The sequence below is a fragment of the Lathamus discolor genome, chromosome 2 (assembly GCF_037157495.1).
Source record: "Lathamus discolor isolate bLatDis1 chromosome 2, bLatDis1.hap1, whole genome shotgun sequence".
In the NCBI taxonomy this organism is placed as follows: Eukaryota; Metazoa; Chordata; class Aves; order Psittaciformes; family Psittacidae; genus Lathamus; species Lathamus discolor.
The window spans coordinates 66,039,203-66,161,098 of NC_088885.1; the positions used below are offsets into that span (position 1 = coordinate 66,039,203).

The window sequence follows — 121,896 nt, forward strand, 5'->3', positions numbered from 1 at the left end:
CAAAGATGACAGACTGGCTTGAAGAAAGGACTTGGCTATCTAGCCAGTTAACCAACCAATCAAACAGTTGATGGGTGAACTACAGATGCTAGTGCTAGCAGACTTCTCAGAGCTCTTAAGAAGGCAGAGGAAAACAAAACAGAGCAGGAAGTGTTTTAAAGATGTTTATAACTACCTAGCTGGGGTGTGACAACCACACATCATGGTGGCAGACCCCAGGGAGCCAAAACAGTTACCCGTACAGAAGAGGGACTAACAGCTAGTAGGACCAATTGCAGCTCTGTGTCTCTCTCTGTGCAAGCTGAGGCCGAACAACGCACTGGCAAAGTGGCCTCCCTCTGATCTCTTCTGCTTCTCACCTTGCATTCTTTCCCTCCTTCCTTATTCTTCTCTTCCATGGATATTCCTATAGACATCACAGGGGAAAAGGACTATTTCTGGCCATGGCCACAAAGGCTGGGAAGGAAGGAAGACTGACCCTTAAATGGAGATGCTGGCTTGAGGAAACAGCAATATATCCCTTCAAACATTTAACACCTTCTATTCTAACTGCAAAATATTACCTCTTCCCCAGACAGGACGTCAGGTAAATGTAAATTTTTTCTCAAGTAATAAACTGAAAAATAGCAGTCCCCAGCCCATTTTTTATTTTACCTTACTTCTGTTTCCTTACTTGTACATGTCAATATTTACAAGCTCTACCACTTCTTGGATTATTTATTTTCCCTGGTCTATTTCACTCAGTGAAAATCTCTCCGGCTTGGGACTTGACAGTTTGCTGCTGATATCCATCTTTATTAACTTCACTGTTGAAGAAAAACAACAACAACATATAGTCCTAAAAAAAACCCCAAACAAACTCAGAATGATGCTTAAATCTGGTAGGGGAAAAAAACTGCCAAAAATAGCCAAAGGTTGCCAGCATCTACAGTTGTCACTGAAAGGCACTTCTCCCTTCACTTCATTAGCAGTCAGCAAATTCACTGACAATCAGCAAGAGAGCTGCTGTCACCATACCTGACGGGATGGTCAGGAGGGTTGCTCTTCTTGCCTCCCTGCCTCACACTTTTTTCTGCTTAGGGGCAGGACTGAAATGGCTCAGAGCTGCCAGGCTCCCTCCCGTCACCCCCAGTGAGCTCTGAAACACGGGAGCCTGACAGACAGTAACAGTTTTTCCAGATCACTTTTAAATTTGGCCTTTGAATGACAATGAACCGTGCACTTTTAAAGCATTCCTTGTAATGTGTAATGCAGGATGATGAAAAAGGTTTCTCCCTCTTTGTTAGATTGATGAGGGCTTAGGCACACCTCCATTTCACGACTCCCTGCCATCACCAAAGGACACTTCGAGATAAGCTGAACTTCTCCAAGGTATTTTTAGCACTTCTCAGATGGAACTCTTTGGTCGTTAAGCAGAGCTGCCAGAAGAGCAGGTTGTGCCGGTGGGTCTCATCCTCTTCAGCGCAACATCCGCTGGCTTGGCTCAAGCAGAGGATTTGCCAGAGCTTTGCTGCCTTTGCACCAAAATGAATCAGAGCCCACCCCCATATTACATCTACCATTCAAAATGTGGGGGCAGAGACATCCTTAATCAATCTGGATAGACTGAGCCCATCCTTTCACGTTTTCCCTGTCTTGTGTTTTCAGAGTCAGAGCACAAGCAAGACAGTCTGGCATGCATATACCTCTTTAGGCTGGCTCTTTTCATCTCTCTGTCCACACTCTACAGACTAATCTAAAAATAAACAAAGCCTCTAGCCCTGATAGCGGCAAAGATAACCTTCCCACCTTGAACCACCTACCAGCCATGTAGGGGGATGCAGCTCAGCAGACAGAGAAGTCAGGGGATGTGGTGGGGAGCTAGTTTCAGTCTATAGATACCTGCTGTACAGTCTCAAGACCTGGTGGGTCACACTGCATGGCCTGCCCAAGCCCAAAGTGCCACCAAACACTGTATGTCATGAAAGAGCAGCTCCAAACCATTCAGCTGTCTTGGTACAAACAGGGCGCCAAGTCTTCTTGTCTAGTAAGAGAGACTACCAGATACACAGCAAGCCAGGATGCTGTAAAATGCTCACAGAAACAGTATGGTAGCTCTCCTGAAGTTCGCTATCGCAGGACAGCCTTGGCATTGTGTGAAAGCAAGCACTCATTTCTATGTATGGGCATGCCTGAGAAAGGGTTTGATTAAACCAGCTGACATTACACTAGGTCTTAGTTTGCTCTTTCATATTTTCTCTTTTCCCTCTTGTACCTATGCTTATTTAAAAGTAGCCACATGCCTAAATAGAAAAAGCTTTTCTGTGAGGTCCTAGATTATCCCTTCTTCACGTCACTGTCTGCGCTGTGAAGGACAGAAAGCCAAAGGGCCTGGCTTGCACCCCAGCAGCATGGGCTCATGCAGGCTGACAGGTCATAGCACAGTGGATATGTTTCCAGTTCGGCAGACTCTCTCTCCAAAGGGGTTTTCAAATTTCCTCTCTAGCCCCCTGTGACAGCCTTGGATTAATTTTGTCTGGAACAGAAGATTTATTACCATTGAGTCACTGTGGCTCACTTATCTGCTCTGCATCTTGAACCCAAAGTTCAGGTGCCATTTAGCTTCACCCTCCTTTATCAGTTCACTGCGGGAATACCCTGGTGAGACTCGCTGACTGCCCATCGCTTATCTTTCTGACTTTCTCTTTCAGCTGCAGCTATCCTACCAGGGAGCCCTCTCAAAAGGATGACTGTGGTTGCATTGGCTGTAGGAGGTTAACAGTAAGGGTGGTGAGATTCACAGCACTCCTGATGCTTCCTTTGAGCATTTCAGGCACTCTAAAGGCAAAATACCGATACAAGAAATTCCAATTTTTTGAATGAGATCAGCTTAATGCCCAAGGGCCTGACTCTGCCCCAGTGGCTTTAGCTGTGGTTTACAGCCAAAGTTGAGAGAAATCTGTTTTCCAGTTCCCATTTGGATGCAGCTGAAATCCCACCAGAATGGTCCATCCTGGGAGCAGGCGGCGTCTCTGCAGCTTGGGACCTGGCTCCAGCCCAGATGGCAGGAGCGCTGTGAGAGGCTGCTCTCGCACAGTTCTCATCACTTTGGGCAGAGGTTAGTTCACGGGATTTGGCATCTTCAGACCTGAGCCCAGGCGATTCAGCTCAGACTTGTGTTGCCTAAACCTAATTTGGATCTAATTGTGAATGGCTCTGGACAGCCCTGGAGAGCGTGGGAGATTTTATACATTCTGCCTGAGAAAAGCTCCTCCAAATGCTGCGTTGTCAGGTAGCCCATATGTTTGCTTATTTGCCTGCTCACTTCCTCAGTTCCTTTCTGATTAATTTCGTGATGGATAGTTATGTTTGGCTTCAGTGACAGGTCCTTCCCACCAGCAGCTTGGGGACACCTGTAAGCTGCTCAGTGGGACTCGTGACTGCAGGAGGGGGAGGAAGACAATAACCTAAGCTCTTCCCCCTTGGAGGCCACTGAAGACGCTGTGGGGCTGCGGAGGAATTTTCCGCTGAGCTGGAAAGTGCCCCCACACTTCACACAGAGTCATCTCCGCGGCACGCACCACGCAGGGGAAGGACTGGCTTTGAGTCAGAGCTGCGCAGAGCGGAGCAGCTGCTTGCTTTACGTAGCACTGTGCGTGCAAGCGTGAGCCTGCCTGAGGTCAGCGTTACTCACAGCCGTGTGTGGTCATGTCACTTCCAAAAGCAGGGTGCTTGCAGTGGCTGAGGACGTAATGGGTAGTGGTAATCTATTATTTTAAATGAAGGGTTTATTTCGTGAGCTCAGTGCTTTATTTCCCATCCTTCATGACTCATTAAGTCAGGTGAGACACCTCTATTATTTACTTATACTTTTATATTTCAAGGGCAGATCCTAAATTGATATTTGTATCAGCTGAGCACCTTCTGAGGCCAAGCTTCTGCATTTATCTGCCTGCTTAGCTAGGGATTTATCTTACATTCATACCTGTGCCATAGGAGTGCCTCCTCGACAGCCAGTTAGAGCTGCAGGTTTTTGACTATTTCCTTCACAACCAGCATCTAGCTCCTGTGTTCTGTGCTTGTTAATAACTATTAATGCACTAAGGAAAAATAAATTAACTTCTACACATCTCAGTTAGCATTTTTGTTTGCAAACACAACTGGAAAAGAAAAAACACAAGAAATTTGTAAAGCTCAGCAGTGGAAATGTTGCCATTTGGCAAAAGAGACATTGGCCATGCATGGAAGACCTGAGAGAGCAGAGAAAACTGCTGAAAAACATTCTTTAAAATAATATAATATGATGACAAAATTATTACAAAAAAAAAGACACACTAACCCCCATTTCAACTCTTCCATAAAACCATTTGAAAGGAAAAAAGGGGGTTTCAGAGATGATATCCCCTGCACCCCCCAAAGCACTTAATCTGAGATTTACAAACCAGTAAATCAAAGAAGACTGTGAAATTCCAGCCAGAGAAGCGAACAGCGAGATTAAGTGGATTAGTCTACTGTACAGGAATCCAAGGAATGCAGCCCGCATGTGCTTTTGTTGTGGATTACTCAGCAGCAACATTATGGTTTTACATCTCCCAGAAACATATGGGCATGTGCACTTGTGCAAACCAACAAGAAATAGCAGTCCCTAACATGCTGCTTCGCTGAACCGGCTGTGCTGATTTCAGCAGATACAGTGCTTTTGCAGGGAGAGGCGGAGAGCATCTGAACATTTTGCTATACCAGTTGAAAAATGAAGCAGCAAACAAGCTACTAGTACCAGAAACAGGCAGACTTATCCATTTAGTTCACAGGCAAAGATACCTTCCTTTAACCATTCACCATCCACCTCTAATGATCCAGGTAAAATCCCTCAGTTCTGCAAAACTTTCAGGAAGTCAGGTCCTGATCGAAACTTAGCATCTCTGATCAATAACAATTTTGGGGTTGTTTTAAATGGGTGCAACAGGAATTCACAGCCTTCACAGACTGTTGAAAGGGGGTGGGCAGAAACACAGGAAGAATCAGTAAGTGATGGATAAATGAACAAACTATTACTAGCCGGAGTTAACAGTTTGTGTTAGCAGTCAGTAATAAATAATTAATATAGCCGTAGGAGATATAAAGCCACTGACATGGTATCTAGCGCTTGGCTCTAAATGGAACTCAAGATAACCTACTTTGAACAGTAATGTGTTCACAGTATGTGGGAATTAACTGCTCAATGTAATAAGTACTATTGAATTTCCCATCTCTGCACAGATAAAGGGCAACTGCCACTAAAAACCACAGTAATAACAGTAACTGAATGATAAAAAAAAGCAAACAAACCTGCTTTTCATTACATCCTTAAAATGTTATAGGTTAAAATAATCTTAAAAGGACTTAAAAAACAGCAATTAAATCTTTCCATTTCTGTTTTCCAAGACTGCAGCTGAGAAAACGAAAGAGGCCTAAGTGCCATACCGTGCTAGCCTTGCTAATAACTCTCTGTGAAAAATCTCATTAATTCAGTCTGGCTCTTCAGATCAGCCGCTAAGACCTTGTATTGTCAGTCATCCTCTGGCCTTTTCAGGATTTCCACAGCCTAACTAGCAGAGTCTCCATGGAAACCATGCAGTCATGCTTTGCACATCCCCAGAACTTTTTGTTCCTGACAAAGCTTGAAAAATCACATGCAGCATGGAGAGTTTAACACAGTGAACTAAACCCTGACCCACACTTATAAATGATAAACCCCAGCATACCAGCTTTATTATAAATGATTTCCTTACAAGATACTTAGCCAAGCCAGCAAAATGCTGAACTAGACAACACAGGAGGAACGCAGCTCTGGAGAGTGGAAACGAACAAACCAAAGTGAAACAGAGTTTTGGGCTACTTCTGCCTCCTTTGAAAGCGCTGGAAGCGCACAGGTATGGAAACAAGCAGAGAGCAGGAAAAGTGCTTTGAAGTTGCCTTTCCCCAAACATGGCATCCCGCAGCCCTCCAAAGAGGAGTCAGCTCTCTCGTGACTGTGCGTCACAACTGTGCTGATTCACTTGTCTGGCTGTGCATCCCAACCGGCAGAGGCAGTGGGAGCTGGGTCTCCACTCCTGTGGTGCCACCAAGACCCTGCCTGCACCTAGGATAGCCCGGGCTAAGCACTGCACACCTCTCTATCCCCCTGCGAGCAGGCGTTTGGTTGATGTAGCAAAACTGGTACCAGATACCATAGTGGCACACTGCTTTCAAAATGAGATTTGCCAGCTTGCAACTGGGAACCAGCAGGCTCAGAGTGTGCACACTTGTCCAACGGAGCATAAGAGGCTGGCAACCTACTCAACAGCCTGGATAACTTCACCCAAGCCTGGATATCCGAAAAGGGCTCTGCTGGGATGACCAGAGGCAGTGGTCACCAGTTACTCTGACCCTTCTCATCCCTGCTGATGCATGGAGGGAGTACTCACACTAACAGCATCACTGCCCAGTATAAAGTATTGATTATAGCCATCAGGGCAGGCATGAACAGCCAGTTATTGCCCCCAGAAATAAGCCCATGGAAATCCCCACCACATGGCCTGTGCCTGGCTGTCACTTGTTCCTTAGCACTGAAAGATCCCTACTGAATTTTAGCTCTCTCCTCTCAAGCAGTGCTGACAATCCCTGACTGGGGAAGCAGTTGCACAAAGATGCTCTACGTGAGTGGACCAGTGAAAGTCAGAAAGGTCATGTGTGGAGAAGGAGTCACTGCAGGCCAAACTCACTTCACCGCAGTAAGTTCTCAGCGTTTGTGCAGATGAGCAACCACCCACCCCGCACAGTGTCTGGGTTTGTGAGAAAAGAGGTGACTCATAGCCGAGGGTCATGCTGTAATCTGGGAGGACTGCCAGGGGAGGGAGAGAGGAACACTCAGCCTGATCCGTGGTGAGCTCACTCCTTACGTGGGACGGAAGATGCAATCCACCGCAAGAGGATCAGAGAGCCCCGAGTGGGCTGAACCAGTTATCTGGGAGCTGGCAGCCGCGTGCTTCCACCCCTGAGCTGCAAATAATGAGTTTAGGATTAGGAAGTCAGCCTCACATGGGATGGCTCAGGAGGTGCTTGGCACACGCAGTCCCTCCCTGGTGGGATTCAGGTCAGAGCAGGCTTTGTTTCCATGAGGTTTCCCCGATGCATCACCACAACGGATGGAAAACATTTCTCCACCTTCTCCTCCCCCAGTGAGGAGTGGTGCAAAACCAGCAGGAAACCTTGTACCTTTGGGGCCTTTCAGATGATAACTACAGGCACTGGAGCCAGCATGGTGCAGGATGTGCAAACCTGACAGATTTTGCCCTAGCTGGACAGGACACCCTGGGGCTGGCCCTGTGCAAGCTAGCAGAATTACCTTGACACTGCTGTTCTTTGGCAAATGGCATATGCTGATGCTCTCTCTCAAAGCCATTCACTACCAATGCCAACCACCTGCTTCACTCGCCACTCAAGCAGCTGCCACTTGGCTGCAGAGCGTATGACCAGGTTAGGTACCTGCACAGTGGAAACCACAGGTCCTCATCCTCAGGTGGACATCCAGCCACCCTTCCCTCGTGAAGGCCTTGCTGTACCCTGCAGGCTATTCACAAGGCCAGAAGAAGCAGATGGTGTTGGGCTGGAGCAGGAACCTGAGTGGAATTACAGCCACTGCTTGCAACACTTTCAGTTTATTTGTTTGCACACGAGGACTGAGAGAACCAGACCTCAAAGTACATCCTGGGAGACGATTTTGTGTAGCAGTCTTGATTCCTGCTTGCTGTGCTGTGAAATTGTACATGTGTTGGACTAGAATCAATAAAACATCTTATTTCCATCTCTTGCTCTGATCTGTCATTTGCTTCCACTTTGCCTCTCTTGCATCCAGAGCAAGAGCTTCTGGCAGCCCAGGAGACATAGCAGACTGAAGCACTGCCTCGAAGACCCCAGAAATTACAATTACCTGCTGAATACAGTGTGAAATACAGACCCCACCCCAAAAGGGCAGAATTATTGAAATACAACAAGATGACCACATGTACCCCTTCAAAACCCAGGAAGGAGAGGAGATAGGTAGAGAGTGGGATTTTTTGCCATAATTGTCAAGGTGAAACAGGTACCTCTGGAAGAGTGCTGGTCTCTTACCAGTTACACTTGGCTCCTGTTCCTCTGTCTGCTCCAGCTGGGAGCTGGCACACCAATGAAGGTGACACCTGAGCTCAGTAAATACCTCCTGACTACATGCTGTGGTGGCCCTGGGTGACCCCAACGCCAGATGGACCAAGATCACATAGCTAAAAAGCAGTGACGGTAGTAGGTTTGACACACAGGCTTCTGGGAGAGGGTGTTCCTCAGATGAACATCTTTGTTCTTTGCCATTAGCACAGGGCAGAGTGGAGAAAAGCTGCTTACTGGCAATGTCCAGCTGTGCTGGCATAGTACCCAAAGTAGCAGAGACAGATCAGCCAAGGCTGACAATCCTGCTCTGTACTGCCCGGACTCTTCCCAGGCAACTCCTCTATGTGACACTAGGACACTCATCTCTGGCAAACCAGGACTGTAAAAGTACCTCCAACACCAAAATAGGGTCCAAGCCCACCTGCCTGGGCCCCAGCACTGCACAACGTGTTCAGACAAACTGAGGTCCTGAACAAAAGATACAGATTGTGATGGGTCAGCAGTGATTCCAACTCTGTCAGTATCTAGGGATGACAATTCAGTATCCTTACCTGCAGCTCAGTAACTAAGGCACTAGCCAAGGTTCAACTAATGATTACTAAAAGGACAAGGGAAAGTCTGTGAGCCTGAAGCTACTGCACAAAATTAGGATAAACAAAGACTACTCTTCTGCTTTGCTACTGCAACTGCAGTAACTGCAGTTTTTTATTTTCCTGAAACTGCAGCCATATGGTTCTGGCTGAAATGTGGTTCTTAGCTTGGAACATGGCTGTAGAGCAGTAGTCCTTTACCTCGGTCAGAGGAAATGAGGCTGAGCATTACAAGGAGACTCTGGTCCCCCAGAAGAGCTAGTATAGGATGCTTCCTTGTCAGCAGTGCTAGATCTGCTTTATGAGAAAGTGATCCGAGCTTGACAGTATACCACAAAAGAGATAAAATCCCAAGGAAGGAGGCAGGGAAAGCCTGCATATATCCAAGAGCTTGTTGCTCACCTAGTCTCAGCTTGCCCTGACCACTGCTTTCATCCCTTCAAGGGACGCCTCCTACAAAAAGCCACTGCCGTCATTCTCAGATAACTCATCCATGCTGGAAGTGGATGTCCAGCAGAAGGGGTGCTTGACTGCAGAATCTCCTTCCAGAAGGCACCTGCCTGCAGTCCTGTGGTGCAGGGGAGCTGCCAGCAGAGTGGAGCAGTCCCAGACTCATCACCAATGCTCTCTGTTTCCTTCTGAGACCGTGCTCTGAACAGCCACCAATCCCACTGGTATCTGGGCTGACGTATTTGCACAGAAATAATGTGATAGATCACTTCAGGCACTGGCAATCTGAATCTGCTGCATAAAAAACCTTTTTCTATGAGGTCTTTCTATTTTGATGCAAGCCCAGTCTGGATTGTGATAGACAAGGTAAGGGGAAAGTGGTCACTTCTCACATGCTCTCTGACTCAGATCTTCCTCAGCTCTGAAACATCACCAGCTTGTTAAAATTCCTAGATACACAAGGCAAAATCCAAGTAGGATGCTCACAGGATTTGCAGTTTTGTGAAAAAGAGACTGTCACAGGAGCTGGAGCTTACATATAAAAAGAGTAGTTAGCATGTGTGGGGCATCCAGGAACACAGATCTTTCTTTGAATCTACAGAAGAAAAATGGAGGCAAGAATGGACAGATGAGACAGTCACAGAGCTAAGTGTGGGAGGTCCGTAGTGAAGGACAATCAGAGACAAGACAGCAGATATTACACAAAGTCCAGATGAAATGAACCTCCTTCAGGATCTTTTAAACAAATTTAAACTATGAACAAGCACAAGCTCTGGTTCAGCATTTTTTTCTCATGGGGTTCCTGTGGTTTTGATCTAGCAGAATCTTGAAGAAACACAGCCTGACACTCCCTGTAGATATGGGCACACTATTTACCATTTCTCTGACCCCACTTTCTCCATCTTGACAACGTTAGTAGCAGATACTTTATCAAGCCTTTCATAAAAACTATTTATTGGTAAAGCACTTGAAGAGCAATGTATGATGGCCATCCTCCTCCATTTTCCCCTGGAAGCAATAAGAGTTACAGATTTTTCAAGTTAAAGTTTCACCAGTGGTTGGGTTCTATGAGAGTTAAATATTATCCTAAATTGAACCAGCAGCTAAGCAAACAGATGATAAGCTTTTAGTGAACTCAGGAGTAGTATAGAGAAAAGCCACCCATGTACTTTGTGTACAGGTGTGCAGTGTTTATTCTCTTGCGTGAAGTTGTAACTGAACTTTACAGTTAGCTCCACAGTGATTCAGTTACCATTAAGACTTTGTCGGGGGTGCAACTTGTCTCCTATTCGGCTAGACAACAGACGGGTAGGTCTACTGTAAACTCACCTTGAGCTGTCTACTTTTTCATTAGTTTTGTTAGCAGTCAAAATCTGGATCACTGGACTTAATTTTACAAAGTCATTCCTGGCTCGCCTCCATTATGAACAAAGTCTGAATAACTTCCATTGTTATAAGAAAAATTATTTTTCTTCAATGCCTTAGACACTTCACAGATATTTTCATTTGAGAGGAATGAAGAGAAACTCTTCACACTAGCTCCAGGGAGCGCTTCTGAGTCTTGCATAACACCTTGAGGCTCAAGCTCTTTTCCCAATGCCTTCCAAACACACACAGAGTTGAAAGTCCATCACAAGGTGACAGTGGGAGAACAGATCTTCACCGTCCATCTCAGACACTGCCCTCCACTTGCTCTCAGCCTCACCAGTATGCATGCATGTTGCACTATGAAGACAAAATTCAGAAGCTGAGAATTGGTTTGCAGCCATCTAAAAAATGCCATTAAAAACTGGCTATCCCGAGTCTAAGAAATCTATTTGTCTCTTCTCTGAGGAAAGACAGTTGGCTAGACAAAAATACCTTTCTGTTGAGTTCCTCTGTAACCATAAAATTCACGTGCCTCTTTCTTTGAGTTGCATGTTCCCTTCTCAGCATCAATATGGGTATTCAATTAGAAGATGCTGGTATGAACTTGTATGCCAAGGAGAAGTATGAATCCAAGCTGAAGATTAATGCTGAGCACACACTGAGGAATCTGAGCAGTTTACATTCTGTACTTGGCACGTTGGACTGATGGCTGAAAATTTGGCCTCGATATTCAGTCTCTCACCCCCTAAGAAAATGTATCACTAAGAAACTTTGAAGACAGGCCTGGTCTTCAGCCAGAAAAGGTGGCCATCATAAAGACATGGGAGAAACAAGGTAAAACAAACAAAAGAAAAGGGAGGGAATCTTGATAAATCACATATTCTTTTCTGCATTTCACACAGAGCAAGTTTCTTGTGGGTTTCAACACCCAGCTGCTTCCAGGAACGGAACAGACATGCACGTGCCTGCAAAGCAAAACACAGCTGGAGAGCTAATTTTAGGCCTACCAGTCTTGGCAGTGTCCCTTTAACAAATGAAGAATGTACAATTTTCATGCATATGTACAAACACCAAATTCTTGCAGTTAATTTAGGTGGTTGTTCATGCAATTTGCTCCAGGTGCCACCAGGTGTGCCTGTCACCCTAAAGTCTGTTACTTTTAACCTGGATGGTAAGATTAGCTCCTCCTATTTACAATGCAGCTCTTGTGTCTGCAAAATCCAGTAAAAATCCCTCAGACAACAACTACCCCTCCACAGAAAGGAAAAGCTGGCTTTCATAAGTATTTTCTGGTGAAATTGCACTAACATTCATCTTTCATAAGGCTGCTGAGTGATTCAACTTTTTTCTTTAATTAAAGGAAAATTGGTCTTCCTCTTTCCTTCGAAGAAGCAAATGCTAGCATTTAACGAAAGAAATAATGAGCAATATGTTTGCACTTAGGACTGGATGTCAGAAAGAACAAGACCACCAGTTGCAGCCAAGGTTTATAAGGGAAGGCATTATCTTTGTTACAGAAAGAATCTCCTATTCAGGTTCTGTTTGTACTATAGATGGAAAGACATGTTTGGTCTTGAGTTAAAACCCAAGAGTGAATTGGATTTAAAACCTTTTAACTGAACCAGCCAATGCTGGAGATGCTCCAGAAGATTCATCTTTTGCTCATAATTGGCCAACTAATTTCCATTCAGAAGTGGTCAAATTTTCCCGTGCCTGAAATGGTTAGTACCACGATTCAGGAGAGGATGAGACAAACATGAAGACCACCTGGTTTCACCTACCTGCAATTCTTTTGTACTTTGTGACCCTGTCAATGCTTCCTTTCATTTTCCAGGAGGGGCACTCATTTTGATTTCCATGGCAACCCACTCTGAGCTGGTGGCAAGGGGCTGTGGCCTCTCTTACCAAAAGGAGGGTTCAGAGCACTCTGGCTACAAGCTACCCACACTATTCTCTATCAGAGAATGACATCAAAGCACCCTATAAGTCTTGCACATGCAAACCATCCCTCTCACATCACTAAGGTCTTCTCAAAGAGAGTTCTTCCCAGTCCCCTGCCTATGTATGCCACCAAAACAAAACCCCAGACTTTATTTTCTGTTGCAATTTGCCAGTGTGGGAGATATTCTCTGTTCACAATGGTACGAACAAAAGCAATAGATTTGTCAACTAATAGCCAAAACATGGAGCAAGTTCAATGATACACTGACAAGCTGTGATTGAGGACACTAAACATTGCACAGGAAAGATAATACAGTGCCTTTTGTCTGCTCAATACAAATTAAACTAAGAAAGTGACTGGGAAATGATGGATTTCTGCTCTAAGTGATGCATCTGCCTTTTGAGGAAATGGGTAGAACCAAAAGCTAGCTGTGCAACTCTGCAGTCTGTTCTACCAGTTCCAGTTCAGGCTTGTTCCAAAGGTATTTATCAGACAATTCTGTAAACTCTTCTCAGAGTGCTAGGTAATAACTTGCATGACACTAAAAGTAATCTCAAATATATCTTTCCTTCCCTTTTTATCTTCCTTAACACCAGAGGTATCTGTTCCATCATTTATGTGAGAAACAGATTGGATAATTTATGGAAACAAAAATAATCTACTGAATTGAAATAAAATGCTTCCATATGTGGCAATAATAATGAATTAAATAAATCTTGTCATCACATAGACACTGAATTTTAAATTTCTAAAACTAGTTGTGGTACATATTAGGAACTGGTACCTATTTTACCCAGCAGGATGCAGAGAAAGGTACTGACAAAACTCAGTAAAGAATAGATTTTTGTACTTTGTGATGATGCTGAAAAGACAGTGAAGAAGTAGCTAAGGTTGAACTTTTTTTTCTAATGTAAAAAGTTCTGTCGGCTTGACTGCAATCATTTTGCTCAAGACTAAAAATCTGTTTGCCTTGACTTCTTTAAAAAAAGTGCTGATCTGAAAATGAAAAAATAACCACTTCCATTTCTAAACATATAAGTAAGAAGTATTTAATTTTTAAAATGTTGACATGAAAATTTATAAATTATTATTAGAATTCAGAATTCTTCCTTTCCCTTCCCTGCTCTAGCACTAATGCAGTGCGTCAGTTCCTTCTAGCAGACAGACTCACAGTCAGATGGAGACCGCCAAGAGCACTGCTCTTGTTTCAAACAGGTTTGCTCTAAACAAGCATTCTGTTAGAGGCATTTCAAGGTACAGCTTGGTGCCAAATGATGCTGCCCTTACCCAAAAGGAATAACTTAACCCAAGAAGCTTTTCACAAATATGAACAAACCAGACACAGCACGGTTCTGACCAAATAGCTTCCAGGTTTTGTTAATGCTAATGTTTTGATTCCTGAGCTCCATGACTGTGACCTGTGCTTGGCAGAGCAGTAAGCACCTGAGGACAACTGCTACAGGGCTGGCATAAGATGACTAAAGGAGAAAAAAAAAAGCAAGTGGCTGGTTTACGCTCCACAAGAACAAACAAGAGTAGGCAAGAGATAAGTAGAATGGAACTATTCCAAAGCTGGACCCAAGTGCTTCTTATGGGAGAGGTATATCAGGTTATCTCGTACACCCTACCATGTTCTTAGCAGAGAATTTCTTTTAGATCCCAACCAAGCAGCCGAACCACATTTTGGCTCCTTAAGTTTCAACAGATGAAATTAAAGGACTCCATACATCCAAAGGAAGCCTCCAAAAGCGAGCTGAGCATAAGCATCCTGCACTGTAAATGGAACCACAGTGCCAGAGGTAAACATCACTCATGTGTTTGCACAGATGGGTTATTAACTTCAAGAACCTAATTATGTCAATTTAAATGTCAACATTGTTAATGATGTCACTGCCCATTATTTTAACAGAAGCATCTAGCTTCCATGACTTGGGAATTTGGGGTTACATGTCTCTCATTTTGTCTTTGGGCCTAGAAGACAGCTGAGACATCTTCAGCTGCCAAAATTTCTAACTTCCACTTCTGACTTTGGCATCACTCCATAATGCATTTTAATTTATTTCTATGTCTATTTGACAGTCCATTGGAAATCATCATTTTAAAGGCAGTATAAAATTAACGTCAAATTAGACAACAAGGAAAGCTATACCATTTGGTTTGCTCCCTTCTCCGTTCATTCAATATAAGAAGCCACATAGTTTATTATCTGCTGTAGTAGAGGATAACTGATCCCTGGACCTTGCTGCAGAAGGCACTTTGCCACCAGATAAAAGGGAAGATGGTTTTTTAGCTTATAGAAATTCCCAGTGAATTCTGGTCACGTCAGTAGGGATTTGTTTCCCAAATCAGTATTTTTTTAATGCGCTTAATTTTTCCTTTTCCTGTGTTATGGCTCTACCCTTCTGTTTTTACAACCTGCAGGAAGCATATTTCAAAAATATTTATTAGCTTATTAAATCAAATTACCCTTGCTCCTGCTGGACCAAGTTTTATAGAGTGCCCACAAAAATCAAAGAGCCTGTGCTGCAGTGACAATTTGTAGTGATGGCAGAGAAAACTATCCCTTAATCTTTTTAATTAGCAATTGCAAATACTTCAATTTACTAAATCAGAAACTACTGGCAAGAGCTGCTCAAGTTCTGTGGCTCAAGTCTGGAAAGCTACGTGGTCTCAGGGAAGACTGGCCAAAATGAAGAAGCGTATTTGTTGAAAGCTGATAGGAAAATGATCAGCAACGAAACAGTTAACAATATTGACCGCTAAATACCTGTAACTATATTTTAAATTAAAAAACCCATTCAGATAAATGAGAAATTTTCACATTTCTCTTTCTGCTGTTTGTCTGCCTGTGGATTCAATGAGTCTGGATAAGGAGAAATGCATCCCTAGAGATGCCTACTGCAACATACAATGACAGAGGTCAGCTGCCTCCAACCCCAGCCACCCTCAAAGGGTAGCTGAGCTATCACACTGCGGTTTTATTTCACTGGTGAAAGCTTTTGTTATATTAGCTCACCCAACATTTAAGCACCCTTTTTGTAGTTCCTGTAAGTCTGAAATAGAATAGGAAATATTTGCACTGCATTTGATTTTAAAATTAACATTTATATGCCAGAGAACACAGAAAAACATGCAGTAAGTCTGCAAAGAGGCCCTAAATCCTCAAGGTGCTGTTCAATTTTTTATATACACTGTTCGTGTCTATAAATTTATATACATATGAGCACATGAATATGAAATCAGAGGATTTCCAGGAGTCCAAAGCAACAGCAATAAGAAAAGCAAATTTGCTAACACTGCAGATTTCACACTCAAATTCAGAATTCCCAAACTGTCTGAGAGAATGGCTCCTGAATGCTAGGCTTTTGTTGAACTGATCACAAACAGGGTCATTAGCTGTGAAATTAGAATTTATTAAAAAATGCTTACACCGCACCCACATGGAATTCAGAAGAAATGGGATGCAGGGATATATGTGGCATGTATTTCCAGCATTAAACCAGGAATATCTGGGGAGGTTTCTTCTGCTTTTTTGCACTTTCCTACTATTTAGATTTTGTATTATCAATTTGTGTTGAGCGTTTTTCCTGCAGCCATTCCTTGCTGCTCAATAAACAAAGTCGATTAAATGAAGTGTTCTGTAAACTTTTGGAAACTGAAAATCTGGGCCTTCAAAGAAAAGCTTCCTTTCTTTTAATTTTCCTTATCCTTTCTGTAAATGCATTTCAGTATTTAGCTGTTTTAAAACCAAGTCTTCTGTTACATTCTTGATTTGAAATCCAACAGTTTAATAAAAAGCAGAAACAAAGCCTCTCTTTAGGCCTTGTATGAGAAGTAAGGAAAACAAGGCATGTCATCCCTGCCTTTACTCACTGTTGCAGTCACAGAGGAATTCAAGATAGCCCTTACTACACCCGAGATACAGTAATTTAGCATAAAACTTGTGAGTGTGTGAAGAGCAGTTTTAGCCTCGCAAGTGGCACCAAAACAAGCCCTCTGTGTGCTGAGGGCACCCTGCCTTGCTCTGCTCTCCCACCAGCTGCCTCATCCTGGCCATGCCGTGCCAGCAGCCAGTGCATCCTGCCAAGTTGGCTGCACATGCAACGCCTTCAAATCTGGTTAAAGCTGAAACCTGCTTGTCCCAGTGCAAAAAATCACAGCAGACCCACTGGTAAAAAATCTTATTCTGCATAGAACATCAGAGTAGAGAGGACTAAATCCTTAGGTGGCTGATATCCAGGCAGCTCGGTGTCTTGGGAAAAGCCTTAGGACACTGGAGCAACAGCAGGCATCCATGGACACCCCTGGGGTAAAGGCCAGAGGGAAGAAAACAACTGCAGGTATTTGGCAGTTATCCATGATGCTTTCCTGCCTTCCTGCCCTTCCCGTGCTTATGAGTGGTTTGCTTGTGTGACGAGTGCCTGGGGAACAGGGGAAAGTTTTCTTCTACTCCAAGGGCTGGAAGTTAGGTGCAGCCAGTGCAGGAAGTGAAATTAAAGCTGACACCAGGCAGTCTGGCGTTACAGCCGTCTGCATTCCTATTGATCTGAAGGCTTAGTCTGCATTCTGGCATTATCAGCCGGTGGCATCATGACTGCCATCTCTTCTCTCTCATCCTTCTAACCTGGAAAACACTTCTGAGGGTGCTGAGAGACAGTTATCAAAGATCCATTGCCGAAGAAAAGAACAACATGCCTCAGAAGAAACAGCTGCTTGGCACCTTTGAAGAAAGTTTCCTGACACTTTTTCTATTTAATTAAAAAAATAAAAAAATAAAAAAGCCAACCTCAATATATACATGATGTTTCACCTTGCAGATCATTTCAAAACTGCTTCTGACAGTGGTGGATTATAATGAACCTCTTATCAAGACATTGCCAGCTCAAGACAGACAATGTGTGTTTGTATACGCACAGATCCCAGCCTTGTTAACATCAGAGAGTGAAAGGGATGGTGTGTGGGAAGATTTATTGCAGGGAATTATCCACATACGCAAAACAAAGCAAAACAAGCCTGAACCTTTTGCATGGAGCTTTTTGCTCCTAATCGGCTTGCAAACTGGGAGCACTGACCCAAGGAAAAGGGTTGATGAAAGGGTGATCTGCTCAGATTTTGCTTCATTTAATTATTCCTTCTCTATAGCTGTCATATCTCAACAAATAAAATAAAAATCATCCCACTGCTGAAAGACCAATAGAATAAAAAACTGATGACATTGTCAAAATGAGCCAAGAAAGAGCTTTCACCTTCTCACATTGCTATTGTAATTTTAAAGAAGCACAAACACATTTTATATGGGAAGTCAGGATTTAAACAACATGTATCATGGTCAGACAAGACTATAAACTGTCCCTTACATCTTCATAGAGCATATGGAGGCAAAAGGATTCCCCACTGAGGCTATCAAATCTGCCTCATGCATTGCTAAGGTGAAACAGAAGCAGGATCTTAAAGTTGCATTCTTACCCAAGGCTTCTTACTAGGGACTTGAAGCGAAGCTGCAATTAAGCCCAAAATACTAGAGCTGCTCTGATCTTGAATATTTAACACTTAAATTCTGGACCACAGAGCTAGCCTGTGATGCTGCTGATGCTGGCATTTTGTGGCAGAAGACGCAGAGCCACAGCTGTCATGCTGTCATTATTCCTGATATTAATTCTTAATGAGAAGAATTACTTACTAAAAAAAGTAAAATCCAGATAATTTCTGTGACTCTCACAACTGGTGGGTGGGTTCAGATAACACAGAAAACCAAACAATCTATGGATCAGTGAGGTTTTACCTAGCCAAATGTAAGCTCCTTAGTTCAACTCTAATATTTATGATAGGCTTAATCCAGTAAACAGATAAATTGGTAAAAGAGCAAAAGACCACACAACTGCATGCAGGCAATAAAGACCACACACATACCTCTTTTCAGGCTTCAGGCATTAAGAAAATAAGGATCTGCCACAAAAATTTAGACTATTGGACTGAACAAATAAATAGTGGTCATTAGAATTGAATAATGGACCATGAATCCAAACAAATAGTCAAACTTAGCAGGCAAAGCCTTCCACACTTCATTCTAGCATTACTTCAGCATCACTTTCATGCTAACATTATGAGAAAAATCATAATTCCTTTACAGTCTGTGGAAGGTTTCGTCATTGATTTCTTTGGGGCAAGAATTTCACCCTATGATTTATAGCATACAATTTCTATAGCAGCTCTTCATATACTTACATTAATCTACTCCAAAGTTGAATAAATACAACCTAAGTAGTATAACATAAGAAGCACAATTGAAAAAGACAAGTCCGTATTAAATATACAAACTCCAAGAAAAAAAGGTCTAGCATTAAGCATAATTTGAATCATTGCAGGAGACCCATTGGAAAGCTTCGATTCTTCATTCTAAACCTTCATGTTGGAAATACAGGGGTAAATCTTGCTGACATGAAAGGGGCTCACTGGCTTTAATAGCAGAAGTTCACTTTGGAAATCAAGATAAAACATTCTTCTGAATTCCATGTTAGAGTAAAATGGTTTTAAACCTGTGATCCATTAACTCTGTAGGGTTAGGGACAGATAATTGAGAAAATCAAATCAATTATCAGAGAGCTTAAAATCTCCTCTTCAGAAGTCTGTGCCTATTACAGAGACCTTCTCCAAAGGTAAATAAATGGAGGAAGTGGGTGAAAGAAGTTGCAAAGCAGAAATAGCTTTAACAGGAAAAATACGGACAGTCTTATGGCTTAATTACTCAGGCAGCCACGTCAGATAATTCCAGTAGTAATTTCTGGCCTCATCATTTACGTGCAGTGCAGGCAGTAATATAGTAGGACATACAAAATCCTACTGCTATTGCACTATTCCACATCTCTAATTAAAACTTATCTGCCTAAAGTGCTCTTACGTTATTGGATATATGTAAGTGAGCAACTTGATATTTGTATAGAGCTTTGTGCATTCAAAAAGCTTTGCAAACAATAATGAAGTAAGCCTCACAAATACCATGCACAGGAAGCAAGAAGTCAAGGAGTCTCACTTTTACAGGTAAGGAAGGAGAAGCAAACACCTTGATGCTCATGGCCATGCAGATATTCATAAAAGGTGACAGAAGCTGCAGATCTGTAATACAGTGTAATTCATGTCAATTGCCCATCCCTTCTCCTATCAGGAAATTGTCACACCATAGCACAACACAATGTATTTTACTCAGGTGTGTAAAGGGGAAGAGAAGAGGCATGCTAAAACCCTGCATGAATTAGACGATCACATGCAACAGCAATAATTACTTTTCAAGGGTATCCCCTGCCCAGTTTCTATTATGTCAAATCAAGGTCTGTATTTTTTTAATTAACTAGTGATTTCTGATAGTTCATCTTTGGGTTCAGCTTAGCTAAAGATGGTGCCAAGCCACTTTATCTTCAGGACTGGTGGTCATCTCTTTCTCATATGAGCTTCGATCCCTTGAACTCTCATGGAGGGCATCCAAAACAGTTGCACAGGAACCTTGGTAGGCTTAAAAGGTAACTTCCTCAATGAAAAACACATTTGAAAACTATCCTTAAGTCACCCGCTAATAGTCAGAGAAACTTCATGAACTGAAAAGGAGAAAATTCACTTTTTTAATGAAATAATATTAACTTTCCCTATCCAAGTACCAAAAATTTGCTCTTAGGTAATACCTTCAATGACATTGCCAGCTCTCACAACATGATTATGTATTGCAAGATAACCGGGTGTTTTCTTGGGGGTTCTATAGATCATATTACCCTCTTCTTCTATTGCATTAAATTGCCATTCTCATTCTCTAAAATGGTTGCCGTCTCCTGAAAGGGCCATTGGGGCAGAAACTATGAGTTGGCCTTGCTGCACAGGCTGCTTTACACTCACAACTGTGGAAGCAACACTGTCCTTTGGAAAGAGCATTTGTTAGTCATGCTGCAATAGTGCTGGAATGGGCCTTAGCAGGTAGGCCTAGGTTGTAGCTGGCACTCTACATCCATGTAAAAAAGACATAAATATCTGCTTAGCATGTAAAGGTATGGTTAAATACAACAGAGGAGCAAAATAGGTGGTAGCAACACAATATTTTGTCTCCTATGGGTACTTTCTTGTACCAGCACATCAGCCACCAGTTATTTTGCAGGGTATCTGCTGTGCTGGGAAGGAGGGAAGAGGGCTTCAGGGTGAAAGACTGACATGAGGAAGGGCCAGCAGATTGCCAGCTGGCATTTGGAATTCCTCCTGGCACAAAACCCAAGGTGGGGTCTTCGCTAAAGGTCTTCATTAAGGAGGAAAATTAATGATAAAAGTGATAAAGCAGGCATTGTGGGTGAAGCAGCTTGCTCTCCAGCTGCAATGGGAACCAGAAAATAACCCTAGAACCATTGTCGGCCTTTGCTGTTTAAAGACAGATGAGGTCAAAGAGCAGAGAAACAGCAGCTCCTTGAGCAGTACAGAACAAGAGAGTCTTGCTGAGAAAACTGAGGTTGTTCTATTTATTCACATGTACATATGAGGGTACTTAATGTGAATTATTGGCACTCTACACAGAAAAGCAGATCCCAAAAGTAACATTCAACACTATGGGTTTCAGTCCATTGATACCTCAAAGTAACCACCTTTAGTTAAGAAACTTGGTGCCATATTAAAATCAAAGAGGTCATTTGCCCTGTCTGAATCCTATAGTACAACTATCCTTGAGCCTTTCTCCAGGATGGCTGGGAAGTCTTTGCTAAATTTCCTCTATGTCCAGTTAACATCCATGTATCCTCACACCAACACTGTCCTTAACAATTCTTCCTGTTGATGAGCCCTGTATCTTTATAGACAAAAAGCAGCCTTAAATTTTATCTTCCTAGACTGAGCAAGCCCAGCTCTTCTAACATCCTCCTGTGAGTTAAACTCCCTATTTTCCCAATTGTCCAAACAGCCTGTCTCTGCTACAGCCTGAGTTAAACTTTTGCCAGTGAAGATGACCAGAACTGGACATCCTCCTAAACGGGAGCCTAGTAGACTGATATTCTCCCTCTCTTTCTCTTGGCTGAAAACTATCTGTCAGATATGTCTTTGTGCTTTTTGCCCTTTTTTTTACCTCTGGCCACATTGCTTCAGAGGTTCGCTGACATTCTGTGATTGACTAATAGGCCAGTCTTGTCTTTCTCCTTCTCTGTCATTTACAATTGATGGATTCCCATTTTAAGATAAATTCTTATTAGCCCCTAAGTGATTGCCCATACCATTACATTCAATCATTCAGCTCCTCAACAATCTCATCTCGTGTTGCTGAAGGATATTCCATTAATCCCTTGCATTAAGGATGCATCCTAAATTTATCATGGATAAAGGAAGAGTACTCTTTCAAGTTATGAGATTATTATACACCCTGGTGGGTGGCTTTAAAAAACACAAGAGCAAAGGGGAAGTCACAAGAAAGGTGAAACAGGTCATTTGACTATCCATTTGAAGCCCTGCAAGGTAAGGCTGCCTGTACCTGCTCTCTTCTTTCAGAGTGTTTGCTTCCCTCTGAAGAAACTAAGTCCCTTTACCACACTCAGCAAAAGATTCTCACATCATTTCTGAGAGATCATCCTTCTCATCTCCCTCATATGTGGAGGAAAGAAAGGCAGAGACACGTTAAACATTTTGGCCAAGCTTTCCTGAACAGCTCTAGGCAAAGGGATGCTAATGTCCGAAGACTTTCCTTTCTCTAGAGAGACCCTTATCAGAAATCTGGCCCGCTGAGAGCTGACCCTCTCTCCCCTCTTGCTTCACCCAACCTCTATTCAGTTTTGACTCTCAATTAATCTTGAGAGATACCTGGGCTTGAAAGAGTTGATGAGAAACAAATCGCCAAGTGTCCTTCAGCGTGGGGGGGGAGGAGGACGTGGATATTGTGGCAGATTCAAAGGAACAGCTTGAAAGCAGCTGGAGAGCTTTGAAAAAAAACACCCCACACACCACACACACACAGAGCAGCTGCATAGAGGGTGCCATGCACAATATTAATTATAGGCATGTTATGGAAGACAATATTCAACATTTCCAGTGCAAAATGTTCAGGATAGGAGCAGCCAGCGACACCATTTCACACTCCCCTACGCACCTCCACTAGGACTTGATTTAACATTATAAGGTTCCAAGTCTGTCAAGCTGTGACAATTTGTCTGAGTGAGATTTTGGATGTCTTGCTGAAATACGCATTGCAAAAAAAAAACCCACCAAACTAAAAACCAACCTTCACTGAAGCCATAGAGATTTCAAAGGCTGCCTTGAAAGATGGATAATATAAGTAGGGGCTAAGTTTCCTCGTGAAATTAATTTTTAGCATCTTCTCTCCAGCGGCCTGCCTCAGCTGTCTCCCTCTGTGCACAGTTAATGATCTTGTTGAGCAGATAACCAATCTCTGGTTGATTTACAAGGGATTTTATTGTCTGAACTGTCTATAATTTTTTAAATAGCGTTTCAGTTGATGTTGCAGTAAAACAAGGTTCATTTTACATATTTAAAGAAAAAAGTGAAAACAAGCCAACGAAGACACCAAAGGACCAATTTGCCAAACTGTTCCACACAGGCTGAAGTGTCTTACATGCCGAGTATCTGCAAAGCAAATGCACAGGCTCTCTACACTGAGTCTTAGGCTTAAGAAAAAGAAAATCTTAATAACATGTTTTACACCTCTTTCATGTCATGAGTTGCTGATATGCTTTCCCCCTTACTATTCCAAACTACATTAGGAGGATTAGGTCCATCTCTATTTCTAACCAAACAGCAATATATGCATATCTTAGCAAGGCAGCGTGAAGATTTTAATTGTGCTGTGCTCCAGGAACCCTACCTGACGGGAGCACAAAGTGTCGATATTTGAGCGAGCCCTCTAACTCAACACAATATACGCCACACCAGGGAAGCAGGCATTGGGAGCTAGATATTTTAAGGTGATTGATTATGCACTGTGCAACCACAAATGAAGCTAGTGCATAGGGAGTGCACGTATTCTCGCTCGTGGCTAAGTTAGGTTTTCTGCTAGTATGAAGTAAAACACACAGGAGAAAATGCTTAGTTGTTTGTTACAAACCCCGGCGTAACACACCCAAAAAGTGCATTATTAAGAAAATAAAAGGTATGTCAGTTCCTGATTCTTCATCGCCCTCCTCTTGGATGGAAGCAGCGCCAGAGGTGAAGACAATGTGAAGCATTGCCCCAAGCCTCCATAAGCCCACACCACCAGAGCTGGCACTGACCCTCCTCTGCAGCGACGTGCACCCACAGGGGTGCCAGGGCTCAATGCCTGAGTCCCATCTGGGCTCTATGGCATACCTTTAATATGAGCAACACACTAAACACCACACACCAAGCATACCAGACCCTGGACAAGCATCTAGGACAAGTTTCTCATCCTAAGCACACAGCCAGGTGCCAGGGTGCTGAAAGCAAGCTGGTAAGGCTTTCTAGACAGGGTACAGCCAGTTTTTTCTCCCTGTCACCTCTGCATTTTTCAAGCCGCAGCACACTGTGGTTGCCTTATGGTGATTATTTTCACTGCCAGCAGAGTCTTTTGCATATTAGCAGCCATTAATCCCATTGCATCAGCCAGCTTAATTGGGGTAGGCTGTTCTGATTCCCAACCTCTGTCCTCTGCTCCTTCCCCCCTCTCCCACCCCATGATGTTTAAGGGATGTACCAAATCTATAGTGTTTCTACATCTGAATGGAGTGTATAAAAGCTACTTGGTCAGATCTGGTTAATTGGGGGGACTTGTGGTTTAGCTGTTAAGAACAGGCCTAATCAGGGATAGAGAGGGAAGGAAAGGAGGAAGGAGGGGAGGTAGGGGGGGTTCTTTTTTTATGAAAATGTGGACCTCCCTACAGTAATTCCCCTTCAGCTGCTGCCTCACAGATGGACCTTTTAATTGAATTTTCTTACAGGCCTGAGGGAGGGAGTTCATTTCAGGTCAGGTGAGGCAATTGAAGTGAATCTAATAGCTCTAGTTTCTTTTCATTGTGAGCAGAGGGAAGTGTGTTGTTTTGTTTTTTTCCTCCCCCCACCCCCCCCCCCCCCCTTCCTCTTTCAGCTCAGCTAAAAAGTTTCAATTAAAAACTGAAACACACACATGGTGATTTCCAAGGATTTGTTGTCTTCATTTTGCCGCAAGTGCCAGCAAGGTCAGCAATGGGAGAAATCTGGAGCAGTTTGCATCCTGTTCCGGTTTTGTTCCCTGCACAAGGAGGATCGCAGTGTGTGCAACGTTCACAAAAAAAGCACAAAAGCATCCTCTTATCTTTTGTTGGCAAATGTAAGAAACATCTTCCAGGTCTAGAAACCTGTTGTGGATGAGTTACCAAATAGCTCATCCATGTAGCATTTCTTTTTAATACTATGATACTTTTCAGGTACAGGAGTTCTTGCCTTAACAGGTCGGTTTCTAAACTAGTGAGAAATAAAAGGGAGCCATCCCAAGTGAAGCACTCTGGAGCACAGTTTGCTGTGTCTGCATTAGATAAGAAAGGCTAGGCTTAAAACTCCAGTGGTATGTATGTAGTTTATACCACCAAAAAAGTCCTTCCCATGCTGATTTCCCATCTTGCAAAGATATCCAGAGCCAAACAAGCCACGCCAGCAAAAGGACATTTATCCCAGCATAACATGTCTACATTTGGGTTTTTCCATAAAACAATGCCTCAGAAGTGTCTGCCATGCCTTTAGCAAATCCGACCATCAAGGGTATGGTCTTTTTTATCTCAGGGCAGGTACAACTCCAAATGGAGGCACTGGCAGAGGAGGGCCATCGTACAGGTCGACTTTGTCTTCTGGGAGCAACACCGCCAGCAGCAGTGGAGTCAGCATAGCTCCCTGGGAGCTTTGCCAGCAAAGCAGGCAGGATTTTCTCAAGAGGCCATCTGGTCATCTATGGCTGGAGAAGAGAGAGAGCAGGATGCCACTCCAGGTCATTCACATGAAGGGAGAAGGAAACCAAGATCCCCTGCAGCTGCCGGGGCAGAGCCTGGGAGGTCCTGAGTGGCTTGCAAGGAGGGGAGGATGATCATATTGTGGTCAGAGCGGTCTGGTCAAGGAGAATTGTTTTCATTTGGCTGAAAGCTTCTCTCAGCTCACCACCAACACTGACCTCATATATGTTTCACTGGCCAGTATACAAGGCTCTCAGATCTCCATTCCTTCTTAGTCACAGCTGTGTCAGATGGGGGCTGGAAGGGCTGCTGGCCTTTTGAGGTGAAAAGCAGCTTCCCACTGCTGCTCAGACAAACGCAACTTGAGCCAAGTGCAGAGCGTGGGACTGAATAGCTGTCCTGTACCAGGCACCAGCCCAGAAAGTAAGTACAGTTGCTCCTTAGAGGAGACCACACCGCCTGCAGCTGTGTGACTGTTAGGACCATTTCTCTGTCCTTCAGTTCAAATTCAGACCTCTGAGAAGTGACAAACCACCTGCAAAGCTCTGGGGCTCCACACAGAGCCTCTGAACAAACCTGTTATCACTAGCCTTAAATCCACTGTACAACAGTTTGCACCTTCAGTGAAAAACTGAGGGGCTCAACACACTCAGAAAGTTTGAGAACCACCTCTTTAAAGGTTGTTCTGATGAAAAGAATACATCCATGTCCTGTTTTATTGTTTTAAACCAAATATAAACGGGAAAGCCAGAAGTGCTGATTGTTTCTCATGTATGAGAGAGAGTGAAACCAGGCAAGCATCATGACAAACCAAATCATGCCATGCAGAAAGGGACCCATTACCTTATATACACGAGGTGTCTAGCGCATAGCTTCTGTAAAACACCTCATCTGAAATCTACAAGATAACAGCACAAATAGAAGAGAGGCAAGGAATGAGAGACCCTGCAGAGTGGATTAGCTAAAAGCTAGTGCAGATGGTTAGAAGTTACTGCAAACTTGAATCATGTTGCTGATACCAAAACAGTATGTGGAAATACTTATTGAGATGATTTAGAAGGCTGCAACCAAACAAACAGAAAGATCGACCAGATCACTTCATGGCTTCATCTCCTTTCTGTTGAATTGCTTTGGCTGCAATGTTTAAATAAAAATAAATTACATCTTGCATCAACATATTAATATGTTTCAATATTTCATATTGCAATGTTATTTCATCTCTAAACGCAACTTTGATATAAAAATTTAAAATATTAAAGATGCAGTGAAATAATTTTGAAACTTTTTTGAGGAGGAAAAGGAAAGGGAAGATCTTACTTGGCATAGCTCTACTTACAATAGCAAACACCAAATGTCTATATCTGTATAAAGCAAATCACAAATGTCGGTATCTGTGTAAATCTAACCTAAAGCATAGGCTAAAGAAGCTCCTTTTGTAGTTGGGTCCTTTGTCTTATACCATTCTGGGTGTTGTAAGACAAGTGCACCTAGCATTTGGCTTCCCTGCTGGAGTTCCCAGCATCATCTCATTCACATCCTTCTTTATTTTATGGGTTTTTTTAAAAGACCCAGAAACGTACATACGAGCAGCTTGGCCAGTGGGGCCTAGGCACAGATTAAATTTGGGGAGAGGGCCCAACAGAAGCCCTGGGACTTCCTTATTACTATTCCCTTTATACAGCCCCATTTAGAGGCCCTAAGTGGAAACAAAGGTAGCAAGCCATCGCACCCCTGCTGCCAGGAAAAAGGAGGGGTGGTTCAATCAACCATCCGTGCAGCACTGTAGCAGAAGGGGCAAAAAAAGCGCACATTTAGGACCAGATGCTTCTCCTTTAGATGAAAGGATGATTAAAGCACTTGTGTTGAAAACTGCAGCGATCCCTGTGTTATAAATACAGCAGTGCATGTCTGACCCTGCCCTTTCAAAAGCACAGAGCAGATTCTGTGGCTGCGGCGAGGGTATACAGAGTTCAGAGGGGAGAAAAAAAGCAGCGGTGAGTAACGTTCAACTAAAAAACCCACACAGGAAAATGTAAATGCTGCATTTGCTCCTCTGAGGAAATTCACTTTAGTTTCAGATACCACAGGTGCCCTAAAATGTTTCTAACCAGAAATAGAAGGCACTGACTAAATCCTTGTGTGGGACTGACTATGGGCAACATGTTTGTATTTGTCTTGAGACACCCACATTTCTGTGCGCAATCAGAAAGATTTCTTTCAAATGCAAGGAAGAATTCAGGAAAAACGCTGCCTGTTACAAACAATCAGCTGAATGTTACAGGACAGCTGCCTCTGCAGTATAAAACACATGCAGGATGCAGTGTTGGGGTGCTGTAACAGTTCTTGCTGTAAGAGCTGTTTTATTTCTGTAGCACCCCTTCAGCAGCTATGGCAGCATGCAGAAGGGTTTAACATACTGCATTAGAAATGCCCAATGGACAAACATTACATATATTCATTCTTCAATAAAACATTATTTTGAGATATTACCATTTTTAACTTTATATATCAAAAGGATTTGTACTGCCTGGGCAGCTTTAAAAGAAAAGGTGGGGGGAGCATATTGACAATTAAGATAGCATTTCAGTCTTACGAGGAAACAAAATACAAACTCAATTTTCCTTATTATTACCCCTATTGTGAAGTATCTACGCCCATGAAACTGTCTGGTACTCATAGAAAGGATGAAGTCTTTATGTGTGAGACATCTTGCTGAATTCAGAAAGCAACTATGATATATAAGTTATCTCAAGTAAAGGGCAGTTGCAATGATTTCTCAAAACCAGAAAGAGTTCATAAAAGCAAAGCAGAAGGCAAAACTGTTTCCGGGCATTGCAATCCAGACATAAATGAGAGCACATGATGTAATGCACGCCACACCGTTCAGAGACTAATATACCAGTCTGCTCAATCCAGAAACTCTAAATGCTTCTGTCAAATGAAATTCCCATATAATAATCTTCTAGAGATGTAAAGAACTAATTATAGGAAGCACCTCATAATTGAAAACACAAGCTTTAAAATCGCTAATAGATAAAGGGCAGGGAACGAGGAGACTGAATCTTTTGCATTGGGCACTTCTTTTGAAATTTCAGTGTGCAGGGATGAGAAAAATGGGTACAGTTTCCCTTTACATGACAGGAACAGTAATTGAGTAGGATTATATGTCATCCATGAAAATACTATATTTATGCCTCATTGTAATCCATTCATTGGTTTATGGATCCGAAGTCCCATGGGTAGTGTCACAAATCCGCGTAGTGTCCCTGAGTAGTGGATTTTGCATTTGGATCTGTGATGTAGCTGGCGGACACAGAAAATGACATGTAGCCAGACAGCTCCCAGGAGAGTGCACAGCCGGGTATGCTGAACACGGCGGCTGGCCCACAGCTCAGGTGGGAAACACAACCTTTGGCTCCCCAGGCTGCCAACGGCAGAGAGGTGGTCTGACCTACAGACCGTTTTCTCCCTGGTTGTCAAAGATTTTATACATCTACCGCTTACAAGCGTCAAAGGTGGCTGTGCTGTATCTTGTATGCTGTACGAAGCCATTTCTTCTTTTGCCTAAAGATGGCAGAAGCCCAAGCCTCATTTTATCTGTTGGACTATCTAGAGCTATCACTATAGCCGAATCTCATAAAGCTGAGACCCATCATTATTTCTCTCTTCATACATTAGGAGTAATCCTGAAATAGCATAGTAAGCTGTGCTTCTCCCTCCCTTCTAACGGGAAGGTTAGTAGCCCTAACCCTCCCATTAGAAGATTTCCTGTGTGGCTTTGTACAAGATCTATACTTCAACTTCCCTCTGGAAATGGAGGTTTTCTGTTTTTTCCTGGCAACATTTTCCTTACCTAGCCTTTTAGGTTGTACATTTCCTGAGACAAAGACCATTTTTTGTTTCATGCCTGTACCAGAGTAAGCTAGCCTCCAGTCTCAGGCAAAGCTTTAAGGCGATATCACAACAACGATTAAAAAACAGTAGCTGACAAGACTTTATAACCATGGCTTATATAGATTACATATGTCTGCTGGTAGAGGGAGGTGCACTTTGGCAAAAAGCTTTCCTCATAAATCATTAATTAGGTATTTACAAAGATCTCAGCTGCCAAACCCTTGATGCTTCTCAGTCTTTAATGAAGACAGGAGGAGCAGTTAAATAAGTTGTCACATTTCCTTAGACATACATCTCAAACAAAGATACTGGGAGTCAGTCCGTTATTGAAAGTTCAGTAATGTAGTAAAATTCTCCATCCAGTGTCTGGCTTGGCTGTCAATACAAACACAGTCCTATGCTGCAGTTCCAACTGACTTTGTGTAGCCTAAAATTGCAATATGAAATGCAGCAATAACTATTGTGCTACAACTGAACAGATTCAAATGCAGTATCATCCCAAAGTGTTTATGTCCAAAACATACCTTCACATCAAAAACTCACCCCTAGCAAAAATTACACAGAAATCCTCATATCATACGCAGCAGTATTTCTGCAAAACACCAGTGCTAGGGCAGAAGTACCAAGGATCTACCTACAGTTACCGCTGCAGCCAAACTAGCAAGATGCAGCTGCACAGTTCGCAAGATGAAGCACTTCAATCTTGACTTTAAGTTAAAAATCATACAGGTCATTTCATACCATAAGTCTTGAAGGTAATAAGATCTCAAAGTACATTACAACCAGAGCGACAATTATTCCTGCTACTTGGGTACCACTATCAAAAAGGCCCTAAGACTGAGACAAAGTGTGGACTCAACCAGTGTCAGTAGTAAAGCAGGTAACAATCTCCTGGCTGTTTTGGTTAACCCTTTCATATATGATCACTGCACACCACATTTGACACCTAAGGTCTTATTGGTAGGACATACGGAATAAAACAGACTCAGCCCTCCTTTGAAAGAAGAGTCCACACTGAAAATGGTTCCCAAGTTATGAGTAGAAAGACTGATGGGCAAGAAAAAAGGAACCAGAAGTTGAATGGTGTCTTAACCTTCAATTTTCCAGTTTATTTGCTTTACCTTTTCTTAAAACAAGGTATTTAAAATTTTTTTTCTATATAAGTGGATTGACAATCCTGGAACTTGTATTGCTGGTATACATATGGCTCTTATTACACCCTTTCGTTTCACTTGGGCTACCAAATAGTCAACACATGACCTGTTTCAACTACTACAAAACTGGAAGAATAGAACCCTTCAAAGAAGGGTTTTTTTACCTCAGCAACAGCTAGTGCTCATGCAGCAATATCAGTGAAGCAAGGTTCTGGTCTCAGAATAGTACTTACTATTCTGAGTAAGTAATACTCCTACTCACGAGGAATATCTCCACACCGCAAGATATCCAGCACATCTGGTGTGCCTTGTGTACAGAGCATCTCCATAAAGGATCAAGGACGATGATGTGAAGCAAGACCATCTGAGGAGGAAGACCTTTTTGGAAGACACAGAATTTCATTATTAGAATACTATTGGATGCTAAGTAGATTAATAAAGGATAGTGGTCTCTCAGGTACCAACCCACCTTGCATAATTACTAAATCTACTTAGGAAAGCAAGTGGGAGAAATATTGGGAATCTTACTCAGGCAAAATATATATGTCAGCTAGAGCTGGGGGAGTTTTCTGTATTGCTTTGACCTTGCTGGCTCTCTTTGTTAAAACAAAAAAACAAACAAAAAAACAAGCACAAAGGAAAATACAACAAAAGAAACCCAAAACATGCCAGTGCCATTTCATACAGGTTTTATGAAAATCTGTAAGCGTGAATGCCTGTGCACCATACAGACTGAAAAAAAGTGGTCTTTCTGGTGTTTCAGGGTCTTGAGAAGGTGTTTAGACATAGGTATGATAATATTTGTCTTAACTGATTTCTACACAGCTATCCTGAGCACTGGGAACAAAGGTATGAGTGGTTCAGGAGTGCATCTCATCACATCTTTGCCATCCCCACCCTGGGCACCAATTCTTGTATGTCCTTCCCACGAGGGCCTGGAGGCTTCATCCCCCGTGTGTGTGCCTGGCAAGGAGTCAGCACTGCAAGGGTTAAAAAGTGGACTTTCCACCCTGAAGGCTGAACAGACTCCTTTGAAGCCCTTAGTCTATTGTATAAATCCCTCCTAGTTTTGAGGATTACAGAATAAATACATTGTAATGGCTCCATAGGAACCTGGCCCGTGGGGTCACCCTGACTTTAGTTTGTGCATTATGTCCCAAGGGACAAAAATCGAAGCACATTAAATGCTTCATGAATGTGAAATGCCCAGAGTTTTAATCTCGGGAGCTTTGCTGTCCTACAGTTTGCCTTGAATGCACCTAAATCCACAATGCAGATTGATCAGAGAGGAGCTGGCTTCAGTTGACACACTTGTGCCAGGCAAATTATGATAGTTTCAAATTTAGAGTAATACATGCCCACTGTGTGTTGGGGTAGGGTTTATCTGGCTTTATGGCATCAACATCCAATAAAGACATGCATAATTTATGCAGGGGAAAAAAGATCTCTTCTGTTAAAAGAAAATCATGAAAAAATAGGTTGTTCTAATAAGACACAGCCACCTCACAGCTGAGTGACACCAAATAACTACAAAACCTCACTGCACTTGCCTCCAGGTGAGAAAGATATTAATGGAATTTACGAGCAAGGAGAACAAGTTAAGAACTTATCACAGTCCCTTCATGACTGTCACCTGACGAATCATGTTAGAGCAACTCTGCCCTCTTGGTTAGAACAAAAAAAAAAAACCAGACAAGACACCCCTTCACTCTCTACCCATTAATTGAAGTGATGGAGGTAGAATTTTTGCTGCTTCCATCATCATCAACTCTGCCTCACTCTGGTTTACTTTTTATTTTCCTAAGCTTTGTGTCAACTTGGAAACGCTTGACTTCAATAAGCAAATTCCGTCTGATTTTCTCCACTGCTCAGTAAGCTCTGCAGTAGTTGCACTTTCCACCAAACATTCTGGTCAAGATCTTTTTACCGATAGAATTCCCATCCCTGGCAGAGACAGAGACCCCAGCAGCACTTACTGAAGGATGGTGGAGGAAAGGAAGACAACAGGATTGAAATGCTGCTATTTAATGTTTGAAAGAGTTAGCAGCAGCTGGAAAATACTGCCACTTTCTCAGACACACAAACATACACTACAGTATCTGACTCTTTGCTCCGGGGAGTGCGTTGCATTCATTAATCTTTTTAATAGAAGTATTCCTAAAATGATTGTGATTTTCTAAAATTATTTTATTTGCATTTTGTTACTTATCTTTTAGGGAATAATATGCTGCACTTTCATACATAGAAGACTGACATTTTGGAAGAAATAAGCATATATTCTGTTAAATTACGTTTGAAGAAATACTTTACAAGGTTAAATTTCACTATTCAGTGTGAGAAACCTGTTATAGTGAAAGGTGTCTTCCCACCATAGCAGGGGGTTTGGAACTAGATGATCTTTAAGGTCCCTTCCAACTCAAACCATTCTAAGATTCTACGGTACCAGGGCTGCTCTTTCCTACTGCTGAACACACTTTTACATTAGACATTTTATCATTTTAAAGGAACTTCCTGATTTTTTTCTTTATGGATTTACCAAAGGAAAACAACTACTGCTTCCCAAGACAAAGCTTTGCAAAATTGCACGGCAGTAGGTATTTTCAGCCAATCTGATGTCTTACTACAGTAATATCATAACATAACCTTATCCCAGTGGGGATGGGAATGTGCTGAAGCCTCTCTCACCATCATCAGGACTCCCTCCTCTTGCCCTGATAATGAGCTTCAGTCCACCTAATCTCTTTCTCTCGAACATGCTATGAAATAGCAACCTTGTGCAAAAAAAAAGGAGAAAATGATGTATTTATATTCCCATTTCTCACACACCCGGTGGCACTTGTGCTGTGGGGCTGGGCTGTACGAATAGGTAGTGGCAGCAGTCTCTTGCCAGGCAGCTGCTGCCTGGTGGCTGAAGCAGAGGATGTGCAGGTTGTAACTGGGTCTCAGGGCATATATTCCCCATGAAATGATGGAGAAAAGCCCCAGCAAGTGCCCAGAACTCGAAGCAGTGAAGCCGTGTTGGTGAGTACCCCATCTCAGCACTTGGGCTTGGCTTTGCTGCTTTCCACACCTCTGCTACCACCTTCACACGGTATTGCTGTACTGGGAGGATTTTCAAACTAAGAACTGTGTGCTGTATTGCTGCGGCTGCTGTGCAACATAGCTATGCTTTGTATTACCTTGAGCAATTCACTTTGGTTATTTCTAAAATGAGGATATGGACCTTGCTTAAGGACCTTTGTGAGTTTTCCATAAGCACAGATGAGCGCTGAGGACTGCTTCCTGTGCTGAACAAGTACCACCACACAGCTGACCTATGGCTGCAAGACTGTGGAGTCAAGCAAAGAGCAAGATCACAAACCTCTCACACTGCAATGATTTCATTATAATCCAGCGCTCCGTTTCTCCTCTCCTTACTACAGACAAGTCCATGGTTATTATAGAGCTCTATTAGTTCCCATTCCCCCCCACCTTGCTGCAAAATGTTTTTTCCTCCAGGGCTATAGCAGCAGCTGGCACACTATTTCCTTCTGAGGTGTAGCCAAATAATGGCCTTTTGGAGAGGGATCTGTTTCATCTCTTTTCTCCATATGTTCCTTTCAATTGAGGGGTTTAATACACTCATTTTCACAGTAGCTATCTAAGTGTTTTTCCTTTTCTGTGTCTATTACTGAAATGGATAAATGTGCACAAGGCAATGAGACACAAGAGTTAGGTCAATATACCAGAGCTTTCTCTTGGAAGTGTTTTTCCAGGGGACCTGAGGACAGTAGGGTTAGCTTGGCCAAAAGCTGATCCTCTTGTCTGGGGCACATGGGGGTTAGTCATGCTTACATGAAACAAGAGAACAGTTTTCCTTCAACAACATACAAGTGCTTTTTCCAAATGGATGCAGCATCCCTGGTCCAGATGATAGCACTTGCTGTAGCAAAAAACTACTTCATTTGAGGCTATGACTTTTTACCAAGATGGCCATACAGCAAAGCAGAGGTAGGCAAACTTGACAAGCGCTAGATAACGCTGGAAATATCAGAGCAGGAGCAAACAAGCAGGAGTGAAGCCTGCAAAAGTGTACAGCTGTGCCATCAAAGCTCTCCTGTTGTAGCCAGGCCTAGGAGACCTATTAAAGCTGAAAGTGCTTCAGTATAACTGCATCCACACTAAGGGACTTAATTTGTTTAAAGTATACATCACTGCATGCAAATTGCTATGTACCTGTACATAAAACAGAATAACAAAGGAGCAAGCTAGCGAAGAAAGAAACTTGAAAGAAGGGGTGGAGAAGCTGGCATGTGACAGCGAAGTGTATGCTGCATCCTCCCTTCGTTTGCCACAAATGTTTTGTTTTGAGCAGCACCCCAGTAACAGTGAACAGTTCAGAGAGCTATGGAGCAAATCGGCTCAGGAAAGCCACCCTCTACTGAACAACATGATGGAAGTGCATTGCTGGGTGCTTTACATGGGAATTTGGGAACGCAAGATGCAGGTGGCAAGGGAGTGTCAGACCTCAGGAAAAGAAAAAGCAAATGACCAGGCAGCAGAACTGAGAAAGCCTGGGATTCAAGAGCTGCCACATGAGAGATCCTCTGGTGTTTAACTGATTCTCTTTTCCTTCCATACTATCAGAAACATGGACTCTCTCCTTCACTTGGCCACCTATTTATACAAAACCTGTAGAAGCAGCAGATCTTGAAGACAGATACCCACTGTTATGTCAAATTTGGCTGAAATCATTAACAGGGTTCAAAATTTAGACAGATGTATAGTGGCAACATTATTTTCTAAGAAATAAAGGCAGATCAATTCAATGAATTAGGAAAGGTCAGTGAAATGAAGAACAAGTAGCAAGGACACTGAACTTGATGGGATAAAGGACATAAACTATGAAGGCATTTGAGGAAGAGACTGGCAAGAGAAGAGCAACAGATTTCAGAAGGTGAAACTCTGCAGTGGTAGTTAGCATGGAAGTAATGTGAAAGCTGCGAAGGCCAAAAAGGTAAATGAAGGCATCGATATGAAGGACCCAGACTGTCATTCTCCACAGTGATGTGATCGAGATTAGCAGAGTTAGGTTAGACTTCAGGGTAAAAGGAAGGGTTCACTCATCTGCCCAAACCTGCTGCAGCTTGTTCTGGTGAGACATTAAGGTGCTCACTGCCAAATGCCAGGTGCCCTGTTTTTCCTCTGCAGAACCAGGAATCACAGGTCTATCTTTTTGGGCAGCATGAACAGATCATTCAAAATAGCCTAAGCAGGGGAAAAGCCTCAGTTCATACCCCAGAGAACTTATAGCCTCAAGAGGGTACACATTAACACACTCGAAAATATCTGAGGCACACCACGATGCATTTCTTACACCATTCAGAACTGACTTCACTGCTCAATTTGCACTCCCTGCAGCATGGCTTGCAAAGAGAAAACAAATGGCATACCAGACCACACAGAGAAGCAATATGGTTACCAGCAAAACATTTATTAGCTTAGGAAAAGAAACACAAAGGCTTCTTTTCAGAATTTCAGCCTCTCCTTACTATCTTCTCCTCACATACATCGTTTACCTTGCTTGGGCTCTTATTTGACAGCTATCCACACACAAAGTTGTAGTTTATTTAAAGCAGCATTTTATAGTGAAATCCCACTCCCATTATTTAAAGGCAACTATCCTAATTCTCAAAAGCAAGACATGAAATGCACCTCCAGAACAGGCTCTAACAATACTACAGATCTTAAATTTATCCTCATTGGCTGAGGTCACCTCATCACTCAGAACCATATACAAGTGAAGACAAGGGTATGGGAAATATAGCCACCCACACCAAGCAAGAATAAATTCAATTACCTCTGCAGCGCTATTACGTATTTCCCTCATACTTTTCATTTATATTCCCTTGGCTCCCACTGGCTGGGCTTTTCATATTTCTCACACAAAAGGTTCTCCAGACTCTTTTGCTTTCTACCCAAGTCTACTCATTCCCTCTGTATCTTGTGCTCTCTCATTTTGCCCTGTCTCCTCACTCTCCCGCTCTCTTCCCCCTTCTCTTCAGCTGCAGCAGCTCTTTCTGTTTCTCTAGCACAGCATCACAGGGTGGATGCTGAATAATAAACACACATAACACACTGAACCGCTACTCCATCAGCGTACATGCTGTCAGTACATACGCTGACTACCCATCTATTTCCAGAGATCCCGAAAGAGCTAAGGAGGTTTATGCTATTAATATACTGCGGAAAGAAGGAAAATTCCCATCAGAGGCCTTAAACAACTCCACAGTGCTGCAGCTGACCATCAACCCCTTCCAGCCGCCGCAGCACTTCTAGGGTTTGTGCAATTTTCCAGCTTGCCCAGGTTTTACATGCAAGCAAAAGGCTTCAATTCCCACTTTCTTTGCATGAATTGAGCAGCCTGGAAAGAGCCTTCGCAAACAGCAAGCATAATGCCAAGGAGAGAGAAGAATAACCAAGGAGACAACTCACTGCATTGGCTCCTCCGTTTCTCTGGCAGGACTCCCTGGCTTCGCTCAGAATATGACTGACTTTGTTGCTTTCAACATTTTCTTCCATTTCGAAATATTTTACTCATTAGCAATCCTCCTTATGCTCAGAACAGGAGATAGCAACCAAATTCTCCTCTTTCTAACTGCTAAACGCCTTAATGCTGGTGCTTGAGAAGCTGCCCTTTCCTCCGTATTTTTCAGGATTTTTGATGTTCTTGCTTTACCCTCCCTTTCTAGCAAATCTCATCTGCCCTCAGACCTTTGGGTACTGTTTTCTAGGCTGATGATTCATATATACAGCTTCCTGACACTAGGATAACTCTCCATCCTCAGTGCTGCCTCTATATAACACATCTTCCCACCAGTTTTCACTTACCTGCTTCATTCAGCCCTTCCCACTCCACCTTCCTCCAAACTGATTTTTAACTTATTCTTCTCCTACACAAAGTCTGCCCATACCCCAAACCCTGACGCTTCTTCAGTCTCAATATTATCCAAAAGACAGGATTCATCTTGCGTCTCTTGTTTGGCCTTCATTTATTCTACCTTGCTTCTAATTGAAGTATCTTTGAGGCTTTTTCACATGTGCTACCATATTTTAGTCCCCTTTAGAGGCAACTGCCCCTATTAGGCATTTCCTTAGCTCCCTGATGGTGTCCCCCATCTCATTGTCTTGCTTGCTAGTTGCTGCATCTAGTGATATAATGAACATCTGACCCCATAAACACATTAATACCATCAGAACTTCTTGGCAGACATCACAGTGCTGATGCACTGCCCACCAAAACGAAGCCTGAAGAATGCAGGTTTGCCTTCTCACACCTACCACAAGCCATAGAGAAAAGCAACCTCTTACCACAGTGAAAACTGAGCCTCCAAGAAAAACTACTCTATGGACCTGACTGAAGACAGCAGAATTCCTTTGGATGAGGACTAGCTGCCAGCTCAAGGGAGACAGTCACCGTGCAGCAAGAACATCACACTGTGTCAGCAGTAACACTAACAAGCCAACTTTATTTTTCCTCTTCCAAGCAGTTTGCTAGAAGACACAGAAAAGATGTGGAAGAGGTGAGTGTTGGAGCATTCGTGAGGTTGACTGGATGTAACTGCGGCAACCAAACCACATGGCAGTCCAAGGACACACAGCAAAAAGTGAGTCAGGATCTGCCAATCACTTATGGCCTTTTGAGGCAAAAAAAAGGCAAAGAAGCCCCCCACAACCCTGTCTCGTGTGAGTGCTCTTGTAAAACAAACCACACAGACAAACGGGATTTGTAGGATCAGGCTGGACTCCTTCCAAAGCACATACTCAGTGCAGAAAGCTGCAAGAAAAAGAATAGGTACTGAGAGGAACATGATAGCTTACTACCTTGAGAAATCAGCAGCAGGACTATTAGAGAGGGAGAAAAACCCTGGCTGAGCTATTTAGCATAATTTATTAATATCATTTTCAGAGGATAATAAATAGACAAGCCTATCCTACTGCAACTTAAATAAAACCAGAAACTGCAATCCACATGAAAGTATCAATGAGAAACAATGCACCACAGTATAACTCACATACTGACATCTAATTTTAAATATCAGGAAAAGTCCACATTATTGACTAATCACTTCTGAAATGCAGTACAAAAAAGAAAATAGCATTTTTTCTCTATTAGAATACAAAACAAATCTGCTTGAACTTCAGAGATAATTTTATAAATAGGCAACGGAAAAAATAAGGAGCCTTCCCATTTTATTAAAGAAAACACTTTTTTCTTTTGCTTTTAGGCTGAGAGTTTGTTTTCTGCTTTTTAACAGCCAAGTTTCAACAGAGCAATAGTTTTTATAGACAATACCAAAGCCTCTGTAAACACAATGCTATCAAAGGAAGCAATAATAGATATTGTCTTATGGTTATGCAAATACTGTCATTTTGGGGTGACACTAAAGCCCCCTGACACGCAGGCAAAGACCTGAAAGGCATTTTAACCAGTGAACTGTTGTTGGATAAGCCCTCTCTTCTCCTCTGGCACAATAATCAGCATGCCACCCTTCTCATCTCCCTTCTGAGTTTGACTCTTCATCATATGGGAGCAGATTCATGTCCAGGCCCTCAGCAACAGCAGCGCTGCCACTCCAAGACTTACCTCCCCACTGGCTCAGTGCGCAGGGTAAGTCCTCTCCCTACCCAGCTCCATGGTCTGCCTTTTTTCCAGTGCCCCACAGAGGCACCCCATTCCCCACTGCTGCTCTGATGGCTCTCATAGACACGTGGGCAAGTTGGTTATTTCAATACCCACCCTATCTCTGATGAGGAGAGGGCAATTAGATTAGTTTACTGCAGGCAAAATCAATAACAAGCATCTGGGGGGCAGATTAGCCATTGCTAATTAGAGCTTTTAGACATTATTCAAATAAAATGTATGAGGTTAATCAACCAAGGTGGAAAAAATCCATAATATTCTAAGTCTGCCCTTGGTTCATCAAACCTTCTCACTTTGGAATTAGAAATGAAACAAAATTCCTCAAGTAAAGGCAAGCTTTACTAGACTGGGATAGATATGGAGAAGGGTTGTATTATTTATTTTCAGGGAGACAGGCATTTCTTTCTCAGATCAGAGGTATAACACCAGTTTCTAGACAGCTAACCCAATTTGTGAAGTATCTGGGAGTTTATTTGAATAAACCTAACAAAACCTAAAGCTGGATATTTTGAGTCTATTTTTAATGAGTTTAGTTACAGCTATTTATTTTTTAAAGACATGTTTAAAAAATTGTAGAATTAAGTCACGAACAAGCTATAATTCCACAGCAACATTTTATCAAATTAGCCATTTATTTATATTCATTTAAACAGTACCTTTAAGAATCTGCTTCTGTATTTTGATCACAATATTCAAAAATGCTTGAATATATACTTCACACATGAAGTTCAGGCCATATAATGTATTACTTTAATATCTTCAGATTAGATTGCAATTAGATCGTATGTTCAAATATGAATAAGACATTTTCAGGGTACCTTCACTGAGTGCTCATCTATAGAACGTTTTATTTAATAGGAATTTCCTCTGTAGACTATTGGAATTCTTATTTCTGGAAAGGATTATTTCTCCATGTGATGAAATATTTTTTATCCAAAATTGTATTCTTATGGAGCAATTTAAAGTACAGCAGGAAGATAAACCTGTCTTCTTTAATATGAACATGAGATGAGCATGTCGTCTATTGTACACTTGAAAAACGTCTTCCTGATTCTCAACAATAATCATAAGCTTATAAAGACAGAAAAGCTGTCCATTTTAGATGTTTAAAAATAAATTTGATCTTCTAATAGAGTTATAGAAAGCACAAGTATGGACACACAGTTTAAAGAGGTTTTCTGCTTCAGAGATAGAACAAGGATTTGTGCGTTTAGTTGTGGTCAGGGGAAATACAAACCAACAAAACGAAACCCGTAGTAGGACCCAACTATCCAATTCTGAGATTGCACAATCGGCCCAAATTAGCAAAACAACTCAGAGTAATTTTTCCTAAATTACCTGGATTCAAGCACATCCTTACAATATTTGAACTAAAGCATAGCTCATTTTTAAGTGCAACTCTAACTGCTTAAGTGAACCTGGGCTTTGTTAGGGAATAAGCAGAGGGAAAAGAGAGAGGCTGGAATCCCACTCAGGCTGGTGTGTCTACTGGATATAGATCCAAGCCTAGGGGCTTACTTTCTGCCCTGTTCAGATTAGCAATACATATGTGAACGAACATACCTTAAATCTTGATATAAAACTGCAAACCCCAAACGCAGTTACCCTTGTGAATACTGGAAAAGGAAAGTGCTCCAGTAATATGAAGGAACCTTAAATGACCCCCAGCTAACACTGCTATGTATTGCCTAAGCGTGAAAAAGCGATCAGGCAGGCAACAAATTCCCTAATTCCCTACAATTCTTTGCAGTTTTGGGCAGGCAGAAGCTGATGCCTGCCAGTGTGTGGGATGCCTGTCACTGTTAGCCTGAAAAATATATGGAAAACAGGTTTTGGTTAAACTGAAGGTGTTTTTTCAGATCAGCCTCCGAGATCACACCAAGGTGTGGAGCAGCCCCCTCTCTCACAGCTCTCTTCTGCATGGAATCAACATTGTGCTGGCCGGGAGGATGTCACACCTATGCACAAACCACAAAAACCATGGAGGTGGCTGGAGGTTAGGGTAAGAAACAGTTTCCCTGTCACTGGTCCTCTAGGCCATCCTCTGCATGTAGGTACATGTAATTTTTTCAATAGGATTTAATTTTTACACTATTTTTCCCAATCCCTTTACCTTTCATGCCATCTTTTTTGGGTTTTTTATTAGCTTACAGCACATTTTTCAGCTATTTGCAACTGCACTTTTTTTAATGCCTTTTCTTCTTTACAAAGCAGCAAATACTTTTGAACCCACAAATGCAAATACCAATTTCAGATGGTTGAGCTCCTCTTTGGCATCTCACATGCATCTCATCTCATAGGGATTTGGCACAGACTGGAGGAAATCTCGTGCCAGAGCAGAGTAAGGCCATTAGCATTACACTAATATAAATGGCATCAGCAATGTAATTTTATTAAAAAAATACATTTCCATGAAACAGCTATATCTCCAGTAACACACCTTCTGCATAATCCATTTTCATTTCATATCAGCCCCCTGCAATAGTATAGTATAGTAGCGTAGTATGATTATTAATGATTATTACTGTATTTATGTCCTTTTCTTTGGCTGCATTATACCTAACAGCACAGCTCCTAGAGAATTTTATTTCTAAAGGCTGAAGTACTCAATTGTGTGACAATTCCCCAACCTCTCAAAGCTAAGTAGACCAACATCTTTTTTGAACCTGCTTGCCCAAGATTAATAAAACCATTGCCTTCTTTAAAAGCTGAACATGGATTCCGTACCATTGGGATGCCACCTTGGGTAGAGCTCATGGTCTGGGGACATGCGAAACCAATGCTCCTGACACAGTATTTTTAACATCTGTTTGCAGAAATTTTTCACATTGTCAAAACGTTTCCTGATCCAAATTAGGATAACATTAAAAATCATGACAGGAAATTCTGGACTGTGTTTGATTCAGACAAAAGTGTACATATGCCTAATTATGAAGGGTTGCACTGGTACTTGCTGTACATTCAATTGCAAAACCACACTTGTCACATCAGTTTAACAATTGCAACTACACTTTTTCTTCTTCCTTAAAAAAAACACAAAACAACAATCACCTCTCTATTACCTCTTTCATCCAAAAAGTTCCAGTTGACCAACAGGCACTTTCTGATGAAAATCATTATGCTAAATTGTATCAGTCATATTCTCTATAGGTTTAATATCCATCTTTCCTGAGGGTTTACAATTATGCCGAGATAGTGCAGCAAAAATGAGACTGCTGAAAAATCCAACCCACATAATGTATCATCCTCTCTTGTCTTTCCCTCTCACCTCTTGTGACCTTAGCTCCTTTAGACAGAAGCATTCCATGAAAACCTCACGTAAACTGGGCTGGGGAGATGGTCTGAAGGGGATTCTCTTAAGATTGCCCATATTTTGCTGTAGTGGGCGAAAGCTCTCAGGAAATACTGTGCAATAGATGAAGTACAACACTTTCAAACAAGGACCCTTCAATGGGGCTTATGTCTACCAAATGTTTAAAAGTTCAGACTCAGTAGAAATACTGACTTTTATGAGATCATAATTTTTGTCATCCCACTAAACTGTGTCACAGGCTTTAAATCACTTCTTCCCTCTTCCCATTTGAAACAGCCACCTTACCACTACTCTTAACTGCCGTCCCTTCTGCTCCACAGGTGCCAACCATATTTTCTCTCAGGAAGTTTATCTGATTAACATTTCCAGTTAATCTCAGAGCAATTTTTCTCAACCTAGATTTCACTTTGATGTGTGCTCCTTCTCTGCTTTAGACCTGATGAGTCTCACGTGTGCCAGAGAACTGCTGCTTCCTCCCAAGAGGACCAAGCTGTCCTGAGGAAAGGTCCCACCTCTTCAACAAACCCTGCCTTTCTCCCATGCTGAACATCCACCACCAACTCAAGAGCTGGCTCAGGTGCAAAGGGTTAATATGTCCCCTAAGACCCACCATGTGAAATGGCCTTTTGCAAGGTGTAAGGTAGAACAAAGGCTTTCCCAGAGCTTAACTGCTCATCGGCTGATTACAATTGCACGATGGCTGGCCACCACACCATTGCTAAATGGAGCTGAAAGAGCATGCTTCTTGGCTTGACTTGGATCATGTAGTTCAGTCAGTTCCCATCATCCCTTTGTCCCTCATATGTCCGACATGTGGATGAAACCTTCCCTATTGTGCCTCCTCTTTTCTGGGAGAACAAAGAGGAGCTGACAATGAAGTGGCTGGCAGCCCATTGCCACAGTCCATATATCCACACAGCTGTCATTACGCAGTCAAAGCAGCCGTGCTAGCAGGAGAGAATAAGCAGCCTACGTGAGAGACAACTGGGCTTGGCTAAAAAAGCTATATTATCAACTATGATACACATTAATATGCTATTAAAGGAAGGGAAAAAAAATCTCCACATGCAGCCCCATGACCTTGGGGAACTTTGGTAGCAAAGTACACATAAACAGCAGGCTTGGAAAGAGTCCAGTGCATGTCCTCTGCCTTCAACTATTGTGAGCAGGCACCTAGCCCCTGCCTTAAAAATAAGCAAAGGCAATTGTGTCATTACATGTCCCAACACCCAGGTTTTCCATTGAGGAATGCAGCGTTTTGCTAAGGTAGTCAGGACTCCTCCTGTTGAGCGCTGACATGTCACATCAGTGGACTTCTTGTTTACAGAAGTGGCAGATTGTTAATGTGAAGGCAATTTCCTGCATTACAACAAAATCCCATGATATATTTCAGTTGTTGAAAACCTGGAATGAAACAACAACTCTGTGATATGGAAATGCCACTGAGAGCTAAGTGGTAACTGGAACTAAAGTTTATGAAGTAAGTAAGCAAAAAAGAGATGGAAAAAGAAAAAAAAAAAAGAAAGAAGGCAGCTCCCACTATGAATTAAGGTTCCCTTCTGAATTACTCCTCACTCCCACTGCAGATGGTGAAGGGTATACAGGCCATGGGTTAAAGTAAAGAAGAATGGAAATCCAAGGGACAGCTGTTCATGGTTTACCAGGATAGGGTAAAATCTCAGAGAAGGCTCTTCTTAAATTGTTCATATGGCCTTTCAACACACACAGGTTGTATACCATAATGAGAAGAGGGGGGGAGGAGAAATGGACATGATAAATGGGACTGAGATCACCTAGGAAAAAAGAAAATTAAAAAATCCCCAAACCAAAAGCAGTGCTCAGGCTGATCCTGAAGATTTCTGTGTCTGGACGAGCTTTGGCACTGGCACAGCAAGAGGTGGGGCAGGATAATGGGACCTTTCCAGAGCTCTTACTCCCTGGTGTGGACCACTGAGTCTGATCTTGCATCATGCTTCCAGCAGAGAGTATAAGGCCAAAAAAGGTTAAAAATACACACAAACTAGACAACCAGCTTGTGTAGTCCATTGCTCTGTTCACACCCCTTCCTGTCCCCTACCAAGCAAGCTGTGTTCGCTGTGCCTTCAAGTGACTTCACAGAGAGGTCCCAAAGTCTCTTCCCAGTGGTGTCCTATGGGGGTCCTAGCTCCTTGCTCCCTGCACAGTCCTCTCCATGGCAAAGTTAAGGTCCTGGCTTTATCACAGTACATGATCATTCAGCTGTAACTGCTTTTTGACATCATTTGCTTCCCTGTACACTTTCTTGCTCAAGGAAGTCCTTTCAGGACAGTGACCACACTGCCAGGCAACTCCATTGCCCCCCTGTTGATCTCAGGAGTTTTCAGCTGCCATGACCTTCCCTGACATTTCAAAGTAAATGTCCCATGATCTCTTTAGAGATGTTTGCTTCTGCTCTGCAAGTGTGACACCCTTCTTGCTGGTCACCTGAGGGGGGAGAGGGGGTGTCAAGCAGTGAGTGCGGACAGGACTCAGGGAAGGCACGGGCTCTTAGGGGGCATCACAATCTCCTTCTGACTCCAGTGGGAAGCAAGAAAAACGGAAGCTAGAATTTGGCAGAGGGAAGGTGGCCCTTGTGCCCCGCATCTGATGGGAGGAAGCTTTCATGACTCCTAGGGTAACTCTCGGGGTTACTGCTTGTCCTCTGTAGCATCAAGCACAGCCCCTTGTCAGGGTTCCCCTTTGGGCTCGATTCTTGCCTGCTGCTCTTGCACCTCCAGGGCACCGCTCGTATCCTGACGCTCTCTGGCTCCATTGCCCAGTGCATGCTTGGAGACGGGGAGAGCTCTGCTCTTCCCTTAGCTCCACTTCCCCTGGAGTTCTGGCTTGTGCTTGGAAGGTGTTGATGCTTGTGAGCATCAGCTCTGCAACAGTGTAAAAAAAAGCAACCAACCCAAAGCAAAACCCCATAACATAAAAAAACATACAAAATAAGATAAAATGTAAGAAACCAAACCGAAACCAAACCAAAACCAAATGGAATCATAAAATAAACTCATATTTCCACTTGTAAGCTATGTGATTTGTGTCCTGGAATGTGGTTTCGGAGTTGAAAAGTGCTGGCATTGCAGGGGAATAACAGTGCCATTGTCATTCAGCCCAGGGTGAGCTCAGGAAACGGAATGGAATGGAAGGGAGAGTCATAGAATGGAGCAGAATGGAATGGGAGGTACTACACTATACTAGAGTAGAAATGGAATGGATTATGCCGTGTGATGCCCGCAAGTCTGCATGACAAGTGGTGCCCTAGGTCTAAGGGGTACACCCAGGAGAGCAGCTCTCTGCAGTGCAGGTCTCAGACCCACCCAGGACACAGGGACAGGCTCAGCTACCACATGGCTCAGGCAGAGACTGAACACCCCAGGTTGAGCTCATACGTGTCCCCCGGGCCCTTGGCAGGAGGCGGTAGGGTGGGGGTCTCATGGGAGGCACAGCTAGTGAGGCATTTGAGCACCTTGAGTACCCTGGCAAAAGTAGATCTGCTCTGCTCATAGGCTCTCCTTTAGACACTGATGCTTGGCCTCTTTGGAGACCAAGTATTAGGCATATGGACCTTCTCTCTGACGCAGTACTGTTCATCTTAGGCTCCTGTGTCTCTGTATATTTTCCCAAGGGAAACAGCTCAGGCATTTCTAAAAAGGGGTACAAGGAAATAAAACCAAATCCACAGGGAACTGAACAGGTATTGCTCACCTCAAAAAGATTTGCAGCCATTTGGTTGAGGAGCATGTCCTGCTTCAGACTGAGTTTTCCAACCTTGCTAGTGCTAGCGATGTGGAAATCCAGCTCAACTGGATGAACACAGAAGACTTCCATGATACCACAGACATCTTCTACTCTGGGGCCTCTGGGAAGATTTAGATTAGATATAAGGAAGAAGTTCTTCCCTGTGAGGGTGCTGAGGCACAGGTTGCCCAGAGAAGCTGTGGCTGCTCCATCCCTGGCAGTGTTCAAGGCCAGGTTCGATGGGACTTTGAGCAACCTGATCTAGTTGAAGGTGTCCTTGACCAGAGCACGGGGTTGGAACTGGATGATCTCTAAGGTCCTTTCCAACCCAAACCAGTCTGTGATTCTACCCTCACTGCCTGTATCTTGAAGTACAAGTCTACCTGCTGCCCTCCCCTAACCAGGGTGAGAATTTCCTCCTTACATCTCCTACATTTCAAGCAGCTTTTCTACAACACAGCTGTCTTACTCTCTGCTTCTGGTACAGCAAAAAGTGTGTTCTCCTCCTTGCTTCTAGCATCTCTTGCGATGATTTCGTTCTATTTGGGGTTTTTTTCCTAATTATTCTCTACTGACAGTACTTATAATACATCCAAAAATTGTAAGCAGAAGTACATCATGGGAAATAAAATCTTCTTGTGATAATCAAGCTACTTCCTCTACAACGGAAAGCCCCCTTCCCTGTTTTCAGAAAGGGTTTTTCCAGGTTCTCAAAGCTGTTGTAAAGTCACCCTCACACCCTCAAGAGGAGGATTCAGATTTGTCCTGAGGGGATTAGCATCTCAGCTCATGTTTCAAGCCTGCTTACCAGGTTAAGTCCATCTTTGGCTGTGAGCTTCATTTTCCACACTAAACCCTTTTCTTCCCCTTTCTCCCCAAGGACCCTGCCGCCCCATTATTTGTCCAGGGTGGTCCCCAGTTATATGACAGCTTTGTAGTTCCAGAAAATGCTTTATTATTTTTCTTATTCCAAGCTACTTAAGGTACACTGAAATAGAAAACGCTTTGTGCAAGAATGTCATGCTGCCCTCCTCCAACCTCAGCAAAACACATGAGCACTGAGGTGATTTTCTCACCAGCTCTCATTTCTTCCTACAGAGATTTGCTTGCAAAGCAAAGGCTGCTTCAGCAGGTTGGAACAGGGACTTCATAGGTTTTGTTTGAAGTGTGGAAAACTGAAGTGTGAATTTTATTTTTTTTTTCTTTCTAACAGTTGTTCAATGTGGATTGGGGGTACAAGTACCTATGTGAGCGTGGAGGAAAGGCAGAACGAGTCATTTAGCAGCTTGGATTTCCACTGGGGTCAATGTGATCAAGACGAAGGCTTGGAACACAGGCCAGTTTTCAAGAGCATTTCATAGTCTACCAGACAAATGACACATTAGTTGGAGCTATGCCAATTTATACCAGCATCAACAATGCTTCTGAGAAGTCTCTTTAGAAGACGGACAGAACTGTTATAGTTTGCTAGCAATCGCACCACTTGTGCAATAACGTCGTAATGTAACGCCCTCCTGTTCCCACATGCAGCTGAGCCAGGGTAGTGGCTCACCACCACTGAAAGACCGACCTCACTCCACTTCCCCCTTTCCTCACGTCAGCTGCAGCATTCATCGGGGACCTCTGCCAGCAGGTTCAGCTCACCAACCTCGCTGAGGACCATCTCATCCTGGAGGACCATGAACTGAACCAGTTCACAGTGGTGCCTCAGGAGCTGGTGCAAGGTCAGAGATAGGGGCATGCCACCAGAAGATGGAAGTGTAGTGATGCTGGGAATTACCTATCCACATTATCCTGCCTCCTTACACCAAGCACAGCATCTGAGGGCTTTACTCTCTGTGTTAACCTGGAGGAGGGGCAAATTTTCAGCCACATACTGCGGCAGATATGATTCAACCTTACTTGTAGTTTTCCCCAGAAGTGAAGGGAGGAGAGGAGGAGGGATGCATTAATGAAGAAGAAAGCTTTTGATAGCCTCTTACCATCTCTGACAACAGGCTTTGCTGCTACCTAGGTTTATTGGTTTTGAATTTGGGGTTGTTGCTGCCGTCATGTTTGGGTTTTATTTGTTAGAGCAACACATTAAAAGCACAGAGTTGTACAGATTCAGCAGAGGTCAAACAAACTGTTTGCATTTTTGCTATAAAAGGGTGAGAGAGAGGGAGACAGATGGTAAATTGGCTGCTAGGAAGCAGAGCTTGAACTTTTTCAATCATGTTTCCCTCTTAACTCACAGCTGGCGGAACTCGGTTCTGTAGCAGGTCTTTCTCTGGGCAGATCAAATCCAGCAGCACAGAAAACAAAACTCACCAGGAGACACACAGGGTGAGAAATTATTTCCTAATAGAACTACAAAGCCCAGAACAATAACTGGGGAACACTGACATGTATTGTTGGCCTTTATCACAATCTCTTTATAAGCCTGGTTAAAGAACAGAGATGCAGTTGTCCTTTGATGTCTTCGTTCAAAGGACTTTACACCCGCTTCCACCAGTGATAAGCCAGGGAAGGGGTAGACGAGAGGCTGAAACACAGCAAAAAAGGCTTGGCAAATAAAAACCTTGTTATACTTCTGTATTTCTGGAGACACTACTGTAAAAGATACAGCCACAGAAATCACAAGTCAGATGCCACTCAAGTAAAGCAGCTTATGCTTGCAGCAGTCACTTCAGAGCTGAGAGCTTCTTGGAAACTGGCTGGCAGTTTACCAGTGGGAGATGTAGAGGCGAACAGCCTTGCTTGTGGGCACCAGGATTAGCCTTGCTTAGAGGCTCCCTGGCACTGAGGAGTGCTTGTGCTACACCAGCACACAGCTGGGGCTTCCCAGATCCTCTGTGATGGTTCCTCAGCTGCCACTGCTCAGCTGTTTTGCAGTGAGCTGTGGGAGAGGTCGCCTGTCCAGGAACACAGCACCATCACAACACTAAATGCTCTTCAGACATGGAGCAGGAGCAGCTTAAGGTCAACACCTGAGTTAACCTCTGTTTTTTGTTCCACAGTGACAGCAAACTTCTGAACAGAAAGAACACAGTACTGTCCCCACCAGGTTCACAGCGGGACACTGCTCCTTGCTGTGCTTTCATTTTGCTCTGTGCCCCTCCTATTAGGCAACAATTTTTGGCAGAGCGGCTGGAGGATATAATGCCTGAAACAGCTAAACCTACCAGAGATCCTCTAGCAGAGCCTTAAATCCCATATTCAGAAGCAGTGTTAACACTTAGCAGCCAAGGACCAGATGATCTTGAAAATCCTGCTCTACATCATGCACTAACAAACACGGCAATCACAATACGACACCCTGAAAATAATCCCCAATTTGGAGTTGGCTGCTGCTGCAGAATCAAGAGAAATTCCAGCTTGGCTCCTGCTCTTGTTCACACAACACTAGATCTACACAACAGGGCACTGAGCTAGGTTGAGATCATGGGGACTTTTTTAGGTAACGATCAAACTTGCTGCCACAATATGAAAAGTCCAATAATCAGACTGATCCCAGGTATTACCATTTTATTCCAGACACAAAGAGAACACACAACTTAGCAAAGGTCAGATGCGAAGTGTGTGCCAGACCTAAAAATTGAACCCACGTGTCCCAAGTCCTAACCTTTCAGAGTTAGCCTGCTCTTCCTCAGGGAGGATGTTGGCTATGAAGACATGGTCACAGCTTGTGAAGATGCTTCACATTTATTATCACATCATGGTTGAAATCACATCTGATTTTGAAAACTGTTCACAAATAAGGTCAGGTTTCCCAACAACATAGTCCAACCAAACAGATGTCACAGTTGCTTAAGTGTTTTCAGCATGTCTAGACACCACATGGTGATTAACACCAGCGGACCATGCGTTTGTACGTGCTAGGAAAAGCAGAGCCCAAGATGTGGTAGATGTAGAGTGGAAGGATTTTGGAGAATGCACATGAAGTCACAGAAAGAATCAACTGCTTTCTCACGTCCTGCAGTAACTGTCTGAGACTCAGCAGCACCCATTAAGAAAACACTTAAGACTCAGATACGCAATAACCACAACTCCTTTGTCAGGATCGTTGTAAGGTGCTGCCAAAATATTATACTCCCTTGATTTCAAATGTAACCCGGCAAATGGCAGAAAGACAATGCCCAAGAGTAGCTGCAGTGAGCACTCCAGCTTCTGCAGGCTTTGGAGCATAATAGTTTGGTAATTGTGTTAAAGCCAAGAACAAGGGTTGTGAGATAAAGCAGTAAAAGCATTATAGCTCCAAAACCACACGCAGGAAGCGGAAGCAGTGGATCCTGGAGGAGCCGACAGAAGCAAACAACAAGCTATCTAGTACTTCTGCCTCAGCGAGCCCTGCTGGGACCCTGCCAGGAACAGTATGGTTCCCCCTCACCCCTCAAAAGTCAGGTGCTTCGTGCCAGCACTGACAGATATGACACCGGTTCTGCTTATCCCACGCTTTCCTGCTCAAAGCAGCATCCTGCTCTTGAAAGTCAGTCTCCCTCTTCAGTCAGCTGCGAGTCTCACATGGTCAGACATGCACTGCAGATAGTGTTAGCTTTATGATTAGAGCTGTCTGCTGTGAGACACATTTTAAAATTCATGACCTTTCCCATCAGGGTTCAAAACCGGACTGGCCTGAAGATGAAAGACGGGCTTAGACTCCTGCCATAAGCTGCTTCCCTTCCTTCCTCCCCCCAGTATTTCTCCTTCAGCATTTACTTCCAATTATTTTACAGGCTCTCTTCCCATTAACTGTGGTTTTAAAAATTGCTAATGAGTTGAGGTAAATTAAAGTTCATCGGTATCTGAACCAAGCATGTGTTTCAGCTTTACAGTCATGCCTGACTATCAAAGGTATCTTCTTTTGTCAGGTAGAAGATGCTCTAGGAAGGCTGCAGCTGGCCAAAAGAGATAGAGATGAGTTTTGAAGGGAGAAAAACAAGAGGGAGAGCGCTTACGTTGGCTGTGAAGGAGCTGTTTGCAGAGGGATTGGACATAATACCAGCAAGAAGAAGAAGGGAATGGAGGAGGGGAAGAGGAGAGAAAGAAATGCAAAACCAGCCGCTGCACATGCATTGGCACTTGCACAGTCCTGGAGACCTTGCCAATGGAAATAGAAGAGGAATGTGTTTGCTCCTTACCACAATTAGAAGCAATCAAACTAAAAAAAAAAAGATAAAAAATAAAAAATCTTCCTCTCAGTGGGATTGTTGTCATGAATTGTATTTTACCACTCTAACACACTCCCACTGCTGGCTTTTTCTCAAGGAAAATCCATGAGAATACAAATGCATTTTCCTAATTTACACTCTGCAGACCAGGATGTTTCTGCCAGTTCCCAGCAACTGCATGAGCTGCGTTTCCTAGTCAGGCTGGCCAGAGGACAACAATTCATTTTGCGAGGCACTTTGGGACTGGAAACAAGACCTTCCGAATGCAAAAAAGGGGATTCTCGCTAAATCTAAACCACGTGGGACCACTCATCGCCAACCACCCAGCAGGGAGGCGGCTGCACGCGACCGCCAGCCTTTGCAGAGCTAGCCAGGGTGCATGGATCGGCAGCAAGGGTGCCCTGAGTCATGGGGTAGCCGAGCATCACCCCAGATGCACTGCTGCTTGCATGCTGGTCCTCTCCTCTGCTGTCACCCTAGCTCTAGGAAAAGCCCCCAGCCACTGCTGGGATGCCATTTGCCAGCTATCAGCACATGCCTTCACAGTGTTGCCTTCCCCACACACCATTTGCAGGCGGTGCCACACAATAGCCTGGACCCACCCCAGGCACCGTGTCTCCGGCTGATCCCTTCTCGGCTGAAGCGTGTGTCTGTGCCTGTCACCACTTTCCGAGGCCACAGCCACTGCAGCAGGATGGGAGAGAACTCCAGGGTGGGCAGGGGCATACAGTGGTGCCCTCATGGCCCTTAAAATAGCCACCATTGAGATGATGCAGTGCAGAGCCATGCTCAGCCCATACTACCTGCCAGTGAAGGATGAAGCAGTTGTAAACATCACTTTCATGGGACTACCCATTGTGCGAAATGCATTACACATGCACTATAACCAGCTTTGTCCTGGATTTTGCCAATGACATAGCACATCTTTAGAGGCAGCTTCTGTTACCTTTCTTGAATCTAGCAGTGGTAAAACACCTATGGGGATCTCTAGAAGGCCTAGCAAGATGCATGGCCATCCAAGCTCTCCATCAGTGTTGCATAGGGAAGAGCAGAGAAATGCCTCACACTGGCACTGGACCCAGCAAAGCCATAGTGCTCCTAAATAACCTGGAGAGAAACCTCAGACAGTCACCCTCATGAGAACCCAGGCAGCCAAAAAGTGCCTAGTGCCTGACCCTTGCATGCTGCTTAATTGCTCTGAATGCAACAAAGCTTCACATATGTGTGTCTTGGCCTTGGTCACTGGTATTTGCAGATCCTGACAGACTTGGCAGGGTAACCAGCATTTTCTCAGCTCTGGGACTAATAGTCCTTCTGCCCTCTCATCCTTCAAAACCCAGGCTTCACGATTTTCAGCCCTCCAGAGTTGCAAATAAGATATGCCTAGAGGATTAGAAGTGTATGGCTCTCATGAGCAGAGCAAGCCTTTAAGCAATGCTCAGCTATTTAAAGTGAGCAGCCATAAAAGCCTACCTATGATATCAGAAATTTAGGGGAATGACGGAACGTAGGCCTCCAGGAGCACTTAGTCTTTCATGACTGGCTTTCCTCCCCTGTCTCAAGCCACAGGCCACAGCAGTTCCTGAGAGGGAACACTCGGTAGGGTTGAAAGTGGAGTGGCTCATCCCAGAGAGTGCCTGAGGAGTGTGAGGAGAGAAGAAGGCATCCAAAGGGAAACTGTGCAGCTAAGCTCTTCATCTCTAGGAGCTTCTGCCTTTTCCTCCTCTGCTCTGAAACAGCATACCTGCTCATATGATCACATAGATCATGTGAGGACTCCAGTCCTGCTCTGCATCAGCAGGTGCTCACCTGGCACCATCTTTGCTCCTCTTTTCAGCTCAACTTCCTCCAGCTAGTGCTGGGATCCCTTCCTGCTGCAGTACATACTCATGGCCATGGCTATTATGCTTTTGCCCAGAGAAAGCACCTTCGTTTTCAGGCAGAAAATGAAAGTGATGAATTATCCCTCTACTTTAGAGGAGATTGAGCTCCTTCCTCCTTGCTGGGTATTACATAGAGGGTATTATCAGTCCTTCTCCCCAGTAAAGTCAAGTTCTGCCAGTTTTTGCCAGGGTGGTACTAACGACTCATAACCTCAGATAAGATACAGCTCAAAAAGGCAGAGACAGTTTGCGAAGACCTGTCTCTACCCATTTTGGCATGACAAGCAAGGGCTGGCAGCATTGTATATCATTGTGCTGATGCTACACAATGACGGGTTGTTTCATGTCAAACCAGGCCAACTGAAAGCACTTCTTCACCTCAGCTGAGCAAGAGTCCCCTTGCCATTACTCTGTATAATGCAGACTGAACCTGTGGACAGGGCAGCGTGTGATGCCACAAGACCCAGGAAACCTGCTCTCCTGGGATGCATAGCAGGTAAGGGTTGTGGATTCACTTTGCTGAGCGAAGCATAAATGTATCATCCTTGATGTTTTGTCAGAGGTTCACTGACTGATGAACACCCCCTGGGGTGGGTTAAGGATGAGGGTTTCCCTTTGCATGCATGCTTTTTTCTGTTTCATAAACCATGATTGGAGATAATGACAGTGCTTGGTTTTGCTGTCTTGAGCTTTCTGCAGCGTAGTTAGAGGTGGTTTGGCAAGGAAGATCCAAGCTTCCCAAGATGCTCCACAGCCCTTGGGAGCAGTGTGCAAAGCTGTGTGTCAAGAGAAGGAAAGTGGGAGCTGCAATATAAGCCACTGCCAGCCTATTCCATCCTCAGATTCATGCATATGCAAAAGCCAGGCCAAGTTGAGGACATGGCAAATGACAGGGAGTAAGGGGCACACCATGCCCAGTTGCTGGAGCTCCTGAGAACTGGCAATAAAGACTTACAATCCCCAAATAAGATGCAACTGAAATAGGCAGGGACAGCTTGCACTGACGTGTGAACCTGATCCTTCAATGTGTGAAGGGTAGCAAAGAAACAACCATGAACAAGGCTCTTTCTGTTCCCAAGGCTTCTTTTCAAGTGCCTGTTACTTAAAAAAAGCCTGGCTTCTGGGAACAGTGGGAATTCTCCTCTGTTCCTCAGAGCTTCTTGCAATCCTTGAAGGTAAAGGGAAAAAAAAAATGAAATTCAGTCCTTAGATGAAGGGAATATCCAATTTCTGTCCTGTAAAACACCTATTCTATAACAGCACAATGTTCTCATTTTGGGACACATCCAGTTTCTGGCACTGCTGTGGCTCAGAACTGTCCTCTATTATTTTTGGCATTCTTATATGTCCACCACAGGGTATGTATTTTGACTAGAGACACCTACTTGGTCCATACTGCACTGTCTTGGGGAGGACAACCTGCTTGATTTTCCAGATACTGCTGCTTTCAAAATGTTCTCCATCAAAGACCTGAATAAACCCAGGACCAATTGAAATGATGCTGTTGCAAAGCATACACAGAAAACCTCTTTTCTTGTAATTTTCAGACAATGGCTTTGGATTGAAGCTTTACATTGATACTGTGACTCAACAGGGACAGGATTTTTCTTAGGGGTCCAGCTAGAGAGGACGTAACCATAGGGAGAAACTAGCCCAAACTCCTGGTAGCAAGCCTACAAAAATCCAAGGCCAGCAGGCATCCAAGAAGAAAGCAAATGCCATCATTCCACATCTACTCATGGAAAAGTATGTAAGCATCTGACATCCATGAACTCGCAGCACAAATCCCAGGAAAAGAACAAGAAAGGATCAAAGATACAAGTGCTAGGCTATGCGAGGTCCAGCTAGGAATGCCAAATGCCTGATACAGAATATGATATCAAATCTGTATCAGGACTAATTCTGATATTCAGCTACACTTGGAACACTCTCTAAGCAAATTTTACCCAACAGCATTGAGATACTTGTCTCATATTGCTGAGGTATTTTCAATCTGATCCTAAATATCGTAGGGGTTAAACCAGGGGTTTTATCTTAGCTGTAAATGTACATGTTATTCTACTGGTTAGGGCTGTGGCTTTTGATATTAGAAACTCAGGTTTCCAATCCTGATGCCATACTCGGATTCAGCAGTGATTTGAAAGTGAGACACTGAAAAATATGCTAGTCAAAGGGAAAAAAAAAAAAGGCAGCTTGAATGTCAAAAACAGTTCAAACACTAACTTGGGCAGGCAAAATGACTGACTTGTATTAGTAGACACATACAGGTTCCACCAACCTCACTGTTTGCATCCACTTCTACCTGAGCTGAGCATGGTTCTAAGAATCTGAGGAGTTTTGCAGTGCAAGTAAAAAAAGAGAAGCTACCTGATATCATACCTCCTTAATCCACCTTTCTTTCATGCTGCTATACTAGCAGTAATTATCTTTTAAAGGACAAAAAAAAAAAAAAAGCCACAGCAACACTAAACGGAGAACAAAGATAACACTATAGAGAATCTCTCTGCAAGAGAACTCTATGTGGTTTGAAAGGTCAACAAAGTTTGCATCATTCTCTCTCTTACAGTTTTTAAAGCTATTTTCATCCCCACTATTTCTTCCTTATTACATTTAATAAATATTTTTCAGATGGGATACCACCATTTCATTGCTCTTTGATAAAATGGCAAGGTGACTGCAATTACACCTGTTTTCGCCGTTATTGTTTCGAATCAAATATAGATATTCGATTTACTAGCTCTCGCAGTACAACACACCATCACTGAGGAAACTGTTGAATTTGGTCTGGAGGACACTAAGAGAGACACGAGACATTGAAGTTCTGAGAACAAAGTGTTTACACCTCAGTGTGTGCCAAAGCATGCTGACCTGACTGCCACAAGGTAAATTTCTTCCTTTCCTGTGCAGATGGGATGCACCAGATGCCTTGTGTATGCCTTGTTCCCTATCACACAAAACTACTGCAGGAGCAGATGCAGCCAAAGCTTCCTGATGCCATTTGGCTGGCAGCCTTTGATCTACACCCAAAAAGACCACTCCTACAGTCCAAAGACCGCCCCAATATCCTTGGCTCCTCAGCAGGTAGCTTCTGTGCTCTGAAGCCAACTGGAGTGCCAGTCAACACTAACTGGGGGGTTGGTGCTAACACATCCACTGTGAAGCAAATGAAGGTGAGCATTTACATCTAAGAGAAAAAGACACTGATTCACCCACTACTTGTACAGAGCAAGGGTTTGAAAATTACTATAGAAGGTAGGAAGGAATGCAGGGCTTTTTTTGCATCAGATGCATGTTACACACCTCGGCACACAGGTGTTAGGCATTTTTCAGGTCTATGTTTCTTCTTTTAATGGAAATCTTTAAATTTTGTTTATAGACACACTTCATCTGTGTCCACACCAAAGACTGAATCTGGGGAAATCTCGAACACCGTTAGCAATCTCTTTCCAGAGAAAATATAATTGCTGGGTTTTCATGTGCTTGGAAGAGATTTCTCCCAGCTTGTGCATTGATCACTCGCGCAGGATCATTTCAGTTCCTCCATAACGAACAGCAAAGTGTACCCTGTGCTGAGCAAGAAAAAATGACTGGCAGAGAAGAGACTGTCTACAGTGTAATCTGCTTCATTTACCATCACCCGAGCTTGCCAGGGTTTTTTCCACTCTGCCCTTGTCTCCTCTTCCACCTTTGAGTCTATTAACACTCCTAAGAGGAAGAAAAATGTCCAACTGTTCTCTCTTAAACTGGAACACACTTGGTAAAATGCATTGCACGTGCAATATTAGACCATTTCCGTGACCCTCTCAGAAACAAAATGTGTCAAATTCTCCTTGCTTTAAAAATTCTGTTCTCTCCTAATTTTATTAGCTACATGTTAGCTTCCAAAGGACTTAATGAAGACCAGGGTTCCAGACTGTGGCAAACAGCAACAGGGCACTTGGTCTTAAAAAGTGTACAAGCTCCAGCCTTGTGTTAAAGGGTGCTTCGGCTGCAGCCAGTTTCCTGCCTGGGGTAAACTACTGCAGCTAGATGAGAGCCTTACCAGTACAACTGTTTCCATTTTCAAGCCTTTCACATCTATCATGAGGCAAGGATGCTACTCGCTGCTCTGCGTTGCTCCCCAGTAAGTGGCTGGGAGCATATGATGAATGTGGAGCAAGTCCAAGGCAGGCAGAAGGAACTGGGACAGGCAGGAACATGGGGGTGCCCAGTGCCAAGGAGCTAGTCTGCAAAAGCCAGAGAGAGCAGAGCCCAGATCTCCTGAGCATCAGTTCAGAGGCATAGTTGGGAAACTCTTGCTCTCAGGACCAGATGGAGGGCCTGTGCTGCGGCAATGGGATTGCAAAGAGAAATTACTGGAAAAACAAGAAGGAAAAAAAATCTCATCCCTCAATGCACATGGCCAGAGCCTGCATGGTGCCCAGCCTGCACGGTGCCTTGCCTGCACAAGGGCACAGTTGCTGCGTGGCTCTGGGCAATTCACGGCTGGTGTATGTGTATGAGGTGTTTTGCACCCAGCTGTGCTCGTGAGGAAGCCTGGGCAGTGTGGCAGCTTAGCACAAGCGCTGCCCAAACCGCACTGTGCAAGTCACCTCTATACACAACTGTTCTGCCCAAGCTGCATATTTCTGCTTCATTTCCTAAGTTTTAGCTTATGTCTGGCAGATAAAACAACATCCATCAATCAAGCTCAGCAAGGCTGTTATCTGCAAGAGCAGTAAGTCTCTCTCCATACTCTCTCCTCCAGCTGCCTTCTCAGCCAAACCAACTAAGCCAAACCATCCTGGAGTTCTTAGGACAGGACCATATGCCCAGCACCTGGAGAAGCCACACAGAGCACAGCCTGTGCCTTGCCAGGGCCATGGTAACTGTTGGAGGTTTTCTTCTCCAGCACAGCCCGATCAGGACCCTCATGCAACCCATCAAAATGGGCAGACGGCAGACACCTCTGGGCCCCTGCAGGAGCTCCCAGAAGCCCTAGGACAACGTGATAAATGCTGCTTGGAGGAAGATCTCTTCTCACTCTTTCTCATAGAAAGAATCCCCAAGTGATGCATATTCTGAGATGACAGATAACATTGATTGTTGGAACCTCTCCTGAATGTTACACTACTGGGATCTTAATAATATCCATAGTGTCTTGTATAATATACTTAACTGCATCCAAGAAAAAAAAGGAATACTTAGTGGATCTGGCTACTAAAACATGTCAGAAAAATCATTAAGAGCAGTAAATTATGATGATGAGAGCTAATTTTATAAATGAAGGCCTAAAAATGTCTGCAATTTCATGTTATGTTTGAAAAAGTAGCAGAAAATGGAAAATAAAAAGCTCATAAACTTAAGACACAGAAATGAAAGGGTACATGGAGATCAGATAAAAATAGTAAATAGGAGAAAAGCTATATATGCACAACAGTTTTAGGAGTCACACCTCCTATGAACAGGGCTAGCAAGAAGCTCAGGCAACTGCCTATGGCAATTTTCAAGCCTGAAAAACGACTAGTAGCTTCACCCATCCTTTACCTGTGCTAGCACCCCAGAGCCAGAGAGGCTGACTATGAGCTGGGGATGGAGAGATAGCAGTGAGATAAGGGAGCCCCTCAGCAGGTTCCATCCCTGTCCCAGCTATGCCCACCTTCCCCTGCCTTCCCCGGGAGCTCCCCATCCAGGCTCTGTGCCAGCTCCCATCCCTCACCCTTTACATGGAAACATTCAGCGTTGCCTGCGCAGCTGAGGAGTTTGAGCAATTAACCATCACGATTTCAGAAATAACATTTGTGGTGTCAGGAAGCCAAAATAAACCATACCTTCCAAACTGATTTACTGTCTTCCGTTTTTTCTAGAGGAAAAAGGCAGAGCTGTGCCAATACTACATTACTCAGCACTAAAACTGCTAGTCTGGTCACCATGAGACTTGTGCTTTTCCCATGGATTTGCTGCCTTCTAACTTTGACTTGGGGCAGAGCATTTAACCTTTATGTTTTAACAAACTGCTTTAATGAACTCACCTTTAAAACAGAAATTGGACTATTCATGCAGAGGGCTTTGCATTGTAGAGATGAAGGCAAGCACGGATTAAGTCAGTAACTATATAAAACTAGTTTTTCACTTCAAAATGGAAGAGACGTCAACCTAGAAAGCCTTTCACAAATGACTATGAATAAATACACGCTCTAAAAACTCACTGTAAGAGGCAGTTCAGACTTGAGCTGGTGAGAAAATGACAGTAAGATGATCACCATAAAATGGATGAGGAGAAGTTTGAAGGAGAGGTTTGAAAAAGAAGTGTGATTGGCATGCAGAAGGTGGGCAGATTTTCCAGACACAGAAAGCAGCATGAGAAAGACTTCCAGTGCCAAAAGAAACAAAATAAACGACCTACCAAGCAAAGACAAGTAAAACTGGGAGCTGTGTTTCCAGCAAGATAGATGTCGTTGTTGCTCCCACAAAATATGTGCAAGCATTTTGCAACATCTGTTCTCAAAATGTCACATTTTAGCAAGAATGGGCATTGCCTGCATGTGGAAGGACCTAACGTGCACCCACTTGTATTTTGCATGGGCTCATTGTGTTGGTACAACTAAAAGCTGATGTTTGAAAATTTGGCCCCAAATATCTTCACTGGAAGCAGAATGCAGACAGATTTTTATGAATTCCAATGTGTTTTATTTTTGTGGCACTATCTTTGCTGCATCCAGTAGAAATACCATTACTATGATAAACTCTGTTGTGCCATGTGCAAAACAAACCCACACAAAAAGAAGGGAACCTTAACTTTACATTGCAATTAATCTATGTATTAGCAGACTATATGCCTCATAGTACCTATAGCATTTAATCAATACTACAACCAAAGATGTAGCAGCACTACCAGTTTGTGAAGTCCCAGTCAAGTCGGAGTGCTGGCTGGTCAGAAGGCTGGGACAAAAAGCAGATCAGGAAAAGACAAGGAGCAGGTAAACAATGTGTCTGCACAAATTGCTCATGGATTGTAGCTATAGAGAAACTTGAACAGTATCAGAAAAAAATGACTGAACTTGGACTTTGTTTGTTGGACAGACCAGGAGATCCCTAATTTCACAAACATCTACCTGAAATCCTCTCTGCAGGACTTCTGCCTCAGCTACTTTGGAGGCACCAAGCATGAGCCAAGATGGAGCAGAAAAGGCGACTGCTCCTGTTTTGCCTGTTGCAAAAGCGAGGACTGAGATTGGAGACTGGAGTAGGAGAAAGGAGAACTTGTCAGAACCATTTACTAAGCAATGGCACCCAAGGTGGAAGTCAGGGTGTGTATAAAATGCAGACATAAGAATAAGGTGATAAACAGAACATAGTCTGGGGAGAAAAAAAAAAGGGGGGGAGGTGTGTATAAACCTGCATTCACTTTGACCTTGATCCTGCACTCTTTGCTGCTGCTCCCACCTACAGTGTGAAAGCAATGCTATTCCATCTCATGGTTCTACTATGAAAATAAACCCATTAATATTTTTAAAGTATTCAGGATACTGTCATGCTGAATGACAGCAAAAACCCTCTGAGGAAATTAATAACTCTGTCTTCAGTGCAGGATCTGAATAGGATGTTGGAATTAAGGGATCAGCTCCTCCCTCCCCCATTACAAAATGATGAAGAAAAAATACTGAATAGGTGCTCAGTGAATGAGGACCGTCAATCCCATGGACTGGATGAGGCACCGTCCTGTGAAGCTCATTTGTGGTTGTGTCCTTGAAGCCTGTACTATAACGTACCTCTGCAAGGCAGCCAAGTTACACTGCAGCTCAGCTCTGGCTATGGTTTCAGAGGGGACTGGCAGGGGGGGCTGTGAAGGTTCACATGCACTGGTTGACCAGCTATGAAGAAATGCTCCCACCTCCAACATAACAGGATTTCGTTCTCTAGGCTGACCTCTACTGAAAAGTGAATCATCCTTCATACTTATGGCTTACACAAGGCAAAACACCTACCACACAAAACACAAGGAGCTCTGGAAAGGCCAAGATAAGGAGGTGGAAGGGGCTGAGTAACAATGCACAACTCACCTGGTCAGAGGGGAATCCCCTGGAAGCAAAGCCAAAGCGAATAACCTTGAGGCACAGGCAGGGAAGAGGAGCTGAAGCAAAGACAAGGGCTGTGCGGACCAGTGCTAGGGGAAGGAGATGGCAGAAAGGGCAGCCAACAACAGCCTTTTCCTAAGAGAAACTGCACCCTGTGGGAAACAAGGTATGCCATTAAATCAGGCCTGAAAAGAACTTCTCTTAAAACCCTGAAACTATGACAGAGCGAGACCCTTCCTGTACAGCTTCTTAAAATTGCTTTCAGTAATGTCTCAGCCGTGAAACTCTACCAGCTGATGTTAAAACCCTGTGCAGGAAGGCTGCAAGCAGAGCTCATCCAGGCGGACACTGAAATTCAGATGAGACATAGCTAGCAATCTGGCAGAGGCCATCACAAAGTCAAATCCTTCCCTGGCATTTCTGGGATCGTTGACCTCTTCTCCAAAGCAATATGGCTTTCCAGCCTTGTCCTGCAGGCAGTAGTGCAGAGAGCCCTACATTGCACTTGGGGTGGGATGCCCAGCCAGTACTCTCCACAAAAGAATTCAAACATCAGAAATTAGCACCCGTCATAAATAAACCACCACGAGCTGAACCAAAAGAAGCTGCAACCCCAAGCCCAAATGTAGAAAGCCATTGTTGTTCCAAGGGCTGGGTTTGTTCACTATTGTGAGCATGGTAAATTTTTATATACAAATCTCCCTTTCAAAAATGCCAGCCTTTTCCTAGGCCTGCACTTTGAGGTGATTGTTGCTATTTGTGAATGACTTGGGAATTAATTAATGTAAAGCCAACTGGCTTATAAATGGTTGGCATTGTGAACAGCCCCAGAATCATGGGGAGAGCAGTTTATGTGGTCAGAGCCACATTCAGTGCTGTATGTCAAGGGAGAAGATTTATTATCACAGTAGGTCCATTTTCCAGAAGTTTGCAAGGGCTGCTTCATAATGAAGGGGCACTGTTCACAGCACAGTCAGCACCTATTTTTTTTCTGGGGTGTATTATAAATCCCAACAAGAAAAAGAAGGTGGGGGAGGGTTCTTTTAGCACTTAGGGAATGAAATCCCAGAGTGGGAACAGCATAAATAATATCTTTACCACGGAAAGAAAGAAGAGAGGAAAGAAAAACGGAAACAAGGCGCTTTTTAAAAATAAAAAAAAAAAAACCAACACCAAAAAAACCCGAAGTTGTACACTTATTTCTATCATTATGACAAGAGTTGAACTCCCACATTACAGCTAATTAAATTAAATAAGCTTACCAAGCTGGATTATATCCTATAAATATTTTTGGTTGCTTGCCTCCCTCAGAAACCATCTTTGATTTAAAAATATCACAGAATAATAACAAATAGCTCATAATATGGTTTAAGCACTTAATAATTAGAAGAGGGAGGAAGGAAAGGCATGTGTAGCTTCATATAAAAATAGCCATCTGGGTATTTTTAACTAAAAACCAACCATGAATAGACAGAGGTAAAATGGAGAACAGCACTGGCCACCAAAAGCCTCCCCACTGATCTCCAAGCAAAAGAGTGAGGTCATGCCTCAGCCCATGTCCTTGTTGGCAAGCAAGGGGCTGGAAGGGCTGTGGCCTGGCACAGGGCTGAACAGAGTCTGCTCTGGTGGCAGGGAACATCAGTAGGGCGAGCTGCACTCTGTGAGAAGTTGCTAGGTCCCATCTGTACATGTCACAGTGCTAATTAAAGGCCCAGTGGGCACAGATGAAACAGGCATGGCAGTAGGGGATAGCTTTCTATGCCTGTCTCTGCCACCGATGGCTACACAGCCTTGGGCAAATACCCCAGCCTTTGTGGCCAGGGCAATATCCTTCCTCCATCCTTTCCTGACCTGTCTCTGTTTTCTCCAGCTCACTCTCTGATTTCTTTTGCAGTCTGCTGCCTGCAGTAATTTGGCTATGCGTCCTTGAGGTCAGGGACAGCACAAGGAACCTCTGTAGCTGTGATCACGGTTATCCTCCCTGTTCTCCCCCAATAAGGCTGGTGGGGAAGGGGATGGAATTGCTGGGTTTGCCTGAAGCTGACTGACAAAGAGCTCTCCTGCATGCAAAATACTCACTGAAGCAAACACAGATGATACCCACATTACCCCATTTCCCAGCCACAATCTCCTCTCCCACCAGTTTTGCACCCTCCTTGTAACTGGGATGCTGTAAGGCTCCCAGGCATTTGTAATGGGGTTTTACCCTGAGATTACAGCCTTGCAATGGATCAAACAGCTCTTGACAACTGTGTACACACAAAGATATTTTTAAGAAGTACTCTCTTATTTGCCTGACAAATAATACACCATGAAAAATACCTATATTTAATTGTCCCAGCTAAACTGCACGTGTGTTATGATCTTCCCCAGAAAGCTTTGCTCCTGTTGTGCTTTCTTGAAAAGAGAAAAAGAAACTATGATGCTAGCAATAAAAATTATGATGCTGCATGTTCTCTTGCCTCTTACAGCAAAATTCCTAAAGCCGTTGAATAGTCATCCTGTATTTCTACATAGCAGGGAAGAAAATGAAAGGTAAAGTGAAAGAAGCCAAAGAAGTCCCATGAGGAAAACTAGAAAATTCATGCTTTTACCAAACCACAAGTGAGGAACTAGGTAGTGTAATGTATATAAATGAGAGCAGCAGCTCTATTTCATGCTAGTTAGACCATCAGACGTAGAGACCATCATTGCCAAGAACTCCCATGTAGTTAGTTTTAAAAAGAAATCTCATATATGATGAAGTGATTTTCTGAAAAGATGTTTTTAGAATCATTTGTCTAGTGGGTTTCCATAGAAGCCATCCTGTTCTCAGAGCAGTCTGAGAGTTAAGATCCTGACACTGTTCACTAGAGCTAGGAAATTCAGAAATTAAAGACACTGCTTGTGTTCCCTGGGTCACTCCATGCGCTCAGACTTGGTTACATTCAAATAGCATCTTTCCTTAAAAGAGAACTCTGACAAAACCTCTCTACCCCTCTCTGATAATGATAAGAAAATAGAGGGGAAAGAAAAGGCATAAACACTGTAAAACTGAACAGCATGAAGGGCTTATCTCCTTCTTCAGACACTCTGAATTTTGTGGGATTTCCCTCATATTTATAACGGAATTTAATGCAGCACTTAAAAAACAGAACAAGAAAGTCCTTGCCATGCTGTATTTGTTTTCTTTGAGCTTCGTGACCAAGAAGAAAACCACACGCTGTTGTCAGGAACCAAAATCCTTGTCACAGCAGTGCCTGACCTCTTCCCTGTCTCTCCTGGAGACCTGTGTCAGCATTTTACAACACAGGTGCATGGATACAGCTTGCAAATGGTCATACAGGAGCTGTGGTATCAAAGGGAATTTAAACCAGGCATCTGAATCCCAAGTGATCTCTGGGTGACCTGTCCCCACCAATGCAGAAGAGGAGGAAAAGGGGAGTAGAGAGGCAGCCTTCAAAGAACATTTGCTCCTCTGCTGCAAAGTCACCTCATGCTGCAGAACAGAGTAGACAATGTAGCTTCAATCTCCTGCCAAGGAGAAAGTCCAACCAGTCGTTCTTATTTAAAGCAAATAAATAATTAAAGAGAAAAAAGGAAAAAGAAAAAAGAAAAGCGAGAAAGAGAGGTTTAACTGGAGTATTATCAGAGATTTTGAAGTATTAAGAGCCTGTTCAGCTATGCCCTTGCTAACAGGTGTCCCCAGCAGTGAAATGCAACTAATGTGGAGAGGATTTCTGGGAACATGGAGACAGATAGGTCAGCAAAACAATCCACGTCAGAACTAGTGGGTTGTTCATAGCCTGTAACCCAACACAATTCTGACCAAAAATACAAACACAGTCAGGTGGCCCTGGGAGAGCTGAAAGGTTTTGTAACAAAATTACTAAGCTTTTCACACCACAGTGGCTCTGACATGTCTTTAAAATCCCGGCGAAGTGCCAGCAAAAGCAAAAATTCCCTGCACAGCTACATTACATGCTAAGAACCACTCTTCTCCTGCCTTATCCCTGCTCTCCATCGCCTTCCTGAGCATCCTGGTCTTTACCCTCTCTCATTTTCTTTGATCTCGTTCTCAAGAGAAGAACATCTGATCCCAGTAATGTCAAAAGAGCAACAACAGTGGGAGGCCCATTAAATCTCATTTTCAGCTTGTTCTGAGAAATTGAGAGGAGGGAGAGGACGAATGAGAGAATCCTAAGCATGGCAGTTGCTGTAAATAAGAGAAAACAGAGGGCACATCAAAAAACAAAGAGGTTGTTGAAGGATCAGTGGTCCCAAGCTAGAGATCATTATAGGGGAAAGAGAGAGACATCCCAGCTGGCTTTCCACAAGAAGAAAATGTTTGCGGTGAAAGAAGCATGAAATAAAACACTGGAAAAAGCCTGTACTAATACAACATCAAGGTTGCAAGCGTGAATGCAAAGAGGCCTCTGAGGGCTGTCATTACACATCCTGTGTAATCACTGTAAAACACTGAAGTTGGACTAAAATTGGAAATCTGAACCTTTTCAATCATATTCAGCTCTGGAAGCTCAGAGACACACCTCCGCATCCTGGGCTTGGATGCCCTTGGTTCTGGATGACCCTCAGAAGCAGCACAGAAAACACATTTCCACTCTGTATTCAAACGTGGGCAGATACAAGGGAGTCCTTTAGGTAGACTAGATTTATCTGACAAAGTTTTTTTGGAAAATAACTTCTTTGGGCTGACTACTAGCATGGGAGAAAAATATAAGAATTCAGGGGGTGAAGAACAAGCTGAAGTAAACTAATCCCTATATAATGCAGTATTCACTATGCCTATTTACTACATGTCAGGAAACCAAGACACTGCTATGAATTCAGTAAACTCTGCTCTTAAAGCAGTGATTCAGAGAAAGGGTTTTACAGATTGTAAGAGACCACACAGGTTTCTTCTGATCTTCAAAGTAAGTTTGGAGCTCAAGATGACCTACGCATTTGTGGATGGATGATCCTGGGAGAAACCCAACTCTGTGCACAGCCTTGGAACAAGTCTGAAAAGCCACACGGCTGGACCCCATCAGCACTTCCTCTCCTCTCAGGGTTGCACAGGCAACTGATGAGGCTCAGCAGCTTCTAGTAATTAAAGAAACAGGTGGGACAACATCACACTATCACCCTGGAACTTAGCATGCTGCTTTTTCTGCTGCCCTCACACTCAGATGCTTTCCTTTTCCTCTTCTCCTCCCCCCTGCATCCATCATGAAAAATTAATTTCCCTTTACTGGAGTTCACAGGCAGGAGGGGAAGTTAAAAATAAGCAGCTTACATGTATTCATTTGCACCAGGGAAAAAGTCCAATAATTTCAGGCCTTAGTGTATCTACAATTATGTAATCCTGTCCACTAGCAGGGTGGAAATATTTAGCTGGCAAGCAGGGGTGCAGGGCAGACATACCACTGGAAGCTTGAAATAGCAAGTGGCAGACACTCAAATAAAATAACCATAGTGAAATGTAGAAGATTAGAAGGGAAAAGGACACAAACCAGCTATGACTTGACCTTGGTTTCAGTTTACTCCAGTTGAAACAACTGAGATACTTACAGCCCTAAGCCTCATCATTTAGTGAAGAATTGCCGGTGATGAAAGCAGTTGGAGGGGAAACATTTTAACACACATTTGTCTGCTCTAATTTTCCTCCAGCTGCTGCCTTTCCAAATTTGATCTCCAGACAAACAGCATTGAGACAGGTGATTTAATAGACCAAGCTAAATTAAAGTCACTCTGGCAGCAAGTGCACAAAAATTATATCCAGATACCTCAGGTGAGGAGACTGCTTCACGCTGGAGAACAGGGAAGGGAGTTGAGTTTTGGCTCAGAAGCCACCTTGGCCACTCCATCTCTGTCAGGGATACCATGAGGACAAGCCATAGCCAGGGCTGCCCTGCCCTGCCTGCTGCTTGCCATCCACTCTGTGCCAATCCACCTTCCACAGCTGGAGCCTCTGAAAAGGGCTGTATTGCTTAAAAGCAGCTTGGGATGCAGTGTCACAATCTGCGTATGTCCATCTCGGGTGAAGCTGCTGGAGAACAAGGGGTGGTACTGCGCCCCTCCTCCTTGTCCTGTCTGTCTGATTCTCTTCTCTCCCCATTCACCTCCTCCTCACCACGGCACCTCAGCACCAGGGCTCATTTGACTTTACAGAGGTTGTGTCAAGGAGCCCAAAGCACAGAAAACTGACCCTACAAGGAAAGGAAAAGCGTCTTGGCCAGCACAGCCCCCTGAACAAAGGACGCATCAGGAAAGCTGCACAGCAACGGGTATAAATAGTGACTAAAACTGAGTGAGAAAACAGGCAAATCCCTAACCTGCTAGCAAAACCTACTCCCACTGAAAGTTGCCAGCCTCCTGGTTCCCACTCAAGTGAGCCGACACTGCTACATACACACACTATGCGACGAAAATCCACTGGGGCACTGGGCAGGAGGCAAGGGTCATCTTCCATCACTTCCATAAGCCCACAGCTCATGTTTCTCTCCTCATTCCTCCCATCCTTCCAAAGCATCCCCTAGTCTCCAGCAAATCCATCTCCCCGCCTCAAAGGCATTTGGGTATAGCCAAAGCCATGCTTGCTGGCAAGCAAACAATTCCCTGGGAGAGTTCCTCAGTCCCAGCAACAGTACATTTCTGTTTTGCTGGAAGGTACAAGCCGTGCTGTTTATCCCGTGCTTGTGTGGGAGCGTGTTTGCATTTTTAAGAGCAGTGGTGCAAGTCACTTTCCCTGGGTATTATCATAAAAAGCTAGGTTTCCCCCAATTGCTTTTCTGTGCTTCACAAGATTGCCACTTTGGGTTTTGTGCTGGGGCAGCAGGGGTGAGATTAGCTTCCTAAAGAGAATTAAATCCATAAAAGAGGTAGAGGAGGGCCTGCTGGTGCTATTCAGGGGCAGTGGGAAGATACAGTCTTCTGCAGACAGAGCTTCCGAGCACAGCCCCCCTAACCTGTAGTATTATTCTTTCACTGCCAGGGAATTTAATTGATCAAAGCAACCCAATTCTTGGCACAAGTGCTTGAAACTGCAAATCTGTTTACAGCCAGAAACCCCCTAAAGTTGCTAGCAGGTTTTGCACTCAGCTTCCACAGGGAGCATGTCCCAGCACTGCAGTAAAGAGGCAATGATAGAAAATGCTGAGAAAGAGGGAGGGGAAGGGGCCGATCAGACAAACTCATATGGGTTTGATCTCAAGTGGGCCTGCTTGGCTCAGAAAGTTTGGACAATTGGGATTATCTCAGCCAGTAAGGGGGGAAGACAGAGATGGCAACGGAGTGCTGCTTCTTACTCAAGGCTATCGGACCTCAGCAGTACCCCTGGCCTGGCAGCATCATGTTGTCAGATTTGGCCTAGCACGTGACGGGGCAAGTCCCTGTCGGGGGTCCAAGGTCAGCCAGAGAGGACGGCTACTTCAGCTTCTCGCCTGTTTTGAAGATGCTGCTCACACGCTGTATGCAACCACCTCAAAACCGGGGGAAGAGGCACAAAACAAACGAATTGAGAAAAGACCCCACTGTGGGGAGGGCACCGAGGAAACAGGTCTGTACAGCAGCACTGCCAGGCAGACAGGCAGCACCTGGGCAGCACATTCACTGTGAGGGTTTGATGGGCAGCACTGGCCACCAAGCAGAGCTTGTTGCCGGTGTGGGCAGATGGCAGCAGCAGCCACGGGTGGCTGGGGTGCTGGCACCAGCCCTCGCCTCTTCCTGTTGGTCCCAAGCACCCACAGCTCTGCCGAGACATCCTGACTGGGCCGCTTTGATTGCTGCTTGGCTGTTGCTGGTATCTATAAAAAACATTCAAATTACAACTCCCTTTAAAACCCCAAGATAGTTACTAGAACAGCCCAAGACCACGAGCACGGACCTGGCTCAGTCCTAGAAGCAATTGGCAGAGGCAGGCTTTTAAAATTATCTACCTAAATATGGATTTCTAAGAGAGAAACCAGAAGTTAGAAGAGTATAAACTGTTGTCATAAATATTTGAGTGAGATACAGACTGAAACAAGAGTCTTTTGGTCTGTTGGCTGTAAAGATGCCTTTTACACTTCCAAAATACCCTCTGTCACTCTTTCCCCACCCATTCTCTGCTCCTGTGGCTTTTTCCAGCCTGACTTTATATAGAGTCAATGACATCTGAAAGGAAAGCTGCCTGTGTTTTATGCTCATCCTAATCTGCAAGAAAACAAATGTAAATCACACCTCACATTTGCAGTACTGCGAAAGAAAACGTTAGATTTAAAACTCTGATACACACAACAGCTGAATCAAGAAGTGTAGTCAGAGTGTAGTCATACCAGACAAATGATTCTTTTTTTGTTTTAAAGGTCTGCTTGGGGAAAAAGAAAGGCTCAAATATGAAATACCATTTCACCTTGACTCAGTATTGTTTTGCATTAAAAAGGAAAAAGCCGAATTGTACAAAGCATGCAGCAAGCTGAGCGAGTAGAGTGCGTATGTTAGAGCAACATACTGAGCATCACTGTTTATTTATTAGCATTTTGATATGAGGTGAAACTCAATTTAGTTGATGTCAGCAAGCTGCCTAATGAGGCCTCTTTCTATTTTTTTAATTTTTTATTATGAAAGGGCAGCTTTGTGCCTCCTCTAATCAGCTTGACAAAGGACATACAAAAATGCAAAGAGACAAATATTACTGTAATTACCAATGAGAAACACTACAGACAAACGCAGGAAGTAGCTGCAGATGTAATGGCTAAATATTGCTGGCTACTCATTCTGCTCTGGAAAGGAAGGGCATTTTGTAAATCATAAACCACTTTGATCAAAATCTAAAACCAACCCCAGATCCGCAGCATTTTCCCCAGGCTTGGACACATTCGGAAAGTACCTCTGACTAAGCATGATCTATTTTCCTGTTCTCTGGTTCTGCAAACACTGATGTGTCCCAGTTTAGGAGCTTTGTGCTAGGCCTGCACAGGGGCTTTCTCCTGATCTAGTGGAAGGGTAAAACCACCCTTCAGACTCAAGCACAGAGCACAGATTGCCACAGATTGTCTACAAAAAGCCTTAGAGGTGGCAGCAGCAACATCAAAAGTAGGTGCAAAGGAGGTATCACTCCTAGCCCAGGAGTTGCTATGCAAATTAAATGATGCAATGTAAGGGTATGTTAATGCCTGCGTTAAGCCTCTGAACATGCCCAGTGTGAACCATTTCCAGAAGCCTAAGCAGATTCATTCTCAGCTGGAGGCTTGTATAATTAATAAAGGCACTGTGCCTTCTCTCCTGACCTAAGTGGCTAGGTACCAAACCATTTATAGTTTTACAGGTTAACACCAACGTCCAAAAACATATTGGCAGCCTGTGCAGATCCCAGCGCATTAGTGTGATGTGTTCCTAGCACAAAACAATACTTAGTAAGTCGCTCACTGCATTCTGCATTAGCTTTGGTTTCTGAGTGGGCTCCATGTATAGCCCCACGTAGAGTATATTATGGCAATGGCATCTCAAAGGCACAAAGGCATGGATAACTAAGCAAAGTCCATTTGAAAAAAGAAAAGAAAAAAAACCTGTAACTCTGTTCTCTCAGATGATAAAGGCATTTTGAAAAGGGCACTGCCACTGTTCAGGCATCCTGAAGCATCCTTCAATGTAACACACTGAAGCAGTTCACATGTGTTACTGGTTGCTCCTTCCTGTAACAGAGACCATATGGATTCGGCCCACTCCTGTGGCCCCACCAACAACAGTCCTCAATTCACCCACAAGAACAAGCAGCCCAGCTCATTCTCAGCTCCAGCCCTAAACTCAGCTAGCTCATGGATCACTGCTTCTTCACTGTAAGAGAGGGTTTGTAAAAGTAATCCCTTAAGAACATACTGGCCCTTCTTCCAAGCAGAAGTTGCTGCTTGACAAGCAAGACTTTTTTCTCCATAGTTGAGTGCAGAGTCAGCCCAGTTTTTGGTGAAGATATTCCAGTTGATTTTGCACTGTGATGCATCAGAAAACTGAAATAACTAATCAGCCAATTCTGTACAAAAACCACTGCGGGATGTGCACAATGCCAAATGCTCGCATTCATGCAGTAGCACACTGGAAAATGGAAATGGTACCTACCTACCAGCACAGACCAGTGGACTCAAGTTCCCCGGGCTAGACAGTCATAAAGTAAAGGAATGATCTATCACATATGTAGTGCATTAGAGCTCTTCATTAACAGAAGGACTAATCAATTTATGGAACTCATGAATCAGGAAAGGTATTACTTACAATGATTATTGGCAAATTATCATATCACAGTGTACTGACCCCAATTCATCTCCAGCATACACCTACCATTACACAGCCAGTAAAGGGCCCGGCCCTGTTTGCTGCATTTCCACTTTGCTTAACTAGACTGGGTACACCTTAACAACAGGGATGACAAAGCACTGCCCAGTCAGCCTCCAAAGTTTCCCCTTTGTTAATCATACATATGTACAGCCTGTACCGAAGACAGTAAAGCAAAAAAAAAAAAAAGTTAAATGCATGGAAGATCATAAACCTTGGCCTCCAGGCGTAAGTTTTAAATCCACTAAGGGTTACATACAAGCAGACCCAACGGCTGCGTTCAACCCATGAGAAAGAAAGAGGTACCTTGACAAATTCTAATGCTGATCCAGTCGGCCACTTAATGCTTGCTCCCATTTTGCAGGTAACGTAATCCAGCAGGTGAATTTGGACCCAGCTTTAGCCCAACAAGGATCCTAGTGAGGAAGATGATCTGTTCACCAGGGCCAGGCTATTTGCACCCCAATAGGCTAAATCAACCAGAATGGGACACACACGAACACCTCCATGCAAGATTTAAAAAAAAAAAAAAAAAAGATTAAGGAAAAAAAGAAAAAAAAGGAATTATTCAAACAACACTCAGCCACAGAGCACAGTATGCCGCATGTATAAAATGATTCTTTATTAGCAATCCTGTGGCTTTAAACCAGAGGAGACATGGGCTTTGAAATCCTACGGACAGACGATCTTTCCCTATTTAATTCTACTAGGCTTTTGCGCAGAGGCTTTTTACGGTCTAAACTGACATTCTTCTCTCTATTCATTACTGCATTCCTGGCCTAAAAACTGTATGACAAGGGAAAGGAAGTGGAAAATTAGGTTACAGTGCAAACAAACATACTGAAAACATCGCACATTTGAAAATAAATTAAGTTTAACTATACTTCGTAAAGGTTAACTTCATAGGTTTTATTATTAGAAAATATCAAAACACTGTTCATTTACTGCAGGGCTCTCCTGCCTGCTGCTTTGTTTCTGGGTCATGCAAGTGTCACAAAGGGTCAGCTCCATATTACTTACAAGCCACGCTTGCTTAACAAAGTAATCCACAATCTTTCCAACATTCATCCACTATTAAGCACTTTCACATAGAGTATCATCAACATCAATGAGGCATTTGTAGGTTCACTGATACAAGGAAGCTCCTACCAGCTGAATCCTTGGCCCTCTGAACACGTGTATAAAGGGCAGGAGACTCCGACCTGCCTTAAATCCACCTTTCCCCACTGAAATCAGAGGCATGCTGCTCTAGACCAGGGGAAAGCCCATCCTTGACATTGGTCATATTGCTGTTCAGTGAAATGAGGTTTAATCAGAGGTTATCACAGGCTTTGTTCATAGCTTTTGTCCTCAAAACAACAGCCCCACCAACATAGAGGGTGGCCAAAATTTCAGAATATTAGCGTAGAGCTCTATAAACTTCTCTGATCTATAAAGATGAGTGTTTTGGATGTTGGCTATACCCAAATCCACCCTCCAGCTCCACATTGACAACACAGCACCTCACAGTCCTAGCCCTTCTCTCCTTTCCTCTGCTCCAGTTTTTTGAGGAGGGAGTATGGCATGTTCCAGCCAGGTGCCCATTCAGGAAGCTCAGGAGATGACAAATACCACAACCCACTATGGCATGCCCCCATAGGTCAGTTCAAAAATCTTTGTGTCTCCATTTCCTACATGTTAAAATTGGACATACATATTAGAGGTTGTGCGTGCCAAAGAACAAGACCCTGTTGTGATGCGGGAGGAAAGCCCTCATGAAATCAACAGTCTGGTTTGAAGCGATGCATTATACAACACGACATAACCAGAAAAAAGTCTCAGTGTTCAGAGCTACACAGGGTCTTAATGGGTTTCATCTTTGTATGCAAGTTGTCAGTCCCCTGTCGCGATGCTATCACTACACAGCTCCCTCTTGCTAAAAGCTGCCCACTCTTAACTAGAGCTACAAACACACACATCTTGATCATCACCATCTTAAATGTACTCTACAGGGTAAACCACAGAAGCCCAGCTGTAATATTTACTTTTCTACAATGAAAGTCCCGCAGGGAAAAAAAATGAAGTGGGGGCCGAGATGGGGAAGGGACTGTTTCTGGCTTCTGAGCACTCAATGTAATTACATTCCTAATGCTGAATTTATGATACCTTATCTCGTGCACAATGAATATTCTGTGTGGGTCACCAGATTTGATATGACACCAAAAAGAAAGAGTGGCTCATAGTTAAGCAAGGCTGAAAAACTGGACGGCGAAGTTTTTGTTCTGTCAAGCACCAACATTTCAGCACCTTGAGGGCATTATTAAACTTGCCAACCCTTTTGCTCCTCTTATTGGTAAGACATTTCCTGAAGAACAGGAAAGGAGGAGGGGAAGAGGCACTAAAACATACTCTCTAAAGACTTGAAGACATTTGTCCATTTTATGACTCTTATTTGTTCTTGCTTTCTCTGTTCTTCCCAATTGTGCTTCTCCCCCATTTGGACTGTGTTGACATCACTCCTTTGTTATCTTCCTAAATTAGCTGTAATGAAGTCCTTTGAGCTACATGTGCATGCCTTATTTTTTCAGTTTTCACTTCTCTGAACCATCCCTATTCACTTCCCCTCACACTAGAGCCTCCCTTCCCCCAGCCCACAGCACAGTTTCTAATCTGCTTTTCATTTGCTCCTTTTCACCTTTGGTTATCAGTGGCCAATAGCCAGTGCACTTTACAAAATAAATTATGTTATAACTGACTCTCATTGAGAAGTGATAGGCACCCACGTGGATAAAGCTAGGCATCTAGAGCAGGAACCATCTGAAATTTCAGTGGCCCAGAACACAAGGACAAAGAGGGGAATCAAAAGGAGATAGCATGAAAAAACCCTGAAAGGGCACTTGTAATTTCCGGCACGTGCAAACAAGTCTAAGGGACGTTTGTAGCCATAAAACCACTGGACTGCGGATCACGTAGCTGTACTACAGCAGCCTGTCTGGCCACCTGACCGTCACTTGACTATACTGGAAGGTGGTTTTATGTAGCTCTTTTGTAATCGCAGTATTTCACAGCACTTTACAGAATAATGAGTTAGCATGCTACAGCTATTATGCACTTAGGAATAGCGCACAGACAATCTTGAATGTCTAGAATCAATTTTATTGAGAAGTTGATGGGCAGGGCAGATGGGTTATTCTTTGCCTTTTTGTTTTGAGAAGTGTCATGGATCTTTAGTTTGCCTCTTGCAAGGCACCATAAAAGCTGAGCTGTGCCTCCAAAGAAAAAGAAGGTGTGTTTTTATTGAGTGATAGCTTGCTTAATGTGGGTGACAAGAACTCTATATCCCAAGAACTGCCTCATATTCCCTATTGGGATGATGTGAATATTTTGGTGATTAGCTATGTCAAATAATGTGATTTTCATCATCATGGATCTAACTGAGAAATTGCCTCAAAATATACACAAAGTGGAATGATTAAAGTACAAGATGGAGAGGGCACTGTGCTTGAATGGCAGGTCACAGGCACAGCAGCACTTCCCTACATCAGCTATGATTTGTTGCATTCTGTAAGCCACCCTAATGGTTATTTACCTATTATTCTCTTATGCATGCATGCATGCATTAAGGTCTGTGTGTACTTAAAGGTCACATTACACTGTGTGGCATACCCTATGAGCTTGCAGCAGTGGACCCATCCATTCTTCTCCACTGTGTGTGCTTACTGTAAGAGCAAAGCACACCACTCTTTAGGATCCCTTTGAGAAAGCTGGTTGGTGGGAAGCCCCTCTTTGACTGCTTCATTTTCTCAGCAAAGCATCTGACATGCTGTCTTTGGGGACTGGCCCAAATTGTTCTGGAACTGGTCTCAGCTTCACACGTCTCCACTGACAGAGAAATGAGATGGGCCCACCAGTGACTACACATTCTGGGCCACTTCCTGTCCCAGTAAAGCTGACACCGAAGGCCTGAATGGCCAAAACCTTTGTTTTGGTTGAAAGTTAACTCACAACAGTTAACTCAAAGCAGAGCCCACAGCTTCCAGCATAGGGGCATAGTAGGACACACAACTTTATTTTTTACCAAAGTTTTTCAATCTGTGTTTTCTTGCTTAAATGAAAGGCAAAATCAGCACCAGCAGTGTGCTACTTTTGAGTTTACATTATTTTTTAGCTTTCTGAATGCAGGCTGTGTTCAGAACTTTTCTTATCACTCCATTCCACAGTGGCTTTTTAATTCTCCTCGATGTTTCCCAGGAGAGCCATAAATACCCTTCAAGACCCCAGCAACATTTGTAACAGTGATTATTGGGAGGGGACTGCAACTGCTAAGATTAGATATCCTTTAATTTAGAAACAATAGACACAAGAAAGGCAACATGGCCCAGCAAAATAGAGTTTGAGGGACCCTGTGTTTGCCCCCCTTCCTCTTGCAGTTTGTTTAGCTCATCCTTTTAAATGTTAAGCTCAGCAGAGATGTCCTGCCTTCTCCACAGAGGACATAGCGCATGAGGGCCCTGCTATAGAACATCAGGAGCATTTTATGTAATACAGTTATAGGGCCATACTTAGGGTGTGACAATTTCCCAGCCACACTGATAGCTCACTTTCAAATGATACATAATTCTTCTTACCCACCCTGGATTTCATGCAAGAAAAGTAATTCTCCAGCCTATATGGTTACAGTGAAACTTTCAAAACAAATACAATGCAGAAAGATGTTGTGACAAGTTACCTGCAAACCTGGAAGATAATAGCTCTCAGAGGTCAAACCACTCCATTTACCCAAAAGAAGTGTTAACTCTTACATCTGATAAGAATATCAATGTCACTATTCAATACGTGACACATTTTCTTTGCAGAAATACAAAGACAATCCATTTATCCATTAGTGCAGGGTGTCACATCAATTACTGGGATAGATGCATCAGGGAAACTCAATTGCTCTCATAGATCTATTTTTTTTCCCCAGAGTTAAAGTTGCCTTTGCTCCAACCCCGAAGGAAGAAAGCATCTCCTCCCTATTATTTAAAAATCTCAAAAATCCAAGCCAACTTTCCCAACTTCATGGGTGCAAAACCCCTCAGCAGTATCCCAGCAGGATTTCTGTTCCCCTGCAATTACAGGGCAAACACTTGCCTTCAGTTCATAGATATGTGGTGCAATTGAAAAATGAAGACTAGAGCATCAACCAGTGATACCTAGCCTTTCTTTGTCCCCTCCCATGCATGCATCAGGCATTATCATCACCATTTTAGACACAAGAAAGCCTTTATGGCCATGCAGTAGAAGAACAGAGCTAGTTATCTGTCAGACATTAGTTATCTGTAAACAGGGTGTGGAATAGCATACAAAAGACACAGAAGAGTGACACCAAAGTACACCCTAATATGGCATTTTCACTTTCCCTTCACGCCCCGCACCCTGAATTTATGTGCAGTAAAGCATGCAATGCATCTCTTTTGATGGATGACTGGGTGGGGAGTGTTGAGCTTAAGGGATCTGCAACCCTTGATGCCTGGTTTCATCACTGCAGGTGTAAACTCCTTCCCCCACCCACCATGGTCAGAGATTTTCATGCAGGTGGCAAAGCAGCACCCTCAAAAGCTGTGCTGTTCCCACGTGTCCAGTCATTGCAAAAGCTGATCTCCAGACAGGTCAGGTAGCTTCCCAGTTCTCACACGGTACTAGCCTGAGCAAGAAGTGAATACAGAGCAAAGTAGAACGGCTTTCAGGGGCACCGAAGCTGTATTAGATGTTTGTAATCTTGTTAGCCTGGCTTTATGGGTTTGGGAAAAATACTGAAACACCCCTGAGGACCAAGGCCTTTGACCAAACCTGTATGTCCCTTATGTCTCTTACACAGTATACTGGATCCATTAAAAGCTATTATTTGTTAGCTTCTGGAATCACAGCTGAGAGAATACCACAAGCAAGGCTAACACCAGGTTTCCCACGACAGACAGATGTCAGGAACTCTTGAAATCCAGTGAGAAATTTCCATCTCACGAGATTTCTTCGAGACGAGGAGCTCTACATAACTCACTCAACTTCTCCAAGCACAGCTTAGCTTTCAGGTCCTGACCTTAGCTGGAAAAAGGTACTACAAAGGCAAATATGAGATGTAGTGTTTGAGAAGCAGCCAAAACTTTTTGAGACTACAGAAATTCCTTGTTCCCTCTCAGTCTGCAGCCCAGGCCTGTTTTACTCTAAGCAGTTCACTAAAGGGAGTTCATATGCTACAGAAATTGTTTAAAAGGGCAAAAGCCAAGCTATGCTTGTGGATCTTTTCCATCCTACATCCTTGTAGGACCACCGCTCTCTGAGAGTTTATCCATATTTCAAAGGACAAGTTGTGAATCCTGAGCCGATTTCAGTCTGTATCATTTCAGTCCCAAGCGTGTTGGTACAGTTAATGAAAACACACTCAACAGCAAAGCAGCTCTGTTGCTAATATTTCACCATGTGTATGCAAAGTATGCACATTACTCACGCTACTATACCGTAACCTAGGCACTTGTGTGCCTTACTAGTACCAGAGCATTTCTTCACGTTTTGGAAGTTCAGAAAATTACTCAAAAGGTGCAGTTTCAGCTCACTTAAGAGCTCCCCTGCTTGAGGATCTGCTCCTGCTGAATTCCCCAGCCCAGCCCTCTCTGCAGACACCCCAGCTTTCTTTTTGAGGATGAATAGGGATGGAAAAGACATCTGAGAAACTGGAATGATGCCATGCCTCTCATCCCACAGCCCAGAGGTTCAAGCAATCTCCCAAAAGGCAGGAACCTGTCTTCAGTTCCCTCCTCTGCCTCAGACCCCAAACCCCCACTCCCACCTTAGATGATCCCCATAGCACCCAGTAAGATGGTGGGTATTCAAGGATTCACATTTGCCACGAACCACCCAAAACAGTCCCCCTGTTTCAGCAAGGCAGTTCAACAGCAACAACCAACTAGGTTTTGCAGAGTCCTGTTACTTGTAATCTCACCTCGTCAAACATTTTCTTAACTCTGAACTTAATTTTACCACCCATTTATGAATTATTGACTTCCTAACCAAGTGCTAGCAAAGAACACATTAAATAAACTGAGCAGCAGTACCAAGGCATTTGATAAACTAGAAAGAATACATCAAAGGCTACAGTCTCATGGTAATACAAGTTCTAGTTAAAGGCCTCCCTGTGCATTTATGCCTTGATCTGTTAAGGTTATTAAAACGCCAAGCACAGCTGTATTTCTAATAAAATAATTAGCTCCTTCAATCTGTTTTGAGTGATGTTCCTCATTTTAGATTCAATTTAAGCTCCATCCCATCCAAAGCAGCGTATGATTGCAAATTATCTCTATCACAAATGAAAGTTACAGTGGTATTTAAAAACTAATTATTAACTCAATATTGTAATGGCTTGAGCCTGTAAGGCGCAGAGTCCTTGAAGGCCATTGTAATTCACAGGCATCAAGGTGTCATACAGCCTCCTACAGAAGGCTGTGAGCTACACCACCATATCCCATTGCAGAAATGTCCCAGAAAGCCTGTGTTTGAAAGCATTTGGCACTTCCTATAGACGGCAGGCAGCCACCACATAGCACAAGTTTGTGAACTTCTCTACAGCAGGGTTAGCTTAAGTAATAATAATATTTATATTCTAAAGAACATTGTTTAAATACACCTCCCACACAATGAGATTTCCTATTTTTAGAAGGAAGATGCCTTCAGATGCACTTCAGAAAGAGCAAGTAGCCAAGATCACAGCAGAGGGTTTGAAGTCAAAACTCCATTTGCGTGATTTTACTGGAGCTGGAGAAGGGAATTCTGATGAGTTTTTATTATTTTTTTAAGGCACCTCCAGTTTCCAAGCGTCTTTCACACAGAAGTCTGCAGAAATACTGAAATCCCAACTGAACTGTGTGAGGTCTGCCACAAGCACTCACTACTGATGGGTATGGACTAAATGACCTAAATGCTGCGTACTGAAAGTTAGTGCATCTGTAATATGTACATAACTTTTCCTGACAGAATGGGATCAAATTTAAGATACTCCCCATCAGGGAGCATCTGATGAGCTTCCTGCGTGCCACTCCATCAGTGTGGGTGTGGTATTACCCTCACTCATAGCCCATCCCATGCAGAGCAGGCAGGGCCTAGGGCACCACTACATGGAGGCAGCCCCTGGACTTCAGTGGCTCCAATATCCCACCTTTGGAGCAGGCATGCCCCATTTCCTCAGGTCAGTATTGAAACAATGGCTTTGCATGGTGAGAGGAGACTGTGGTGCTTCTGGTAAAAGCAAGGACTAGAGGCAAGTTCTGGGTTGGGTAACCATGCTATTCCCCATCCTCCCTGTAATGGAAATGCTATTTCTCACCCATAGAGCTGCATCTTGCTTTGGGGCTGTCTCCCAGACCACAGGGACTGGGCTTTGTGCTGAGAAGAAGAAAAAGAGCACTTTGGAAATCCTACTAAACCCACTTTCTGAATGTGGGACAAGTCATTAATTATTTTACAGTCAAAATGCCTGAGAGTCAAAGATGACTGAGCAGACTACTGAAATTAGAGGGTTTTACCACAGCGGTGAAATGGAGGGATATTTAGGATGTAATTGAAGTTTGATGTTCTTTGCTGTTGTTCTCCTTGACGGAGTTTCTTCCTGGCTTGTAGGGCACCAACCTTCCCTTGTTCCTTGCAGGAATGTGTGACCATCGCTCTTATGTCTGTAATAAAACCCTGAACCCAGGGCATCAAACAAAACCACATTTTTCACCTTGAGCAGAACAATCAAATCGGTACTTTTGAGCACTTTTCACAATCGGCAACTTTTGCACTTCAGCAATTTTACGCTCCAAGTGCAGCAGTAAGTAGTATCTCACCCTGGATGATATATTAAGAAAGGTAAGGTGATGATTAAAATTGCCAAAACAGAAAAGGTGGCAGGTAATGGCATCAACACAAAGGCATAAATGCCCTGCAGTCAGGATATAACTAAAGAAAGGAAAATAGGCTTTGCAATGGATATAAGCAGTGAGAGAGATAAAGGCACAAGAAAAGTTAATGTACTTCTACAAACTCAGAACTGGACTTTCAGAATTTATTAAGATACTGTTTATATATATATACTCCTCTAAATTCACCTCAAAAGTGCTCTATATTGTAAGCAGCCTGCCAAGAATAAAAAGAATATATGTCTATTTCTCTGTATTTACTCTTTTCTGCCAGTGTTTCACATAAACAGATCAGAGGAAGGAGGGGGGAAACACACACACGCAAATAAAATGGTTGAACACTGTGCAATCCTTTAAGGGTTTTGGCTTTGAGATTCTTGGTGGCTGCCAAAAGAAAAAAAAAAAAGGCAAAATGTTTTCACTCAAGCAATCAAACAGCACTCGCATTCTATTTAAACTCTAGTGATGGACTGCCAGTAATGCTCTGTGCTAATACCAAAGGACAGAAGATACACACAGACCTAAAACCCCACTGGTTAGAGTTTTCTCTTATCTGCCTATTTCTCCCAGGATCCTATGCACCAACAGAGGTTATATTGCTCCTTCTCTTGTTAGATGTACTAAAGTTTTACAGCTTCCGGCACCCATGAAAACCTGCACTAGCATTCACCCACTTCCCTGTTAGTTATCCCCAGTAAGCTTGTCCTGGAACCAATTTATTCCAACCCCTTTTATGCTATTTCCCTCCAGACAGGCTGCACGCAGCTGCGCTGAGAGCTCCCATTTTTCTTTGCACAACAGGTCATCAAACAGCTTCTCAGTTTGTCAGCAGGTACTGTGCATGTATCATAACCAATGGAATGGACCTGTCACATAAGGGAAAATCCTGAAAAGACCAGTTTTTCCTACTATAACACAGCTCTGTCATATAAAACTATTGCACTGATTATCCAAGAGGCTTGGACCATGACACATGCGTTCCTCCCAGTATTTTACCACTTGCATCTCCTTGTAGTTATTCTTTCTGTATCTCAACAAATGTAAATACTAAGGAATGAAAAACACTTTGGGATTCATCCCTCCCGAGTTCATACATGCTTCAAAAATAAGACTACAACCCTGTGCACCACTACATCAGAAAAAAAACACACGCTTTCCTTTTGAAGGTTTCTGCAGAGAACATGTTACCAGAGATACATTGAGGTAGGCAGGAAACCTTGCTTCTGTGATGCGAGATTACAAAACACAGAAATAGGTTCTATTTTCTAAAGCCCTGCTTTTTTTGTTGTTTTGTTTTGGGGGAGGATTTTGTTCCTTTCCCACTCCCCCTGCAAAGCTGCTGCAGTTCAGAGCTGTCAGCTTTGTTTCATTCAAGGGTCCTGGCCCAGCTCCAGAGGACAGGGCTCTCTGTGATAATGCTGGATACTTTTTTTAGGAGACATTTAAAAGCTCCATCAGGAACACAGTGGTCTGAAAGTTTGCCAAAAATCTGACTGACTTTATAGGCTCTATTAGTGGTCAGCCTCACCAGCAGATTCTGTAAGCACTGCCAAGCTGCTCTGGCTACAGTTAGACATGCTGTTCCGGCTGCAGCTGATGCAGGCTAATAGGTCTGGACCCCCTCCCCCAGCTTTCCTCTAAGCTTGTCACCACCTTCCTGCCAAAATTTACCACCCTGTTATATCTGACAGTGCAGCTTCATATGCAGTCACCCTCTTGGCCAGCTGTGTTCATACAAGCTGGATTAAAAAACATCATTATTAGAAATGCTTTAGCTAACTGAGGTCATATGGCCAGGCATCGGACAGGGGCAACTGCGAGGCAGGCAAGCTGAGGAGCCCGTGAGCTGCAGGACAAGTCAAGGTCTGAGGACATCAAGCAGCTTGGTGGTGAGTCCCATTTCACAAAGATCTGAGCAGAGAGGGCTCTTCCCTTGGGAGGTTTCCAGCAGCTCCATCCAACAGAGCAAGCTTTTGACCGCCACAAAAGGCCACTCCTCTGCACAATGCCCAATGCAGTGCCCAAAGACAAAATCTTTTGTTATCTCCAGGCAATTTCAGACACCAGGAAGCTTGCATATGTTGCTATTAATAGCAGTAGCAGATTATCTAAAAGGAATGAAAGGCAGCTAAACTTGTGCATGGGTTAGTCTGTAGACAAAACATGTTGCCTGCTTTGTTGTAACTTCTAAGCGTAAACATGAGATGTTTAAAGAACAAATCTTAACTGACTGCATGAGTGGGGTTTTCCTTAGTCTTCCCCTCCATGCATATAGAGCTGCTCCACAAATTTCAGTCCTGCTCTTTCCTAAGAAGATATATCGAGGGCAGGAGTAAAGGAAGAGAGAAGAGGACAGGGGCTGTGTAACACCCCATCAGCATAGCCCCAAACAGCATATGTGGCCTTAGGCAAACAGTGCAGGCCCCAGACCTGTGTTTCAACTACACACTAGAGTGACTGAAGCTATCCAAAGATCCCCAAGGATATATATCTACCTCCAAACGACTCCTTCCGTCCCCCCTCTCTCTGTACAGACGCTTTTACAGAATTGGCTCTCAGGCTTTATTGTGACACTCTATTTTAATTAAAACTCACAAAGCAGACAAATGATTCATAACAAAACCTCCCTAACAATAACAAACATCCAACAGACATTGCTTGGACTGGCCATTTATCTCTACTATTAAATCCTTAAAAGAAAAAACCCACCACGCTAGAGAACCGAGAGGCAGGCAGCCCTCAAGAGCACCTTTATAATTCATCTCCTCCCACAGCCTACCACAAGACTACTGTGGGCTTGCTATACTTAAACTAGCACTTGTATTCCTCTTTCTTTTTCTACACCCAGTGGAAGTTTTCCTCAGGACACCTCCCACTGCCTTCCTCACTGTTGAAAAACAGAAACAGAATTAAAATCCAGTAATCTCTTGCCACCGTGGCTACTGAGGTAATTCTGGGTGAGGAACTGGGTTCATGAGAGAAGACCCTTGCTCCCCAGAAGCAGGAGTGATGTCTGCCATCATTGGAAAAGGACAAGGGTATTAAACAGCGAACGAAGATGACAGCTGCATGGAGAAGTTCTTCCATTACAAGACCCCCATGGGACCCCACCTTGCAGTAAGCCACAACCTGTTTTCATGGGACTTCATCTCACAGTAGAATAACAACAGGAGGTGCCACTAGGCCAAATGTCCCCCAAGGGTAGAGCACCCTACCAGTCAACTCATTCCCTCCTTCACTTCCAGGGTCAGCAGACTCCCCTAACAGCCTTCCATCCTACAAGGCAGCTCAGCTTTGAGAGGACCACCTCTCCCCAACAGGCAGATCAGCCAGCCATTAGCAGTTCCACCTCTTCACCAGCAGAAAAAGCACAACACCGTCCTTTCACGCAGGACAAAAGAGGGAGATAAGTGATTTAAGGAGGTGAAACCATGGCAGTACTAAGCACTGTGTGTACCAGAAATCCCACAGATTTTGTGGTTCTTGTAGTAGCGATGGTACCCAGTGTTGGTATGGCATGTATCAGCACATCCAGCTGCGTTATTGACGCACTCAGGATCCAAACCTCTGAGTTATGAACTGCTGCGCTCATCTCAAGATGATTCACTCGGATACTAAAACTTTAAATGTCACTATTGTTAACTCACAGCTCAGCAAAACATGCAAGAAAGACTAGGAAGGGATGGATTAGGAAAGTCTGTATGATTAGCGTGAGTCATAGCTCATTTTGGCACCACCAGTGAATAGGCTGTGCACCCACCACTTTTTCCCTTGCCTTCGAGAAGCTGAACCCCAAGGCCATCTGAGCCCATCTACAAAGGGCCTAGGCTTCAAAGTGAAGCCAAACCAAAGGAGCCAAGCAGAGCTCATGGGTGTATTCCAAGCCCACAGAAGAAGAGCTCAAAGGGTCTGAAAACATTTGCACAAGACAATTTATAAGAGAAACATATGATTTTCCAGCTGCAGTCATCCTCATGTAGGCTTAAGAAACTTTTGTTCACAGAGCCTACAGTACCAAAGGCTGAATGTTTGCTCCCCTGAGTCAGATACTTATTACAGCCTTGTCTTTGCTGAGGAGGCTTCTAACTGGGACTTTCCCAGTGCAGTTACCGAAGTATACGCCCATCTCCAGTCTTCTTTCACCCAGCTTTGCATCCAAGACTAGAAATGAAGGTACAGGCTCACAATCCTGGATGAAAGATGAGTCTGCCAAGTTAACAGCGTGCCAGGGATGCATGATTTTGCTGAGGATGCAACACTGCACCTGATGCATTCTGTGGAGTGTGGGTGAAAAAGGAGAGTGAAATCTCTATCAAATACAATAGGAATAGAGATTTTGTGGCAACAGACAGGGATGTTATTGTTGCAGAGCAGAGTATAAGAATTCATACTAGCCAGTGGATGAAGGACAGAGCAAAGTGCATAGCTTAGAGAATATGAACAGAAGACAGTAACTTAGGCTAACTGCAGGATGTGCAGAAGGGAGCACATGGACAGGAAAACTCCTTTATTCTTTTTCAATTCTAAGACTGCTGTGACCACAATATAATTTTATTTAACACCATAGCCATAATATCAAGGGGACTGAGAACTTGGAAAACTTAGAAACAGCACAGCACTGCCATTCTTGCATTTTGAAAGTCTTGCCATTGTTACAGGGAAATTGTCAGTAAGTAAATTGGATATGGTATCACTAGGCATGTCAAAGGATGTAAGAAAATGGGACAGGAGACAAACAAATGCATTAACATGCAAAACTACAGTAATACTCTGATTTTGAATCTAGGTTATCAAGGCTTCCAAGCAAAAAAGAGAGGAGCTTTACAACATCCTTACCATCTCTCCATTATGTGAATGCTACAGCTCTGCTGTTGGAAGTGCTGTGCTAATGAGGGCATTCATTTAAAGATTGTATCGTCATAAATGCAGAAGCAAATCAGTCTCAACATCATTCCTGATGCTTCATTATAATTTAATTTGGTTGCCTTTTGTTCCAACTCGAGCTTTACAAACAGAAGAGCTAATCTACTCCTCCTGTCCTGCAATGGTGTACGATGTTCCTAGAGAGCTGCACAATGGTGGGACTGAGCCTGCAGATCCATAGAGACCTGAATCAGTCTAAACCAGACTTGTGGCATGCCAGCCCTCCTCCTGTTTCTGCATTCCCCCTTTCTTCATCACCAGTGCTGGGGTGCAAACACTGCTCCCTGAAGCAGCTCACTCTACAATTACAGGAGCAACAGTTTAGGTCTTAACTCAGAAGTTGCTGGTCAACACTTCAGTTGTGGCTCCAGAGGAGGCACTAGGGTGGATTCAATAGGTCTCTGAGGTCACCTTACAGCCTTCTGTCCCTGGCCTTCATAGGAAAATCCGAAGAGATGTCTTCTTTGTCTATTTTTTTTTCCACCCCTAAAGCACTCCTTGCTTTTCCTCAGGACCACATTGCCAGTGATTCCCTGTTTTCCCTACACTTCACTCCTCAATCTCACACTCAAAAAACACAAGCATACATCCACCCCCCCTTGGCTGAAGGCCCTTGGACTTCTGTCCACCTACTTCAAAACTTCTATCCTGTGCACTGGGCAGTGTTATCTGTCAGACTAATTTGGCCTAGATTAATTACTACTTACCTTTCTCTTCAGTGAGCACTGCTGCCCACCACTGCCAAGCAGATTTCACCCAGCCCACATTGGAGTATCAAAGATAATGGGCAGGCCTCTTCTTTTTGAACGATTTAAACCAAACCCTCTTATACGTTACCACGATGCTTTTGATGCTCAATATGGATTTATTTAGTTGGGGTTTCTGGATATATAACTCCAAAAAACACTTACAATGAAAATACCTCTTTTTTAATAAATACATAAATCAAAATGTCCATTCAGAAATAGATTCCCCCAAAGCATGTCACTGAAGCATGATGTTCAATATTGCCCTTTCATTTTTGATATGCTGGGAAGAAAGAAAATGGACCAAGAACATTTCAAACTTATTTCCTGCACAGTCATGTAAGCATTGTTGATATCTATTGCAGATGTTCGAGTTATGTTTGGATACAGGCTCCAGTGCCTCACAGCTTTCAGCCATACACAGACTGACAAAGCCAGAGTCAAAATAGCTCTTTTCAATTTCCCACAGCATCAATGTCATTCACCCTAGCACAGATGATCAGCATTTCCCCATTTCCCAAGCATCAAAGTTTCTCTTGCAGAGCTGAGCAATCCTTGTGACAAGACAGCTTGGGGAGAGAAGATTTCCCAAAATCCAGCATGAAATTTGGGGGCTGCTCAGTTTCTGTATGTACCTGTCATCAATTCGTTTTTCTCTCCAGGACAGCATAAAGCATCAATGTGACAGAAAGCTGCAGTTATCACTCTGCAAAGGGCTGGCTTGTTTTCTGCTGCGCAGAGCATCAACATGAGAAAGCCCTTGAGCAGGTGCAGACCAATGCCTCTTGTAAAAAAGTTACTACCACTGCCCAGCATCTCTAAAGTAAATGAACACAAGAAAGAGCTGCTATGCATTGGTAGGGGGTGGGGGAAAAAAAGAACACTGTTTCCATGTTGTTAAGTCTTATAAAAGCGGTGGTTAGTTTTATCAGGCACAGATGAATTTGAGGTTTGGATCCCCAGGACAGGAGGATTTAAGGGGTCCCTTTTTTCCAGTGTCCTTCCCCAATTTATGGTGCCCTTTTTTCTTTTTTTCCACAAGTAAATTAAGTGTTGCTGCAGTATTGCTGACCTCTTTCACACAGAGCACCAAATCTCCAAAGAGTCCCTTAAAGCCTGGTCCTTTCGCAGTGCTGTATCCTATTAGTGCACTGACCCTTTGTGCATCCAACAGAGCTACTAACCAAAAATGCCTTTGGAATCTGAAAGCTGCAGCACAAAGGCAGCCCTTGGGTTTGAATAGGGCAGAGCAAAGAGTTTATTCCTTCTTGGAGCAAGCTCTTCTCTACGGCATGGGGGTTACAGCAGAGCAAGCGAGGGGAGAGTTTGGGCCCTTCAGCAGATAGAATTCACCTATTAAAAAGGAAACAAATTGAAGTCTGTACCAAGGGTTTCCCAAAACAGAGTTCTCACCAGCTGACTTTGGTTGCATAAGCAGCCTCAAACATAGCCAATTTCCCAAGCCTAATTCACTGTGGAGGAAAAACTCTTGAGGGGAAAAAAAACCAACCTTCTGGTTTGAATCTGGATCAGAAAAACAGCAGTCTGGTTGTGTAACACAGAAAGGCATCCCATTCAGAATGTAATAAAGAGAGCACTTCAGAAATAAAACATCTTTCAGGTATTAGAACTACAAAAGCTTTCTTGAAACATTCCTTAAACTTAAAAGATGGGAGCAGAGTGCCCAGAAGCTCTATCAAGCTAACTTTTAAACAAGCTGGTGTGAGTTGGTTCAGAAAGCAGCTTCTTCCTACATGTCCCCAAAAGTTTTGAGAAAGACTGGGACATATTGACATGCAGAGAGCAAATAGGTGACCTAGATTATCTGGGACAACTTCAAACTACAGTGACTATTCTGATGAGCACAGCTGGTGTCCAGGAAGAAAAATCCAAGATGAAATGGTATCTTAATGAATTCTCTCTTACACCCCATCACAAGTCAAGGGCCCTGAGCTAACTTACTTGCAGTATCATAATAGAAGACTGATAAGACAGAGGCACTGAGCCACATGGAGTACTCCCACATCCTGAATGCTTGCTTTTAGAATCATAGAATAGTTAGGGCTGGAAAGGACCTTAAGATCATCTAGTTCCAACCCCCCTGCCATGGACAGGGACACCTCACACTAAACCATCCCACCCAAGGCTCTGTTCAACCTGGCCTTGAACACCACCAGGGATGGAGCATTCACAAATTCCTTGGGTAACCCACTCCAGTGCCTCACAACCCTAACAGGAAAGAACTTCCTCCTTATATCCAATCTAAACTTCCCCTGTTCAAGTTTTAACCCGTTACTCTTTGTCCTGTCACTACAGTCCCTAATGAAGAGTCCCTCCCCAGCATCCCTATAGGCCCCCTTCAGATACTGGAAGGCTGCTATGAGGTCTCCACGCAGCCTTCTCTTCTCCAGGCTGAACAGCCCCAACTTCCTCAGCAAAAAAAAAAAAAAAGAATATTCGTTTTGAACTGCAGCTCTGTTATTCAGACAGTTGCATGGTTTAAATATATTACATACATATCTGCGGTGCATTAGAACGATACATTTTTGGTCAGTCAGAGATGCAGCTGGGCCCAGTCAGGGCACTGGGGTCTTGCTGCTGCCCACCCTGTGCTTGCACAGCTAGTGCTGAGCCCCCTCCCAGGCTCAAACAGCAGATCCTCAACCTGCCTTCATTCCCCCCCCAACTCCCAAAGATGAGCTAACAGGACACTGAGCCCCAACCCCAGCTTCCCCTGGCAGCAGGAGAAGCTGCAGCTCAAGGCAAGCAGATGCAGGCAGCAGCCCTGGTACTGTTTATACAACCTGAGCTCAGCAACTTCTGGGGAGTGAGGGGCTTGGGGCCTCACCCGCACAGCAGGCCTGTGGGATTGTCAGCACCAGGGCAAACAGGAGCCCACATCGGGCCCCCCCCACGCTCCCATCACAACCCTCTCCCATGCAGCAGAAAAGCCACGCTGGCCCTTCCCCAGAAGTCCCCTACTCCTCAAGAGGGCCCTAGGCACAGACAAGGCTGGCACCATGCTGGCTGCACAGGAGCCAGGGAGCTTGCTGGGAGCAGGGGCAAAAGCCAAGCAAGAGCAGCTGTGGAGACCTGGCAGGAGGGATGGACCAGGGCAGCAGAGGGGGAGAAAGTGCTTGCACCCACCCTCAGCCCTCTCCAGCTGTGGATGGCGGCTCCAAGCTTCCAGGGCCACATGTTCCTCACAACGACAAGCCAACACCCCTTTCCCCATAGTTTCTAGCCGAACCCAAGGCAGCCCTGTAAGTTGTCCCTTATCTGTGCCCTCCTTGAGACCCCAGCCAGAGAACAGCCATTCATTGTGGTCCCCACCACACCAGTGGGCAGCAGGAACTCCCCCTGAGGAAGTTTCTTTCCTTTCACCCAGTTCCACCAATGAATACTTTATTCAAGATATTTTCTTTCTCAGTAAAAAATCTGGGGGAAAAAGGTCAAAGAAAGAGAACTTCTGAAGACTACTGTCACAAACAGGAGATCACATGAACACAGATGTGTTTAACATTTAACTTGAAAGCTTTAGTGGCTAGTTTCAATCCGCAATTATGTTTCCTTTTCAGTCCTCACTGACCACATTTTGTTCACAGGTCATTTAAGACTTCCAATTTCTCTTATTCTTCAATTTGGGTGCTTAAGATAGGAAACAAAGACTTAGAGATTGGATGTCTGCACCTATTACAATACTTCCCATGATCTATCTTTCACATTGTGATAACCACTTTCCTTCAACAGGTAAGTCAGGAAGGCCTGCCAAGTCTTCAGACAAGTTGACAGGAGGCTTACAATCGTACGTTTGTCACTACTACTGGAATCAAAACAGAAGTCTGTTTTTCTTCCTTTCTGCACCTCAACACTTATTATTTATGTATTTAACTAACCTACCTATTTAAGTGACTGTGCCTTCCTGCAGAAAACAGAGATTTTGGTGTCTGGTCCCTTCCCTTGATGTAGCCCAGAGGAATCCTGGCTCACCCATATCCCTGAATCACCTTGGCTGCAAGGGAAACATGGGATAAATTCCACAGAGCTAATACTGAAAACACGGCACTTAGAAGGGCACGTCAGGTCCTTCAGGCTTTGAATTTTCTGTAAAAGACTTAAAAAATACTGCAAAAAAAAAAATACATGATCCTTTAATATTTAATCAAGTTTGGCAACAGTACCTCATCTTCAAAATAAAACTTAAATGTTAATGTTTTGTGGATATTTGCAGCTACTGTTTGCTCCCGTAGTCAGAGAGAAAATGAAACAAAGCTACATACTATGGCCCCATTGTGGTCTATAAAATACACTTCTTATTGGGAGCTTAACTCCTTTAAGTGGAGCCAGGAAATCTACAAATAAGAATACTGAAGATAAAAGAGTCAAAATAATTGACTTTTCCCCCTCCTTCCAAATATTTCTATTGTCACCAAAGACAGTAAACTTAGGAACAGAGAGAGGGAGAGCTAGATAGGCCACTAAGCCAGATATACCACTACTATCCCACGCTTATTATCTGCACAGATCAACACACAAAAATCTTTCCATACTGATCACTTATTTCTCCTAGCAGCAGACCTTCTGCCTTTGCAGGAAAGGCCTGTCTTTTTCACAGCTGTGCACTCACATAAACCTTCTTTTACAAAGAAGGGCTCTGCTCCCTCAACTATTGTCTCTATTTGAGAACTGCTTCAGTTCTCAAAGAGAAAGGGTTTGAACAGTAAGAGGAAGTGACAGATTTTAAGTCTCCCTTTCTGATTTTTAGTGCTGACATTAGTCATCTATGCCCATGCAGCATCTAACATTCATATCATTAATAAAATACTCTGCTAACAGCCTTGGAGGCAGAAAAACAAACCCAAAGCACTGATTTCAAGTTTCAGCTGGAACAGGCACCCAACATTGACTGTGTAAAATGAAAGATGAAAGCCAAGGCCTTTGGCGACATCCCCATACCAGTGTCACTAGAGAGGCCACCCACCTGATTACATTTGTTACCCAGAACCACAGGACGTCAAGCATCTTCACTGTGCTGGGTTCACAGTGCTAATTCAATGAAATCTGTACCATTTCCATAGATGACTTTGCTTACAGGCCACCAGTGTTGGCCCAATCTTTCCCTACCAGCCTCCACTGCTGCAATCACACCTTCAACAAATACCACAAACTCACAACCGCACTGAAGGACATAAAAAGCAGTGAACAAATTCAACTTTGAGCACAAAAGTTAAGCACTACAGCTAACAAAATCCAGATGTTTCCCCCAGGACTAATATGAGTGGAATATAGCTCTTAGGAGTATTTTTTTCTCTATCTGTCTTCCTACTAGGTACGTAATTAATAGATTACCTGAGCAAAGTAGAGAGCAAACCCACCTCAAATTCACCTGGCTCCTGAACTCTCTATCTAGCAAATCTCCTGCTGCAGTTCACCCTATTTGCAATTAGGTATTTCCTTCATTGCTAGAAAACAGGTGAACAAGTTTTTGTTATCTCAGGGTAAATAACAGACTTGTGTTACCCTGATCTGAACATACAAAGCAGAAAGGTAAACAGAGGCCTTTGTCAACATGCCACATGCCATTGACTCTATCAGAGGGTTTCATTGATTGCAGTTGTTACCCCAGAACCACAGGACTCCTTTTGCATCATTTTCAGAGCAGTCAGTTTGTTGAGGTCAGCTGCAGACAGGCAGCACTGACCTCAGTGTAAAACTAGAGCTGTGTTGCCCCTGTGTCACAGGACAGGTCATATGCACCAGCTACTTCTAAAAAAAGTTATATCCTTGTCTTGGTTAAAAGCAAAGAGCCTGCCTCAGCTCAGTTTCTCCTTTCTAGGCTATGGCAAAATAAAGGAGGAAGAAAAGCACAGGCAGAATCCCTGACAGAAGAGCACCTCAGTGATAAATGCAACTGAAAAGGCTGAGGCAGTTTTCATCACTATCATAGAGCTGGCTGGTAGCAATCAGAAGTGTGCTGTTCAGTCCGTCACTGCAAGAGGCCTCATCTTTGACCCTCTTCTTGGTAATTATCCCCTCATACAGCTCACATCAAATGAGGCTTATCAGGAGCTCCAGCTGCACTCAGTCACCATCTTGGTGTATGTATCTTATGACTCCTTCTGAAGACAAGCAGGCAGAACCCAAAAATATCTTCCTCGTCTTATTTACACAACAATCATGAACACTGTAATAAACAAATAAGCTCTGATGAAGCTGCTTTATAGAATTACTTCAGATTTAAATATTTTATCTTCCACTGAGAAAGATAAACAGAAGTGCTAGCACTATCTTTGAGACAACAACCAAAAATGATAACTGCTCAATTGTTCCTTTCTAATGTGTGTGTGAATATTGATGATAATCAGAAGCAAGGAAAAAGAATTATTTTCCAGCTTTTTTTTTTCCCCTTCAGTTGTTACTAAAAGGTCCCAATAAAACATGTTTAATCCTTGCCCTAGTTGGCACAACCTATGTTAAGTTCCATTAACCTTAATGAAACTTAGGCAAGCACTTGATTTATCTTTTGATTGAAGTGTTCCCCCAAATCAGAGTGCAAAACCAAAGGCAAAATTCAAGCACAAAGGTGGTAAACTGCAAAAGAAGGGTGATCCCGAGAGTGAAGGAGTTCAGGTCTTGGGGGATTTGCTGTCTGCTTCGTCAAGGCAGTCAGATCAATGAGTTAAAGGTCTGTGAGGGAGACAGACAGTCTTTATGCTCCCATTGTATGCTGGAAAGCTTCAATTCCTTTCTTTTTTTTTTTTCTTCCCTGTTTGTTTGTTTCATTAAACTTTTATTAAGCTTCTATTTCAAGAAACTAAGACCAATTTGGTCTTAGTTTTTAAGACCAAGATTTTGGTCTATTCTCACAGATACCTTGGATCCAGACGAGTGAGCATGTATCGCGAAAGTGACTGGTCTTACCTTATCAGCTAAATCTCTTCTGATGTTGTTCTGCATAGCCAGATCTGCAGGACTGCAGTGAGCAAGTTGCTGTAAAAGACACTGTCACCCCTGCAGCTGGGGACACCCCACACTGCACAGACCCAGTGGAAATACCACACCACCCTGGAAGGAGTATCAGCATCTGATTGTTTCCCAAAAGGTGAGCAATCGTTAGAGCCATATGACCTCTGAAAGTAGTAGAGGAACTTGTCAGAAGATCCTTGTTTTAATCTTGGTGGTACTATGAATGTCCTGATAAGCCCCTATTAAAAACACATACCCCCAAAAAATCAACCCAAAACCCAAACACTACAGTTTCCCCTGCATGATAAACTCTAAAATGAAGTGGACTAGCAGGAGTTTGTGGAGACTGCATTTACAGCAGCTTTGAGCTTCATGCCAAAGAGCAGTTGTGGAGGACTCCTTTTGGTGGAGCTTGCATGGACATCTGCTACAAGGAACAGGCCTTAACAGAGGAATCAGGACCCCAAGACTCAGAATCATTCATTTCCACCTAAAGTACTTCCTAAAATCTGAAAGATTCAGAAACTGAGCATTGCATTTGCACATTTATGTGCCAGCATAACATATGCTTGACACGTCTAGAAACATTATGGTGCTGTTTCCATTTCCTGCCAACCACTACAACTCTTTGTTTTCCTTCCTGATTTTAGGTTTTGTGAATTGTCTCGGTGCAGGAAGAGGAGGAATAGAAGAGCACTTTGGTACCTGGGAAAATAAAGTGTTTAGAGAAAAGAGGCAAAGCATGTGTTCTCAGGATCAGTTGGCAGAGGAGGCAGAAAATACCACAGAGCGTGACACAAACTGAGAAAAGATTTTGTACTTGCTTTTCATTTGTTCCCACAACAGATGCATGCTGGCCTGCCTCAAACACTCCATGAAGTAGCAGCCATTGCATATGCTTCCAGATCCATGTCAGCCTAGCTGAAGGCAAATGCAGTCCTAGCTGGACGCAAGTTGAAGGATCGGCATAACAGCTACAACCAGGACGGCTACGCATCCTCAAAGTCCCATCACGGCCTGTAAAGTATAGGGGTCCTCTCCCGCTCCCTTTGATGCTAAAATTGCTTTCAGTTGTCTCCGCTATGAGCAGCAAGGTACATAGCAGCATTGATAAACTTGGTATGCAATTTTAGGAAGAGCTCAAATAGAGGATCCACCTTTCAAGCAGGTTCATATTTGGGAGACAGTCAAACATCTGAAAGATTTGATCCTTATCTAAATTATTCAAACCATCCCAGCACCATACAAGTCTGCACAAATGGTCTGAACTCTCTAGAGAGAGCCCTTTCTCATGAAATTTTGAGTATTTCCAACCCTGGCTTGGCAAGAAGTAACATGAGAGCAGACTCCCTTGTGGTATTTTGGTATTTCTGATTCCAAACACAGTCAAGGAAACAGAGCAAGAAGATGGATTTCAATACATTATCTGAATTTATTAGGCATATAAATTATTTTAACTTTCTTTTTTTCTGATGGCAAACCCTCCTATATTTTTGAGCACAGACCCAGTAATCTTGATCTATATGACAGCTCAACGTTGCTACATGCTTTAAAGCATGGCTTCTAGGCATTGAGTTTTCGCTCGTTTCAAAAACAAATGCATCACCCAGCGAAACAATCTCTTCAGTCTTTCCAAAGAGTTAGCTCAGTCCAAAGGCAGACCGCTGCTCAATAGAAAGGTAACAGTAAGACTCTGCTGATGTTTCTGCAACAAGAAGTCCTCTGCCTGTTACACTATCAGCAAGGTAGCTCTAGCAAAGGTTGGTGAGAACCCATGTAGTCTTAAAGGTCAAAGAGGGACTGGCATCTATAAATCTCAGGGCCAGTTTAAACAAAGTAATAAGGGGCATAGTCTAGCCTACCATGGAAGTCAAAACAACATGGGATTTCCTCCCAAAATCCAACAAAGGTGCAACCAAAACCAGGGATTAACACACTCCTCTTTACTGACTATAAGGGGAAAGCCACATTTTGGAGAAGAATGAGAGAGGGTGCATGTTCATATCCAGCAGCTACAGGAACAAAGAAAAAAAAATTGTGTTTTATCCAGAGTCTAATTCCTGAAGAGGCCAACAGTGTCATAAATAATTGTAAAATAATAGCTCATGGTGTTCTCACACTTTTTTTCCATGCTGCTAAAAGCAATTCACTCAATCAGCAGTTGGCTATCACCAGAATTCCCTCCTTCATCTCTGTATTCCACTTAGGGAGTAGCAAATATAGGGCACTAGGCTCATAACTTTTGTTTTTTTCAAGCAAGAAATTTCTTCTAAAAATGAAATAAGCCTCTGGCTGAATGGCCATCAACTGAGCACAATAGCTACGCTGGGAGCAAGAGATCTTTAAAAAATTCCCTCCATGACTATAGGGCTGAGTCTTTTATATTAAACGATCGTGGCGTGATTCCAGATGCAGAAAAGCCAACTCCTTCAGGATGGTTTGTTCTTGATTTTAGCTAATCCTCCCAGACTATTCTGTAATAAACCAACCAGTGAGAGTGCTCCCAGGGTGCAACACCCCACTCCCCAAAACTTGGATCCGCACCCAGTCACGCAAATCAGTCTTATCCTACACGGAAGCACACATTTGTGCACCCACTGCTGATTTCCAGAAAGCCTTTACCACGGATGTTCTGGGAAAGCGGTTATCTTCCATCTGCAGTTTCTTTTTTCAGCTGGTCTTCATAATCAGTTGGCTTCCCTGTACCCCTGTTGATCACAGTCAATACTTCTATAGCACAATCTATAAGACTGCTATAACCTGGCATGAGTCTGGACATTTTATACATTTTCCACAGCCTCTTCGACAAAAGGTCATTCTTCCCAGGATACACCATGGTGACCCAGCCTCAAAATAATTCAGGGCCCAACCATCTCATTAAAAACAAACAAGACTAGTTAAAAATAGAAAGAAAAAGGAATTATACCTTGCATTTATTTTGTTTTAAACACACCCAGCACACACATCTGCTAAATTGAGGACGAACAGGTTCAGTTTGGGTTTATACACCAAAAAAAACATTGTGCAGTTTCAAAGGCAAGGTTCTGTTCAGCAGTCATCCCCTGTTCCTCTCTCCTCAGGCACCCTGTCAGTAGGGCAGTTTTTCCTTTCCGGAGCATTACTTAGTCTCACTGATGTAACTATAATTCCACTACACCCTCTAGTAGTTTCCATGCACCAGCTATTTCTTCCCTCCTCTCAAACCATTCTGTGACATTATTACGCAAAATCAGGGTGTTGCGCTCCATCCCATAGTCACCTCAGAAACCTCAGGCCTCTGAGGATTAAGAAAACGTGCAAGGTAAATGTTAGATAAGTTATTATTATGACAATTAGGTGTCTATCTACTAACAGCTCCTCACCGAAAGCATGAATTTAAAATGGAGTTCTACCAACTTCCTGCTCCAAAGCTGCCCATTGCTGGCCAGAGACATCAAGAAATCAGCTGGAGCCTGGGGAAGTGAGAGACAGGGGAAGACCCTTTGACCACATGGCAAACTAAAGCAGAGACAAAAAGGCCCCTTTCAGAACCACAATCCTAGTTTTGAGGATCCCAAGTGTTTTACCTCTCAATCTACTGCTTCATTCTTTAGAAGCCCCAACATCCAAAATGTGTCTAAAACAAGGGGTGGATGGAGTCAAGCCATTATTTCACCAACAGCTCCATATGCTGTCAGCACAACATGCCAATGCTGTCAGCATTTTACCTTTCCATCACCACTCCCCCTGTGGCAGCCCACCAAAATGAGAAGTATTTCTGGAAAGCCACTGGGAAAGACCATGCCAATGGAGCAAAAGCCCCAAGTGGAGCATGAGCCAGCAGTCCCAGATTACCACCTGACCAAGCTGACAAGAATTTCACTTGAGCTAGCTAAATTTACCCATAATTTGCAAACATTCTCAATTCATAAATCAGCAATGATTCAGAAGTGGTTATTGTGGCATTACATAATTTTCTAAGAATAGTATCACAAAGCAGCTGCTGGTTACATCTGTATGTTATGGATACTATCCACAACTAAAGGAAAAATATTTTCTGCCAGGACTCACCAATTATTAACATGCTGAGAGAGTAAAGGTAAGCTAAAATGAGGACTGATGTACCATTCACCTCTTATGAGTTACAATTCTATCTCCTTAAACCTACAAGTGAAAGGAGCATGGCACACTCTTTGAAGCAGTTAATTTGAATTTCCGTCCCCAAACCCATCCTTTCCAATTTGGCATAGTAGAAAGATTCGCCATAGAGGTGCAGTGCAAGTTGCTACAAATCAGGACTCAGGTGCTTGGCAGGTATCTGCACCCAAAGCTCAGATAACACCTGGCTGTATCGTCCATCCTGTAGCTAGAATTATGATTATTTATGTACCGTAAGTTCAAGAGAAGCAAAAACTGCAGACACTTGAATAACAAGCATACAGCAGATTTACAGAAGCCACTGTAACTGGCTTCTGTAGGAAGCACTGAAACGCCTGAGTCTTATGATACAGCAAGGAGGCAACCAACTAACTTGGCTTGCCCTATCTCCCTTGTCTTACTCTTGGATAATCTGGTTTTCCTATCAACAATTTTAATAGCATTTGCTGAATAAAACATTCCAGGTTTTCAGGATTTTGCTTTTAATAGTCATGTGTTTTGTGTGTCTTCTGAGGTTTAGCTATGTAATCCCCTTTGGCAACTTTTCTATCAGAGGTTCTGGAGACAATATCAAAGTTATGCATATATTTATCATTACGTACAAAGCTGGCATTATTCAACTGCAAATCTGCAGCCAAGAGAAGAACGGAAACTCCCTAAACCAAACATGATTAAAAAAAAGTAATTCCTTTCAATCACACAAGGCCTGGTGCATCTCAGGTTGCCCTTTTCCACCTGGTCCTTCCGCTCTATGTCCCTTCCCTGTGGACGGACACACACAGGCCACCGCTTAATCCTCGCACTCATGCCCATATGTTTAGGCTGCCATTAATGTCACGTAAGAGACTAGCTGGAAGAGACGCACTCCAAGGAAAGCAGAGCCAGAACATCCCCCTTCTCCACAGCCAAGTGCACTGTGCTGCCAGCACATCTGCTCCCCAACCAAGCCAGTGAGCCTCAAGGTTATTTTTGGACCTGCATTTACTCTAAATGGTGGCACAAAGCACCAGCAGTATGAAACACAGTAAGAGCCATATAGCCAAAGCCTGCAATTCAGGGACCAGCCAGTACAAGGTTAACTAACCCCCCCCAAAAAAAACAGAAGGCAGACAAGTTTTCAAGGACATGAGAGCCCACAGGGAACTAGCTCCTGATGCACTGAGTAAAACAAGTGGACACAAAGACTCCAATGAGGAGGATTTGGGGGTGATGCCCTGAGGCTCGCCCTCCAATTTTGGCTGTACCTTTACCGAGGCAAAGCTTTCAGAAAGAAAGCATGGTCTCCAGCGACTTCGGGCTGTCAAAGACCACCCATGGAGTGTGCCTTGGCCACTGGCCTTTGTCCCTCTCCTTGGCAGAGAGGCAATGGGGCAACTCACAGTCTGCCTTTTCCTTGGGTGAACAAACAAGGCCTGCCACTCACAGCTTGGCCAACCCACCATATGGGGCAGCACCTTGGGATCAGCCAAAGGGCATCTCACAAGAAAAGCAGCCCCCCTCTGGCTTCGGGGGAACACCCAGGCTTGGCAGCAGCAAGCTAACCCCTTCTTGTAGCCAGGGGATCTGCTTTTTTGTTATTGCTTCTATCAGTTATTTGCCATGGGGGTAGGGAAACTGTGACCAGGTGCAGCTTTCAGGGAGGACCCCATCCCTGGTGGGAACTTAGCCTCTTAACCGCACAGGGAACCATTTATGCCCCGTTGCAAGGAGGAGCTGCCTGCCTGGGTACCTATGGCCCATAGGGCAGCAAGCACAGCTTGGCCTCAGGGTTCCAGACGCTTTCCCAACACTCCTAACTCACCCACCCAAGCACAGTGGTATTTAGGGGCAGTAAATGCCAATGTGGTCTCAAGTGCCACAAACTAGCCCCCAGCCTCTCTGTACCCAGAAGGTGCAGTCCGAGCCATGCATGCCTGCAGGGTCAGCACCTGGTAGCTAAGAGTGAAATACAGCTTCAGAGGTGGGGAAGGAAACGCAGGGAGACATGTCAGAAAGCCACTGCTGACAAACAACATTTAACAACCTCTCCCAATAGGAAAATGAGAACTGCGATAGCTAAAGCTATGAGGCTTCTCTGCCTCCTCCTTGAGAGCAGTGCAGCACTGCCTGAAGTTTGCTCTCTCTTGCATGCCTAGAGAAGCACCCACAGGCTCTAGAACATGCCCAGTCACCTGCAAAGCTACATGGCTTGCTCCTGCAAGAACATACCCCTCCCTCCATACAAACCCTGCTCATTTACAGTCATACATCCATCCCAGCAACAACGCTACTACTAGTAGTAGTATTATTTACCCAATTGTGAAATCAGTAAAGACCGCACTTAGGAAAACCAAGTAATGAAAATCCCGAAACATGAGTACCTTCAACTCTAGGAAAGTTCAACTCTCAGGCCCTTCTGCAGACCTTCACTAGCACATCATGTCACACCACCACCAAGAAAAGTAAATAGAGGAGAAGACACCCAAGTAAAAAAGAAGCCTATTCAGGATCCATCAGCAACAGCCTTTCACACCCCCCAAATTTCCCTGAGGGCTACATACCCCTGCCAAGATCCTCTCTGCTGTGGGCGGCCAGAGTGCACAGCAAAGGCGTTGCCCGGCCAAGACCCAGCCTCTGGATGAGAGCAGGGGTGCACAGGGCTCCAGCCACAGATGTCCTTACAGCCCTGCTTCCCCAGGGAAAGCTGATTTTCAAGGCGGGTGATACTTTTACAGCATCGCTGTATGCAGAAAGCAAGTGTTTTGCACTGTTACTTATGCAGATACTGAAAACACAGGATTGTTCCCACACACATACTAAAAATATTTTAACAACGAAATTGCTGTAACCTTCCTGTGAAGCCCACAAAACTAGTACACTGCACAAAGCCATGAACTGGGTTGGAACCTATATAGAACTTCAGTTTCCATACATATATTATACTGTTGGAGCCATTCTGTACATCAAGATCTGATCAGACCGCAGTAACTATCTGCTGCTGAATAGTCCGCGATTTACACTTACTGATCATGGGCACATAAAAATAAATCTTAAGACTTGACTCAAATGAGCTTTGGCTTCTAGATATTTAAACTTAGATGCCAATGTAAATAAAATGTTAATCTAGCATGAATTTATATACAGTCTATTGTCTGAATGGCTTTTCTGCTCATCACCTGAACAGAATCATAGAATCACAGAATGGTTAGGGTTGGAAAGGACCCTAAGATCATCTAGCTCCAGTCCCAGAAATATGCTTTTTGCTTATTTTGAGGCATACTCCAAAAATATGCAGGTTCCACCACTGCATCTTGGACCATAACAGTATATAAATTACAATAGTTTCCATTTGTTTTCAGTGGAGAAAATATTCTTTTTTGCCAGTCTTCACACTCACATATCAAATGGCTTATAAAAGCATTAACTGCTGCTGATTGACTAAGAATTATGTGTAGCAACTAGTTTCCTAAAATACCCTGTGTTTTTGACACTTCTCATTTCCATTCAGTTGTCTGTCAGGTGCACTTTTGGGGCAAAGAACTCTTTTTAATACCCTTACAGAACCAAGACAAACAGAGGCTGAAGGCGGGTGGATTCACTAGGCTCTACTGCAATACTAGCACCTAACAGCATAAGCCTCTACCAGTTTTCAGTTACAAAAAGTAGGTATGTCACACTAACAAGTATCAGTCGGGGTCCTCATCCAGGGAAGCATGGCCAGATTTTCACTTATTTATCAAAAACCCAGCTGTTTTATCAAAGAAGTAACTGAAAGAGAAACTTTGAGGAGTGGTGTTAAATAATTCTTACAGAACAAGCAGCCTGTAACATAAAACCACTTAAACCCCGGAAGGTCTCCTAGTAAGGACTAGTACAGCACAACCACTACACTTGACACGACAGGAAAACAAGCAGACAAAACTACCAAGATGTATCCTGCATCCAGCTCTGATGAACTGTCACAGGGGAGGTCAGGTCATCCTGTAGCCAACAGCGTGCCAATAATTTCTATTAAATTCTGGTAGAAAAACGCAACATCCGGGCAGGGGGGAGTAGGAGAGGGAGGCGAGGAAGTTTCCTTTAGCTATTGTTTCCTCTCCAAAGATCATTTCTTCAGCTAAAAGGACAGGGAAGAGGACAGAAAGAAAAGAACTGGATGAATAATGCTCCATGACTAATAGCCGTGGTCTGACCAGTCTGAAACAGCTTCAAGTACCCATGACCTTTAGAAGAGCCACAAGTTAGACACTAACAAAAACGCCTAACACAAACTCTCACACCCCCTTCCTTTTATCAAATGGGCGTTAGGATGAATAAGCTGACAAAAACAACATGAAAGTAATCTGCTGAGTAATTCCTCTAATATTCCACTGTGGGTTGGCTCAGAGTTTGAAGAACACAGCTACGAAGGCACAGTGCTGACTGTATTCCAGATGACAAATTCTCATTAATCACACAAAAATACTACATGTTGTTCCACAGCTAACACAAATGTTCTCCTGAAGCAGCACTCAAGTCATCAGCAAATCGCTGAGCCCTCCCATATCTCTCATTACACAATTTCTCCAAGAGGATGTGAAAGCTCTCACCCAGCTACTCCACACATCCCACTCCCTGTTATCATCCTATGGGACTCCACTCAGTGCATGCCATTTAAAGGTCTTTGGTACAAATCCTGGTTTTTTGGGGTGGTACACCAGTTAACTGCTGGGGGTTGTTTCACATATCTCTTCTGTTGATCAACTCAAATCCATCCCAAGCTGCAGCATCATTAGATCAGGCTTGGCAAAAGCAGATAATAGTGATGATAATAATAATAATAACTTCCAACTCTAATACAATATTTTAGTACTTTTCATGGGCAGATCTTAAAAAAAGGTCACCTACACTTTATAGAGGGGTGCAATATTTTTCTGTGGCTGCTCCCTTCAGACCTTCAGCTGCAAAGAAAGTGCTTAGCACCATTCATATTGCTGGACCACGGAGACATATTACACTAACGTAATGCACACCACTCCTGTTTAAAAGGAGATGTAAATATAATTTTTAAGTCACCAATAGGCAAAAAACCATCGTGTAATTATTGTTGAAATGAACGAAATAATTTACAGGACACAGTTTACTTGGGTCTTTTTTAAATCACAGAATATATAGCAGTTTTAGTCATTATTCACAGGTTTAGTTTAGCATTTAAAGTTCCATACGTTTTGGTTCCAAAATCACTGTTAACACACTGATCTTGACCTATTAATATCTAGATTAAGTGATCAGAATTACATAGAATGCTGTTTTCTTTCTTAAGCAAAGAAGTACACAATTCTGTTTCAAATACTGAAATTCAAAAACATTTCTTGAAACAACAAATGTCAAAGCAATACAACCTATTCTAAGGAAAATTACAAATCCTACACTGGTTACTTGCTGGAAAGTTCTCAAATGGTTGCACGATCAGAAAAAAACTGCACACCATAAACTGTAACTACCTAGCAAAGACAACTCATTCAGTAAAGCTAAATGGAAAATGCTCAAAATTCCCAACTACATCATCTGGTAGCTGCAAAAATCAAATCACATTTACTTAGATGCCTATGTATTATTTAGCCAACACTCAAGTTGAGAACTTTCTCCTACCTTGGGGGAAAAGCAACTTGGGCTAAAGCAAGAACTGCAATATGACTGCCACCCAGACCATTGGGGAAAGTATGGTAGTGCATCCAAAGTCCACCATAACCACATGTTTATGTAAGGGAGAATCCTAAAACCTGAATGTAACCGCTGAAACGTAAGGGAAATTCAAATTTGAGACCGTACCTCTCTAGAGGGAAACTTGTTTAAAACTGTGCACAAAACTCATGATCCTAAAAAAGTGAAAAGGCACTATGCAAACTTCATGCAGGTACAGAACTGATTACAGAATAACAAAGCAGAACTTTGAAGGACAGCCTGACTGGAGAGCACAAGAAGCCAGGACTACTCCTGACTTGGGGAAACCTTAAGGAACAGACATACCTAAAATAGCATGGTGGCAGAACAGCAAACTGCGGGGAACTTCTCAGTTGCACTCATGAACAGGAACAAGAAGCCATGGATGAGAACAAAAGAGGAATGGGGAAATAAAGAAAGGCTCTGACAATTTCAAAGATGAGAGGTGACAGGACAGATTTTGAAAAGAGGAGTAAACAGAGTGGAAGGCACAAACAGGAGAGCTGACAGCCAGAAACTGTTTGGATTTTAAATGAGTTCAGTGGACAGAGAAGGGGAAAGATCATTGAACTGTTACCCATGAATGACAAGGATGGAAGTGGAGCACTGTGAGAAAGAAGACATCCAGCATATTTGGCAGCAATAGCTTCAGGAGGGTCTTGAAAAGGGACACAGTGGCAACTGATCCTGCTTAGTCTCTGACATGTATCAAAGGAGAGGGAGATGGGGTAACTGGAAAAGTGTCCAGTCTAGGAGTAGAGATGAAGAAGAAAGAAGCACCAGAAAATTCAGCAAAGACAAGAGTGGAAAAACCCTTGGGCATGTGCAGAATTGCTGATGGAGTGTTTACTGATGCGTGGTGAAAGAATCTCATCATGTCAGCTCAATGAGCTGGGAAAAGCTCCTCAAGACTGAAAAAGGGGCAGAAGCAGCCCCTAGAACAAAGACAGCAAAAATGCAAAGGGAGTTCAACACGTTCTTATGAGAGCATTTTTAGTATAGTATGGGGAAGCTGAGCAGGAATGCTGCAGCACAGTCCATGGGGGATACAGAACTAACTCCTTTCTTAGATCTGCAAGAGATACATTTCTTCTCTCACCCACCCCAAAGAGCAAGGTCACCTTCTAAATTTAAAATAAAGCTTCTATATATTTGGGGTGGAACTCAGGTGTGTATAAAGGATTAGAGGACCTATGAAAACTCATGTACTGTGGATAAAAACCTTCCTAACTCCACAGGAGAGGTCTCAGCAAGCATCACCTAACAAAGGAGTAGGGAGGGCTAGCAATAGCCATAAGCCTATGCAGTGCTCCTGGTGACCCACCATGCAGTGCTTGCTGAAGTAACACACATATTACTCTGATAACACTTGCCAACAGTTTCACACCCACTGTTTGTCCCCTCAGAGTAACTAACTTCAAGGTGACTCCAGAAAACGGGTCTCAAGTAGGTGGGCTGAGATCACCAGTCCCAGTTTTCCCCCAGGTACTGTAACACACTTTGCAGAGGAAGAGCCAACAGGAGCCCTTCAGCTGCCATCAGGCCATTAGCTCCAGTGTGACAATGCCAACACTTGGTTTTTTGAAGTTCTTAGACTCCCCTGCTCTGTAGTGGTGGTGCTGCTGGGCCTGAGCCTATTCAATAGGGGATACTACTGCTACTGGGATTAAGTAATTCTGAGCCTTGTTTACCGAGGGCAGGAGGCTTAAAGCACAGTCAGTAAGCCAGGAAGGATACAGCCAAAGGAAGAAAAGAGCTCTGATAGCTCTAACAAGAGTGCCTAAGTGTTAGCTGCTACATCTGAAAACTTAGCTCCACCAGGAAGGTGCATGTGTATCAAACAAGGTGAGACACCTGCAAACACATACTAAAATGCCCAGGCCAATGCACCTGAACATGCCACTCAAGCAGCACCAAGCCGTTGCAGCTAAAAGCCTCTTCTCCCCTAATGAGTCTGCTGACCTCTCAGAGGACCCCATGCTCACCACTTGACAGGAGTCACCTCCATCTTGATCCAGCAGACCCGGTTCCTGAGCAGCCTGGAGGGCTTGCTAGACACCGTGACACAAGGTGCTCTGTCCTCCTCTCCACCACACTGAGCAGGGAGAACAGACACCTTTTTCCTGTATAGTGGAGCCTCTCAGCCTCCTACAGATTAAGCACCTGTGAGAGGAGCACTGGAAAATGCAAGGTGGTATTGTATTGTATTAATGTCACTTAATGGTAACTGTCAATGATCATGATGGAATAAATATGGAAACAGAAATTACTGTAATTGATTGACAGTCTGGAAGCTTCCACATACGATCTAATGAGAGAGACCTGGGAGAAGCTGCTGCAGTAGAGGCTATTAATGCAAATCATATGCACCATGCCTGCTCTCTGAATTATGCAATGCCATGTGAAAGTCTAATCCGTTCCACCAGGCTTGTCTCTATCCAGAAAGAATATTCCACTGACATGCTGATTAGTATATTAGGAGAGTTTTAGAAGTTCAGCGCTTGAGAAGGTGCCATCAGTGTTATTAATTTAGTTGAGAATAAAACAAACAGGTCTGTACAGCCATCAAAATCACTACATAAGTCTACAAGATAAGTTTGTCATGGATGATGGGAATTTGCAGGATTGCCTTGTGAGTGGAGTGGTAGGAGTTCACAAACAGATACAGAGGGTATCGCTTTTCTAGGAAACTACTGTTGAGAATTTGGGAATTGAAGACAAGACAAAAGGTTTGATACAGTTCCATTATATTTTGTATGGATTTCCAGGAAGAGCACTGTGATAACAGAAACAGACGGGAAATTTAGAGGTACTAGTTGGCATATTTACATCGCAGCAGTGCTACAGACACACCAAGTAGCATACACACGCATTGGAAAATGATGTCCATCCCAAGATCTCTGGGCTAATGCCATTGTATTTTTGCTCTAAAAATATATTTAGACCAAATGCCATTTAGATCAGTGATTTAAATTATTTTGATAGTGTAATTATGGTCTCTGGGGACCACTTGTCCTTTGCGCAAAGCCATAGCACAATTGGCACTACAGTGTCTGCTAAAGGAAAGCACACGTCTGGACCACAGGAGACCTCACACAGTTTCAGATTAAGCTTGGGAAGAAAGCTTGCATAAAGGTTCCTGTGCCTGTGCTGGCTGTTTCTCCCTCATTTCCACTGAAGTAAAAATCACTCGACTTTAAGAAGAAATTGAGAGAAGGCACCACAATGTGTACAGGATTCCTCACTGCTTTCTAAAAACAGCCATTTTACAAGTCTGAAACCTAAATAATGAAGCTGAACATTAGCCCTGTGTCATTCGCTTTAGCTAAAACGAACAAGTAAAGAAACCATTCTGCCTCAATACGATTTGAGTCAGAGGATCACAGGCCAGCTATGCCTGAAGAGAGGTAGAGAGTCCATGAACCCAGCCATTAAAGTGGAAAAAAATTGGCCGAAGAACAGCTTTGTCTCAAGATAACTGTTGCTCTCTTCTTTCACTAAAGTCCCAGCCCTGTGAGACACCTTGTCCTTTTGTACCTGCCTACCCCTGCCAGGAGACAGGAAAGCTTCATATGGGGCAACTGCATGGGCACAGAGAGCCCAGGGCAAAGCCAGGCTTTCCAGGTGAACCAGTGTTGATGGCACTTGCCTTGCCTCATTTAGAGTAAAGGAAAAGCCCGTTTCCCACTCCTCATGGTCATTAGAGTCCCCTCCACTCCTCTTATGTGGAGAACAGGAAAGACACCATGCAGCAGATCCTCAGATCACTGTTTTCCACCAGTTTGTCTGCAAAATGCTAACAATAAACCTTCACTTTTGTGCAGCTGCTAAAATTCCATAGAGTTATTACTTGTGCAGTGACAGTACAAAACAGCCCTGTAACAGTCTAGGCTTTATGGCACCTGGATATGCCTAGGGACAGATGCTGACAGCAGAGCCAAAGGGATCTTGAAAAGAAGTACAAGAAACAAGGTAGGGTTTCATATTTCGCAAGTCAGCACAGGGGAAGCAGAGATCCACATGTCATTGTGACATTACATACCCTTGTAAGGAAAAGATGCTGAAAGCCCGCCTGGATTCAAGCATTGTTACTTTGTAAGTGTTATTTGCAGGGCCACATCACCCCTGCAAATACTGCACAAGAAAAAGGAAAAGAAGCCCTTGACCCAAAAGACTTGCAAGTACATCAACAGCCGCTCAATACAGGACACTCATTTTCTGAGCTGGATGCAATGACCAGCTCTGATGAATTACATTTGAACATCACATTTGCAAGCAGGTGAAAGACTGCCTTCACCCACACAGGTTGCCCATTGACCAGGAGTCAGGTCTGAGGTGAACACTGGGCACTCGAGATCAGCAGAGCCCTGGGTGCAGGGATGCCTGCTTGGGACCTCAGACTCCACAGCACAATGGGTGACTTCACACCCAGCCCTAAAGGGCCACAAGATAACATCTTTGCAGGGAAATCTCAAATCTCTTCCCTTGGGATAAGCATGTGCTTGGAAACCAGTGGTATAAAATCCCTTCTCAGTGATTTCAGAGAAGAGATACATGCACTGAATTCCTGAGAGCTTCAACTGTACAACTTCCTGGCAGTTACACAACTCCCAAGGAGACTGCAGGCACCCTGGGACCAAGAGACCCCCAGCTAGGGACAGGAGCACCAACACATTTTCCTGTTTATTCCCCTTTCCTGAACTGCCCCACCTCAGAGATTGCTTTGGGAAGGAAAGGATTAAGGATGTTTTGATCAGACTTGCCTTGTTAACAGAAAGGATAAGCTCTCCATGACATTTGATGTTTCGAATTCACACAACAGAAATTTATTAATATTTCTTGGGGGGGGAGAGGGGATGGAATTTGTCTGGGAGGGATGCACAGTGCCTGGGCAGGGATGGGGAGGGGTTTTGCAAGAAACAGAAGGCTTCCCTAGCCCTGGAGAAGCTATTCGCCACTCAGGGGCCAACACTTTCAGATTTTTGCAGAGATTGATGTTTTCAACATGCAGAAACACTCCGAGGGGAAAATATTTTGCATGTGCTCAGCATCCAAGATTTCTCCATTTTACTTGCAGAACAGACTGATTCACTGTGCTCATTCATTGCTTTTGGGCAGGATGGGCCAGAAGGCAAAATTTGGGTCTGGATTTCAATTGCTCCCAAAGTGCCGTCACATGAGGACTCGGACTGCTGTGCAGCTAGTAGCCAGCTGTGAATTAACACTCCTCTGACATTGGGGCAGACTAAGCTTCTACAGGAAAAAATGATCCTATACCTTAAACCATGTGGCATGCTGCTCCAGAGAGCCCGGTAATGAAGGAGGACGGTATTAACATTCCAATCAAAACATCCAGGAGGAGGAAAAGGAGAACTGGTACTTCCAGTGTCAACTCCAATTAGAAGGAAATAGAAGCCACAGATGAGAAATAGGAAGCATCTGTATGTGAAAGCATATTTAGCTTTGAAGCTGGTGTGGGAATATTGGCTTAGTCCTCACTTTCCCCAAGTGTTATGTCATCTCATGTGTAATGTTGACACTTACAAGGATTACTTATTAAATAATTCCTTTACAAACAACAGGGAATAATTCTGGCCTTTGATATAGACAGATTATGATCTCAGATGCTACTACAAAGATCTTATATTCATCTTAACAGACCGAGCACATTAAGGATCAGGGAAGAAAACACATGAGTGTGGAAAATGGAAACTAACCCAAAGAACAGGAAAATCAGAAAAAACACGCTGAGCCACAGATTTGAAGTACCTGAGAAAGGGAAATTATTAAGAGATTAAATCAGTCTGCACCAGCCTTCAATTAAGTAAAAATTGTGTTCCATGCCAATCTGGGCAAAAGGCCTTCATTCTCTATTCCCCACACACAACTTTTTTCTTTCTCTTCCCCCCCCCCTTTAATTTTTTTTCCCCAAAACAGTTTCACATTTTGGGACTGCAAATGGAAAATAAGGGGGTTAAGAATAGCCTGCAGACATCTAATTAACCTGACACTGCCCTCCGGTCAGGCACAGGCAGCTCCCAATTACCTGCAGGAGCATTATCCAGGTTGTGGATGAAGCCTGGCATGATGCAGAGACTCCGAGGCCAGCTCTGTATAGGTGCAATACTGCACGTACACTGCTATCCTGCTCCTCCTAGTCCTGGAGCAGTTCAGCCTGTTTCACACAGCACAGAGCCTAAGTTAATAAGCTCTGCCAAGCCTGAAGCAGCTCTCTGAGGAGCTGGCCTGGATATCACTGCATGCTGCAGAACCATGAGCACAGCACATCAGCACCCATCATCACCTCAGGCTCCAAAATGCTGTAAGCAGACTGAGGGACCAGAGCAGTGACCTCCCTGAGGTTGTTTGTCCCAGGAGGGCTCATCATTCAGGCACAAGGATGGAGAAGCACAAGACCACCGAGCTTGGACCATCTCACCTCACCCAGGGTGCTGTGTCCATCTGCATATTGCAGAGTACCCAGCAACTTCCCCACCATCTGGGGTGTCCACAACAAAAATGAAATAGCTACAGATGCTGAGCTGGCCATTACCTGTGCCCCAAGTGCTTTGTGCCACAGTCTGTATTATAACTGAGTGTCAGAAATCATACCTGTGCTGATGGAGAGTTTGAATTCAATACCCGCATCAGGCCTGAAGCAGAGCTGCATGGCTGTGTCTGGAGAACGTGGACCCATTATCACAGTCCAGGCAGGCTCTGCTTTGTGGAGAGGCAGCAAAACTCCATCACATTTTACAGCAAGCTTCAATATCTTTCTGCCTGAAGTCCTGAATGGGCAGATGCAAGGGGTCAAATGATTCCCTCCTGTTACAGTTTCCCTGAACGCAAGGTGCACTGTACTCGGGGTCACTTTGGCACCAAGCTTTTTTAAAATGAATCCTTTCACTAGGACATTCAGTCAAACTGTCCCCATCTGAGCATCTGCTATAACATGGATGTGGGGGGATGACTCCTTTAGAAATAAGCTGAATCAAAAAAAAAGAAAGCATTAATTTAATTTGTTTTCTCAAACTGCAAACCCTTGTACGTGCTTGAAGCAAATGAGGCATTAAAGCTGAGAAAATGCATTGAGGCCCTTCAGCAGCACTTCCTTCGGAGGAATGAGAATGGGAAAGGCCCTTTTCATACTGTCCCATTGTCCCAGCCACCCACTAGGTGTTCGGCCCTGGAGCTCCAACTAGCAGCACAGTATGGGGTTAGCCAAGGCAATGAGCGACAAACAATTTAAACTTTTCCATAAATCTGAAAAACAAAGAGGCTTTTTGTCACGGCACTGAAAAGAGTAAACGAGCAGAGCCTCCATCCCCAGAGCCCACTGCACCAGGGTGATCACAGCAATCAAGCTGATGGTCTGACAGCAGACCTGCAGCAGGCAGCCCTGTTCTTACAGCAAAGAGAAATCGCTCAAGAAATTCTTCCCAGTTGCCTGCTACAAAAGGGGAGGGCCTTTCCCCTGAGCCCCAGGATCCTTCCTGCTGGAAGAAGTGTGGTGCCGATTCTCCTGATACTCATACCATCAAGAGGAATAGCTCCCTCAAACCCTAAGGGTCACAGCAACATGACAGAGGCACAATAAGGCCCACTATTAGCCTCTTCCTGAGAATCTCATGCTCTTTAATAAATCAAGCTAGAAACACCTTATTTTTCAAAGCAGCAAGTGGAAAAGCAAAGCGAGAATAACTTTTTTCCAACCTAGAATGGCACAGGGAAGAGAATAAAGACTGAAATGACTGAAAGCCTGCAGAACATTTTATAAAACAGTTATTTTTCCCCCCAACAATGGTACTCTGTCCCTGACATGAATCAAAAATGTCACAAGGCAGTTTGGTGAGGCCGCATGTGAATGCTGGGTATTGAGCTGCAGCAGCTGCAGGCAGACTTTGTGGTTAACCCTGTGAGACTTTCACTGCTACAGCTGGCTTCGATTCTGTCACCACGTCCAAGCAGCTCCTTCCCACTGCGCTGCAGCTAAATATAATTACAGCCTTATCAGTGTCTGTGTTTCATTCCACCACAAACATCACAGGATCAGTTCAATGGTAAAGATGTCAAACTAAGACATATATGTATTACATACAAGCCTCCTTTCTTTTAAGATCTTAAGTTTGCACTTCATACGCTTTAAAAATCTAACAGCCCAAAGTGACCCAAACTTAGACCTGTGCTTATTCAGGAAGCATCAGTTCACTTTGCAAAATCTCGAAGAGGAGAATTAATTACCTTTGCCTAAGAAACATCTCTCCATCACTTTGAAGCCTTCTCTCCAATACCAGTACTAAGAGGTCTGTTGCCATTCCTTTACAACCCACAGCGCTCAGACAAGCTACCCACTTGCATTTTTACATCCATGGTATCCAGCTCTGCAAGAGGACACTCTCCCTAAAACTTTCAGCATAAATGTTGCTCTCTGCTTCTGCAATACCAACAGAGTCCAACAAGGCAGTAAAGTTAGGTTAGTGAAAAGCAAACATTTTACATCTCGAGCATCGTGAAAACTTCTGCAGTTCCTCAAGCTGTTGTTGGAAGCCTACAATGTTTTCAGCTTCCTTGCTTTTCCAAGTCTCTTCTTTGCAATATGCCTTCCCCACACAAAAAGAGGTAAGGAAGGCAGAGCTGAAGAAGAGGTGCGCAGTTTAAGTAACACCAGCCTGTGTTTGTACGAAAAGTTTCAGTTTAAAAATAAATCTTTTAAAAATTACTTTTTAGCAATGTGTAACCAGCTTCAACCACCATATCTTTCCCAAGGCAGCATTTTAAACAGAGGTCTTGACTAGCATCCTTAAACAGGTTCAGAATTGCTCTACTGACTCTGAAGTAAACTCCTCATGGAAAAATATGGAATTGGTTTTCAAGTCTAATCAAAGCAGTTTAGCTTAGTTCAGTAAGTTTCATGTACTTCTATGCACCAGTGCAAGCCCTTGCATATTGATTTGTTTCATTACAGAGGTACAGGCTACCACAAAGGTACTAGGCTCCTGGGGGGACTGGGAGAAAAAAGAAACCTGAAAATCTTGCCTTTCATCGGTGGATTTATACACACACAGGGATTTACTCATTGGGTCAAGCTTTATGCACTTGCATCAGCATAAGCCCACAGCTAGGTTAGCTAAGTGGAAGATCTGTTCACTACTACAGAAGTGGTTTCAAACAAGGACCCTCTCATCCTCCACCTGTGGTATCTGCAGGAATTCCTCCTGGGGTCCCACTTTCTGGTTGTGTAATTTTTTCCTTACAGGAGAGGCCTGGCCTTCCGTAGACAAAAAGCTGCAGTCCTTTCTGCCACTGCATCATGCTCTCCCAGCTGTATCACCCTCTGACACCTTCCCCTCCATCAGACCCCCTAAAGTACACACCACTTCCCTGCAAACCAGCCCTTCAGCCAAATATTGTCTTCCCAGCTCAGATATGTGATAGATATTTTTTAAAGCAAGGCACTGGAAGACACACACAAACTAAAAACTGAGGCCCTTCAGATGTAGCCTCTCAAAACATGAAGGCGTGTGAACATGCATTAGCAAATTTCAAAGGAATCAAATTGCTTGTGAGCACACATTATGTGTACAGGATAGCAGGGAAGCAAGGAAAGCTCCTGCTTCTCTCCATCATCCCAGCCTTCTCCACCTGACAGTGTTTTAGCCTGGAGCACACCTAAGGGCTACAGCACAAACTGCCCACAAGGAGAACAGCAACATGAAAAGCTTCATTGCATCATTAGGCCACAATTTGTGCTAATCCCCCAAATTCTGTGGGAGAATGTAAGCACCTAGGAAATAGCCTGCCTTTGAAGAGGCAAACTCATGGCTGGATTTACACCAACTGTCATCCTTTTCCTTTACTTAATCCCTTCTCCATCCCTGAGCCCCATTTTCTTTACACTACAGAAAAAAAATTAAGTTCCTCTTTCTCTAATTCTAATACCAGCCTGTGACAGTGAGCAGCACTGTTTTATGGCAAAGCATGCACATTTTTAATCACACAATTAGAAAAACTAATTAATATATTAGAGCCAGAAAGAGGAAGAACAAGTGGGAAAGGGACTCTGGGCTGTACACAAGTGATGAAAGTGGAACATGGTGCCAATGCAAAATGTGATCAGTTCACACCAAAGCCAGCCCATGGTACCCACCACAAGGTTCCTGCATGGAGTCTCCAAATAAAATCAAGGAGACAGGGTATAGGCAAGAGGAAGAAACCCTTGTTTCAGTGACAGGGTGAAGCTCAAGAGAGAGCTCCCCAGCAGGCACCCTGTCTCCCCCAAACCCTCACCTCTCCATCACGCGCCAGGGCACTGAGCTATGCAAAGCTTGGAGCTCAAGCGGTGAGGGCTACCAGAAGATCTGTGGTGGACATAGGTGGTCCCTTCTCTTTCTCACCACCTCTTCCCCTTCCTGATTTTGGCTTGGTGAACAACACTTCACCATACGAGAGCAGGGTTTTGTGCTGCAGGGGCTCCTGCCTTTCACATGGGCAGCAGAGCAGAGAGCCTGACTTTCTACAGTCTGCAAACCTCCAGTATCATGTGCTGATGAGGAGGAAGGGTGTTTACCTTTTACCCTGGCCAGACTTATTACACATTTAATTGTATCCAGCTGCCTAAGCACTCCTGCCCCCCCTGCTGCAGGCAGATCTTTACCCACTGCCTTTATCAGTAGGTACCACCCACCACCCTGCCTGGCCCAGGGGGCAGAGGTGGGTATCAGCAGCATCACCCCCAGCACCTCAGGTGCAGCAAAGAAAACATCTGTAATTGCCCAACAGCTTTGTCCCTCTTCCTGAGATTATCAGTACACCTGAAACTGATCAGCCAAGCAAGGGAAAGATCCTAGGAGTGCAAAGCGAACAGGCGACAGCTGAACACTACAGTCCCGTACAGGTATTGGCATCAACTCACACTTCCTCCCAGGGCAGAAGCTGTCATAGTAGTTACTAAGCCTCCTTAGTTGGAAGTATACCATACTTGTATTGCTACCCCGTCAGCATAATTTACACCTGGACTTACACCAAAAAGCTGTTGAAATAAATTATCAGCATTTCCCTAGGTCTCCTCTTTCCTTAGGCAAAAGTCTCTGAGTGAGGGCCTATGTATAATTTTTCAATATTGATTTGCCATGTGAAATCAACGGGGCAGCTCACACAGGTCAAGGCAAAGCACTCACAGTCCTGAAACTTCAGCTATGCAACATTGGCAGATGAACTGGAAACAAGCACTATCATTTTGAAAGTGTGCTTTACACTCACACCCTCCACAAGGACAGGAGATGCCTATCACATTATACAACCAAATTACCTTAATAGTAGTAGATGCAGAGAGACTTGGATGTTCTGTAGAAAATTCTACAGCTTTGCTGTAACAGGTGTGCGGTATGCAGATTTTAAAAAGACTGTGAAATTGATGTTTCCAAATTTAAGATGTTTGGACACTTATTTACCAGATTGCACAGGCAGGCATGCCCGATTTTAAAATCACTTTTCTACTGTAACATACACTTTAAAAGAGCTCAAGTCTCATCACACAAGCCCCTCATAAAAAATCATCTTAGTCAACCGTACACTGCCCATAACAAGGCTACATTTCTCTGTAGCTTTACTTAAAACAAGAGCACTGAAGAGAGGATCAGCATGTGACAGAGCTGTGCCAAACCTCTGACAATTTCTACATCTCAGATTTTGTTTAATCATTTTTAAACAAGATTTTAGTCACCACAACATTTTAACCCTGTTTGACGCTGTAGCTGAGGAACAACACAGCTTTATTCTAACCTCTTGTGAGATTTCCCACATTTTGCAAGCTCTGACTAAAAACAAGTTATGGGACTCTGAGACAGCCTAAACAAATCACGCTGCAAAAGTTTTCTGCTACAAGTTTTGGGGATAATATATTGGTTAATCACATGCAGGGACTATGCCTGAGAAGCAAGTCCATCAACAGCTATCGAAAGGGAAGAAGAAAAAGAAGTTGCACAAACTCACAAATCCACCAGTGCAGCTCAGCAGTATCTGCAGAGATACCGACACCGGTAAAGACGCACCTTTGCATCTACTTGCTTCAGTTCTTTCCATGTACTTCTGGAGAAAAAGTAGCATGACCCACACTCAGATCTCAGCTGCTATAGAGCATTCCTGCTTAGCTAGTAGTAGACAAACATCAAACAGGGAAATCTTAACGCAAAGAGCCATAACTGTAGGCTTTTGGGGGGAAAACTTATGATTTGTTCTGTGGCTGCCAAGTGCCTAGCGAGACTGTGATTGGTAGCCAAGCCTCCTAGACATCACTGCAAGATAGATAAGTAGCAATTAAGAAAGGCAGAATCCCACTGAAATCAAGTTCTGTTACTGAAGCAACAGAAGAAAAATCAACAAATCTCCATTTCAGTGGTTTTGGGGTTTCACAGGAAGGATTTCCCTAAGACTTGCTGTATTATTTCTCTTTCACTTAAACTTACCAAATTCTAGCACAGTATAGCCAAGAAAAATACCTGCATGTGAAGAAAGTCAACAAAGAAAAGTTTCCTTGTTTAAATGAAGCTTGGAAAGGCAGGAGAGGGCAAGAAAACTCTGTTTCTTGCTACTCCAGATCAAAGCATACATTTGCTTTCTGCCAGCAGTCACACCTTTTTGGACCACCTTACCCCAGATCTCTGCTCCCTTTTCTAAAGCATCGCTCACTTCAGTGACTTGGAAAAAAACAAGGGAGAGAAGGGAAGTTGCAGGGAAAGACTTATTTCATTGCAGGGCTCGCACCCCACCACCCCAGTTGCATAGAACCCTGGCACAAGCTCTGCCAGTTCAGCCTCAGTCCTGCCCCATAACTGGTACCTTACCCACCACTCGGCTTCTTGCAGAGGAGGGACCTCATAGTCAAGGGGCTCCTGAAGAAACATAGCTAGCCCTGCAGCTCCAGCACACCTCCCAGCTTGGAGATCTACACTTAATCATTTTTATTGCAGTTAACTGATAACTGAATGAGCAACAAAGAGCGAGAGCTCAGATATGTTGTTACATCTCTCCTACCTCCTGGCCACCGTTGAGAGATTTTGTTTCTCATTAGGACAAGCACATCCTGCCATCCATCCTCTGCCCTGCACAGGGCTGATTTAAAGGAAAAGATGAGCAATGCCCAGCCTGAAATCCTGCTGGTACTCAGCTCCAGGCTGTTTGGCTACAGTCTTTTTAAGCCCCTTCCCCAAAGGCCATTGTGTTTATGGTGGTGGCCTGGCTGCCCAGTGTGCCCCTCTGACAGCCGCCACACATTTCCCACTCATTGTCCCATCGCCATTGTCCAGTTTCTCCCTCTGCAGCACTGCCACAACAGCACTTTTCATCCCTGAAATGCACCGCACAAATGGGGAGCACAAGTCAAACAAAAGCTACAGCCGCTCTGTTTACTGTGGAGAAAGATCAATGAGCTTCAGTGAAAGGCCAGGAAGCTGATGTTCTCACTGTAACTTGTTGGTAAAACAGTGAATAGTGCTATCAAGGCTGACAAAGGCTCATTTTTTCCCCTCCTGGTTTTCTTTTTTAATGAAGAACCCAATGGAGAGTGTTATCATGTAGTTATCAGCAGGCCATGAAATGGGGAACATCAGCAAGTTCATTCAACTCTTTCTTTTGCTCCAAGTTAAACAGGATCATCAAAGTGCACAAAAGAAAAACTCACACAAAGAGGAACTGTTAGGATTTAGGGAAAAAAAAAAACAAACAAAAACAAAACAACCAATCAAACAACAAACCAGGAGCAAAAATCGAAGACCACGTTTATTCAGCACCTTTGCCGTGTCAGGGGGCATAATAGAGCATCTCAATGGATTGGCAAAGGAAGAGCATGGCCAGCCTACAGAAACAGCTAACCTCTCCTTGCATCCCAGCAAGGCCACTGCTGTGACAAACCAGGCCTTAGGTCCCTATTTGAAGCACCACACCTAGTGTTTACATGATTAGGCCCTTCTTCAGGAACATTTGGAGCACACTGGGATGCTCTAGGCATCATCTATATCTTGGCATTTACTACTGGGCACCATAAAAAGGGAGCTGTGCTGTGGTGGAAATACCACTGAACTCAAGCCTACTCATAAATAAGGAGTGTGTTGTCCTTCCAAAGACATACCCTCCCCTTCTATTACCAAGGGGTATTCCACAGGATGAAGCAAGATAGAATCATAGAATAGTTAGGGTTGGAAAGGACCTCAAGATCATCTACTTCCAACCCCCCTGCCATGGGCAAGGACACCTTGCACTAAACCATGTCACCCAAGGCTCTGTCCAACCCAGCCTTGAGCACCACCAGGGATGGAGCATTCACAACTTCCCTGGGCAACCGATTCCAGTGCCTCACCACCCTAACAGGAAAGAATTTCTTCCTTACATCCAATCTAAACTTCTCCTGTTTAAGACTTAACCCGTTACCCCTTGTCCTATCACTACAGTCCCTGATGAAGAGTCCCTCCCCAGCATCCTTATAGGCCCCCTTCAGGTACTGGAAGGCTGCTATGAGGTCCCCACGCAGCCTTCTCTTCTCCAGGCTGAACAGCCCCAACTTTCTCAGCCTGTCTTCATACAGGAGGTGCTCCAGCCCCCTGATCATCCTCATGGCCCTCATGGACTTGCTCCAACAGTTCCATGTCCTTTTTATGTTGAGGACACCAGAACTGCACACAATACTCCAGGTGAGGTCTCACGAGAGCACAGTAGAGGGGCAAAATTTTGCAGCTATTCATGGAGGTGTTCTTAAACCTCTGGATATTTTAAAAGTGTGACAATATGACAGAAAGGCTCCTGCTGGAAAAGGGTCAATGTGTGTATAAACATCATATTCTCCATCACCTTCAAGTTGTGTATCTGTCATACAGCCTACATGCATGCATTTGGCTTGTGCATTAAAAGTACACCCGAATATTTAAGTATACCCCACACACTGTGCACACAATATGCATCACATATATGCTTAGATCTGCAATACTGGTAAAGAATTATAATGCTGTCATACAACTAATGCCAAGTGTTTTGAAAACATGAGAAGTGAAAATCTTTTTGCCCCCCCAGGACTCCTTCACAATGTCTTACATATAGAATTCCAGGCTCCAAATTCAAAGTGAAGCTTAGCAGAGGGGAAATTGCAATTTTTCTTGAAGGCTCAAAGGAAAATTCAGGATTATATGAAAGACATGAGGTTAGTTATTAGCAATGTTGTTCTTCAAAGGAGTATGGAAACTGAGAAGACTGATGTCATGGGAAACCCAAGCAATTGGTGAAAATGTTTTTAAAGGTTAACCCTTCTACTGGTTCTGAAGAAGTGTAGAGACTTGGTAAGATTTCCTGCTTGCTCTGTGCCAGAAGTATGATTCCTTAGGCTTATCACTTCCAGTGAGCCTGTTTTCCTACTTAAAGTTTCTCAGCCCCATTTTATTCATTGATATAAAGCTGCTACCTGCAGCATTATAAACACAACAACATATCAGCAAGAGCAGTCCTTCCCAATTAGCACATACTGGCTACTGCAAAGCCACCAAGAGTCTTCCAGTCCACATTGACCTCCTAGGGGCCCAAATAGCCAGAGTGGCAGACGTGCATGGGTATGGTCACTATTGTTTGCTCCATGCAAGCACCATTTGCTCAAGCTACTGGCATGAAGCTAAATTAAACCAGAAGCATGTGAGTATTGCACTGTTTGGGCCTAACATCAGCATGCTTGAAAAGCAGATGGGACAAATGCTGGTCTTGCATCTGCCCTCCACCTCGTTAGTCTCTGATGTTGCCTGCAGCCCACTGGTCTTGCCTAAGACGTACATGGATGGAGGGATGCAAAGGCAGGTTTGAAGCAACCTTGCCCACATTCAGATTCGCCCACCTCTGCCTCCTATGTCCTCTGCCTCAGACCTCGACTGAGCCAAAACAAAGGTAAAAGCATGCTGCTTTGACAGGATCCGTGGCATAACTCCATGCACACAGGCAGCCAGAACATGGTCCTCTTTCTGTTCCTTCTCTTAATGAAAATTGACAGGCCAGTGCTTCTATTATGGTGGCTTGCAGCAGAAATGGAGAACATGTAGCCGTGACTCACTCCAAATAAAACACACACAATCCTTTAACTTAATAAAAACATTGCTTCTGCTAGTCATTACTTTAAATTTCTGTAAATTCTTTGGTACGGTCCTAGCTATACACACTTCAGGGTTTTTACTGATCACACAAAACAAAATCATCATCTTCCAGGAATCGCTGAGATGCATTTTGTATCTATATACAGATAGTATCAAAAACAGACATCCCTTAGCGTCTCTGAATGTGTGTGCTCCTTCCAGAATAATGGTTTACATGATAAGGTATTCAGCAACAGTAATTACACTTTAAGTGTATAACCTGCCTTAATCCAACTGAACTTTCAGCTTTCTTTTGGAGGTATAACAGTTGAATTGATCTTTTATACAGAGGGACAAATTTAATTTTCCAGCTCCAATTTGGAAAAGAACACCTATTCAAGACAGGACTTAAGCTTCACGGAAGTCAATGGGACCTAAACACATGTTTACAATTAATCATGTGCTTAAGTGGTGGTCTGAACTGGGGTAAATAAATGTGAAGTCAGTAGGTCTGCTTGCATAAGAAAGAATTGCCAGTCTGGGAGAGATTTACAGAATTTGGCTATAAGAGGAAGAGGATTAGTAACAAATGTGTCATTCCTGAAAGTAATTTACTTGAAGAAAGCCATGGCAGAGCTGTTTAAAATATGCACTCAGATTAATAAGAAGGACAGACTTAGAACATAATTATCAACCAAGGACAACTGTAAATTTGTAATAATATATCAGAATCATCAACTGACTTTCAAATGAGATCTACAGAACCGAACATCCTGCTCAGATTTAATGAGTTCCAGCTTGTTTCAGGGCTAGGTTGGGACTTCACACAGAAAACTGAGTAAGTAGTAGTGCAGGCCAGAGAAGTAATTGTGGCTGCGAAAAATGAAACCAAAGAGCACATGTCGGAGCTCCAAACTCTCCAAATTTCTTTTTGCCATAGCAGCATATGATAAAATATGAGAACCCATCAACAGTTTAAGAGGTTTAAGCTCCCAAATATCATTGGCTGATAAGGGCCCTGTAGATTGTCAGGAGTTTCTCTTGGTACTACTGAGATAACAGTGAGGATAAATCCCCGTATTTGCCATATTTAAATAAACATTATGATTTCCAGGCAAGTTTATCATGTACATCACCTATCGTCCTTCTTCCCAGGCTTGCTCAGTATTACTGACACATGAATAGCTGGTACATCTACATTTGATGACCTTTGCACACTCCCCTGTTACACAGAAGATGAAAAGGAATCATCTCCAGACGTCACCCCAGCTCTGTGAGATCAATGAAAAGTTTAACAAGTAAGAACACTTAGAACAAAAAACTTAGGTTTAGGTTTTTTTTTTTTTTTTTAAATCAGTGCTCCTGCTGCACTTTTACTGCATTATGGTCATGGTTTGCTATGGAAAGTGACCCTCCAAGCTGGATTGACAGCTGTTTTTTCAGCGCTAGAAGCTAAAAAGCCAAATCAACAATTTGAAGAGCACAGAGGCAACTGCAGCCCTTGGAAGTAATGAAGGGCTTCAGCAGCTCCAGTTGAGCTCACCCCAGGGCAGCCACATCTCACTGCAACCATGCCAGAAGGCTGCAAGTCCCTGCAGGACCTTGAGGCAGCAGTGGGAGCCATCACCTCCAGACATCTCCCTCCTCCTTACCAGCAACAAGAGCAGCAGAAACAGCAACCTGGGCATCTGTGAAGGCTTTTTCCTTTGCAACAGATAACGCTAGTGTCCTTGCGCTCACAGGGCATGCAATTATTCTAAGGCTTTACCAGTAATAACCCAGCTCCAGAGGCTGCACCAGCTCTGGAAGTTACTAATTAATACACCACAGCTGCTCTGCCTTCTTCCACAGCACCTAGATGTGGTGAACTTGTGGGTTGTCAGGCTAAGGAGTGCAGGGCTCTGAGGCATGAGAAGGAATATGCCATTTCCTCAGATTTTCCTCTCCTAAACTCCAGGTACAATTCTCCAGGGAATCAATACATTAAAAAAGTGATCCTTCAGATGGATGCCAAGTGCCTATGTACATAAGGCATAGCATGCACATGAGCAGGGATGGCATAACAGCTACTGAAGTAATTTGCATGCTTCAGAGCCCTGGTAGGGCTGCTGCTACATTCAGACATAGTCATGTACCTCTGAGCTCCCAGGCTAAGCTGCAGCATGGTGTCCTTCCTAGAACCCTCTCAAACACACCCAAGAGGCAGGCTCTGTGCCTGAAGACCTTTCCACAGGATGGGGACTGCCCCACTGCCAGGAAAAGTGCCAACCCCCCAGTTCCTTTAACAAGCTACCCCCAAGAATTTAGACCTTACACACAGCTGGCCTCAGAGACACCAGAAAACTGATGCAAGCAACACTTTTGACTTCTAGCAGAAATACTTCTGTCTAAACAGCAAAAAAATACCAACATCTACTTACCTGCTGCCATTCCTTCAAGACCCTGAGACATCTCCGAAACTAACAACAATCCTCCACAGGTTAGAAACCTTTACCTCCACTACACATAACCAAGCCTCATGCTAAACCACTCAGTACAACTCCAAACCCCCTTTCCTGAAACAAGCCCTTGAAGGGCCTCTTTTAAAATATCACAGCCTCTGTTTCAGCTGACCCACCTGATTACCATTAATAGGTGATCAACATCTCAGTCACATCACCTGTTCCTTAATTACCACCAGCTCAAGCTGGGAAAACAAGTTCGGAGGCCAATCCTTTGCCCAAGCATGCTCTGCCCCAGTGTATGATCGTCCAAATGTCATTACCACTACTGTGGACTCTGGGCCAGGTGCAGGAATTTCTTTTGCTGCTTGCTATGGAATTTAGATTAGCACAGAGGCAAAAAACAGAGAGAGAAGGC

At 43.6% G+C, this 121,896-nt stretch overlaps 1 long non-coding RNA gene across 1 annotated transcript; it reads right to left on the minus strand.

The window, feature by feature from the left end:
* Window positions 1-43,911: 43,911 nt before the first annotated feature.
* LOC136008282 (uncharacterized) lies at window positions 43,912-121,578 on the minus strand. Its single transcript, XR_010610039.1, has 4 exons — window positions 121,458-121,578; window positions 61,276-61,442; window positions 46,168-46,321; window positions 43,912-45,338 (listed from the first exon to the last, which is right to left on the minus strand). It is a non-coding gene; the product is annotated as an uncharacterized LOC136008282 (long non-coding RNA).
* Window positions 121,579-121,896: the final 318 nt, after the last annotated feature.